The sequence below is a fragment of the Nannobrachium achirus genome (assembly GCF_963921795.1).
Source record: "Nannobrachium achirus genome assembly, chromosome: 2".
NCBI classification, from domain to species: Eukaryota; Metazoa; Chordata; class Actinopteri; order Myctophiformes; family Myctophidae; genus Nannobrachium; species Nannobrachium achirus.
In genome coordinates, this window is record NC_137811.1 from 60485554 (window position 1) to 60629732 (window position 144179).

At 41.9% G+C, this 144179-nt stretch overlaps 10 protein-coding genes and 1 long non-coding RNA gene across 14 annotated transcripts in view; 7 read left to right on the top strand and 4 right to left on the bottom strand.

Moving 5' to 3' along the window:
* kif13a (kinesin family member 13A) overlaps positions 1 to 10218 on the top strand; it is a gene marked incomplete at both ends in the record, with an annotated part of 101287 nt that extends 91069 nt beyond the window's left edge. Inside the window, 9 exons of the mRNA XM_080743165.1 lie at positions 1 to 23; positions 205 to 357; positions 1265 to 1342; positions 1581 to 1631; positions 1917 to 2007; positions 2588 to 2739; positions 4538 to 4708; positions 6773 to 7961; positions 10085 to 10218. The exon at positions 1 to 23 is cut by the window's left edge and continues 70 nt beyond it. Of these exons, the coding sequence (XP_080599291.1) occupies positions 1 to 23; positions 205 to 357; positions 1265 to 1342; positions 1581 to 1631; positions 1917 to 2007; positions 2588 to 2739; positions 4538 to 4708; positions 6773 to 7961; positions 10085 to 10218 (2042 nt within the window). The remainder of the gene's footprint in view (positions 24 to 204; positions 358 to 1264; positions 1343 to 1580; positions 1632 to 1916; positions 2008 to 2587; positions 2740 to 4537; positions 4709 to 6772; positions 7962 to 10084) is intronic.
* A 12171-nt stretch (positions 10219 to 22389) lies between these two features.
* rbm24b (RNA binding motif protein 24b) lies at positions 22390 to 28497 on the top strand (the record flags this gene model as incomplete). The annotated part of the gene is made up of 4 exons (XM_080737933.1): positions 22390 to 22557; positions 23309 to 23432; positions 24633 to 24690; positions 28134 to 28497. The coding sequence occupies 4 exons, from the start codon at positions 22390 to 22392 to the stop codon at positions 28495 to 28497; spliced, it is 714 nt and encodes a 237-aa protein (XP_080594059.1).
* Positions 28498 to 41923: 13426 nt separating this feature from the next.
* On the top strand, positions 41924 to 49406 carry smpd5 (sphingomyelin phosphodiesterase 5; the record flags this gene model as incomplete). The annotated part of the gene is made up of 8 exons (XM_080747580.1): positions 41924 to 41939; positions 43088 to 44317; positions 44716 to 44791; positions 45514 to 45654; positions 45752 to 45841; positions 48486 to 48549; positions 48879 to 49038; positions 49299 to 49406. The coding sequence occupies exons 2-8, from the start codon at positions 43193 to 43195 to the stop codon at positions 49404 to 49406; spliced, it is 1764 nt and encodes a 587-aa protein (XP_080603706.1). The 5' UTR covers positions 41924 to 41939; positions 43088 to 43192.
* Positions 49407 to 51951: 2545 nt separating this feature from the next.
* Positions 51952 to 55336, top strand: malsu1 (mitochondrial assembly of ribosomal large subunit 1). Its single transcript, XM_080745005.1, has 4 exons — positions 51952 to 52317; positions 53258 to 53433; positions 53531 to 53612; positions 54987 to 55336. Exons 1-4 carry the CDS (start codon positions 51993 to 51995, stop codon positions 55139 to 55141), a joined length of 738 nt encoding a protein of 245 aa, XP_080601131.1. The 5' UTR covers positions 51952 to 51992; the 3' UTR covers positions 55142 to 55336.
* A 912-nt stretch (positions 55337 to 56248) lies between these two features.
* On the bottom strand, positions 56249 to 59220 carry tpk1 (thiamin pyrophosphokinase 1). The gene has a single exon (XM_080720790.1). It carries the CDS (start codon positions 59077 to 59079, stop codon positions 58321 to 58323), a length of 759 nt encoding a protein of 252 aa, XP_080576916.1. The 5' UTR covers positions 59080 to 59220; the 3' UTR covers positions 56249 to 58320.
* stk31 (serine/threonine kinase 31) lies at positions 58931 to 80677 on the top strand. 3 transcript variants are annotated; one of them, XM_080720762.1, is made up of 24 exons: positions 58931 to 59060; positions 62471 to 62532; positions 62701 to 62799; positions 63083 to 63154; positions 63271 to 63423; positions 64722 to 65029; positions 66517 to 66817; positions 66999 to 67124; positions 67525 to 67640; positions 68372 to 68522; positions 69054 to 69179; positions 70094 to 70273; positions 70865 to 70987; positions 71070 to 71207; positions 72643 to 72771; positions 73189 to 73290; positions 73378 to 73458; positions 74803 to 74928; positions 76129 to 76254; positions 76390 to 76476; positions 76786 to 76935; positions 79609 to 79734; positions 79829 to 79882; positions 80433 to 80677. In XM_080720762.1, the coding sequence occupies exons 3-24, from the start codon at positions 62704 to 62706 to the stop codon at positions 80526 to 80528; spliced, it is 2967 nt and encodes a 988-aa protein (XP_080576888.1). In that variant the 5' UTR covers positions 58931 to 59060; positions 62471 to 62532; positions 62701 to 62703; the 3' UTR covers positions 80529 to 80677. The 3 variants fall into 3 exon arrangements, with proteins under 3 accessions (XP_080576888.1, XP_080576890.1, XP_080576889.1); XM_080720764.1 differs by having other exon boundaries at positions 71088 to 71207; XM_080720763.1 differs by having other exon boundaries at positions 67534 to 67640.
* Positions 80678 to 84463: 3786 nt separating this feature from the next.
* Positions 84464 to 112297, top strand: pals2a (protein associated with LIN7 2, MAGUK p55 family member a). 2 transcript variants are annotated; one of them, XM_080737051.1, is made up of 15 exons: positions 84464 to 84563; positions 88971 to 89057; positions 93590 to 93704; positions 96380 to 96492; positions 97738 to 97890; positions 100616 to 100765; positions 101563 to 101633; positions 102070 to 102226; positions 104501 to 104632; positions 105092 to 105188; positions 105407 to 105478; positions 105989 to 106150; positions 106637 to 106839; positions 108032 to 108160; positions 109041 to 112297. In XM_080737051.1, exons 3-15 carry the CDS (start codon positions 93674 to 93676, stop codon positions 109215 to 109217), a joined length of 1647 nt encoding a protein of 548 aa, XP_080593177.1. In that variant the 5' UTR covers positions 84464 to 84563; positions 88971 to 89057; positions 93590 to 93673; the 3' UTR covers positions 109218 to 112297. The 2 variants fall into 2 exon arrangements, with proteins under 2 accessions (XP_080593177.1, XP_080593178.1); XM_080737052.1 differs by lacking the exons at positions 84464 to 84563; positions 88971 to 89057; positions 93590 to 93704 and having other exon boundaries at positions 96386 to 96492; positions 97701 to 97890.
* A 149-nt stretch (positions 112298 to 112446) lies between these two features.
* Positions 112447 to 122110, bottom strand: gsdmeb (gasdermin Eb). Its single transcript, XM_080753081.1, has 10 exons — positions 121981 to 122110; positions 121454 to 121658; positions 120760 to 120952; positions 119452 to 119626; positions 117771 to 117891; positions 117013 to 117120; positions 115993 to 116120; positions 114792 to 114954; positions 113640 to 113713; positions 112447 to 113350 (listed from the first exon to the last, which is right to left on the bottom strand). The coding sequence occupies exons 2-10, from the start codon at positions 121656 to 121658 to the stop codon at positions 113123 to 113125; spliced, it is 1395 nt and encodes a 464-aa protein (XP_080609207.1). The 5' UTR covers positions 121981 to 122110; the 3' UTR covers positions 112447 to 113122.
* On the top strand, positions 121557 to 129903 carry LOC308307802. Its single transcript, XR_013963239.1, has 3 exons — positions 121557 to 121687; positions 122091 to 122246; positions 127625 to 129903. It is a non-coding gene; the product is annotated as an uncharacterized lncRNA (long non-coding RNA).
* LOC308308229 (tRNA (guanine(26)-N(2))-dimethyltransferase-like) lies at positions 122877 to 125948 on the bottom strand (the record flags this gene model as incomplete). Its single annotated transcript, XM_080753593.1, has 1 exon — positions 122877 to 125948. The coding sequence occupies exon 1, from the start codon at positions 124782 to 124784 to the stop codon at positions 122877 to 122879; it is 1908 nt and encodes a 635-aa protein (XP_080609719.1). The 5' UTR covers positions 124785 to 125948.
* A 2322-nt stretch (positions 129904 to 132225) lies between the features above and the next one.
* LOC308299400 (F-box only protein 47-like) overlaps positions 132226 to 144179 on the bottom strand; it is a gene marked incomplete at its 5' end in the record, with an annotated part of 13797 nt that continues 1843 nt past the window's right edge. The window contains 7 exons of the mRNA XM_080743176.1: positions 132226 to 132631; positions 134821 to 134834; positions 135646 to 135795; positions 136327 to 136521; positions 137329 to 137437; positions 137964 to 138044; positions 139272 to 139348. Coding sequence (XP_080599302.1) covers positions 132428 to 132631; positions 134821 to 134834; positions 135646 to 135795; positions 136327 to 136521; positions 137329 to 137437; positions 137964 to 138044; positions 139272 to 139348 — 830 coding nt within the window. The 3' untranslated portion in view covers positions 132226 to 132427. The remainder of the gene's footprint in view (positions 132632 to 134820; positions 134835 to 135645; positions 135796 to 136326; positions 136522 to 137328; positions 137438 to 137963; positions 138045 to 139271; positions 139349 to 144179) is intronic.

The following is a 144179-nucleotide window of genomic DNA, read 5'->3' on the forward strand; positions in this document are numbered from 1 at the left end:
AGATTGTGTCTAACATACCAAAGGTACAGTACCCAGGCTGCTGCTTGTACCGGCACATACACAAACACAAACACATGTTGTACAGTTATACAGCAAGGGTTACCCACTTTCAAACAGCCATCCCTTTGGGCATGTCATAATAGGAGAATGTATTCAAAAGTTGAGAGATAAATCATAAATCAGCTAACGCTTGATGTGCTGCAGGCCTCAGAAGAACCAGAAGAGAGGGAGACCCTGGCGCTCATGGCTGCCCGCGGGGAGAGCGAGGAGACTAAGGATGGAGAGACGTACATAGAGAAATACACGCGGGGGGTCCTGGAGGTGGAGAACATCCTCAGCCTGGAGAAGTTACGACAGGTAACACAGCCAGACTATTTTCATTTCAAGGACACCCCAGTTTGGAATGCATTAGCCCCTGGAACCCCTGAGAGTGTATAAAAAAATACAAAATAACAAATGGGTCCATTTGGTTCCATTTGTTCACGTCAGAGTTACAGACCTGTAAGGACCCAATATCAACTTCTGATACCATTTAATCACTTAAACCCGATATACCGGTACTTAGGGTATATAGGCTATACAGTAGAGCCCTGGCCCCTCAGAGCTTTATACTTGGTCTGCTCCTTTTTTCCCCTCTTCACAAAATCTCTTCGCCGGGAAATAGCCAACATACAAGCTAAACCCTGTACTTAGTTGACTGGGGTCCTCCAAGGCTCCATATTGTCCGCTCCTTTTATCTCTACACCAAAACTCTTTGCCTAAAATAAAAAATAATTAATATCTACAAGTTCACAATGTGTCACAACACAATGTGTTGTAAGCTTGGATATCATCTATTTTCGACAACGTTTCGACTCCGAAATATGGAAGCTAGGTTTTTGTTTTAAAGCAACTTTAGCTTACATAATTAGCTGTAATGTCAAGCAGCTGTATTAGGGTGAGAAAAAACATGATTATACAGTATTTGTTATATTATCTTGTGTGTTTCTCTCTCCCCGTTACACTAAATTGGTTGATGATAGCTAACTGCATTAGCCTATCGGTTTCCTAACAGCTAACCAGATGCCTAGTGTTTTGGCTTGTCTCTAGGAGTATGAGAGCATTTGGATGAAACCATTTTAACAATTACAAGTGCATATGCATGCCTGTGCACCAAGTTTGTGTACACACACATACACCTAACACAATTTCTGACTTGGAGCTGATGAAGTGGAGAAGCCTTTCAAAGTAATTAGGAAAACCTGCTTTGTTTCAATGTCTCCAGGCTGTGACAGTGAAAGAAGCACTCTCTGTCAAAGGCAGACATCTCAGAAGAAGCATCAGCACTCCCAATGTACAACATGTAAGAACCCCTGTCAGTGCTTCCCTCTGAATTTATGGGCGTATTGTGTAGATGACAATGATGAATTAAGCCTAATTCATGGAATTGGGAGTGTGACTGTGATGGTGTCACTTGCCGAAAGGTTATTTTCGGCAAGTGACACCAGTGTGTGATGGCCCTGGATTATACATTTTAAGTTTTAGTTTGGTGTATGGTGATGTATATGAATATTCATACAATACTCATTTCTTTTTCTCAGTCATCCTGTAGTAAAATCGACCTAACGGGCTGTGATGATGATGATTGTAAGGTACGTAAAATCCTTTGTTTGTACACCATTAATAGAGAGAATGTTGTCCAAGCTGCTCAACGCATGACCCTTGCAACAAGTGACACTTTGTCACTTTGTCAAGACAAAAGAGACGTGCGATGAAATGCATTTTAAGATAGCCTTTACAAGTTAGAATGAAACAATATTGAGAAGAACAGACAACGTTGATGAACCAGCAAGTGAAACATGTTGCATGCAATTGTTTGAAATGTGAACATTATTGTATTGGTGCAAAATTGTAATCATTTCCATTTCACCATATAGGGCCGTTGTGAGTCTCACACGGACAGCTCTGACTGCACCCTCCAGGATGGCTCCTGTTGCAGCACACCTGTTAAAAACAAGGAGAACCACGGTAAACTCCATAGAAAGTGTGTTGGATTATGGGAGAGTGTTTTTTGCAGGTCTTTCAGTCCGAGTGTATCAAAAAGGCAACTGGGTTAAGGCCGTGGAAGCTTGTAATTGGTTGTGCAGAGGTGCCAAAAGTTGGGGGGAAGGAGATACACCTGACCTTCACCCTAACCCTAACCTCAGTAAAACTAACGCTGGTGAATAATAACCTGGTGAATTGCTAACCTGCCGACGCTGGCAAATGCTAACCTGGTGAAATGCTAACCTGCCGACGCTCTGCGCAGATTTATACGAATATAAATCAAAATCATCTAAGCATATATAGCTTGCTGCTTAGCAGAAATGATATTTTGAAATATATTTCCTCCTTCCATCCTTCCTCTACAGTCTACACAATATGAACTCCTGTCCTGTAAATACAACATAAAACATTGAAGAATACAACTTCATCTGAACATAAAAGCATTCCTGGGGCTGCTACACTACGATCTTGACCAATGGAACAGATTTCACCAACTCTTTTACACCTGTAAACCTGTGATGAACCGATTGTGGTTCTGATCCTGTGTATACTCTGCACTCAGGTCTGGTTCCAGAGAGCCCCACCTTCTTCAACTCCAGTCCGTTCAAGGTGCTCTCCCCTCAGCCACCCAAGTTCCTCAAGTCCCTGCTGCCCGTCCGGGAGGAGAACAAGACAAAGAGGGCCCTGGAGGCGCGACCGCTGTTGGGCCAGGAGGTAAGCAGGGCCGCATGCACCTCTGTTGTGTTCTTTGTCTCAGTCCCTTCTTCGTTAACTCTTTAATCCTTTTGATCCTTGATCTTTTCATCCTTTTGCATCACGTCCTTGTGTTTTTCCTCCATTAAAATAAATTACTTCTAAAACTTTATGTTCCCTAAAATATGCAAATGAGCGACAGACATGCCTCCAAAAAGGACTAGTCCTTTATAGCTGTCTAATTATGCTTATTGTAATGGCTGTTCTCTTCTGTGAATGAAACAAGTGTTAATTTGACACTGAAGGTGACTGGATTGGACCGGCATGACTTGCAAGGAACATGACTTCAACCGTGAATAGCCGTAAACTCCTAACTTAACATACTACGTAACAGAACTGAACTATGGCCCATGTGCAGCATGTCCATAGAAACAGAAGGTCTAGAATATATACAAACTTTACTTTATTTGTTTATTTGAGAACAGTGCTCTCCAAATCAACACGTTTTGGTTTGTTACAAATGTTAGACATGAGTATTTGCAGAGCATTTGTCTGTCTGTGTATTCACATGAGAAGCACAGTGTGATCCTGTGGATCCAAGCGAGAACACAGGCGTTGTGTCGCTTCTCGTGTGAATAGACCTTTAGCTGTATTTTCGTCATACCCCTTATGCCTAAACTTCTTTGCCTTTTTTTTTACTATTTTGAAAAATATTTAAGAATACTTTAAATAGACGATCTACATCGAAACGTTGTGAGTTTGTAGATTAGCTATTTTAAATATTTAAAAATATTTTTCAAAATAGTAAGAAATGGCAAAAGAGTATAGGGGTAAGGCATGGTGTGAAATAGGGCCATAGTCTTGTTGTTGAAGTCCATGCAACTATATCACCATCTGGACAATCTGTGGAGTGCGTTGATTGCATAATTCCTCCTACCCATAATGTTATAGAGGCTGTAATGACATATTCTTTTAAAATCTGTGTTCTGAATGTGATATGGGTTTCATGAATTATGAGTCCAATCGGCCTCTTCAACTTCTTCATTGTTTAAATCCTAGTTAGCACCTTGTGGCCATTCCCCAACCATTATGCACACTAACAAAGACACTCCGATCGTCATTAAATGTTACATGCATGCTACATGAGTGCAGGGGTGTCGTACACAATTCTGGGCCCTGGGTACAAGGATTCACTGCGGGCCCCCCATGAATGTTCTTCATAGGGGGAGGGTTTAACCCATTTACACTGGGAACGGATTATTACGCATTATTTTGTGCTTGCCTTTAACTGTTGAAAACAGCAGATATACAAGCTCACAGCGCGGCACCGAGTGTAGATCTGCTATTTTGGAAAAAATTGTGAAAGTTTGTGCAAGTCTTTGAATATTTCAAGTCCTTCTAAGGTTTTTTGAAAAAACTATGTTTCTATGTCAGTTGTGCTCAAACCTTTTCATGTGAAGGACCCCCAAAATGATATGTATTTGGCCACGGACCCCCATCTCAAAACATCCAGCGACCCCCCAGAAGCAAAATTTGAGTTACATATGTTTGCTTAAAAAATTAAAGTTTTCAAAGATTTGCACAACTTTTCAAAGCTCAGAGCGCGGCACAGAGTGTCGCGCTGCGAGCTTGTAGATCTGCTATTTTTCAATAGCCAAAGTATAACTTAAGGCCCCTCCAACTTGGGGCCCTAGTAACTCAGTCCCACTTTTCCCCCTCTTGTGACGCGCCCCTGCATGAGTGTGACACTAACCTGCCCGTCGCCATTGCATGCTCTGTGTGTGTGAAGTGTGTGCTGTTGTTCTGACCCCATCTGCAGAGCATGCGCTCATGCTGCGTGGACAGCCCTGCACTGCTCCCCCCTCCCTGCCCCTGGCCACGACCCAGGGCAGGCAGCGAGGGCCACTGCAAGCCTTCCACCTCCACCTCCACCATCCCCACCTCCATCCCCACCGGCAGACAGCTCTGCCACACACAGCCATACACTACTGTAAGTGTCTCCCGCACTGCTGTAAGTCTCACACACAGACACACACCACTGTAAAGTGTCTCACACCAGGGACGTGCTGGCCATTAGGAAAAGTGGGACAACTCCCGAACGGCCGGTCCATTAGGAAAAAATAAATAAAAATAAAATGTATTTTTTTGTTCCATTTTGGGGGCAGGGCGGCCAACAAAGTAAATCGTCACTGTCGGGCAGAAACCTTGTATCTCCGAGTTTCAAATTTGTACATTTTTTCGCAAAGCAAAGCCCTGCTTCATCCTACAAGGCTGTCGCACAAAAGTAGTGAAAACAGCAGATCTACAAGCACACAACGCCTCGCACCGCGAGGCGTTGTGTGCTTGTAGATCGGCTGTTTTCACTACTTTGAGTAGCAGCAGCGCTATAGAGAGAGATCTCTCTCTATAGTGTGCAATGAGGCCTCTACAACTCTTTTTCCCGGGCTGAATCAGGGGCCCAGCACGTCCCTGTCTCACACACACTGCTGTGAGTCTCACTCGCACACAGACACACACTACGGTGAGTCTCACACACAGACAGACACACACCACTGTAAGTGTCTCACACCCTGCTGTAAGCCTCGCACACACTTCTGGCCAATTCATGCGTTTTAACAACAAAAGTAACATCAACAGAACAAGAAAAACTTAGAAGACCTCAGACTGAAAGCTCCCAGTTTGTTGTCATAAAATGCTGCATAATATTCTTGGTTGGAAAGGGGAGTCTGTTGCAGTCTATTGCTATGGAAATGCAGAGCACTGCAGCACTTCGTTTACAAATGTTGTCAACACGGGTAGCTTTGAAGAGCTATTAAGTGATGCGCTCTTTTGTTACCATAGAGACAGCACAGCGCTGTCGCAAACATAGAAAGTGGCTCGACAGAGTCAAGCAGCACTTGTCGCACAAATCATGAATCGGCCTTAAAAGGTCATTACTCACTGGGAGCATTAGTTAGGGACGGTACATTTATTAGCCTGAAAATATGTTTTTAACACACTAGTGTTTGTGTCATGAGTACATCCACATAGAACATGAATATTGAGCAGGAAAAAAGCGTCAAAGTATTCTTCAGAACTAGATCGACTTTTCACAGCAAATAAAGGTATCAACCTGTATGAACGACATAAACGATTTGAATAGTATGATGCTGAATATTTGCTGACTTTTCTCTTTTTTTGGTGGGGGGGCAGGGGTCACTTTTATTACGATAGAACACTGAAGAGTAGGGGAGAGACACGCAGCAAATTTTTAACTGGGCTTGGGAATTGAACATGCTGTCAGGCATCAGCGCCTACAGCATGTTCTATGCGGCTTAACCACTCAGCTATCGGTGCACCCCGCTGACTGGCACGTGATGCTGGCATGTACAATTGTCTGCTATGCCTGCCACTAACCCCAGAGTTTACTACATCTGTAGTATAAACTTTTTCATGTACTAATGAGAAGATTTCATTGTAATGAATGTGTAGCCATTTTTCTATACCTCACCTAGAGAGTAAAAGCCAAGTCTACAGTATGCTAGGCCACAGCGTTTAAGTACTCTCAGCTAATACAAACGTGGTATTTCATTGGATGAGACTTTGAACATATATTAGTTTTAAGGACGTGTGTCCCTTATTAGGATGTCATTGCTGTCAGATGAAAACCTTGTATGTACAAAACCGTTAATTAATGAGATTTAGTCTCAAGCTCTAACACATTGTCCAACCACTTTTTGGGGGCATTATAGGGAAACTTTAAAAAGAAATGTAAAACATGGCAGATCCACAAGCTCACATCGCCATATAAGATTATATATAAGATTATTTTTGGAAAAACCCACATATAGTAGAAATATAAAATAATTAAACATGGACATATAACATTTCCATCTGACAGTGTGACAGTATAGTTTATCTCTCTTTTATCATCAGCAATTAGATTTCAACTCCACATTCACCACAGAAACAGTTATCTCTGTGTGTGTGTGTGTGTGTGTGTGTGTGTGTGTGTGTGTGTGTGTGTGTGTGTGTGTGTGTGCGTGTGCGTGTGCGTGCGTGTGTGTGGCGACAGCAGGACTCGGAGGATGAGGAGACAGACTTGGCCCTGAATCTGGACCAAGGCTCTCAGGGCTACAACAACCTCCAGATCTACATCCCGGAAGACTTCGCCAACTTCGAGGTGTACAACGCCACCCTGGAGGGCCAGGATGGGGCGCCCTCCTCCCGCTCCGAGCTGAAGCCCGCTCCCTCTCTGCCCTCTGCCGCCGTGGGAGGGGACAGAGAGGTGCCTTGTAGCCCCACGGCCAGCAGCTGTACCAGTGGCTACTTCTCGCACAGCGCCTCCAACGCCACGTTGTCCGACATGCCGTTCAGCGCCAGCGAGAGCTCGGACCACATCAGCTCTGCCGCCGCGGCCCCCGAAAAGGACGATTCCCTCTCCTGTTCCACGGGGAAAGGCTGCACCCAGCTCAGAAATAATGACCACCACCCTCCCTCCTCTTCCTCCTCCGGTTGTGGGGTCCAAGCTCCATCCGTCGCCCCGTCATCCTCTCCCAACGGCAGTGACGGCAGAGACCAGCAGCATGCATCCCCCTGTGCGCTCAGTGTCAGCCAAGAGTTCTCTGACTTCAAAGGTGCTGATGATGGCATCGGAGAAGGGGACCTGGCACACTTTGCGGAGGCCTGGCGACAGGAGGGTTTGGAATCGCCTGCGGGGAAAGAGGAGGCTGCAGAGAAGCCAGAGATGCATGCCAACGGCAGCCAGCAGGCCTGCGAGGAAGCCTCTGTTCCCAACACATCTATCCCTGGGAATGCCCCGGCTGCTGTGTGCAACTGTCACCACGGGAAAGAAAGTGCGGGTGAAGCTGTCCCCCACCCGACCACAGCGCCGGTTCAAGCCCCAGTCACGCCTCCAGCGTCAGCCTCAAGCCCGGCCTCATCCCCAGTCACCACATCAGCTCCTATCCCTCCCTCGTTGCCTTCCCCGGCTCGGCGGGGAGGAGGGGGAGAGCCTCCTATCCAGGAGCCGGCCCAGGGAGATCTGCCCCACGGGAGTCCCTGTCCCAGCCCTAACCCCAGCAGCGCCGAACCCTCCGGGGACTCCAGTGGGGATGAGAACACACCCGTGGCCCAGCTGCCTGACTGGATGGCCCCTGGGGAGCAGGTGTGGGTGGGAAAGAGGAGAGGAATGGTCCATTATGTTGGAGGAGTGGAGTTTGCCAAGGGCATCTGGGTGGGGGTGCAGCTGGACCTGGCTGTGGGTAGGTCTCTATACATACAGTATATGGGGTGGGTGTTATGCTGTTATATGATGAGTGAAAGTTATGGTCGTTGTCGGGTGGAAACCTTGTATGTCCAAAACCTTCCTTTTTTTGTTATTATTGTAAAAACTATTTAAAATAGTGAAAATAGCGAGGCGAGGCGTTATGTGCTTGTAGATTGGAGCTGAACAATCAGCCGCAGATCGCTCCGGTGCTTAGTGGAAGAGACGGCCGCTAAAAGTGTTCCATAGCAGGGGAGGAGAAACGTTGAACCCTCGAAACTAATCTCTGACATCTTGTTTGTAGAAGATCTTGATTTTTTTAGCGGTAAATATGCCATGAAGTTTAAATTTTGTTTTGCAAAGTTTTGCATTTCCACCTCGCACAGCTTCTCTGGGGGTAGTTTCAGAATTATGATATGCACGCTCAACTCCGCCCCCTCCCCCATATTATCCAATCAAATTAATTTATTGCAGTTACTGTACAGAAAGTACTACTTTCAGTACAGTAACTGCAATAAATTAATTTAATTGGATAATTTAACATGGGGGTACTTGACATCATCAAAAATATGACCTAATTAGATAGCCTGATTTAGCTGTTTTGGGCATGTCCCTCCCACTTTAATCTAATCTAATTATCCACTTAAGCCCTATTTTATATTGGCACCCGGGTTAATTGCGGTTAATGTTATAGGTCTTGGCAGCTGGCTGTACACAGAGTACGGTATAACAGGCAAGCCGATATCAAACTCATTTTGCGTCACGAAAATCATAAAAACTGATGCTGCTGCGTGCATGGTTATCTCAAACAGACCAAAAGCATTTTAAAGGTAGAGTCCATGTACTGGATCATGCTCTCATATCGGCGCTGTCAGCCAGAAACCTTGTATGTCCAAGTTTTAAATTACCGGTAGAATGTTTTTTCGTAAAGTAAAGCCCTGCTTCATCATACAAGACTGTCGCACAAAACTAGTGAAAATAGCCAATCTACAAGCACACAATGCAAGGCGTTGTGTGCTTGTAGATCGGCTATTTTCACTATTTAAATCTTTTTTGGAGCTGTGTGAAGCACAGGCTCCCTATACGTGGCTGTGTGGGTCTGTGTGTGTGTCTGTCTGTCTGTCTGTCTGTGTGTGTGTGTGTCTGTGTGTATGTAGCCTGAACTTCCTAAACTTCGGCACGCCACTAGTCCCACAGTTTTGCCACCACACACTCGCGCCATATGTCAAATCGACCGCCTTACTCGGGAATCGTGGGCTATTACTTTTCTAAGAGAAAGGTTCTATAGTTTAATTGATATTAATTTATTAGTGAATTAATTTTCCCCATTTACTTATAATGGGAATTGCAAAAACTCACATTCAATTATTTGTCTCTCGCAAACCATAGGGGCTAGAGTTTCAAGACTTGGAGAGGAGGTTCATAATGATTTCAAGGATTAAATAAAAAATAATTGTGTCATTTGGCCGCATGGTGGCGCCATAACACCCCACTTTACGTTTTGGCCTGTAACTCTTGAACCGTAGGTCGGAAAATTAAAAATATTTTTTCCCTGGATTCCTTGGGTCATGACGCATCTCCCCATATAGGCCACGCCCATTTGCGCCATGATAGATTTTCCGCCATCTTGAATTTTCTCCAAAACACACTTTTTGCTCCTTTTCCTACATATTTTCTTCAAATGTCACAAAAATCGGTACACATGATCCACACACACACACACACACACACACACACACACACACACACACACACACACACACACACACACACACACACACAGCTCCACTTCACACGGGTGTGATTTTAAATACTTTTTAAAAGGAAGGTTTTGGACATACAATATTTCCACGCGACAACAACGATATGAGTGTTTTAGCTCTTCTTCAGACTAAATATACAGACCACTAGTGAGAATGGCATTGTTGGTATGTGCCATGCTTACATCCGCTATCACAATATGAACTGAAGCAGTACTTAAGTCCATGCTGAAAACCTGTGTTACACATGTAGCAATAGTTATGCTTCATGTCATGCTAGCTTCTGCATAGGGAAAGCCGATAAACTAAGGTACCTACAGTGTCCTACACACCTCACATCAATAATGTTGTCTGTCCATAGGTAAGCACAATGGGACTGTCCAAGGAAGAGTCTACTTCCGCTGTCCTCCGGGCCATGGAGTGTTTGTGAAGCCATCTCGTCTGACCAGAGGACCACCATCTATGGAAACAGAACCCCACACTCTCATCCGTTAGAGAGGATCTCCTGCCTGGACCAGTTCAAGATGGTCTCACTCAACTCCCTCAAATCTCGGAGCTGACTTTGATCTTTTAGCGTTGTCTGCTTTCAGCTTGAAGTGTTACCTGACTTAAGTGCATTTCATGAAGGCATATCCTCATCACTGGCCACTGAAAGATACACTATGCACATATCCAACTTTTCTACAGCGTTATTTTTGATAGACAAGTTAACTTTTAACTGCGAATTCCAGATGAAATGATCCACAGACCTTTTTTTCTCCTTACAATTTATTGTGTCACAGAGAGATGTTGATGATTACGTCATATTTTTTTAAGACAATGCATCCTCTGTTGAGTCTCAAAGCAGTGTAATCTGAGACATGAACATTAAGAATGTACTACTGTTAACATTGATATCGAAGTCATTATAAGACGTCAGGGGTAACCAAAGAACTAGAGTTCCTATCTGCTGTTATAATTAATATCTTTTTTGTTTGTTGCTTACTGTATATACCTGTACGTGTAAAACATCAGTATATACGTGTGTGTGTGTGTGTGTGTGTGTGTGTGTCTGTGTGTGTGTGTGCGTGTGTGCGTGCGTGCGTGTGTATACAGTATATATATATATATATATATATATATATATATATACTGTATAGTATATGTATGTAAATACATATACCGTAGTATATACTGTGTCCAAGTGAAGCATAGTGCCATATTTTTACGACTAATGCCACACATGCCTTCTTGAAACAAGAGGCAAATCTGAAAACCACAAATTGCTTTCAGCGTTTGGCTGTACAATCGTTTTATCATGTCACCCACTAAATGTTAAATTATCTTATTGGAGTACTGTAACACTGTGGAATGAGAAGTAATCCCCAACTAAGCTCGGGACCGCTGCCATTGCTGTCTGAAAATGCTTGCACTGGAGAGGATTCTTGGAGAGTTGAGCCTCATTTATACTTTGTCGTACAACGGTGGCTTGCCATTTATTTTGTAGAAAATTTGTTATTTTCTGTTAGCGACGTCATACAACAAAGTATAACGTCGTTGTCGGGTGGAAAGCTTGTATCTCCGAGTTTCAAATGTGTACGTTCTTTCGCAAGGTAAAGCCCTGCTTCATCATACAAGGCCGTCGCACAAAACAGCAGATCTACAAGCACACAACGCCTCGCGGTGCGAGGCGTTGTGTGCTTGTAGATCAGCTGTTTTCACTTGTTTAAATCATTTTTAAAATGATAAATGCAAAATTAATGGTTTTGGACATACAAGGTTTTCACCCGACAACGACGATAAATTAGGCTTTATATTTTACATAGTCGTTTAGCTGATGCTCTTACGCAGAGCAACTCGGAGAGAGTGAATATAGGACTGGTGTCTTGCTCAAGGGCACTTCGGCGAGACAAATGGCTGCATTTAAGCTTGAAGCTGGACGTTTCCGTTACGGGACCATCATTCTAACCGCGAGGCCACCCTGCCACCCAGACCACCAATTGTCCTCCATTTGGGACAAATTAAAACTATATCTATGTGCCTCTCAACGGTGGGGTTTCCTGTCACCTGTGAGTGAACAGGTAGCCCAGCGTCCAACACTGTTAACATCAGTGCCGTCACTGAACACACCTAGAGGCCTAGCTGGTCATACTGATGCCTTATGTCTGATTTATACTTAGATTTGCACCTGTGTCTTGCGCTAAAAATGCGTTCTACAGGCGCGTTAGATCAGCTATTTTCGGTGCAAGACACGATGCGCAACTAAGTATAAATCAGGCTTACTGCCCTGTTTGTCTCTGATGACAGGCACATACACCCCACACTGCTCTATGGATGGTGTCATATACCAAGGATATATTTTGGTGACGAGGGTTATAAACTATATCCACGTGTATGGACCGGAGCCTGTATGACGTGATGCCCACCCACCCGGTGGCATTTAAAATGCCATCCAACCTCTTTGACTGAAAACACGGAAGTATCGTGGAAAAGCAACCGCTTTATTCTCCCGCTGCATTTTTTTTTATGTTAACTTGACTAATGTGTAACATTCTCAAGTATTTTTTAAAAGGGTACTTAAAAACATGCCAACAAATTTGTTTTCTTACAAGCAGGACTGAAGGAACATGGGAGATAAGGATGATGTCAGTTTAGCGGAGATGCTGTCAAAATGGTTCAGCAAAGTCAGAAGTAGCCCCTCGGAGCTTCTATTTTTTATGGAAGTGGTGAACTGTGGATCTGATGTAGACGTATATCAAAATAATAATAATAATTATTATTTTATATATATATATATATATATATATATATATATATATTCTTGCTGTAATTTCAAGTAAAAGAAAGAAACCCAAGACCTTACTTTAAAGAAGAGATGAAAGCTGCTCTCCCCTCACAAGGAGTTGTACATAGAAATGTATTTGAACATAGTCTTTACAATATTATAATGTACAGAATTGTATTTATAATGTATCTCAACAAACTGTTTTAAATTGGTACAAAGATGTTCTAGAATAGAACATTTACAATCTTAAAGCTGTTGTCCCGTGTCTTCATTTCATCCTGCTAATAAAGCTGCAATCCATAATTTATTTTAATTAATAAAATGTTGTTAAAGCCATACTGTGTAAGATGACCAACTAGTGGTCATTAGCCCTATAGCAAACCGCGGTCGCGTCCGCGTCTTTCGGACGTTTTTCGTACCTTCAGACCCCCGCGTCTGCCTCCACCTCGCTGAGATCTATCTTTTAAGGGGTCCCTTGTTCCTGTGCGTTCAGTAATTCCAGAGATACGGACTCCTTCACCCTGCCTGGTAGGCGAAATTACCTAGAGAAGGGATGGTACAAGCGGGCGACAACAAATATGGCTGCCATAGCGACCCCACTTCAAGATGCGCTGTGATTGGCCGGCAGTTGTATAACCCTCGCTGTGATTGGCCGGTAGTGTGATGACGCAATTTTGGCGCGAGATCCGGTCCACGGCAAGGATCTCAGTTTACATATAGAGAAGGCTTTACAGGCTGAAATTCACGGCGCGGATCTTCTAAAACTTTTGTGATTTAATAGTTAGGAGAATTTTAAGATTTGTTTTATAAAAAAAGTTACATAGTACAACTTTAAATTATTAAATAGACAATACTAGTCTAGCACACCTGCAGGGTTGGAGGTGGTCTCCCTACTCTTCCATTGAGAAATGCAGGGTTCCCACACATTTTTACCAATTAATTTCCAAAACTTTTCCAGAATATTTAACCCAATTTCCAGGACTATATAACAATAATTCAGCTCAATAACAGGTTGCTTACTCCTATGCACAATGCCCAAAGACAGGTAGTGTAGGCCTATGCCAGTGGTTCTCAACCTTTTCAGGCCGTGACCCCCGAAATAATCATGTTTTAACTGGGGACCCGGCACCCTGACGAGCACTAAGAGTTGAGGAATTTTGTACAACATGGTTCTATATATGCTCACGCGAGGCGTTGTGAGCATGTAGAATTGTAGATCGGCTATTTTCACAATTTCTGCCTCTAATATTTGACAATTTGGCCCATGTTTAATTTGTCATTTCAGAGGTATTAACAAAATCAATAACCAAAGACAATGCATAGCTATTTTTTCCAGGACCTTCCAGGACCCTTGATAAATTCCAAAACTTTTCCAGTACTGGAAAAATATTTTTCTAATTTCAAAATATTTCCAGGAATTTCATGACCGTGGGAACCCTGGAAATGTATAGACGCTGGTGTTGGGTAGGACTGTAAGAAACCTACTGGTTGCCAAGTTGTGGGCATGTGTGAGGTGGGGGCGAATCCAACTTGGTTGAGTGGTAGATGTTTGACAACTTATGGATTGCAGCTTTACATTTCTGTGTAATTTCTAAGAAGAAGAACAATGTACACTTAAACACAAAACAACCTTGGCTGCGTTTAACTGTCAAGATGTCCACAGTGAAAAGTGTCTGTCGTACATGATAGATGCCCATTGTAGCCGTGGTGCATGAATGTTGTTATGATGGCACAATGTTCCTTGAGTTGTTCCTATAGTCTGTGACCATGTGATAATGTCTGTGAGCCCCTAACCCTTCATATCACCATGTTTTCAATGTTGGAAATAGGCTAAAAATATCTCTTAAGTGAGACCTCAACAGCAACTATTTTTGCTCTTTCTGGAAGACTTGTGTCCTTGTAACTGACCCAGTCTGTGGATGGGGAATGGGGTGGAGTGTAGAGTTGTGCATTAGAGCACCAGGATCTCTCCCATAATAATGAGAATAATGAAATGGACAATCTTTGAGTAGCAGATCTCTCTCTATTATAGCGCTGAGTAGCAGCAGCCGACAGAGCCATCACATTGGCCCCAGTGGCTTGTCTCTCCTATGAATACCAGGGGCACCCGGTGGCCTACTGGTCTAAGTGCATACCATATAGGCATTGATGCCTGGCGGTGTCGCCGGTTCGATTCCCGATCCGGACGACCTTTGCCGCATGTCTCTCCCCGGCCAGCCGGCGATAGTTGGAACTGCGTGACAGCCAATGAAAAAATGCTGTGTCTTTGTTGCCGGGCAGTTTTGCCATACCTTCCACCCAATCAGAATTTTACACTTTTCTTGGTCGGCTATTTGGAGACCAGAGTTCGATTCTCACTCACGGAAGTCGGAAGATATTATAATATGCTATATTATTTCACTATGAAGAACAAAATAGTTATTGATCAGTTAACTGCATGTTAATAGCATACCTGGGCAGAACATAATAAAGATAATTTGAGTTATACGTGTACTACTGTGTTTGACTTACTTCTGTGTCCTCGATTTTGTTTTTTTCATGAACACAGCTTATTTATGCTTCTTTTTTTAAATAGTGAATAATTTGACATTTAATTTAAACATACAACAAGACAACGGTGACATTAAGCAGGGCCATGCGGGGAGTCGAACCCCGTTACACGAGTGGAAGTACCACAAGTGGAAGTATCCTACCACAGCCTTGTTTGCTTTGAGAAACCATGTCTTTAGTTGCATGTATTGTGTGAATGCAGTTGTTACAACCCAGATCAACATTAAACGTTAGATAACATGGTGGATATTCTGTGTTACTCAGTATTAACATCTTTCAGATGAACAGCTGTGTCTCTGTCTCTGACACATTTCTCATAACCCATTTTATAACACAGAGATCTAAAAGTTAATCCATATATGTTCACCAAATCACCAGACACCTGGGCATTAAAACGTTTCATTGGCAATCTATTAATTCCCTAATGTAGCCATTAAACGTCTTCAAACGATTATGATAATGCGCTGATGTAATTAGCATCCCTCCCTTTGTCAAACATGTCTACTGTTGTGAATATAGTTGTTACAACCCAGAGATTTCAGATGAAAAGCAGGGTTTCCAGTGTTCCGGAACATACAGTGCAATATAATATAATAATACAGTATGAAACAGAGCTACTTTAAATGCATTTTGAGAAAGAATAATGCTGCAATTTGTTCCAAAAGCTTTATACCCTCTATTATATAAAATATCACAAAGCGACATAGCTCTGTTTACACAATGCTGTACCCCCTCCAACTGTATGTTCCCCATGTTCAACTGTTTTTATTTTATTTGTAACATTTGCTTTGGCAATGTAAACGTCTGTTTTCTCATGCCAATAAAGCTCCTTTGAATAGAATTGCAATAGGCCTATGACATATTTCTCATGACCCATTATAATAACACAGAGAGTTCTAAAAACTAATCCACTATGTTCACCAAATCACCAAGACATCTAAGCATTAAAACGTTTCCTGGTGAAGTGAGAAGGTGATCTATTCATACTCAATGGAGCCATTAAATGTCTTTTAACGATTATGCTAATGCACTAATTTAATTAGCATCCCTCCCTTTGCTTTTTCAAATATGTCCATTGTAAAATCTGCCATTGTAAAACACACATAATAGTTCAGTGGCGTGTCTGTGGTCAAGAAAAGGCATTTTACCTGTCAGTTGCTGCTCCCCTGTGTGTCTCAATCCAATAATAAACAGGCATAAATGGTATAAATCCAGGCCACAATTTCGTCCAAAAATATAAAACTAAAACCGGAATGTAATCGTGAAGCAACCGGACACCAAGATGCATCCATTGTTTACTTGCTGTGTCCATAATTAAATAAATTAAGTCGCATATTAGACTCCCATATAGTTTCATCCTCTGTCAAAATGTAAACAATATGGTGGCTGCTGTGCTGAGAGCAACGGAAGTGGTGCTCTCTGAGACAAAGAGTGGAGACAAAGAGTAGCAGACTAGCAGGGAAAATGTAACAGTGCCACAGCCCATTGACACCCACATTGTGGCCATGGATATTATTACATCCGCAGTGGTTTAGACTGCCATAGAGAATGAATTGGAAAGCGTTTTAGGGCCATTCCAGCCAATGTAAAAAAGCTGTGTCTTTGTTGCCAGGCAGTTTTGCCATAATTTTCACCCAATCACAGACATTCTCTGTGGACAGCTCTGTGAGGTTTTTTTACACTCTTCCCTTCAGCTGATTTTCATGTCCACCCTGTTTTTAAAATGAGTCCTTATTGAAGTTCTGAATGTTGTTTTGAGTTTTAGCTTTCTTTTTACAATCTTTGCTCTGGAAAGCACTTTGAGCTGCATTTCATTTAAGAAATGTGCAATACAAAGAAATATTGTTTGGGGATTTGGAGACCTGGCTGAGTTTGTTTCCCCCTCATGGAAGATATATTATTAATATGCAATATTTTTTGCACTATTCAGAACAAGTTGGTCAGTTAACTGCCAGGTAATGGCATACCTAGACAGAAACTAATAAATATATTTTGATTTATGATTGTACCACTGTGTTTGTGACCAGTGGTGTAAAGTAACTAAATACATTTACTTATGTACTGTACTTAAGTAAAACTTTGAGGCATTTGTACTTTACTTGAGTATTTCCAATTTCCAATACTTTTACTTCTAGTCCACTACATCTCGTATCCAAATATTGTACTTTTACTCCACTACATTAATTTGAAAACATTAGTTAGGTGTACTAGTTACTTTGCAAATCTAAATGATTATATTATAAAACATACATCAACCACTTAAGCCCTATTGTATACCTCAGCCATTTGAAAATAGCAGATCTACAAGCTCTACAACGTGTCGGATTGCAACGCGTTGTGAGCTTGTAGATCTGCTATTTTCAAACATTTTGTACTTTTACTTTTGGTAGTATATTTTGATGCCAATACTTTCATACTTTTACTCAAGTACATTTTGAATTCTAGACTTTTACATAGGGTATTACAGTGTTGATACTTTTACTTAAATAAGATATGTGAGTAATCTTTCCACCACTGTTTGTGACTTACCTCTCTGCTTTTGATTTAATTTCTATACTGTTTTTTGTATTTACATTGTTTAGTTATTTATTGATTTGATTGGTTCTGATTAATTCTTTCCATCTAGATGATCAATCTAGAAGGATCCTCCACCAGCTGACTTATTAACAATACAAACCTGGATCCTGACACCAACATCCCCTGGAGGCAGTGGTCAACCCTCAACAGATTCAGGACTGGACATCTTCTTTGTAATTTGTTCTCATTCAGAGGTAGTCACTATGTAATTTATTCTTGTAATTTATTCTTGTTAATGCAATGTAATTTATACCAAGTTAATGGTTATATTTAGCCTCAAATATTGTTAAACATTAGAACAGACTAGTATACCAATGTTTTCTACAGTTCTCAAATATCTGCATTGTAAGTCGGGACAGATGTGGATTTGTGTGTAAGAATCTGTAAAAAATGGTAATGTATAAAATATGAATTATCCTCTCTTCTCTTCATCCTCCATATCTTAGGCTGTTGAACATAGAGCTCGGAAAACACAAGAATTAAGTATGTAAGATGTAAATATAAAGAACCTTGAACCTCAGGGTAAGTGTATCAATACAACAACAAAACACACAATATACAGCAAAACGTGGCAAAGCAGTGTATGTCAGGGTTCATCAATATGTCTGTAGAAGGACAAAAGTTTTGTTCTGAATATGATATTCTCAAATGTTTCATTTGCAAGGATCCCCATAACTCTCAGTGTACACATTGAACCAAATCTAGACTGGTATAGACCACACTCATCTCCCCTTTTCTACCTCCCACCTCTGTTTTTCTAGTGGTTAAAAAAAAACAGACACCTTGAACAGTTTCCTGGTCATCTCCTTGTCCATGTGTGGGACTGGGCAATTAGAGAAATGAAAGAAACACACATCAAAAGAACACATGTTCAAAGTGTATTATGGCCCTATGTTGGTTTGTTTGCTGTTGAGCATGAAGACCACATTTTGGGAACCACTGCACCAGATCAATGTGTCCCAAATAGAAGGGAGGGAAACAGGTCATTTTAATAGCTGACCCTGCCCAATACAGTTGAAAACGAGGGGATCGATCAGACAAAAAATACAATGAAATTAAGAGATGTTATGTTACAATTCGCTATTTGTATTTATTTCTTAAAGGGTGTAATTACAGAGCTGTCTGGGATATATAAATATTGTCTAACAATTAAAATTCCATTGCTATAATAATTTCACACAAAAACAACAGGCACACTGGGAACAACAGGCACACTTTTGGTCTCACTCCCCCCTCTCAAAGAGTGCCATAGCTGCTGTCTCTCCTGGAGATTCTCTGGGCTGGTGTTTAATGAGCTGGTGTTCAGTAGCGTGGCCCTGTACTTAACATACTGTGAAATATGGTGTTTTAATGGTGTTTTGTTGTTTTGTGTAGTGGTTGCAGAGTTATGAACAGCAGCAGCAGATTCCTGGTCCACACGTGTCAGCATGTCCTTCTGTCCATGATGTTTGTTCAGCAGGTTGTTGTTTGCCTCCTTCATAGAGGATGTCCAACGCTTATGGTTCAGTCTTCACTGGTCCAGTGCGGGCACAGCGAGGCTTTCCTGTAGTTTCTAAAAGAGAGATGAAAACAAGAGTGCTTGTTTATTCCATTTGTAATTTCAACTATGTATTTAAGCTTCTTATTGATTATTTACTTTACACATTGTTTTTATTTGTAAGAGACCCAGGGAGGGTGGGCTATATGTTTGTATGGTTTAAAAACTGTTGGAAATACTGTTAAAGAAATATCAATGTGTCTCCCAAATAGAAGGGAGGGAAATATAGCATTTTAACTGCTGGCTATGCCAATACATTTGAATACAGCAGGGGTCAGATAAAAAAGGTTATAAAATGAAGAGATGTTATAATTTGCTTTAAATGATGTAATTATTACAAAGCTGACTGTGTGATATACATGACAGTGGCATGGCAGTTACAATTGCATTTATATAATAACAATAGTATCACACAAAAATGTTGTTGTATCAATGTTTTATGATAGACAATATGTGACCAGAGGGGCATTGGTCTTTTTCAGCTTTTTGCAGATTATGAAGTACAGAATATAAACTTTTAAATGTCATTCATTGAATATGAACATATTTGAGGAAGATATGCTTATTTGAATGTAGTTAAAGCCTGAACAAGAATCTGAATAAAGTGTTCTCAAAGTTTATCACACTAAGGGGTGTGAACAATGGATTGTTAACGCCACCCTCACCTGGCCTAACCTAATGGTGGCGAGTAGCTGAAACCTGAGAACAATAGCACACATTAGCCAACAGAAACTGCAGATGTAAATGTTGTTTTTGACATGTTAATGTCTGACTTCACACAGGAAACACAAAAACTCAACTGTTTACAAACAAATGTAAGCTGCTGTATAATACATGTTACTTGGTTCCATTTGTATAATGTCAGCGTTACAGACATGTTAAGGGTCAGTTTAGTCCCCCCTAAAGGAACCCAGAGGGTCCCAGGAATACACTATGGTTTAGTGAAATTCTGAATTTGACATTTAATTTAAACATACAACAAGACAACGGTGACATTAAGCAGGGCCATGCGGGGAGTCGAACCCCGTTACACGAGTGGGAGTACCACAAGTGGAAGTAGCCTACCACAGCCTTGTTTGCTTTGAGAAACCATGTCTTTAGTTGCATGTATTGTGTGAATACATTTGTTACAACCCATAACATTAAACGTTAGATAACTCAGTATTACCATCTTTCAGATGAACAGCTTTGTCTCTGTCTCTATGACACATTTCTCATAACCCATTCATTATAGCACAGAGATCTAAAAGTTAATCCATATATGTTCACCAAATCACCAGACACCTGGGCATTAAAACGTTTCCTTGGGAAGTAAGAAGGCAATCTATTCAGTCCCTAATGGAGACATTAAACGCCTTCTAACGATTATGATAATGTAATTGGCATCCTTCCCTTTGTCAAACATGTCCACTGTGAACACACTGTGTTATGTGTGTCTAGGGACGTTTCTGTGGTCTTGAAAAGGCATTTTACCTGTCAGCTGCTGCTCTCCCCGTGTGTCACAAACACTAAACATGCATATATGCATTACATGTATAAATCCAGGCCACGATGTCGTCCATAAATATAAAACAAAACCGGAATGTAATCGCGAGGCACTCGGAGACCGAGATACCGCCATTGTTTACTTGCCGTGCCCATAATTAAAACAAATAAAGTCGCATATCAGACTGGCATACAGCAGCTTCAGGTTATGAGAACGTAAACATAAACACCGCTGAACAGGAAGCTCGAGACGTCGGAGCATAGAGTCGTAGAGAATAGGTAAAGAGGGCACCAGACGCAACAGTGACAGCGAAACCGGAACAGCGCCACGGCCAGCCCATCCACTCCCACGTTGTGGTCGAGGAACGTCACTACATCGGCAGTTTCAGGCAGCCCGTAGAGAGTGAACGGCTCTGTTTAGGGCCGTTTAGCTAAACTATCCCCGGCCGCCGCTCCCCATCTCTCCCTTCTTCGCAGCACGTCCGGAAGGCGAAAGAATATGGCGCACGGCCATGCAATGCGGGCCTCTCCAACTCCTTTTCCCAGGCTGAATCAGGGGCCCAACACGTCCCTGCATGCATGCACTCAGCATTTCTGACTAATGACTGTCTGCAATTGACTACAGTCACTTTACTCACATTTAATGAAGCTATTTGATTCTCTTACAGAATATTCACCCTTAATTCTGAGCCCCACAATCACAATTAATGTCAATACTATCTATAAAACATGGCAGCTTTGATAGCTCCTGTCAACCCTGCACCCTTGAAATCTAGTTAACTTGTTGACCCCTAACCACCGCTCTAATCTGTCCAGCTTGTGGGTAAACAGCAAAGTGGTGAAATCTGTTTAGCACATCTTGAACACGCACAGGTATTTTTAGTGAGGTACACAACATGGATGAAATCCACACCGAGAAGACTTCATCGTGGCATTGCTGAAGAAAATACCAAAGGCTGTAGCAACACTGCTATTGTGAGATTGGGGAGTCAGCTGTTGACCCCATAATAACTTGTATAAAGCAACACCTGTCAGTGTCTAACACTGGAAGTACTGTAGTGTTGGTCACACTACACAAAATTAGGTTAACACCCGATTGAATAAAACGCAGAAAGGTTACATTGTGGCAATAGCCATCTATGATGGCCTGGGATAATTTGGGATAAAGAAAAATGAATTTTCTCTATAATAATATGTAGCCTATTGTTAGGATATTAAAAAAATAATATAGACATTTTTTTTCTTTTACATGTAGGCTACTCAAAGTTTCTTTGTGGGGAATAAATAAACAGAATCTTTATGTTAAAAAACAATATATAGTTTCATGCATTCGAGACATTGACACTCGATCCTGTCTCGTGCAACATGTGGCTGAGTCACTTTACTGACTGGTCCACTGGCCAAGTGTGACAGCCGGTGGATTGCACGCAACACGCACAAGCACACACACACACACACACACACACACACACACACACACACACACACACACACACACACACACACACACACACACACACACACACACACACACACACAGACCCCCTGGGAGTGACTGGGAGGAGTTGACAAAGTCCTGACGCCCCCCTAGGGATCTGATCACACAGCGACTGCCTCATCCCAACAGGTGCTCGATCATTCTCACTTCTCTCCGGGGTTAACAGTCCACTCTGCCCACTCTGTTCCATCCGATAATACTGTCTGTTATATTCACCCACCGTAGAGGAATCCGACCACTTCCACGCGTGAAACGATGCACGCTGCACAGAAGGACACCACCTACACGAAGATCTTCGTCGGGGGTCTTCCATACCACACGACGGACTCAAGTCTCAGGAAATACTTTGAGGTGTTTGGTGACATCGAGGAGGCCGTTGTCATCACGGATCGACAGACGGGCAAATCCAGAGGTTATGGATTTGTAAGTAATAATCACACGTACGGTGTGCTGCCGTTCGTTGTCGTGTTGTCATTTTCATCGACGTTGCTTATTTACTGTCTTGTGTCACTGGCTGCGAAGCCCATGTAATTAAGTTAATGGTGTCATTTGCATTGCATGGTAGGCTATCAACAACTAAACTGGGCTACTATTTCACTGTCAGTGAGTGGTAGCGTCAAAGTTAAATATAGACCTGTTGGTAAAGTGAATATGGTGCATTAAATGAGCAATAGTAAATAGCACTTTTACATAAGCAGAGCAGTGGAGCTATTATTAATTCAGAGCCCCATTGAACTACTCTGTTGAGAATGAGAATAGGCTTTAAATCCTACACTCTATGCCTATATTTTTTTTTACAAATAGGCTACTTACAAAAAGCGAATCATGGTCATTCCCATTCCTGGCTGACAATATTCATTCATAAGTTTACTTGACCAAGATAATATACCAGTGCTTATCAAAGTGGGGTCCAGGAACAGTCAGGTTTCCTTGAAGGGGTTTCAATGGACCCTTTAGGGTCAGTAACTCTATTATAGGGGGTAGGCCTACTTAAAATAAAAAAAAGTTTGGGAACAACTGACCTAAACCGTTTTCAGTCATAACTCACCAAAAAGCTAAACAAATAGTCCACATAATGTTGTTGGCAGCAGACTGTGGTGTGCATAAACATTGAGACCGTAACGTCAGATGGAGATCTATAGGGCCTAATCTATAAACTGTGTTTCCTCTCTAGGTGACTATGGGGGACCGGACCTCGGCTGACAGAGCTTGTAAGGACCCAAACCCTATCATTGATGGCAGGAAAGCCAATGTGAACCTGGCCTACCTTGGTGCCAAACCCAGGGTCATGCAGCCCGGTAAGAATGTGAACTCACATGCCGGTGCCTGTTGGACAGTTGATTCATTCAGGTTATGTTCAGAGCCAACTGAGTGACAACAGTAAAGTTCCATAAGGTGTCATACCCGTTTCCTGTTCCAGTCCACACGTTTCGTTTGAATGGCTCGGCAGACTTGAAGCAGAAACACATACTGTAAATGTTGGGTAGGCCTATGCCACCTTTTGGAAACTCCAGTACAGTGACACAATGGCTCAGTGGTGGTTATCACTTTTGGCACACAGGAAGGAAGAAAGTGTGAGGTTTGCACCTTACTGGGGCCTCTCTGTGTGGAGTTTACATGTTATCCCTGTGTTCATGTGGTTTTGCACCAAAAGACATGCATGTTAGTAACATACTCCTTCCAATGGTCTTGAGCAAGGCACTGGTACTGGTCTCCAGCTACTTCTCGGTGGCTGCACACTGCACCATAACTGTTAGGAAGGGTGAAATGAAAAAGACATATTCTGGGTATGTGCACATAAACAATTAAATAAATAAACGGAAGCATACCTATACAGTACATTGACGTGCCTCTTTCGGTAAAGACAATCCTTTTTCTAAAGACTTTGGAAAAGGGTGTATAATAACCCATTAAAACCGGGAAGGTGTCATTTAGCTTTTACTGTTGGCTATTCAAAAATAGCAGACATAAAAGCTCACAGGCATTTGTAGAACCGGCCTCAGGTCTTAATGGGATAACATGATCTCGAATGTATTTGTGAACCGTTTCCCAAACACTGGATTGGGACACATTTTTGGGTCGCAGACACATTTTTATGGGTCCCTTCAATTTTTGTTTCCTACATTTTGTTTTTAATTATTATTAGAAAACATTTTCAATAAACATTCCCCAAAAAAACTAAAAATGTCATGAATTAAAAACAAATCTCAATGATTTGTTTCAGTAATTTCATGAAGAAATCAAAGAAACATCATAGAAATCCATAAATTACAACACAAAGTTTAAGAAGTGGTGAAAATAGCAGATCTACAAGCTCACAACGCGGTGTGAAGCGACGTGTTTTGAGCTTGTAGATCTGCTGTTTTCACAAGTTTGGGTCGCGGCCAAATGTCTAATTTCTATTTTAGGTCACAAGCTAAAAGGTTTGGGAACCACTGCATTAGTGAACTGTATCGTACCTGAATGAATGACCTCAACACAATCTCTGTCCATTCCAGGCTTCTCCTTTGGCGTGCCTCAGATCCACCCAGCGTTCATCCAGAGGTCACCCTATGGGTATGTGACTGCACAACTTACACATTGTCCACAGCCCAAAATATTTCTGTTGTCATTACTTAGGCTTTCTTTGTGTATTCTTATATCAGTTAGTTCATGGATATCATATTGAAATAAATGTGTGCATTAGTAGCTTAGCTACTGTAGTCCCATGTTTTAAATTGTTGTCTCTGTAGTGATATTTGCGTGATGTTTGTAATAAAGGACCATACCACCATAAATACATTGTCTCATCACAGCTCTTGGCTTCTGGCTGTATATCCTATAACACAGACCCATTTTCTGTTAATGGTTTTATTTTTACATAATAGGTTTTCTCCATATTCATTAAAATGTTATTGAACTAAACTGAATAATTGAGTCAATATTGGTTAAATGTCACTATGTGGTCAAGGCCATTTGAATTTGAATCAATCTTTTCTCCAGGGGCAAATTTCTGCTAGATTCTTTTGACATTTTCAAATCAAGCCACACTTAAATGCATTAAAAACAAGAATATGCGATAACTTATCTGAACCTTTTTGTGTTGAAATTCTTACATTTCTAAAGCAAGTTTCGAGTCCCTTCAAGTTGAATTTAATACTGTACCACAATGAATGAAATCCACTGGCTTCCCCTAATACAAATGTTTATAGAAATACTACAGTATTCTTTGGAAAAATGGTCACCAATAATGTCAAGTATACCGCAATTTGTGATCAAAACGGGCTAAACATGCATACCACTGGTATGGTCCTTTACAAGTGTACTTTGTTTTGTTTATTTGTCTTTCAACGTCAACTCCCTTTGTGACTGGATGTGTGATCCTCTGCTTGGTGGTGACTGTGGACGGACATGAACATCAGGATTGACTCTCTGTTGTCTTATCTCTTTCTTGATCTGACAGGCTTGATATGGGGTTAAAATAGCTGATGAAGGTACATGGTGGTGGTTTGAGGAATAGCTGAGTCTGCGTTGGGGCAGAACACTCTATAAGATGTTACCTGTAAACTGTGACATACTCAAACGAACATAAATGGTGACTAGATGCATGGGAGTCTATTTTTCTTTCAGTTTTTATTTTTCATAGTACATAGATTGGTGTGTGCCTTGTTTCCTGTATTGAAGTGGTTTTCGGCTTAACTCGTGTGCTTATTTCTTCTTGCAGTGGGGGAGATTGGGGGCGCAGACGTTTTTCTTTTATTTCATTTGTTTGTGCAGACTTTGGGAGTTTTGACAGGGAATCGTAACTCTGCCATTTGTAATGGTTGGTTGTGCTTTTAGCCTGCCGGTCTTTTATTTTCCCGTTTTCAGTTAACATCAAGTTGATTCAGTTTTGTTGTTGAGGGCGGTATGTGACCACTGACGGTGTGTCCATTTACCCATTTATCCCTGGCAACAAAACTACCATTGGCTTGCATGCTGGAGTTCCATTTCCTGTTTTAAGAGTTCCTTTGATTTACCAATGATGCTGTGTTGTTGTTTTTTCCTTTTTTTTTCCTTTTCATTAACCCATTGCTTTCACTCAATGCTTACCTCTACAGATATTGTACATTGAACATTTTGTGATGACACTGCCATTGTTAGTCTTCCATAGCTATGAATTGTGTGGCAACATGAGAATGTGTGTGGCAGTGTAGCAAAGGGAACCCAAGACAAGTAAATACTTATCGCCACAGTGATGTAGCTATTGTTCTGAAGACAGAAGACAGTCCGACCCCCCTCCCCCTTCCCTACTGTAAGTAACTGATAAGTTAAGCAGGGTGGGTATAGTCATCTGTTCACCACTCTGTGTACTGGAGACGTTTAGTGCTCTCTCTCTCGGCAGCAGCAGCTGTTGACTACAGTGATCTCTATGGCCTCTCAAATTCAGATGGAAAACGGGAGTCACTCAGCGTTGTCGTTAATAATGTATGGTCCAGACAGGGCCTGCTCGCCTGTGGACAACAGGTGGGCTGAGCCATGTGCCCTGGAGACGGTTTGGGTATATGCTGGGGATTATCCATGTGTTCCAGTGATTTACAAAGAACCTTTATTTAGCAGTGGACCTTTCAAAATGTCCACCTCGTTTCATGTGATCGGGAGGGCTGTAGTCAGACCAGCTGTTATAGCATTGATACTGCCTCTCTCTCTCTCTCTCTCTCTCTCTCTCTCTCTCTCTCTCTCTCTCTCTCTCTCTCTCTCTCTCTCTCGACTGTCGCTCTCTCTCTCTGTCACTCTCTCTCTCAACATTTAGCCAATTCCTTGAAACTGTCCAAACAGTGCTGTCTGGTTGTATTCTTATATAAACCATATTTAAAACGATAAGATTATGCGCAGGGTAGGTTATGATCTTAGCTGACTAGGTAACAGAAAAGGGAAGGTAAAGAGATAAGGTCGTGGGGACCGTGGCTCACCACAGGCAGCCATTAGACTTGATGAGTGCCATGCCATGTGTTGCTGCCGGAGAGATCAGCTTGTCCTTTTGGGATGACAAGGGGAGCAGAAAATAGCGTGCCCCCAGCCTCTCTTGTCAGTCAAGTTGGCGTGTGTGTATGTCCGTGTGTTTGGGGCCGGGGTGTATATATGTGGAAGTAGCTCAGAGAGAACACATCTATGGAAAGATTTAACACTCTTAGCACCTGCCCCTCAACATATTTAACATAACGGCAGGGAACGGAATGCATTGGTGTAAATTGTGTAAAGTCTACCCGGATACCCATGCTTGTGTTTCTCCAATTATACCACACTCTTCTAGCTTACCCTTTCATTGCAAATCGCCTTTTCTCATACTGAACTTTAACATTAGTTCAGTGAATCTTTTACACATTCACTTGTCCAATTTAAGAGCACGTTAATTGGCCATAGACGACCCACTTACTTTGAGACTTTAGTATTTAGTATTATATTGTCAATTGATTGCTCTAATTAGAAATGTTTCATTCACTTTATACTCGTGAACACACTGGAAGAGCCCCTAGTTTTCTGCAAAGCTCCTTTTACTTCAGTTTTTGGTTGCGTTAAAGGATCTATTAACACGTGTGGGCATGCCTGTATGTGTGGTGTTGTTGTGACAGTATGTGGACTGGTATAAGCACAGTTTACATCCTTTCTTGATGTGTTGTGTTGTGATGAGCTCGCATTGTGAGTAAAACAGTGTTCAGTTTTGTCAGCAGGGCCGGGCTGTCTCATTTTAATGCCACATTTAGATTCAAATGCTTATTTGTATTTATTTATTTTAACTTTAAACTTCAAAGCTGCACTTTTTTACTTTGCGGTTTTCTGCTTTTATTCTAGTGTTCCTTCTCTAGGTAGGGCCTTTAAGTTGTTTTAAAAGAATGGATTTGCTGTGTTGTTGAACTGAGGACTGGGTTGATGTACTTTGTGGTGCCTGCATTGCAGTCTCCTCACTTTCTCATTGTCACCTTGGCACCAGTCGTCTTTCCCTCCGCCCTGACCTTACATGTTGGCCTGTCTTCCCACAGGATCCCTGCCCACTACGTCTACCCGCAGGCCTTTATGCAGCCCAGCATGTTGATGCAGCACGTCCAGCAGTCGCCTGCCACGGCGTCGGCGGCTGCTGCCTCCTCCCCGTACCTGGATTACACGGGCGCCGCGTACGCCCAGTACTCAGCTGCTGCCACGGCTGCGGCAGCGGCAGCCGCCTATGAGCAGTACCCATATGCTGCCTCTCCGGCACCCGGCGGATACATGACCGCCGCGGGATACGGGTACGCTGTCCAGCAGCCGCTGGCCGCGTCCGCCACCCCTGGGGCAGCAGCAGCGGCCGCGGCGGCGGCCTTCGGCCAGTACCAGCCTCAGCAGCTTCAGACAGACCGCATGCAGTAAGGACAGCAAGAGAAGAGTTGAGGCTGGTTTGTACACCGCCGCTCGACACTTTTTCGCTCGACAGAGAATGCTGTATATTTAGCTGGAGAAAGGGTCAACTGACTCCTTTTCCTGTTGAAATACAGCATTTGTTATCGAACGACGAAATATAAATTGGGGTCCATTCAGCCCCTCTCCCCCACGGGACAATGTAGAAAAGAGGTGGAGTGCAGGAGGAGTCATGTGATGGTCCTTGTTTTGTCGATGGCTGTCTGTTCCTGTATTCATTACCCCACTCTGTCTCTCTACCAAAGAGCCTGAAAAATCAGTATGACTGAATGTCACTATTCAATCAAAATCAGTATTTTGTCATCATTGTTTGTTAAGTATTTAATATTTATTTGTCTGGAAAATATTTAAGAAATGGTTATTTAAAGTAGCCTCACTGAACCTCACAGTATCAAGCTTTGCTGAACTTTGTCTGTATGCTGCATTTCAATTTCTAAAGGTTTTGGATGACATTAGGGAATGCATTCAAGTCTTTATGATCAGTCCCCCCACTGGTGCTTTGAAAACAAGCCAAATAGTACTTAATTTAAAATATCATACTCATCATAAGAAACCTTATATCACTGAAGAATCTTCAGCATGAGATTGTCCGATCACTGTTTTTGTCTTTTGGGGGGGAAAACAACTATGCAATTACCCAGAATGATAGAATGGTCAATGTTTTGTTAAACGTCTCGTCCTTTTTCAGTGTGATGTAAGGCATATTGGAAAAGCGTGGTGCAGATTGGATATCCATGCCCATTACCCCTTGGATCAAGGCATGCTGACAGTAGGGGCTGAAGCAACAGCTGGGGCATGATGAAAGCACTCAATTTTCTTCGCTCTAAGTTGCACCTTGGCTACGTTTGAAAGAAAGGGACGTAGGATCACGCTTGAATGTGAAACTTTTACATCAGTATCAACCATCTTCTCCTACTGTGCCTTTTTTAATGTTGATGTCTGCATATTTATTATGACGCCTTACAATTACGAACCTTTTAAGGTGTGTACATGTTTCAGCATGTACAGACGCCTTTTATCTCGTCTGACTAATGAGACCACATGCTGCTGCGAGAGCATGTGATGGAGATAAGACTTTACCAAGTATCAGTCTTTTGAGTAATTAATGAACAAAGAGTAAAAAAGTAGCAATAAGTATTTTTGTCGTTGTTTTCAATAACTACTTTTGTTATCTCAAATAGATTCTTTAAATTCTTTTGATGTTGACTTTTTTATACTTGAACTGTTTCACAAAAAAGGAACATTTTCTTTTCTCTCTTTTTTTGGAAAATATGTTATTGTTAAAAGAATGACATTTGATGTCATTTTACATTGAATATTGTGTCAGTAAAAGGGCATCACTTATTTTACCTTGCATTTTATAATGCACAATTAAAAATATTGCAATCCTTTAGGTTGAATAAAAGGAATTTTACCTTCAGAGCTGTGGTGTTGTTTCTTCTGTACTTGGAATGTTTTTTCTTCTTTTTGTCCTGTCCTGTCCTGAAACACTATCTTTTCCAGGTTCATATATGTTTAACTGAGAGCAGCCAGTGATAAAATATTTATGACACAAATGTAGAATAAAGTGCCACGATATTGCAAGAAGTCAGCTAAAAATAAAAGTAAACCCCAGAATAAGCGGAGTAGTCGATAGCGAAATAAATTACATTACATAGATTGGTGATAATTACTGGTGGGATCTAGCCAATGACATGAGAAGGTCAGACAGTACTGGATGATGGGGTTAGAACAGCTGAGTAAACCAGGTGGTAAAATAATGTATGTTGTTCCCTAAACTGTGACAACTGTTATACATCTGGTGTTTCTAGGATGGGCTTGTCTAGTGTCATCAGCAACTGTAAACGCTTACAAACGGTAACAGCTGAAATGAAGAAATGAACAAGAATGAAACTTAACCAGAGATGTCATGTCGAGAAACCAAATGTTTTAAGCCTAATTTTAGGTTATGTTATGGTCTGAGAAATAGCCTATAGCTAAAAATGAACATTAACATTGGCTCAACCAAAACTTCTAAAAATGAATAGCCTACATTTTACCAGATGTTAAAGCACACTTTAAAAGTGTCGGTTCTGCTAGTTAATGTGCAAATCTTGCACAAGGACCAGAGTTGGTCTCTCTGGCCTTGGTTTCCTGGGCCAGAGATAGGTCTATATATTTTTTAAGAAGCCACATACATGACATGACTCACACAAATAAAGAAAGACACCAAGTGAGAAATTGGATCATGTATGTTTAATAATTAAACAAAACACCTGATCCCACAAGTTGACCCCAATATACATCCATGCAGCCAGCCATATCCACCTAGATTCTAGAATTATGGATTCCAGAAACTAAAGGAAAACATAGGTCAGGGCAAGCGCACATCTCCAGCGAGACTGAGAAATCAACAGGTGTGACGTATTGTCAAAATCCTCCACTAGATGGCAGCTGTGGTATGTCTTGATTTTTGTTTGGATAACGTGTGTGTTGTAAATGTACGGAGCCCTACGGAACTAGAATGGAAGGCAAAAATCATTGTGGCCACGGTAGATGTTTGTTTCACCTCAGTTTCTTCACAGCAAACTCTGTATAAACTAAACAGAGTGCTTCATGGTGGGAATTCTGGGATGTGCCGTGGTAGGCCTAGAGCCTAAATCAACAGCTAATATTTGAATCATTCAGAATACCATAGTAACAGAGCGACTGTGATATGTTTAACTGCCATGATATCATGTTATAGGCCTATTAGGCTAGATATCATGATGTTTTGTTTACTTATATTTAAAGGGACAAGGGATAGACCTATTTCATTTTCCCCCCATATGTCATTTTATCATCTACTCAGGCTTTTCTGAGCACCTGGGACAGTTTTTAAGCTTTTAATATTTAGATTTGATATTCATTGATCACTGATCAGAAACGCCCCATGTAACTTGTAAACATGATAGATGATAGATCATTTATTTTCATTTATTTTGAATCATTCTGAAATGAAACGGGGGAAAAAAAATAATGTAATAAAACAAATGTCTGATCAAATTAATATCTAAATATTGAATAAAGCAACGTAAAACTTTGGGTGCTCACAAAAGCCTGATTAGATGATAAAATGACCCAAAGTTGAACCCTGAATCTCATGAGGGCCCTCTTGTGTTTACTGGGTGTAATTACATAATATATGTTACATCCTTGGGGTTCTATCTATGTTAGATCTCTCAGTTCAGGTCCTGTGTGGGAGTAGCCTAGCACAGCTATACAATCCACCCATGTTAAAACAAGGTGAAGATGTTACTGCAGGTAGTTGGCTGCATTAGTATAGGCTGGCTATGCCAGGCTAGTGTGGGAGTGCAGGAGACCTACCTGTTATCTACTGCTACGCCTTCAATCAACAGGAACCAATCAAAGGAGAAGGCCCCAGTATTTAAGAACAGTCAGCACCTGCATGCTTTTTCAGTGTGTTTCATACCTGTCATATAACATGCTGTCCATTTGAGTCTTGACTGAGCCTACTTTGGGTGCTAATATGTTTGGTATCCCTCAGTTTGATAAGCCTCTTGTTTATTTCCTGAACCCACTAAATGAATATGGCATTGTAAATGAGTTCTGAGAGAAGTAATGTGCTAAAGGAATTGTATTTGAGTTAATTAATTTAATTCACTTTTGGAATCCAACCACATCATGGTTGTGGCTTTTGTTCATAACCACCAGTGCCAGCTTTTTGATAAAGCCACCTTTTGATTCAGGTTAGATTACTGTAGCCTAGTTATAGTAGATTAGTGATCCTTTTTTATTTTGATTTGGTGTAACCGTGTATGTTAGGTTTAAAAGCAGGTTTAGCTACTTTTGCTTATTGTTTGCGACTGGGGTTATTGCTGACAGTAGGTCGCATTTAACCTGCAGATCATGTCCGTCTGTCACGCCTCATGTCAAGCTCCAAATCTGGCTAAGAGCCCTGATGTCATCAATATTAAGCCCATCAGTTTTATCATCATAACCAGTGTGGTTGTCGTGACGCATCACAAGCCCTGAAAACTAAACTCCAAACAGCCCAAAATAAACTAATTAGGTTCCTACTTAACCTTCCCTATCAGACTCACCTCACCGCTATACAGTTAAGAGTGGGGTGGCTCAGAGTAGATGACAGAGTAGGCCTACAGCAACTTGCGATGGGCCTGGTGTACAAGATACACTACACCACTATGATACCCAAGTACCTGTCAAAATACTTTATAAACATAATTACAACACCAGAGGCAGCGCCACAGATCACTTTCAACCCAGAGTCAAAACCAACAAAGGGTCAAACTCTTTTTTCTGCTATACCACCAAAATGTGGAAAGCCTTACCGAAGGTCATAAAGGAGTGTGGATCACTAGCATCCTTTAAAATTGCCCTGAAAAACCACTTACAGGCAGCAGCCGTTCGCAACTGGTAAAAAAACTAACCTAGCCCAACCCTATCCTCCCCTGCCCCTTCTTTGTATACTGTTTGTTTAGACTTACTGTTTTCTTTTTTGTTTTTCTTTACATATCTACTGCATAGTACTGTGTTCTATTTGTCTGTCATTCAATGTTATATGAGATACTTCAATGATTTCCAGTGGAAATAAGCTTAGTCTTTTCATGGATCTCCTTTTAGTAGACCTTGTACCAGTGAACTGTACCGTCATGAAACTGTACCTTTTCCTATGCAAACTTCTAATAAAGTCTTCAATCAATCAATCAATCAATCAAAGAGTCACACTTGCAAATTAATTCTGTCTTTGTCCCTTTTATGCTCATATATGGAGATCCCAGATGTCATCAGTATTAATCCATATTTGGGAATGCCCATACTATATGGACATATAGTGTCATTCTCTGTTGTTTCAGCGCAACCTCGCCCTTAGGGCGTCTTACTGGTTTTCTATTGTGTTAATTAATTTCATTCCATGCCATGTAAACTCCTGTTAAAGTATTATTTGTTAGTAAATTGTTTTCTAAACTAAAGAAAACTAAAGAATAAGTCAATAATAAAACAAAATGTCATTTACCGACCTCTTATGTCACAATCCTTCCCTTCCCCTAGATGGGATTGTAACAGTATAACACAAGAACATTTGATGAGTTTTAGAAATGATTCAAATAATTGTAGACTATTATGGAATTCATTCAATAACTAGGGGGCAAAGCAATCAAGGCAAACAACATGCTGCATGTAGCCTATTAACAAGTAGACCAACATGCACAGTAGGTAACAACAAAGGCTAAAGGCCCTTTCCCACTGGGCGCCATAAGAATAAAGATAACGATACAAAATATCGTTTTCAATTGAAGTGGATGGTAGTGTCCACACCACTACGATAAAACCTTCATAATTGATGTGAACGCCGACATATCGTTATCTTTATCGCGTCCGGTGGGAATAAAGCTTAATTTATGTTTTTGACATAATTTAGATTATAGTGTCGAGCACCAGCTGATCTACAAGAAGCTCACTATGTATGCTGCAACAAAGTAGGCTATAAATCGAACTATACAAGCAGAGCACGATCCCTAATTGAAAGGACATAGGGTCCATAGGGATATAGGGGTCCTAAGGTCATGGGCCCTAGAAAGTTAGGTCAACTGAGTGACAACCACGAGTGCATGTGATTTTTGAATGTGTACTACAACTACATATTTCCTTTCCCTTTTTTTTCCTTTTTTTTATTTGTTTTATGATGAGCCTGCAAAAAATCTGAACACTCTTATAACTAATCAATGCTTTAATTCATGAATACGTAGGATAGATAGGCATTCACAAGCTTTCAGCTTCAGACTATTCCTTTTGATCACCTGTAACAATGATTATGTGGATGTTGAGTTGATCAAATAAACTAAACTAAACTAAACACATTTAGTTTTTATTGCGACCGTAGGTCGCATTTACTACCAAAACCTCCACCGGCTGTCCGTCCCTGAGTGAGTGAGTGAGTCACACGTCACACGTCACACGTCACACTTTTGCCCTGCTCATATCTCCACAACCGTTGCCCCCATCCATGCCACATTTTGCACACACACTCCTTACCTGCCAAACTACAACCTCCAAGGACCCCCGGAGCTCCAGGGACACCCCCAAGTGTAAAAAATGACCATTTAATGTGCAAAAATGACCAAATCACCACCCCAACGGGGCTGCTCACGGGGAATTCCCGGGGACCACCCACTCCTGGTGCTCCAGAACGGATGCAAAAGTCGTGACGCCCCCAGTGGAGGACCCCCTCCACTGCAGCTCACATAAAATGCCGTAACTCGGGCTAGGAGCGTCCGGGAGAGCCGGGGCCGGTACCTATTTGTCCGCCAAGGCAACGCGGACACCCCACCCCTCATTTGTCACATGGACCTCTTCTAGCGCCACCATGAGGCCGATTCTTGCAAAACACATTTTTGGACACTGCTCCTACAATTTTTGCCCTAAAATCACACACATCGGTACACAGTATGTCTAAACATTGCCCACACAACTAGGAACCAATGGCAGTTACAGCCCTCTTTGTGTATACATGTGACCTACGGTCGCTTATCTCCCGATTAGGGAGTCTTACTGGTATTCTACTACTTGTAGATTCTTCATTCTTTGCAGCCCAAATCCAATAATGGCCAGTAAACCCCAAATGAATAAACAATTAAATGTAAGGTAGGACTGGTAAATAGTAAATATAATTTGTCTTGCTGATTGGACAGACTGACCAAGTATTCACCCATTTATTTATCACAAATGTTGTCACTCGGCCCACTGCTCAGTAATATGTAAGGTGGGCCAGTCTTACTGTTACGTTCAGAAATAACTGTATTATAATAATGCAATACTATTAACCATTTATCATTAAAGGAATATATATATATTACTGTTGTATGAGTGTTCTTATATAAACCCAAATGAAAAAGGGGGACCTTTGTTGCCGGACAACGCCAGTTGGACTTTAACCAACAAACCATTAAAGGTTTACACACCACTAGGCTAAGACACAGGTTCGTAATAATACCAGGCTGGGAGAGCAATAAATGGGTACGAACACCCTGGAGAGACTGACACCACAACGTTTTTCAGGGGGGTACAAAGTTACAATACTTTATTAACCTTGACAGAGGCCTCTAACCGCCACAAAACAATAAAACCCAAAAGAAAAACCTAAATTCTAAAAGGCGCCATTAACTAATAAAACAATTCAAAACATTTATTAATCGTTAAAATATCATCTTCAATTCTACTAGTAAAGTGCAAGGTGCGTATCGTGGAGCACTTCACTAGTGTTCGTCTGTCCGAACGAATAAGTATAGCAAGGGGGGGCACCGGGGAGCCCAATATAGCCACACAGCTTAGCAGAGAGGGGGTTCAACAGCATACATCCTACGTCTCAATTCCACGGCAGATTCTGAAACACACAAGAGGAGGCCGCCAGCTCATCTGTTCACAAGTGCATAATGGTTGTCCTAGAGTGCGGTGCTTTAACTTTGTGTGTCGCGATAGACAGGTACTTACACACCCGGCAAGCAGACGCTTGCCGGTGAGTGATGTAGGCGTGCGACACACAGGACCGTCTCTCTCCGTCTCTCTCACAGCAGGCCAGCACGGACCGTCTCTCTCCGTCTCTCTCACAGCAGGCCAGCTCGGACCGTCTCTCTCACAGCAGGCCAGGCACCGGTTCGTTCCTCTCACCGGCTCGCCAGTCTCTCCGTCGCTGTAAACTATAAGGTTCGCACAATGGTTCTCACTTAGCGTAGCATAGCTACTTTACTCAGTCCCATGAGTCTCTATATTGCGTACGTGGTTCCTCAGAACCCCCGGTGTCTCTGCTCTCTCACAACACGTCTGCTCCGTTCCCCTGCTTCTCTGACTGAGACGCGCCGTCCCATTCATAGTCCTGCGTCCCGCCCAGCTGCCACTCAATTGGCCAGCCGTGACGTCAACCCCACACTGCATAGGCTGCAACATGGCCGCTAGTTACCCTATCCAGAACCTCCATTCACTTAAAGTCCTGCAGTCCATTCAGAAAAAGAGAACATGATTAAGGGGAAAGGAATATTATTACAACATAAATACCATAACGGAAATACAATGTGTTTAAATAAAAGAAACAAAAAGAAAACATCATTGCATTTAAAGAAATAATACAAAAAAATGAAAAATAACAACACCTTCCTTTCATCCCTATCACAAATACATACATTGCATGTTGTGGTGTGTGTGTGTGTGTGTGTGTGTGTGTGTGTGTGTGTGTGTGTGTGTGTGTGTGTGTGTGTGTGTGTGTGTGTGTGTGTGTGTGTGTGTGTGTGTGTGGGTGGGTGGTTGTGGGTGTGGGTGTGGGTGTGGGTGGGTGTTTGTGTGTATGTTGCCACTATGTATTTGATTGGAATAGTGATGAGTCATATGCCACTGAATGCTTTCACCTGGCTGTGTAGAAACATTTGATCACCGTTTGGATAAAAAGGTGTTCCTTGTTGACTTTAAGTGATTGAGAAATAAGAGGCTAAACCAACCTGACAGGTTTGAATGCAACTCCCTTTCAGCTCTCCATCTGGGGTTACAATACACTACCTAGAGTACAGTTTCAGTTCCTCATCCATGCAGCCCTTGACAGGGAAGTTGGATGAAGGGGCCGTCTTCATCTGTCTCGCAGGCACACAAAAGTAATGGTCTGGTTAATTAGCGTAGCATCGGATACAAAGTAGGGCTGTAACTTAGTAAATTCTATCGGTTACATTTTTGATTCTTTTGAATAATCAAAAAGCCAGTTTTGTCTTTAATTGTTTATGGTTTATAAAATAATTGATTAAAACTGGTTTTAATCTATCTATAAATGCGAGAAGTCTCTGCGTGTCTGTCTGTCTGTGTGTCTGTAATCCGCGTATCTCGAGAACCGTTCGTCCCACCGGCTTCAGATTCGGCACACGCGTTCCCCGCCGCGGCACGGAGTGCAGTGCCGGGTCTCGACCCGACCCGACGCGCGGGTTTCCCGAACCGGCGCGAAACGTTCGGAATCTCCTTATGCGGAGCTGATTGTTGACATCAGGCTGTTCCGGAGGAAATCGGCGAAAGCTCTGACTCATTGTGACATCACTTCATAAAAGGCTCTGACATCACGTACGCCACAGGAGTCAACAAAAAATCTCTGTGAGTGTGTGAGTGTGTATGTATGTATGTAATCCGCGTATCTCGAGAACCGTTCGTCCCACGGGCACGCGCGTTCTCCATATATGGGCATAAAATGAATGCCCCCATATGGCATAAAATGGATTGCAGACAGACAGATACAGATATCTCCATATATGGACATAAATGGACAGAGGCAAACAGATGGTCAAAGATCTCCATATATGGGCATAAAATGGACGCAGACAGACAGATACAGATATCTCCATATATGGGCATAAATGGACACAGGCAAACAGATGTTCAAAACGGGTCCTATGACAACAGGTATAATGAGGTTAGCATTAAAGGGGGAACCGGCACTGTGTCTTATGGGCATAAAATGGATTGCAGACAGACAGATACAGATATCTCCATATATGGACATAAATGGACAGAGGCAAACAGATGGTCAAAGATCTCCATATATGGGCATAAAATGGACGCAGACAGACAGATACAGATATCTCTATATATGGGCATAAATGGACACAGGCAAACAGATGTTCAAAACGGGTCCTATGACAACAGGTATAATGAGGTTTGCATTAAAGGGGGAACCGGCACTGTGTCTGCAACACAGTTGGAGGCACAGACAGATACTCCATATATGGGCATAAAATGGACGCAGATAGACAGATATCTCCATATATGGGCATAAAATGGACCCAGAACTATAACTGCAGTGATCTCCATATATGGACATAAAATGGACGCCGACAGACAGACAGACAGACAGATACAGATATCTCCATATATGGGCATAAATACACAGGCAGACAGATGGTCAAAACGGGTCCTATGAAAACAGGTATAATGGGGTTTGCATTAAAGGGCGGGGCATTCATTCCCTATTTACATTGTTCCGAGTTGGCCAGGTCGCCGACTAGACGCTGAAGGGCGGCCCAGCTTCTAGTATAATTAAAACGACTATTATATATATATATATATATATATATATATATATATATATATATATATATATATATATATATATATACATATATACATACATACAACTATTATATAGTTGGCCCTATTCTGGGCATGTAATAGGTGAACATTTGGTGAAAATAGGTGAACATTCTGCAAAATTTGGACGCCCATCAACAAAGTGGTTAAAGTATTTGATGTCCAACTCTGATAGCTACTGTATGAGAGTGGGTTGCCTACTATTTTGCACGTTACATCAATGTTGCTCCTGTTTTGCACATGTCTTAACTTTGGGTTTCTGTAACTATCAAAATGTACTGTTTTTAACTTGTAGATTCCCCATTCACCTTGTGACAATCTGACTAACTCTATAATATCTATCAATAGTAGCCTGGCCCTAAATGATGCTCTTAAACTGCTCCCAAAATATGTCTACACATTCTGAATTTGTAAGATTATATATAGGCTGCTTATAATACTGTAGTTGAATACTGTAGAAGCCTAATGATTTGTATATAGTACACAGGCAAGTCACAGGAAAGCCAACTTTCATAGCAGATAAGCCAACTCTTATTGTCAACTAAAATCTGACTTGAGTCCAAGGGTCACGTTTACTGTACAGCATATGCTTACATGCAAACCAAAAGAGGTTCTCAAGATTGAGGATTATATAATCCTGTTTCCAGTTCTGCTTAATACTGAGTGTAATGCTGTAAGAACATTATATGGTTGGTTCACTTTCTAGAGGTCATGCAATGTACATGCATGATTACCACAATAAATCACGTGAATACATTTAAATAACTTACATACTGTACATTATTTTCTTCAAGAAAAAACTTGCTTCAGCTTGTATAGTGGCTATTCAAAACGTTACTGAGTCTTGGTTATCATCTGTAACATTACAAGAATGCATGACATTACAGTTAAACATGCTTTCTCAGAGAACTGCAGGATTGCATTAAAGCTTAGACGTCCTTCAAAGTCCACACTGACATAACTTTTCATGTATTGGAGGAATTTACTATTTATACCATTGGTTCTCAAGGACCCCCATAACTCTGAGAGTGTACAAACAGACCTGTATGGACCTGAGGGTCCATTTAGACCCCCCCCCCCCCCCATCTCAGCTCATGTATTATTATGTGGCAATGTTATGCCAGAATGAGTGACCCAATGGGATGGGATACTGTATTTAATTCCAAAAGATCACTGTTTTAAGATGTTGGTCTACTTTGCACCTGGTTAGTGTGTGTGTGTGTGTGTGTGTGTGTGTGTGTGTGTGTGTGTGTGTGTGTGTGTGTGTGTGTGTGTGTGTGTGTGTGTGTGTGTGTGTGTGTGTGTGTGTGTGTGTACATATATTTATTTTATACAGTCTAAAGCACTGACCATACAACAACACAGGCTGTGAGCTTTTTTAGCATTGTGGTGAGTAGCCTTTATTTAATTCTAAATCACTGCATGTTTTCATGTAGTAAAACATTGTCTCACAGAAGAAGAAAAATTGAACCTCTGTTCGAAGTGGAGCTGTGTGTGTGTGTGTGTGTGTGTGTGTGTGTGTGTGTGTGTGTGTGTGTATTGCAGTTGATGCTCAGGGCAGGCTAGACTCAACAGCACCTCTCTGGTCACCCAGGATCATGTGTACCGATTTTTGTGACATTTGAAGAAAATATGTAGGAAAAGGTGCAAAAAGTGTGTTTTGGAGAAAATTCAAGATGGCGGAAAATCTATCCCGCAAATGGGCGTGGCCTATATCGGGAGATGCGTCTTGACCCAAGGAATCCAGGGAAAAAATAATTTTAATTTTCCGACCTACGGTTCAACAGTTACAGGCCAAAACGTAAACTGGGCTGTTATAGCGCCACCATGAGGCCAAATGACACTATTATTTTTTATTTAATCCTTGAAATCATTATGAACCTCCTCTCCAAGTCTTGAAACTGTAGCCCCTATGGTTTGCGAGAGAAAAATAATTGAATGTGAGTTTTTGCGATTCCCATTATAAGTCAATGGGGAAAATTAATTCACTAATACATTAATATCAATTAAACTATAGAACCTTTCTCTTAGCAAGTTACTAGCACACGATTCCCGAGTAAGCCGGTCGATTTGACATATGGCGCGAGTGTGTGGTGCAAAAACTGTGGGAGGAGTAGCGTGCCAAACTTTAGGCTACATACAGACACGGACGGACGGACGGCCACACACACGGCCACGTATAGGGAGCTTGTGTTCCACACAGCTCCAAAAAATCGAACCTCTGTTCGAAGTGGAGCTGTGTGTGTGTGTGTGTGTGTGTGTGTGTGTGTGTGTGTGTGTGTGTGTGTGTGTGTGTGTGTGTAGCACCTCTCTGGTCACCCAGGATCATGTGTACCGATTTTTGTGACATTTGAAGAAAATATGTAGGAAAAGGTGCAAAAAGTGTGTTTTGGAGAAAATTCAAGATGGCGGAAAATCTATCCTGGCGCAAATGGGCGTGGCCTATATGGGGAGATGCGTCTTGACCCAAGGAATCCAGGGAAAAAAGAATTTTAATTTTCCGATCTATGGTTCAAGAGTTACGGGGCAAAACGCAAAGTGGGCCGTTATAGCGCCACCATGAGGCCGAGTGATGTAATTATTTTTGGATTCATTCTTAAAATCATTATGAATCTCCTCTCCGAGGTTTGAAACTGTAGCTCCTATGGTTTACGAGAGAAAAATACTTGAATGTGAGTTTTTGCGATTCCCATTATAAGTCAATGGGGAAAATTAATTCACTAATAAATTAATATCAATTAAACTATAGAACCTTTCTCTTAGCAAGTTACTAGCACACGATTCCCGAGTAAGCCGGTCGATTTGACATATGGCGCGAGTGTGTGGTGCAAAAACTGTGGGAGGAGTAGCGTGCCAAACTTTGAGGCTACATACAGACAGACAGACAGACGGCCACACACACGGCCACGTATAGGGAGCTTGTGTTCCACACAGCTCCAAAAACGGACAGACAGACAGACAGACAGACAGCCAGACAGACAGCCAGACAGACAGACAGACAGACAGACAGACAGACAGACAGACAGACAAACACACAAATGAAACATCAAGATATTAAGAACCACTTCCTAATTCCAGCCAGGTGACTGTCATCCCATTCCCATTCATCCATCCTCTCACCTTTGCGCACAAGAAGAACCACTCTCTAGGTGCACATAATTCGAGGGGTCACTAATGTCGTTGTAACACCAGTCCCAGCACCTCGGGGGCGTGGCTTACATTGAGCTCTAGTAGCAAAGAGCAGCAATCCCATTGAATGACATGACGCGAGGAGCACCAAGGTAGGTTAACTCGATTACTGTTTCAGACAGTCTGGTTTAAAACAGCTTTAATTTTGAAGGAGGGTGAATTGTGAGGGAGGTATTTTTGTGTGGTAATCGTGTATTATTACATGTCTCGTCTGTCTGGAGTTACTCGAGTCATTCGACGGAGGGAGTTTCGTTAAGGGTTTGTGTGCTGTCGAGTCGACCACTACAATACTATTCATTTATATTACTAGCTGGTGTTTCCGCCACAAAACGCCCTGTGAGTGTGATCGTGTATGTTCTCCATAAACGTGTACATGCATGATCATTGATCACCACCATGTATTGAAATGGGACATGAATAATATTACATAATAATAATGTTATTAATAAAATATTATTCCCACAGTTCCCTGCCTCAATGGTGTCGCTTGCCTGGGCAAGAAAATGCAAGATTCATTTTGCTCAAGATCTGTTCTTGCATGTTCGCTTGCCCAGGCAAGCGCGCGTAGTATTGGTCCTAATATTTCTGACTGATGTTGAATAATAATCATGCTTGTGTACCGTAATGTAACAGCCTGTCATGTGAATTAGCCCATCTGTTCACTGGCTCTCGTACTGTGTCTGTCTGTATGTGCCAGGATCACAGACTCAGTCAGGAAGTGTGATGATACTGTAAACAGAAAACTCTCATGTTAGCAGCAGCAGTAGTAGTAGCAGCAGCAGCAGCATGCAGTAAACTCATTCATGCAGAAAATGAATGTGGTGTTCACTGGTTCAGGCAGACGTCAATTTCTCCCTTATCACCATATGGCAGCCCCGTAAACTGTGCAGATGGCTGCAGCTTGATTATCTACAATTTGGGTGAAAAGTGGAAGCAAATGTCTCATCTTTTCTCTTTAACCCTGCCAGTGATTATGATGCATCCATTGCATAGTATACTGTGTGTATATGAATGAAGTGTCTGATATGTTTAGCTGTCACTTGCTTCATGGTCCCATATAGGATGCATATGAGGTCTCTGTTTGCAGTCAGCATTCTGAATTCCAATAGCCGTGTGAATTTAATTCCCTTAAAAACGGCATTACTAAGGGAATCGATCCTGTGATAGTCTAACCTTCAAATTATCTCGTGGACTCAAATTTCTCGTAGCGTAACGTTTTGGTTTCCCTCTCTTGTCTTAGATTCCAGTAGTGGTGCATTGGGGGAGACTGTTCTCCGGGATGAGGTTACACTGCTCTGTCCTGATGCCGCTTGTCCTTATTAGTGCTGAGAGACAGTGAGGAGGAATGCCTCTGCGGGAGTCCCCGTTCTCCAGTGGAGCAGCCCAGGGCCTCCACGCCGTGGGCTGGGCTCTCATCCTGCCCTGCTTCTGGTTCCTGGACCGACTCATCGCCGTGTGCATGTCCACCACCCTGGAACGGACCCAGCGGCTGGAGCAGGAATGCTACCTCCACCCTCTCAAGGTGTTCTTCGGCTCCCTCGTCTTCTTCCTCCTGTTTTTGTCCATGGCTCCCCTGGCCTTGCTGGGATTTCTGCTGTGGGCGCCGCTCCAAGCCGCCCGGAGGCCCTTCAGCTACCACCGCAAGACGCCGTCCTCGGCGGAGAGTGAGACCCACAGGGGCTTTGAGCTGGTGGGGAAGGCCACGTTCGGCTTTGCCACCGCCAACCTGTGCCTGCTGCCAGACAGCCTGGCTCGCTTCAACAACCTGGGCCACACGCAACGGCGCGCGGCCGCCATCGGTCGGTGCATTGCACACGGCGTGGGCCGACCCCACATCCGCATCTTTGTCGACTCGCCCAGCAGCTGTGGGACGCTCAGCCCCTCCAGCAGCCTCCTCCACGCAGCCAACTGTTCAACTTACGGGGCGACTGCCAGCCAAGCCCAGCCTCCGGCCGTCAGCGAATCAGATCAGGACTCGGCCGAAGGAGACTTTCCGCTTCCCGATGCCAGAGACGACGTGGTCGGTGTGTCCTGTGATGACTTGATGGATGCTTCTGCGAAGTCACCAGCGCCCCTCATCAACACCAACCAAAACTCCAACCAGCAGGACGGGGTCGGTTACCACCGCAACGCTCTGTGCTCTCGACGCCCGAGCCACAGAGACGACGTGCCCTGGGAGGTGTCGGCGCTCTTCCCCGCTAACGTGGACATCCTGTGCCTGGAGGAGGTGTTTGACAAGAGGGCTGCGAAGAAGCTCACAGATGAGCTGCGACCCCTGTACGGGCACATACTGTATGACGTGGGCGTCTATGCCTGTCAGCCTACCGGAGGCTGCTGCTCTTCCTTCAAGTTCTTCAACAGCGGCTTGTTCATGGCCAGCCGCTTCCCTGTACTGGATGCCCAGTACCACTGCTTTCCCAATGGCCGCGGAGAGGATGCCCTGGCTGCCAAGGGACTGCTGTCCGCCAAGGTAGCCTTGTTTGTTAATGTAATTTCACTATTACATTAACGAAATGTAGTTTCACAATGGTTATGTTTGCAGGTTGCAAGTGCATTCAAGAACATTGTTTACCATGCAAGCACATTGCAGCAAACTCTGTTTAATTTATTTTTGTTTTCTTTAACTGAGTTGTTGTCCATATCTGACTCGGGACTCTGCAGTGGCTTGTGTTTGCCAAATACTATCTTGTTGTGATGCCAGATTATTTCACTTACACTTACTCCACTTGCTTTAATTAAAACCAATGTTTTATTTCCTTGTGATTGTTTGTCATGTAGACTGCTTATAGATATGTAACAATTGGTCAAGAAATATTCATGCTTATTGTATGAAAAGAAATGATGACGTGAAAGTTGTTTATTTTCCAGGTGCTCATTGGCCAGAATCAGAATCAGAAGCAAGTGGTGGGCTACTTTAACTGCACACATCTTCATGCACCAGAAGGCAAGTCAGCTCCTCTCATTGTTAGTAAAATGTATTTGTAGAGCACACAAGCATGTCAATAAAATAATCAAAGACAGAATTAAACCTATTGGCCATATAACAAATCAACCAAAAACTGTTCAAGAAAACTAATTCTCTGTCTGAACATCACACATAACTGTGTAGATGTGAAAGCCTGTTTGAACAATTGAGACTTTAGTGTACAAACATTCCCGGAGAATGCCATTTCTCAAGCCCCTGGTGGGTTTTTAGGCATTCTCCTTCACATTTGCATGAAAAATTTCACAGAAATCGCACTCTGTGTTCATGATTTGAAGCATTTTGTTCAAAAGAGAGCATTCCTGCAAAGTTAAGAAGCCAATCTAGGCAATCAGGAAGGAATATGAAAAATCTGAAAGACCTGTTGCGATTAATGAGATAATGACCATAGAGATGCTGTGTACAGATTTGTGTGATGTTCGGACAAAAGCTGCAGGTGTACTGGCCAAAAATGTGTTTTGCACAAAGATCCGCCTCCTGGTGGCATTATAACAGGCCCATGTAAATAATTGGGGGCAGAGGTTCTGCTCTGGCTCCCAGGGAGTGTGCGTGCACAGTTTTCGTCTCATCTACACTGTGAAGTGGTAACAATTGGAAACTTGGTAGCGAAGGTTGATGAGTTGATCCTGCACTATCTACTTACCTTGTGGTGTTGTGTGTTGCCTGTACTCTCGTTTAATCAGGTGAGGGTGAGATTCGCTGTGAGCAGTTGGACATGGTGACGAAGTGGATCAGCGAGTTTCAGGCTGCCAACAGACAGCCCAATGAAGAGGTCGCGTTTGATGTGCTCTGCGGCGATTTCAACTTTGACAACTGCTCACCAGGTGTGATTTTAGGTTTGCACTGGTGAAGCTTCAACTGCTTTGTTGAAGGCCTTTTTTTAAAAGGTCTCATACTGTATGTTTTTCCTCTTCTGGCAAGATGACAGTCTGGAGCAGAAACACAGTCTGTTTGAAGAGTACAGAGACCCCTGCAGGGCAGGGCCAGGAAAAGAGAAGCCCTGGGTTATTGGTGAGTATCAGCTGATGTCTTGCTTCGACTGTGTGGTTTTTAGATAAACCATAATGCCTAGTGGCCACTTTCTGAAAGTGGTGTCAGTGGCAGTTTCTGGTTTGTGCTGACCCGTCTCTCTTTAAAAAAGAAAACCCCACACAGCATTAAGCAGGGTTCCCAGCAGACAGGCATGTAAAACCTGGAATATTTTTAATGCAGTTCTCCAGTCATGGGAATGACAAATTGTTCAAGTTTATGGGAAAATGCAGTTGTCCTGAAAAATATTTAATGTGTATAAAAAATGTGATTACTGCAGATTTATGTTTTCATAAGGTAGGAAATCAAAGTCGGGTATGTTCATACTGTATGCACCACGAAAGAGGAAAACAAGTTCATTGTATTACCTATTGTCTGTATGAAACAGGTTTAGCCTGTACCCACAGGTTCCCAGCAAGCACGTCAGGACCTGGACCAATCAGTGACGTTTCGATTGGGGCCAGATCACAGCCCATGTGGGGATGATCTTGACGTCATTACCAGGACGTCATATGGACTTTTTTGTTTGACAGGATTATTGTTATTGTTTGTAATGTTAGTTGAAATATGAGCATATAAGGTTATATTCTGGGACATAAAACTAAACTAGTTATGATATTTATCTGGCCTAGAATATCACTTGATTTCAACCAACATAAATCCTGTCAAACAAAAAAGTCCATATGACGTCCTAGTAATGACGTCAAGATCATCCCCATATGGGCTTTGATCTGGCCCCAATCGAGACGTCACTGATTGGTCCAGGTCCTGAACGTGCTTGCTGGGTTTAGTCAGTTCTGCATGTTTTATAACGATACAAATATTTGTATTTCTTGAATGTACCTGTCTATTTTCACACAATAGTATTTTTTTTTTTATGTCAGTCATCTTAAAGTGGACCAACATAAAGGGGACACCTTTCTTTTTGCATTCACATTGTCAGTTCATTTGAAAGAGGCCTCAAACACTGTACTATACAGAAGTTTTTTTTTTTTTTTAGCACAGGAGGTCAGTCTGTGTTAGAAAAGCAAAGGGTGAAGTGAACCTGTAAAGCTTTGTGTTCACAATACACAGGTTAAAGCCAGTGGTTCCCAAACTGTGCAACTTATTTTGGGGGGTCCCCAGATGATTGTTTGGTTTACTCACTTATCAGTAGACAAACCAAAATACAGTATAAGTGTATACTGTATACAGGTTATCTGCATATTTCTAAAGTGACAATTTAAGAACGTGTCCATTGTGTATACCTGCTCACAACGGCTCTTATATTTGACACTTTGGCCAATGTTTAACCATTTTGTTTTTAATATCAAATTGACAAATATTTTGTAAGAAAGAGGCACTGTGGGTGGGGTGTTGTGAGCTTGTACTTCGCTATTATTTTCATAATATGTATCTGTAGAATCGAGTCAAACTAAATGTAATGTGGGTCCCCATCTCCCCGGTTTAAATGTCTATTTTGGGGGGATCGAGGCCTGAAAAGTTTGGGAACCCTTGGGTTAAGCAAACCGCAGTGCAGACTAAGCGAACATTACAACCCCCTTTGCAGTGTTCACATGTGCATTAACTTGAGACACGGCACGAGTCCACTTCAGAGACTGAAAGGAACCAATGTTTAGCAAAGGGATAAAACGCAAAGCTTAAGAGCTTATTTGTGTGTGGTGTGTTGGGGACAAAACATTCCAAAACATAGGAATATAATCCTAGTTGCAGGCTTGCAGCCCTTATGATGAATTCATTTGTTGATATATTTTTTTTGATGATTCTTTATTTAGAACATAAAATGTACAATTACATATTTTTTGTTGATCATGTTATTAATTGTTTCATCGTTATGACGTAGTATAAGTTACATTGTATTATCAATGTATTTGGTGATGACTTAAATTAATACAGGTGTGAGTTGCATACAACCGCACTGTGAATTCACATGCTGTAGAAATGGTGTAGCGCCAATGTGGATTTCACACTTCATGTTACCAGCATTTGACATCAGTCATCTATGACGTCGTCTTCAGAGATTCTCAACCTTTTCAGGGCGCGACCCCCAAAATAATGATTTTTACCCCGTACCCTGACAAGCACTTAGAATTGTAGGAGCAGAAGCAAGCATTACATTTAGTTTGACTCGGTTCCATTGTGAATGCTCACAATTGTCATTGGCATTGTGAGCATGTACAGTATTTTGGCAATTTTTTATGCAACAATGGTTCTATATATTATTATTATTTATTCTACAAAAAGTATAAAACGTATGCGAAAAGTTGGAGGCTGCCTAGTTAAGAACACTGAATAACACAGTCTTCCACTCTTCCTCATAAAGTTGCTATTTGCCCTTCTTGTCAAACCACTTTGTCCTTTTATGCTGCTCTTATTATACGATAGCCTGTAAAAGCATAGAAAAAGTAAAGCCCATTGACAGTTGAGTGTCTCACACTTGAATAGCATCAAATCTCACCACAGCCGTCCTATTTTGATTTCCATTACTCTCATCCTCTCAGCTTTCTGAGTTAATCAACATGACCACTCACTCTCCTTTTGTGTTATTTAAAAAAAGTAAAACATATACATTTAAAAACTAATTGAACAAAGGCCATTATAGTTTTTTCATGACTTGTGTCGATAGGAACTCTGCTGGAACAGCCAACCTTGTACGAAGATGAAATACGGACTCCAGAGAATCTACAAAGGTACACTCACATCACTGGGGAATAGTGCTGAACAATAAGCCTATACTGTATTAAATTGTCCCAAGATGAATGGATTAAAGAAATATTAAAATAGTGGAGAATATTGTTATTTTGAATGGCACACTTTTTAAAGCGGTGTCTCCCCATTTTTTCCCCATTTAACTATTGTTTCAGAAATCTGTTTCCCTACCCTATGAAACATGAAAAGCTGCATTGAATTGTCACATCACTTTAAGTCATCTAGATGTGCTTTGTGTGTGAATAGCTTTGCCTACTACCACATATTACAAAAAACCACTAACTTTGACACGTTGCCTTACTCTGTGCAGGACTTTGGAGACTGAGGGGTTGAGGAAGAAGTTTATCTCCCCTCCTGTAGCTGTACACGGCTCTCCACTGGTTTACCCCGAGCCTGGACAGCCCTGGGTGGGGCGTCGCATTGACTACATCCTTTACCGCGAGAGTTCCATCTCAAAGTGCTGCCGAACAGTACGTGTGCTCTATGCATCTCAAATTTGTCTGCTGCCCTGTCTATTCTCACAACAGCTTTCTGCTTACTTTGAATGGAACTACTTCGGGACATTATAAATGACCAAAGTGCATCGCAAGTGTTCGTGTCCTATTAGATATGGCAAGATAGACCGCATTCTTTCTGTGACAGGTTTGATAACAGATTGCCTTGAAGAAGCAGCTCAAATCAATTTTGTCTTGAAACAAATGTAAATTAACCTCTAATTGTCTCCATCTAGGAAATCGAGGAGTTTACATATGTGACCCAGCTGGCTGGCCTCACGGACCACATCCCTGTGGGCTTGAGACTGAGCGTTTCCATGGATTCAGACTGTACTGATGAATGACAGCTAAAGTGGAACGAGCCATCACATAAAAAAGGGAGACTAAATGGACAATGGACAACTTTGCCCTGGAACATACTGTAGCACTCTAGTATGTTGTTTACATGTCTCTTTGCAATGATGACAAACGGCAGAGAGAAACAAGGGTGTGACTCTATTTTGAGTCATGAAATTGCCTCAAGTCAGATAAGCTGACCTCCCTGTGTGACTGTCTGGTCACTCAATTAAAGTTTAATTTGCTCTCCATCGTAAGAGTAAATTACATTTGTCAAAATAACTGATATACAAGCTAACAATGTGTTGCCTTGTGACCTGTTAGCTTGCAGATCAATTTATATTGGCAAGCAACATGTACTTCAGTTTTTGTACTAAATGTTTTTTATACTGATTTGGTGTCTTTGTAGACAACACATTTTAGAGACATTTCAGACCTACCTCGTTTGGTCCATCCATCGTTTTTGACCCATGTTGTGTTTACTCTGTTATTCTTGTTTGTTTGTAGAGGTGTGAACTCGCATTTTAAATTTGAACTCGGGTGCGGACCAAACTCTGGTCCACTAAAAACGTGGGTCTCGGTTCGCTTCCATAGATAGATAGATAGTGCATCAGAGTTTGGTTCACTGTAGGGGCCACACAATGCAACGGAAGGAAGTGAACCAAAAGACAATCAATGTACAAAGGATAAGGATTATAGTGGACATATTTTAATTTTAAAAAGAATGTTCTATAATTGGGTCTAACTAGAGGGTCAAATGTATTCGTTTTTACATTTTCAGTTAATTCAACCTTGCACACAATTTGTTATATAATGGATCATAACTTTCAAATCCGTCTTTTATTATGACATACTGTCTGTCTCACTTTGTGATCTTTTTCAGATTATCCATTATCAGAGTACTGTACAGACATACAGAGATTACCTGGAATATAGAATTATACAGTAGATGGAAGATGAAATGCATGGCTGTCTCATCAGCTTTTCATATTGTTCGCCTTCTAAAATATGGAACTGTAAAGAACATCAATACAAAGCCAGAAAAAAACCAAAACTGCATACATCCTGATAGACTAGTGACTGTTTCGACTGCATGACATTTGTTTACAATGTTTGGTACGTGTGAATGCTGACCTGAAATCTGCAACAATGTTGCAACTTCCTCAAATTGCACATTCTACAGATCTATTCAAGACTATTCTAGCTGTGAAAACGCCCTTAGCAGAGTCCCTGAATGTTATGCATAAAAGCCTGTTCCGGTGAGGGGCATTGACAACCTTGTAGTTTGTTTTTATGATGACTTGCGAAACTGCAAAAATATATTTTCATGATTTTTAAAATTTAAATGATAGCGATTTGAAATGAATTAAATGGGTGAAATTTAGTAAATGTGTCTGCATGTATTATTCCTGGAAAAGGAGTATAACATATAAACTATCATGATGGTTCGTTTTTAGCCTCAAAGCTTTTCACAACTTTGAACTTGACATGGCAATGTATGGTTTTTAACAGATACTGTAGATCAGGGGTCTAAAACAGGAGGTCCAGGATGGCAGGACCCCTAGTGGGTCCCCAGAGTTAGTCCTGGGGGCCACCAAATCCTTTTGTGATAAGATATACCTGTATTCATTTTTACATTGACCTCTTATCCCTATTCTGAGGGCAACTTTAGCCAAAAATAGCAGATATTGTGCTGCAAGGCTTTGTGAGCTTGTAGATCGGGTATTTTGGGCAAAGAGGTTTGGTGTAGACTGTAGAGGGAAAAAAGAGCATACTCCGTAGAGATGGAAAGGTCAAGTTTACTATGGACAGGGATTATACTGTGGTTATATTTCGACTTTGACTCTGAAAATAGTAAATACACATTTACATGAATCCAACAAGGCAGTGCTGTCAAACAATTAAGTCTATGAAGCTTTCTACGAAATCTCTCTCTCAGCTAAGGCAGTGGTTCTCAACCTTTTCAGGACGCGGCCCCCAAAATATTCATATTTTAACTGGGGACCCTTGGGGACCCCCCCACCCTGACGAGCACAAAGAGTTGAGGCATTATATTTTGTATAACACTGTTCTATTGTGAAAATAGCAGATGCTCACAACGCCTCGCAAGTTGCAACGCTATTTTCACAATTTCTGCCTCTAATATTTGACAATTTGGCCAATGTTTAATTAGTCATTTTAGAAGTATTAAAAAGTCGTCAAATTGTCACTTTAGAAATGTGCATATATACCCTCTAGTCTATACACTTAAACTTTAATGCTGGTTTGTTTACTGTTGAGGGAAAAAACAATGTTGCACATTAAGTTAATCATCTGGGGACCGCCCAAAATAATTTGGGGACCCCCAGGGGGGTCCCGACCCACAGGTTGAGAACCACTGAGCTAAGGGGTCCTTGGACTGAAAAACGTTGAAGACCGGTCTTCTGGCGTTCGGTCGATAGGGGGAGTAAAGCTATTTCCCTAAAATAATCGACAACCAATAAAGAAGATGTCTAAACCAATCAGAGGTCCAGCCTTGCTCACACTTCCTGTGTTTTGGAGCTGTGTTGACAAACCTCGTGGATTTTTTCAATGACAAGAGAGATCAAGCTGAAATGACGTTTATTTTAAAACATTCCAACAAACTCATGTTATCATCGATGCTGGCGAGGAATGTTAACTTGAAAAAATGTGAACGTGTTGCCAGAGGTTCGTGTAGGATTCTTCAAAGTCAGTTTTACTGCGGGCTGTCGTCGCACCGAAGTTCCTCTGCAAGTCTGGCCTCTGTTCATCATCAGCAACATCACTCTGGCACAAACATATATGATTCGCTTATTATGCATAATGTACGATGTTATTCAGATCAGTATAACCTAAGCAATGACTCTGGGACGATTAGTGGCCTAGATGAAATGGAGGATGATGGCAGTCCAAGTCAAAGTAAGTGGCTAATGTTGTTAATGTTTATATTTATCAACCCTATATTATGTAGTTATACATAACATAGGTTTCTGAAGGTGTGAATGTGTGTATTTGTAGGAATTATTTAAATGAAATGAAAATAAAATAAAAGTGTTCTGGTCTTGTAAAAGAAATGTTCTGTAAGTAAATGTGTTGTTTGTTTAGTTTAGTTTTATTAGCACATTGTTATAAAGAAAATAGAACAATACATATCAAGTATACACTGTGCAAGGAGAGGAAGAAGCCATCAGGCCTATTTGGAATAATTTCCTTAGTGAAAGAGGTCATTAATTAAACAGATAAAAGTTCACTAGGAACAATACAAAATAATACAAGTTATCTAAGAGCAGCTGTGCAATAAAGAAATAAAAACACAAAATTCCTCTATATTCTGATAGTAGACATGACATGGCTGTTAGTCAGTTATTCTCCAGGTCATTAACAGAAAACAGGTCTGGTTACCAATTTTATCCCTTCAGAAATCCCCAAAGACCATTCATCAGCTTCAATTTTCGAGTCTGCTCATTTTTAATCACTTTCAAGTTCACTTATTTAATCTGTATCCTGTATGATTTTGATTTCTCTTCTCTTCAGATCTGCTAAAATAACACTAAATATATCAATGATATGAATATATAGGTTTTTTATTTTACAACATTTTACATCCCCTCTCTACTGATGTAATGAGAGACAGGTTCTTCTGCACAACACCTACACAAAGCATGATTTTTAGTTGTGCATCGTGTCGTGCACTGAAAATAGCCGATCTACGTATAAGTTTCAATGCATCGTACTTCAAATTTAAGTGCTCCTTATAAAATTAATTCTAAAATAGCTGATCTACAAGTTAACAACACAACATTTTTAAAAGTATGAAATGGGGCATAAGTGTTTATGTCCCTCTTTTGTTTCTATACAGAATCCCTGGAGAGTTTCACCATTGATACTGTGGCTTCTTTACTCCGGCAAGAAAATGCAGTGGATATCTGTGTCATAAAAGTACCCGAGGACATCAAATACACCAAGTACTTTATTGTTGCGAGTGGTATTTCAACAAGGCACCTCCGGGCAATGGCACTTTATGCTGTGAAAGTGGTAAATTATACAGTATTTATTTATTGATATATAATATCTATAGTTTATTGTTTCGTTTTTTTAGTTAACGTGCACATCACTTTTTCCCCTTTCACAGTACAAATATATGAAGAAAGAAAATGATCCAAATGTCAAGATTGAAGGCAAAGATACAGAGGACTGGATGTGCATTGACTTCGGTATGTAAATTGTAACGTTGATTTATACTTGCCATTATGCAAGTGTGATTGCTCAAACCACAGTTATTTTAGGTAAGTGACAATGATGTACAAAAGAGAACAAATTAGGCTGTAGGTTATCTGATTCTGTCTTCAGATGACTAATTAAAGCCAAATGCTTCATCCTCTTGATGTTGCACAGTGTAAACCTTCAGTTAGTGACCGCTGCAAAGTGTATCTTGAAGGGCATAGAATCCTAGCCTAGCTGGAGCTAGACTTCATCCCACACATGTTAAAACCTATGGTTAAAACATGGAGGGGATGCGTAGTTACTAGTTAGCTGCATTGTATATAGGCTGGCCCCAGGCTAATAGAATCCCAGGACCAGACTTTTTTTTTACATAAATCACTAGGATGTTGCTGATGGAAAGATCCAGCAGGGGGCAATATTACTCAAGGAGAAGAGATGCTCTGTTTAGTCAAGGTATATAGGCCCTAGGGTATGATGATGTCAGCCAGGTGTGCATTGTGCACAGTTGCACTCGTAGCTGTGTGGCTGAGGGAGGGAAGGAGAAGAACAGCGTTCAACCTGTTTATTTGTCTTTATTGAGACTGACTGGACAAGCTCAGAGGCTGGCAATGTTCATAAGGATTTCATCCTAGGTCAGAATGAATAAGTGTTTTTCTAGAGCCTAGTATTTTAACTACTGTGCCTACAGTGGACCTCCTCTATAGCCCCCATCCAGGCTGATCTCTATTGAACTTTGCTGAATAAACTTGTGTCTGACTATTGTGGCCCACAATTCAGGCATTTAGCACATAGCAGACACACTTAGGCTAAGTGACTTGAAAATGTGCTACAAAGTAACTAGTATAGCAGGTAAATATCAAACCATCTAAATAAAACATCTAAATAACAGACTTGGGAGTGAGGAGGGAGAAGCGTCTAGGATGCTTGGGTATCATAGGGACATGATGGACAGATGTCCTTTGTTTGCTGATTGTAGTGTGCGGGAAGGCGTATAGGGGTTGATCATATCCTGCAGGCACCATGCTCTTGGTCACCTTGTAAGTAATATGCCAGTGTTTTTTAATTTGATGCGAGCAGCAACAGGGAGTCAATGAAGGGAGCTCAGAAGTTAAGAGACGAAGGTGTGTTTAAGACATCGGACTGGTATAAAACATAATGTTCCATTAAATCACAGGTTTAGGGTGCAACTCAAGTTCTTATTTTATATTTTCAACAATATTATGTCCATTAACAGTGTATACTGTAACACGTAAGAGTGTAACAATGGACCCGCCATTAGGATACATTAGTACATTCAGTAGTTTGGAATTTACAGTGTACCATTACATGGTTAGTAAGTGGGTGATCAACTGCCTTGTCTTCAGGGAGTATGGTGCTTCACCTCATGCTGCCAGAGACCAGAGAGGTGTATGAGTTGGAAAAACTGTGGACTCTCCGCTCCTACGACGAGCAACTGAAGAGAATACCCCCTGAGACACTTCCAGAGGACTTCATCTATGGTGCTGAAGACATCAAGTGACCACAAAGGAAATACAACAGGACTTTATTTGTTCATGGGGCATTTCTTCTTTCTCAAGAGTCTTTGAACCCTTTTGGTCATAAGATGGAAAGCCTAAATGAAAAAGAAAATGTGTTGTGCTGTGAAAAAAATGTTATAGTTTTGCTAACAATCATCACAGCAGCACATTTCATATGTGGAGGACATTAAACTTGTTAAAGGATAAATAAAGGGTTTTAAGTTGAAGTCTGTAATTTACTTTGATTTTTGGGTTTGTACAAATATGTTTGGAACAGATGATGGTACAGGAAACAGCAGGAGGCATATTTCTTCAGTACGGGTAAATCATAACTTATTTGTTATAAAGAGAGAAAAACATTTACATCAAGACACAAAACTGAGACACCGTTCTGAGAATACAAATGTTATTCATATGATAAAGATGTATTTTTCCAATATGCTTCCTTCCAAATTTAGTATGAAAATATACTGTCAGCACTGTATTGTTTGAAGCTACTACATTGACAAGCAATAGGAGGCTAACTTTACTGGACCCAAAATGTTTATAATGCATTTTAGCCCAAGGACATATGGTAATGGCACTTTTTTTTATACCACGAAGACAATAATTGTCCTTGTGTTAAAAATAACATTGTGTGCTGAAACTATTTCCATTATTGGTGAGTGACAAACTATGCTTCCATATGCTTTTCTCAACACGAGTTACCAGGGGTAACCTCCTCTGAGATATGTGCACAGGGGCACAGTCTAGAGATTAAGTCTAGAGATGAATGGTATGGGTGTTAATAATTGATCAAACTTGCATAAAAAGGGGCCCTCACAACAAAGACGACCACAGTGTCGTCACGTGGCCAAAAACAATTGTATATGCCCTATAAGTTGTACGAGAGGGGGATTTACATGGTTCTGAAAAGCTTTGAAGGCATTTACTGATGTCTATTTCGACAGCTGTTCAAATTAAGTTTTACATTGCACTTTATTCGTGTACTACAGTTTTACCAAGTCACGCTATGTAAAACTGAACTTAATCATGGGCAGCAAAAATGTCTTTCAAAAATGTTTTTCAAGAGTAAGAAAGTAAACATTTACAAAATTTCACTCATTTAATTCATTTCAAATCAGTATCAAAATATATTTAAAAAAATGAAAATATTTTCACAATCACAAGTCATTTCTTTTTTACAAGATTGAACAGGCCTGTATGCATAACAGTGTTTACAGTCAGTGTCACCAAATCAGGGGTTTAGTTTATGGTTTAATTATTAAACCATAAACTGAAAATGTCTGTAATTGTAAAAGGCACATACTGTATACAGTACTGATTGTGATACATGATGCATATACATTTGTAATACAAGTCCGTAAGGCCTCTAGGTTATGTATATGATGCATATCATTAGTGAGAACTTAGTGAGAAACCTCCTCTGTGTTGCATATTAGCTTAGTTACCGGTAAGCCTTTTTTTGGTCCACTCCATTTCAAATAGGCTCTGTCTGCATAACTGTAGTCTGGGGTTTCCAGAAGGTAACATAACCATTTCCTGTTTCCCATTGCTATGTTTGATTGGCTTGACAGCAGATTTGAAGTAGAAACACATAAGACATATGTGTTTATGGTTCAAATCTGTTGCCGAGCCATAAAATGAAAGAATACCAGTCCGTTCGAACAGTCAACTGAACTGCAACAGGAAACGGGTATGCCACCTTCTGGAAACATAATTATGCAGGCTTTTCTTTGTTTGTGAGGATTTGCAGCACATAATTACACTAATCACTAATGTCAGCATCATTGAGTATAGTAATTTCAATACTAGACACTGGTTCAATGTGTTGAAACCACACCACTGGCTTACTGATCATGTACAACTGCCAGAGCATTATTGATTAAGGAAATCAGATGTGCATTTGATTCAGATGTGCATGTGATTCAATAATAATGCAATCAGGCATGAGCTGAGCAGATAAATCTAAATCTATAAAATATATATTATATTATTTAAAAATGTTTTGTCTATAAATGTAGTCTACTCTACAGAGATCTCCATCCACAAAGACATCTTCAAATTGGATCAAAATGTAAATGTAAAGAAATCAAATCATGTGGATCTTATGATCCATGCTGGGTGGGAATGGCATGGTTTCAGTGTTGATCTCAGATTCCATCTGGCCAGCCTGTGATGTCAGCCATTTGTAACATCAGCCATTGATTAATGACATTTATATGACGTATATCTCCAGATTTAGGCAAGGTATTTCATTATAAGTAAGACAGGTCTAATTAAAGTTACATTTTTCAAAATGTATATAATGTGTGCAAGGGATTTGGCACTCTTCAATCCAACAATTTGGGAGAAATAGCTCCGGACACAGACCGATGCGCTCATATTGGTTAGGTAAAGTTAGCCGAATCTTTGGCCTATCTGGGAACTAAATTCTTACCAAATGTGTTCATAAAGGTGTCTACTGTACTATCACCTCTGAATTTGTTCAAAACCAACTCCCTTGGGAAACTTTGTGGGAGCCAATCAAAGTTGGGGTCCCATTGACTTTGCGATACAGGAAAAGAATGGCCCCCACAAAACTGTGGAAAGTGATGACTGCAAAACAAATGCTTGCAATGGATTCAGATCAGAATCATGAAAAGAAAAAAAACTAGTTTGCTACTTAAAGCAGATTTAAGTTTTTTATTTTATTTTCCTGTCTAGTAAAGTCAATGGGACCCCAACTTTGATTGGCTCCCACAAAGTTTCCCAAGGGAGTTGGGTTGAAAGTTGAAACAAATTCAGAGATGATAGTAGACACACCTTTATGAACACATTTGTGAAGAAAGCTATTGGTAAGCATTTAGTTCCCAGATAGGTCAAGGTTTCGGCTAACTTTCCCTAATTAGGCCTTTATAGAAAGACTCTTCTTGCAGAGCCAAGCTGTAACAACAGGCACACTTCTGGTTAGTTTTGTATGTAAATGTAGCCTGGTTTCCACTACAGAACTCAGGCTTACTCATGTCACTTATATTTTTGTGAGACAATAATCTTTACCACCTTGAGTGAAGTTCAAGTCATTTCACAATTCACATACTTTAAAGCTATGCTGAGAAATGACATGCTTTGACAGATGTGAGATGTCTTCTGTGATTGGTCGATTACTCTTCGAGGGAGGGCGTGTCTCCATCCATCCAGGTCAATCCCTGGTCCCGTTGATGCCCATACTCCACAGTAGAGGCTGGTCCGTTGTCACGGTTACAGGTTTCCTGGGGTTCCCGGGAGCGACGGACTCATAGGTGTTTGAGGTGCTCACCAGCTTCCCAAACTGCAGAACCTGGTTGTCCAGGTTCCATTTGAGTCCAGTGGTCTGTGTGACGGTGGGCCCTCCCATCGGGATGAGGCCGCACCAGTCTCCCTCCAGACCCGTGTTCACGCCCAGTGTGTGGCTGCCGGGCCTGAGAAGATAGGCGAGGCTGCTCCCCTGTACGATCACCAGTGGGAGCTGTGTCATGGACAGGGAATCGTACAGGGTCTGTACTGACGCCATGATCTGGTCCAACCTGCCTGCCAGCCCACCCAGGGTCACTATGGTGTCCACCTGTAGCTGTCGGCTGTGGATCTCCTCCAGCATGATGGCCAGACACTTGGTGAAGTCTGTCAGGTCCTGGTCGGCTGTCTCTATCAGCCTGCAGCCCTTCCCTGCGTAGAAGGCTTTCACCTCGTCAGTGATGGAATCAAAGTCCCCACTGATGTAGTCGGGGAGAAAGCTGTCGCGCTCTCCCGCCGTGATGTCATAGAGGTGGTTAGCAGCGCCGTCTGCACAGGACCTCAGGAGAGCTTTGCTCCACAGGGTGTGGAGGTAGTCCTTCTCCAGAGGCTGGTTTACAATCAGCAGGCAGATCCTCTGCGTGCCCCCGGGCAGCAGGCAGTCCAAAGGTACAAACTCTTCAGCCATGGCTTTATTCAATCACTGTCAGTCTGGTGTCAGGTTGTTTACTCTCGACAAAGTTGCTCTTAACGGCGTTAAGAGTACGCGTCTGCCGTCCATACAGGCAAGAGTTAGAATGAAGGAACTTTCCCGAGTTATTTTATTTAAATGATAATCTGGTGCACATTGCAACACATCGTCGCCTAGCAATGACATCATCAACCTCTTAAAGTGACAGACGCCTCTTCGGCTCTGGGGCATAGTTATGCAGCATCTAATGCTTCTTATAAAAGTCACAACTTCAGAATAGCATTAGATGATATATCTAATAATGCAAGACATTTGGGGAAAGTAAGAGCTCCCTGCCTCATAGTCCAGGAGTTGCCATTTAAGTTTTAAGTCTACTGTCACAAATGAACAGACACAACATGGTCTCTTATTTAACAAACATATGCAATCATATATAAAATAATAACAACATAACTGACATCCTGCCAGCATAAATACATAGGCCTACTAATACCTACATGTGTAGGCCTACGGTCCTACCTCTGGCAGCAGAGGCTACACATCATGTCAGGACTTGCAGAGCAGCAGATCATGTGTCAGTGCTATCGAGGTTTACTTGAAAGATACTCGGCTTGAGAGAAATGGGAATTTAAGCAAATTAATCTACTGTGTATTTTACAGTGTCTGTTACAATGAGTGGCAGCACTGTGCTTTCTATGTTTGTTTTTCTTTGTTTTTTGGGGTTAAAATTAATGTGTTAATATTCCGCCTTTACTGTGAGCATCACAAACAGGGCCGGCTGGTGCCCACAATGGCTGAGGGTGCCCCCCTTTTAAGTGAGGATGCCCATATATTTAAAAATGTTTTATGTCCAATAAAGCGCGGCAGCTGCAGCGGCGCCCCCTGTAGCCTGTCTATATATAGACTGTGCCCACTGCGAGGCCAGACAATTAAACCAACCATCACTATTAGCAAAACAACCGGAAGCTTTGTTTTATTATTATATTTGATATTATCTTGATAAGTTCCTCCCATGCTGAGAAAGGCTTGACGCCGAAAAGTTATGCAAAAAGTAATGGCACACAAAACTTGAAAAAATAAAAAAAGAGTACATTTTCTAAATCTTAAAGGACAACTTTAGTTTTTTTACAACAAGGGTTCATATTTTAGATTGTAATTAAAGGATATAAAAGATGAGTGTTAAAATCATTTCATTTACTTCTTTCTATTGTTTTAGAGATTCTTATTTCAGTGGGTGGGGGCATGCGTACAAGTGGCTAAATATGTCATTTTACACAGAATAAGCCCATTCCCAAGATACAACGCAACCTTTCATGGTTAGATGTGACTTATCGGGGCTAGAAGTGTTACTGTAAATAGCAATAAAGAAACTGCTGGCTTATTGTGTCTAAAAATACATATTTAGCCACTTGCCCCACATTTTAGCACGGTAAACGTGATCAAACAATAGAACGAAGCAAATGAAAACATTTTAACACTCACCTTTTCTCTAATTATAATCTAAAATATGAACCCTTGTTGTAAAAAAACAAAGTTGTCCTTTAACTGGGGTTGCTCAGGTAGACAGGTAGACTAAACATTGTATTATTTCATGTTATGATTCAGTGAATAAAATAGCAAAACAAACACATATAAAAATGGTCTTTGGGCTTGTTTAAATTGGGGTCCTTTTTAAACTAGTTTAAATTGAATGACAAATAAAACACAGTAGGCTATTGGCTACTATGCAGAAAGCATTCCAAAGACAAATTGCAAAAGGAATGGTATTTCATATTTCATACTGCTGCCTACTGTATAGCCTGTATATTGACTATAACATGTACATTAGGACAACATGTGACATAGTCCTGTTTACACAATGCTGTACCCTCTGCCCCCCTCCAACTGTATACAGGTATGTTCCCCTTTTTCTACTTTTTTTATTGTATTACTATTTTGATACTTGCTTAGGCAATGTAACGTATGTTTTCTCATGCCAAACGCTCCTTTAAATTGAATTGGTATAATTGACAAGAAAATGTTGAGAAAAATATTAAACATAGGTCTAACCTGGGGGGGGGGGGGCTAAGTTAACCTATAGTCAGCCCCCACACGTCACACGTGCGTGCATACATGCATGTCATGTGCATGCAAATGTAGGAGCCAAACAAAAGCTTTGTTTACCGTTGGCCGACTATTAACACCTTTTGTCTTCACTAATGAGTGGGGAGGGGAGGCGCAAGCTGCAGTTTCTCTCAAAGCTAACATGCCATTGTTAGCTAACTTAGAAGACAAAACGAAAAAATAAATAAAATAAAAAAGAGAACTTTTTCTAAATCTTATCTAGGGGTGCTCCACTGGAAAACTGAGGGTGCTTAGCAGGACTGAGCACCCCTGTGGAACCGGGCCTGATCACAAAGTAGAGTTTAACTTGACCAATTGACCAAAGTAGCCCAAAGAACCTGCAAGCGGGGGATTTACATAAGTCAATTTGACTTGTAATTTAATTATTTGCATCCACCACTAGAGGACACTACTGGATAGCTTTTTTTTTTTGTCTATCTTTGAACATCAAGTGCCTTAAGATTGCTAAATGGACAAGATTATTAGGCCTATTATTCAAATTCAAATGTTTTTTCCCCTTCAATAATAGGTCTAGATATTATGCAGTAGCCTACACAACATCTGCAACAATAATGTCAATATTGACGTGACTGGCCTAAAAAAAACTGACATTACATAGCCTACTCAGACAATATTGACTAGTTTGATGAGGTAATGTATAACATTGGAAACAATACTTGGCTTAAATGTTTTAGGATGGGGGTCCGCGGCCAAATACAGTAAGTAGGCCAACATATGAGCTTGGTGCTTGGGTATTGTTTTTGCTTTTTTGTTTTTTGTTTTTGATATTTAATTACTAGGGTAAGCGATTCAATTAACAAAATCCAATCCTGTAGGCCTATCTGTATCCCATAGCACTACAATTAACAAAATCCAATCCTGTAGGCCTATCTGTATCCCATAGCACTACGTCACAGATCCGGGGTGTGCGTGACCCCTGATCATCCATGATCATGACCCTCTGGTGCACTGCAAAACTACTTCAAACGTTTGGTAGATGGATGCACTGGATGGTTTACACTTTACAGCGATTAGCACTCCGTCTCCGTTGTTCTACTGTAAGCTGGAAAGACTGGTGACGCGAGTTAACTGTAAGCAAACAGCCTTCTAAAATATAGTTCACAAATTAGTTAGTCAGTGTGTGAGTTGACAGTGTCAGTGACAGTGTGTGAGCCGACGATGGATCCTGACCAAAGTGAGTATTAAATCCAAAGTAGCTGTGCAGTTATGTGGCAGAGTAGGCTAATGAATATAAACGATAAATGATTCACTTTTTACTTTGTAGTGGAGGATGTGGAGCTGGTCAGAGTGACCCACGTTGAGGACTCCATCACATTTTGGGCACAGGTAGAAATCGTGTTATGTCTCTAAAACACATCTGTCTGTAATCACCTGGAATCTGCAATGTGCAAGTTCTGTTTCTGTATTTGACCCCCCCCCCCCCCCCCCAAACAAACAACAAAACAAACAAACAAACAAACAAACTATTGTTCATACGTTTGTTTCATGTTTCAGAGCATGGCGTCGCGTGAAGCAATTGAACAAATGAACAACACCTTGGGAGAAGCCTGCCTAAAATCACATAGGCTGCAAGGCGCCCCCAGCATTAATAAGGTATGGGAATTGGGAAATTACTGGGTTGTGGTGGATGGATGGTCGCTACATTTCAATGGATGCATTGCATGGGCCTCACTCAGGGCCTTTTACTGATAGTTGGCGCATTCAACTTTTTTTTTTTTTTGTGAAAATGAAAATGTATTTAAGGCTGTAGAGAAGGCCATAATGATCAATTGATGCATGACTCGATTCAGGTCATAATGGACCCACCACACACACACACACACACACACACACACTCTCTTGCCCATGTTACAGTTTAAATGTCTAACTGTTGTAGATTTATGGAGCTCTTTTCTCAAAAGACAACAACTGGTATCGCTGTAAGGTGCAGCAACAGCTGGACGATAAGGTGAGGGAGACTCATGTTGGGCTACGGCTACATAAGAGCATAACATGTTTCTAACATTTTCTGTTCATTGTTCAAAACCTTTTAATACAATATGTCATGTCACAATATGTATGCAGTTCATGGTTTCCTACATTGACTATGGGAATAGAGAGATGGTTTGTCGATCAGCCATTGTGGAACTTCCAGAGGATCTGCAATCTTCAAGCTGGGCCAAAAAGTACAAATTCTGGGGTTTACACAGCGACCCTGATTCATCTAATATTAAACAGGTAAGCAGTATTTGAGATTTTTGAGCGGTGGTAAACCGCTCCATAGAGTGGCTGTGTGTGTGTCTGTAGCCTTTTTCCTCAGCGTTTTGCCATAGTAAAATGTGTGTGTGTAGCAAACCGCTCCATAGAGTGGCTGCGCGTGTGTCTGTAGCCTTTTTCCTCAGCGTTTTGCCATAGTAAAATGTGTGTGTATAGCATAGCCAGTACATCCTAGACTCAAATCTTAGTCTGAAGACGTTATGCAAGCACGACCACCTCACGACCACATCACATTGGGTGTGATTTTTACTTTGTAGTGGAGGATGTGGAGCTGCTCCGCCATCTGGCCAGTGATGTATATCGGACCAGTTCCCCATATATGGATAAGAAGTCCTGTTAGATATGGGCTTAATATTGATGACATCATGGATCTCCATATATGGGCATAGAGTGGTTCCCATGACATCAACAACATACCAACGCTTTTATGCCCATAGATGGAGATCCCTCTCTGAACCAGCCACACCACTGTGATGTCACCTGTCTATGCCCATATATGGAGATCCCTGCTCTGAGTATCTGACATCACTATGATGTCATCTGTGATGTCATCTGTGATCAGTGATGTGTCAGGGGAGCGTTATTGGAAATCACACCACAGCTCCAGGCAAACCCTGCCCATGGAAGCTTTTGATTGGCTGAACCGGAGCTAGGGAGCGCCTCTTTTGCACCGTGCGGAGATGCCGGGTGGTCCGACCACCTAAACCTAACCTTAACCCCAACCCTAACCTCAGTGAAACTATGCCTAACTCTAACCCTAACCCTAAACATAACCTCAGTAAAACTATGCCTAAACCTAACCTTAACCTCAGTAAAACTATGCCTAAACCTAACCCTATCTGTCGACGCTGATGAAACGAAACGAGCGGCTCCGCCTGGAGCTGTGGTGTGATTTCCAATTGTGCGTCAGGCGAACCACAGTGTCAGGCATTCTCCCTGCTCTTGAGTAGGCCTATCTGTGTTCAGCCACAGTGTACCACAGTGTCAGGCGTACGTATACAGTATATACGGACAAGCTGTGCTGGCTCTGGCAATAAACTTTTCATAAATGGCTGATCTACAAGCTCACAAGAGCTTTTTAAGCTCTTGAAAGTATAAAATAGTGTTGGTTAGTGGTTAAAACATTTCCTCTCCACTTTGTGCAAATATGACAGCTTTCAAAAGCATTATACTGTATTGATACTTTATAATGCTATAATTTATACAGTAGGCCTACAGATAGTGGGGATTGAACACCACAGGTCTCTGATTTTTCACAGGGCTTTCTCCAGAACCTGATATTTTCTAAAACAGTCCGTGTTCAGAAGAGGTCTGTGAGCTTTGATGGTACCATCCTGGTCCAGGCTTTTCAGGGGAGCATGGACATAGGTGAAGAGCTGATAAAGATGAAGCTTGCCCGGGCCAATGTGCTCTGGGGCCAGCGGGAGAACCCACCCCTGAAGGACCCTGCTTTTTCCTGGTTCCAGCAAGTGATTGAAAGGGGTCAGGGGACAGACGGCACTTCCACCTTTCCGGAAATGCCCAAACTTCGTCCAGTTTTAACTGACCAGAAGCCGTCATCTGCAGAGTAAGTTACTGACAATGTGCCACGTTTGTCCTTTTGACAAGAAAAAGTTTACACAAAAGTCATTCTTCCCATCGATCCCATCGAGGAGCAGGGGTGTAGTGCTCGCTTCACGAGCCATTACAGCATTCCACCAGTCATAAAAATGGCGTCACCTCAGTTAGAAAAATCACCAGAGAGTAGTCTTTGTTTCTGTGATCAGCGAATGTATATTGTTAATGTTTATTTTTGAATGATGTGTAAGTGTGTAGACATCACGCACACATTAGAATGAGGAAACTACACGTGCAGTCGCATAGTGTACATAAAGACTTGAGTGGATTATTTGCATCATAATTTGTCATGCTAGCCTGTGGTCATAAGGTGACGTTATTTGATGTTATTGCTGATAGCCAGAGGAGCAGGTAAGACTGTTAGTTGCAGTCTGTGGCAGCATTTGACTTGGGAAAAAAGTGGCCATATCCAAAGTGAAAGGTTCTTGGTCCAATACCTGGCTCCAACTGGCTTGGTGTCGGTATTCATGAGCAAGACACTGAACCCCTAACTGCTCCCAATGAGAATGTTGTTGCCTTTCATGGTTGCCTCTGCCATTGGTATGCAACTGGGTGAATTTAAGCTACACTGTATATAGCAGTGTTGTGGGTACAGTGTTGATTTTTTACAGCTTTGTCCGGATTTATTTGGTGTTGTGAAATGTTTTGAAGTTACATTCAGATTCAAGGTGGAACAGGGTTGAGTCTCTCTCTCACGACTCTTTAGCCTTTGTGAAGTGTCTTGAGATAACTTGTTATGATTTGACACTAATAAAATTGAATTGAATTGAATTGAATTGAGTTGTAGTGGCTAAAATTTGAGTACAAACAATTAGGATATGTAAAATAAGACTTAAGAGCAATCCTTTTATATTGGGGCTGTGTATGATTTTATTTGAAAGCAGTGGGTGTAGGTTTGTCCTCTGTTCTAGCCACTACATTGAGTTTAGATGTCACCACCAGACTTTTCAGTTGTCAGATCTCCAATTATGCAACAAATGTGAACCAGCCAGAGTCCTTATCAGTTTTCAGAATTTTGACTACCCGTATTTTCCGGACTATAAGGCGCACTTAAAAGCCTTTAATTTTCTCAAAAAACTACAGTGCGCCTTATAGTCCAGTGCGCCTTATATATGGATCATTCATTGACATTGACATTCCCTTTAGCACAGCTCCATCTGTTGGATGCATAACGCAACGGTAGCGTCTATTATGTGCGCCTTATAGTCAGGTGCGCCTTATATATGAAAACAGTTTGAAAATAGACCATTCATTGACAGTGCGCCTTATAGTCAGGTGCGCCTTATAGTCCAGAAAATACTGTAGTCTCTAATGATATAAATTAGAATAAAGAGAAACAACAAGGACACTGCAGTTGAGAAGTCATGTCACGTATATTTTAATCACAAGTTTTTAGTATTTCTAGAGACATTTCTTTCTTCTCTTGTTACATTCTAGAGAGAGCGCCACAAATTTCTCCAATCCTGCCATTGCTGCTGAAAGAAAAGTGGACCTTTCCAACACAGTGGAAAAGACAATGGATGTGACCAACGCAAACACAGTGGATGTGACCAACACAGTGGATGTGACCAACACAAACACAGTGGAAAAGACAATGGATGTGACCAACACGGCTGAAAAGAAAATGGACACAGTAATTTTGGAAGAGAACCAGAGGCTAAAAGCAGAACTACAAGTCCAGAAACAGAATTGTCTGCAAAAGGAGAACGAGTTGAAAGACTCCTACGCAGAGATCCAGGTTGCACATGCAAGGCCTTAACCCATTAAAACCGGGAAAGCATCTGTGTCATTTTAGATTTCTTTGGCTAATCAAAAATAGCAGATATACAAGCTCATAGCTTGAACTGGACCAGTCTGTATAGCCCCTAGTTTGCAGAGTCTGACTCTTATGTTGAGATTGTGTGGCTTGTTTTCTACAGGAATTGAAAGAGAGCAATGCAAATCTTTGCCTGGAAGCACAGCGCTTACAGACTTTGGTGGATGACGTGACGAGTGAATCTCAACAGCTGCAGAAGCGACTGCAAGATGCAGATCTTACAATGCAGGTGAGGAATTGCCCAAAAAGAATAAACCTTAGCAATGAGAAACGTGCTAAATAAATGTACATACTAGAAAGACACTCGTGTAGTATGAAATAGGCTACTTGAACGATCCGATGACCCCACACACTTCAAATTTCTTGCAGAGATAACCTTTAGGCAGGTTTTAGCCAGCAGGTTCAACTCCACTTTAACCATTTTAAACCTGGCATACCAATTTTAGGAATGTCGTCACTCGTCATAGGCTTGTAGATCGGCTATTTTCACCACACAGCACCATTATACGACAAGTATAAAATATGGCTTAAGACCAAAAGCAACAGTATAGTTTGTTGCATTACTGTTTGTTACTGTTTTCAACATACTGTACTGACTGTTTTCAACATGCTCACATCTCACTATTAAGGTTATGAAGGAAGAGATTGTGAAGAAAGAGAAGGAAATGGACAAGCCTTTGCGTGCTGGGATGGCAGAGCAGCTGGGTCGGCTTATGGAGAAAGTCCAAGCTTTGAGAGAAATAAGGTATTATTATATATTATTATATTAGTATAATTTTGATATATTGGCCAACGATGCGATGTCCCCAGACACTTGAAACATCTTGCAGTGTACCCAGCTTTAGGCAGGTTTTTCTAATCTTTCGAAGGAATTTTGATTGTATCATGTACACTATAGACCATTGGCCAATTGATATAGGTAGCCCCTGGCAATGTGTTTATTCAGCACCATGGAGAGAGGCATGAAAACATACACACAATAATAGCAAACCTATTACCTGTTGAAAATGTACGTGCTCATTCTGTTATTCTTCTTTATTTAAACCACAAATGACCTGGGCACCCATTGCTGAATGGGTAGAGAGGCCACTTGGGAAACAAAAGGTCCTAGGTTCGGGCCCCGGGAATGTGTTGAGGTTTTTCTCTCCCCCCTCCACTCTCCTCACCGCTTGTCTCTGTGCAAAGAAAACAAGCTAATGCAATATATATTGATAATCTGGCCCACATAATTTATTATTTTTTAAACAGTCCCTCAACGTGGGCACCTGGTGTCAAAATGACAAGTTCATCGGTCGGAAGATATAAATGATAATTGCGTTGGCCCTTTTGCGATGGGACCCCCTCTCTCTGTCTCTGTCTCTGCTAGTTGAGGAAACAAAGTGACTTCTGTAACAACAGAGCTTATGCTTAAATAAATCTTCCATCACTTCTAAACTGCATGAATGCCCATTCATGGCATGGATCTGTTTGTGACAGAAAGAGACCGTTTGCTGGTGACGGTGACACGCTGATGGAGGCGTTCAACAAAGTTCAACACCACATGTCTGCCCCGGTTTCCACTGAGGAACTGGAAGTGGCATGGAAAGACTACGTGTGTGTCCAAGACCAGCTGAGGGCATGTGAAAAGGTGAGTTCCTGCTCAAGACACATTCCTCTCGATTTAAAGAATCACTTCCCCTCAATCCTCTTTTTTGTTTTATTAATATTCTTTTTGAAGCTTAGCCATGACATCTCTGGTAGTTTCTTAAAATGTGCATATCTCCAGAATGTATTTATTTATTCATTTTTTGTCAGGACCACATAGGAAATAAGTGTTTCATTACACTTTGTATAGACCGTTTTCCCGAGTGCTCCCCTATAGAGAGCGCCACCTCCATTTTGCGGTCCAAACAGCAGCCAGTGGTGGAGTAGAAGTAAAATTATTGAAAATGGGAAATACTCAAGTAAAGTACAATACTCAGTACTTAAGTAAATATAGGCTACAAGTTACTATACACTACTGTTTACACCGCAGAAATGGCGGCGGCGCATTCTACAGGGGAGTGCTCAGGAAAACGGTTTAATACTTCCTGGGTTGTTAAAACCTTTTGTTTGCCAAAAGAAATACAATCATTAACATGATCACCTATTAATGATGACATGCTCTCCTATTTTGCAGCAGGAGGAAGTGAAGCACCTGGTAGACCAGAGGAATGAGATAAGATTCGTAGTGCTGGTTGCAGCCGATCGCTTCTTAGAGGAGGCAAAACCCATGCCTGTCAGAGAGCGCATGGATACACTTGAGGTATGGGACAGGAGGGCAGAAAGAAATCTTATCAGAGATCCTGGGGCTTCCTGGTGGCTTGACTGGGTTTGCACAATGTATAGGCCTGATTGCAACATGCAGGATTTTAATCTGACATGCAGATTGATATTATGATAAATATTTGTACATACAGTATATCATATCTACTACATATGATACATACTTGCGCAGGACAGGTTTTTTCATAACCTGCACCGCACGGAACCTAACCCGTCCGTCCCACCCCGCAGAACAATATACAAATCAACGAATCCGCCTGCCCTGCAGGGAAAAAAAACATGATAATCATCACCGCAATAGCACAATCTTTATATAGCTCAACTTTATATACCGCTCTTCTAAGTACCCAAAGTTGCTTTACATAAAGATCTACAGTAGCACAATATTGTCATCGGCTAAATAAACAAGTATGTTGTTCAAAATGGGGTTCTTTACTATTATACAAAAAGACATGTTCATTCTCTGTAAATTGGCCTCTCCGTAAAATTGGTTTTGTGCTCCCCCCCCCCCCCATATCAGAAAGCATGCAAGCTAAATCATTTACTCAGATTATTTAAATTCTGTATTCAGGAGGTTAGTGCCTCATATTGTTTTGACGTTGACCAGTCTATTGATAATAATCATATGTAAAATACGGTACATGTATTGTCACACAATTATCATAAGGATAAAATGCAAAAAATACTTATTTCCATTGCTGTCCTTTCAAATGTAGGTGTAAATGATGTGGTCCTGCATCTTGTGTTGAGAGTGTGTGTGCGTGTATTTGCTCTCAATCCAAGCACCCAAAGGTGCAAGAAAGTGTCCTTGTGGGTTACTGTGCCTTACACAGTCCACACTAGGTGGGGGAGATACCTGGAAAATGCGGTTCTAATTCTCTGTCAAAACTGCAGGAGGTTAGTGCATCGCTGACTGCTGTCTTTGGCCCGACATTGGAGGGCGACGTTGGGGAGTGCATCTATGAAGAGTATTGCCATTGGGTGAAAGAGAAGGAGCAACACATGACCAGTATAAGAGATGATTCCAACAAGGCTCTCAAAGCCTTGTCTACCTGGGCCTCAAATGTTGGCAAGGTAAACCTTGACAAAATACAGAGTGAGGAGAGAATGAACTGATTAATGGACTGATTATTGTAACATGGCATGATTGTTCATCATGAGTTCACTTTTAATGAATTGACAACTACAGATCCATCTCAGAAAATTTGAATATTGTGTAAAAGTACATTTCCATGAAACTTTCATATATCTTTTTGAAATTTTCATATGTTCTAGATACATTGCACATGCTGTGAATTAATCCAACCCCTTTTTTTGTAAACAAATTGAATTCTAATGGCATACACATGCCATACAGCTCATGAATATCAAAAGTGCATATTTCTAAATATTACAATATTACACGAGACCACTCAAAAGATGAATTTATAATACCGAAATGTCAACGTTCTGAAGTCAGAGTTGCTTGAAGTCCAGTGGGAAGTTTCCGCAGTCAGTTATGAGTTGGGCTGCAATGCTTTTTTACACAATATTCAAATTTTCTGAGATGGATCTGTACATTCAACAAAACTTTACAATGACATCACTTAATTAATCTTGGAGCATAAAGACTATGTTGATGTCATTTAATTTGTTTGCATGTGGGCATTTTCTCTTTGTCTCAAGTTCTTCTGCCTGTCGAAAGAAACCCCGGTTACGGTGAAGGACATTATTGACGGAGCAGACCATGTCCTGAACCTCGCAGAGGTGACCGTCTGCCGAGAACTTGACATTTGTCTGTCGAAAGTGGTAGGTTTCTGTTCTTGGCTCCTTCTGTGTCTTTGTTTTTCCAGTGCTACTTTACTGTATATTTCATATCCTGTTTCCACAGTCCTGTACATGTCCTCAGGGTCACGTTGAACAGGACAGTCGTGTCATTACCAGCGTCTTCCACAAGGTCATGCAGGACATACAGAAAGAGAAGAAGGTCCTCATTGATATTATGGATAAATATCTTTTCCACATCAAGGTGAGCAAAGGTCCTTAATTATATTTTATCAATATATTTTACACATTAAAGTGAGCAAAGAAATTCCATGAGAAACTATGTAACGCTGATTGAAACAAAAGTGTATAAATTGTTACCTTTTACACATTTAAGATGATGAAATACACCATACCTATGTTCTATATTAAGCTAGAATTGACCGATCGCTATGCCCCTCCTAAAGCCGTCCTTGTCCAATGCCAAGTTAGCAACAGGTTACTAACGCAGCAGACTTGGCAAGCTGCCATGGCGGCGCGCATCGGTGTCTGGCTGCTAGATAGAGATGGGATTTATGGTTCTTTGAAGTGAACCGGATCTCTGAGATCCGTTCCTTTCAAAGAGCCGTTCAAAAGACTGGCTCATTTTAGTTACTGGTTACTTTGTAGATTTTGATTATGATTGTAAATCACTTCCACCCATATAGGCCTATACATTTTGGCCATTGGATACATTTCTGGCATTTGAAAATAGGTGATCTACAAGCTCACAATGTGTCACGTTGCGATGCATTGTGAGCTTGTAGATCGGCTATTTGCAAATGATTTTTCTACATTTTACTCATTGGAAAACCTGTGAAACAGGACATTCTGCATAATGAGTACGTTCTAATATTGGTACTTTAAGTACATTTTGAAACCAATACTATTTTACTTTTACTCTAGTACATTAATAACATTCCAAACTTGATTGCAGTATTGATATGTTTACCTAAGTAAAGACATGTAGTACCTTTCCCACCACTGTTCATTAGAAAGGAACGGCTCCCTACTGTGAACCGAATCATATCGTTCATTTCAAAGAGTCGTTCAACAGACTCGATTCGTTCGCGAACGTCCCACCCACTCGCTTCCGTGTCACAAACACTGAAACAAAAACAGAACGGATTGCACTGACCTACACAAACCCACGGGAATAATTTAGGAGCACTTCATGAGAAAATATAACTGGTAAAACTTGTGTACTGTATGTTAATCTGACTTTAGTATAGGCTATTGTTTTCTTCCTGGACGTGCGTTTGTTTGTGGCAGGTTAGTCTGCAGCTGGGTGCTATTGCTGCACGCCGCCATGGCAGCTTGCCAAGGCACCCGCCTTAGTAACCTGTCGCTAAACGTGGCATTGGGCAAGCACGGCTTTAGGAGGGGCATAGCGATCGGTCAATTGGTAGTTGGGTCATTCACGCATAAAGAATGTAAAAAGAGGGTTTGATTTCACATGATGTCCTTTTGATTTCCTTTTCCTTTCTGCACCGCTCCGTCTCATAAAGCATGAACTATCTTTCCAAGCTTTAAGAAAATGCTGAAAGTTTTCAAGGGAAATTCAAGGGACAGACATTTCCACTGAATGTGTGGTGTAAGGCCACAACTTCTGAAGATAGTTGTTATTGTAACTCTGTCCTTATTCACCATCATGTTGTCAGTTTAAAGAGATGATTGAGAGCCAAGATGTCAGCCCCAGCCCAGCCACTCTTCTGCTGATCAAAAAGAACATCCGCTGCCTTAAGTCCCAGCTGAAATGGAGACAAGTCGAGAAAAACAGTCTAGAGGAGGTGAGATTTTACTTTTTTACCCCTTAATAAGAATTGTATATACTGTTATCTTCAATGTCTCATCTCGCGTGTGTATGTACACTATACAGTATATAATATAAACATACTGTATAGAATCTCTATTTGAATAAAGAGAAACAGTTGGAACGTTCCTATTGTCTTGTTCACATGGGCCTGTCAAAAGAACCGCATTACAAATAAAATTAGATACAGATTTGGGGGAAACCTCCCGCTTATAATTCTAAATCCAGCTTGAATTAAAACACTTAAAAAGGTGCACAAAAGGAAAAAGCAAAAGGGAATGAACTATATGAATACAGTGTTGGTCCCCATATTTACTGTACCAGTCACACACATGGCTCAAGGTTGATACAGATAAAATAAATAATTGACTATCTTTTTCTTTCTTTACCTCAGGCTGAAGAGCTGGACCTCACAGAGATATCAAAGAAGAGCGAGGAGATCGCCGAAACCAGGAATCTCCTTTTCCAGGAGATCCACAAGGAAAAGGAAGAATATGTACAGCTCACATCTCTTTGCAGTAGAGTGAGTCGTTGCTTGTGGTGACATCAGTCTGCTAACACTTGTGTCCTGTTGTTTTTGCAGAATAAGCTGAGGGTTCTGGTGGAGGGAGAATTCCCAGAGCTTCCTGTGTTGTACCCTGAGATAGACCTCAACATCTTCATGGTGAGATTAAGCACATGAACCGCAGAGGCCCTGTTCTGTTCTGGGGCGAAATTGTGATTCATTGTGAGCTTGTATTCATTAATTGTTGGTGGGCTATTTTAACAATTTTGCTGCCATTTTAAGCATGGCTGTACTAAGCAGCTGCCAAATTGTCCTTACCTTTTAACGTGGGCACGTGCACGCATCGGTCACGATCTGTGCGCGATTCATCTAGTAGACGTGTTAGACTTGGTGACAGCTTTCGAATAAAAAAACCCCCATTGAAATAGACATATCCGTTGCCACGCTGTATCCCTGCTTATCCGCCAGTGTTTACATGAAAAAACATTGGACACAGCCAGCTATGGTATCACGTGGACACGTTCGCACACATAGCAGACGATATGTGTGCAGATCATATGCCAGGCGGGTAAAAGAATCAAACGGCTACAAAATAAAAAAAAAACGCGAACGGAGCTGCGATTGGACGTCAGACGGGATATGGAAACCTAGATCCGGTCCAAACGGGAAATACGACCGGATACAGTTAGGAGGCGGGCCTAAAGTCTCAGAAGCGGCTATATACAGCGACCATACTTTTAATTGTTTCATAATGATTAAAGCTAATTAAATTTCCGGGATCGACGGGCATCGCAGAGTGGTACAGCGGGAAATCTCCGGTTTCGACGGGGATCGCAGGAAATGAGTTAAGCAGACATTTGGTGTAGATGGGGAAAAAAGGAGCAAAGTATAGTTCCAATCCCAAATCCTCAGTCAAAATTCCTCTATCTCCTGTGAGCAAACAGGTGTGCTCTATTGGCTCAGTGGTAAAATATTTCAGCAGTTGCATGAGAGACCTGGGTTCGAATCCCCGGTATGACTTGAAAGTTACAGTGTGTAGCTTGTACGGATTAATCTCATGACCAGCAACCCTGTTACTCAAATGTGCTTGTCATTATTTAATGGTCTGTCTAATGAAGTAGAAATGCTCAAAAATCATTAAAACAATGCTTGCTCTCACTTGTTTTTTTTTGAATATTTACTGCAACAATGTTACTGCTGGACAGGTTTCTGAACTGTCCACAGACAAAAATGATACCATTATTATAATGAGCATTACTATAGTATTCGAAGATGGGTTGAAGTTGTCCTTTAACCACTTAAGCCCTACTAAGTAAGTGGTTGACCAGTGTCCCCCACTATAGGCCCCCTCCTGTTTTCACAATACTCCATAAAGAGATGATTTGAAGAAAAAAGAAATGAAAACTACCTAGTTCCATTATTTCACATGACTCATTTACTATGTGAGTCAGACATGGGTCATTGTGTTTTACCTTTTGTGATGTTGGGTTTCTCTCCCATTAGGACTCTGGCGGCCTTCTAATAAGCAGTCTGGACAGGGACTTGTTTGATGCTGAGCCCGTCAAAGAACTGAGTGACCACAGACCTCTGGTGTGCACAGAGTTCCAGGGACAGAGGGTCATACTTAAGGTGTCAGTCTGTCTCCTTACTGTCCTTAGCTAGTGAAGTTGCCTGTTGGCGATCATTCAGATATCATTTAAAGCAGAGGTTCGCAGGACCCAGAGAATTGGGGGTTTTCATTCTAGATGTGTTAAGGTACTAATTTAGGCTTTGGACATGGGCTGCACAACTCATCAAAAATAATCAAAAGTCGTGACTTTAGCTTTCAGAATTATATCATGAAAAATGGCAAACATCTTATCTTGACAGCTGTTGCAACTTGCTCTTGTCTTATTACACAATATAAACATTGAACATTGTATAAATGTAACATCTCTCCGTCCATCAGGCTGACAGGAACAATTAAGTTCGATACAGGGACAATATTTTACCAAAGATATGACAGAATCACAATGAGCAACAAAGGCAAAACAATTATTATAGAATAATATTTTTACACCAAAATAATCATCATGACAATATTTAGCTATCAGGATTCATCACCTACTGGGACACAAAAGGCAAATGCCAACTTTGCATTGCGAGCCGTTCATATAGGCTGTTATGACATTATGATTGGCCAGTGCAAACAGCTGGTTGCATTTACGCCTCTAGTTTCTGGTTGATGTGGCATACCCGTTTATGCGTCCCATAATCGGCCAATTAAAGCAATTCGAAAACCTTTGACATGACTGCCTTTGCATTTTGGCTGTCCAGTCACCCCTCAAAGTGCAAAGTTCCCTGAGCAGCCCTATGCTGCTTATTATTTAAATGTGAGCTTGTAGATCTGTCAATTTTTGGCATTCATAGCACAAAAACTCACATAGGGCTTAATGAAGAATCAATGTCCTGGTAGCACTAAGACACTAAGCATAGATTATTTTCTTTTTTTTTTTGACTACAGGTGGTGTTGAATGTCAGTGGCCATTGTAGTGTATAAAAGCATATCATTGAGTGATTGATTGATCACAGTCTTTGTGTTGCTTTTATAACATTTAGTTCAATTAAACGGGTAAAAACATAACAGTGAAGATAGTTGCCAGCAATTAGCAACCAGATTCATGCATACTTTAGACCAAAAGTGTTATTTGGATTTCACTATGCAAATTCAATATGTTCAAGTGTGCAGTTCGCATATAGAGGGTATCTGCACATTTATAAAGTGACAATTTAAGGACTTTTTAATACCTCTAGATTAGACCATGTTCTAATTGTTATCTGTGACCGTAGAGTTACACCATAAACGAGGAAGCGGAGGTGAGGGTTCTGGAAAGAACTACACAGTTTCATCGTGCAGCAACCGAGAACAAGGAAGACTCTGGAATCCTGCCTCTCTTGGCCCTTTTCTTCAGCAAGGTATGATGTCATGTCCATATTCGTCCACATCCTAGGATGATGAACATGCAGCTTCTCGTGTGTGAATGTACTGACAAGTTTTATCTTTCTGCTGTTATTGACAACATCAGACCTTTGTTAACGCCTTTATTGCAGTCTGACCCTGTAGCGTACTTAATGGTACCATACTTCCCCAATGGGAGCCTCAAAGCTGTCCAGGCCGCCTTCCCACTCATGGACACAGTGAGTTTTCCTTTCCACTTTGACTCCATGTGGATGTATTACAACCTGGGGGGTGATGCCATCATTTAACCACATGAACCGTTGCATCCATATTCTGGGCATGTCATGATGGGCGAATATTCTGGGAAAATTGGTGAACGAAAATTGACCCCCTGTTGAAGACCTATGGTATAGTGGGGGAGGAGTGGACCAAGTATAAAGCCCTTTTGGGCAAGTATAGAAGTTCATTCAAAATGTTCAATGGGACCATATCACTGCTCTCATCCTAAACAGACTATTAATGCACCTCTCCTCTGTTCCTTCCAAAAGGAGGTTGTAAGGGTGATGAAGGGCGTAGCACGTGGCCTCCAGGCACTGCATGCTATGGGAGTGACTCATGGCTCTCTGAACCCCAGCAATACCTTTGTTGTTAACCGCAGCCGTGGCCTGGTAGGAGACTTTGACTTCACCAAAACGCTGGTAAGAAGCCTCATCTGGGGAGTACCTACAGTATGTTCCCCTGGCCCTTTGTGTTCCCTCAAAACTCATACCCAAGCCTAATGCTAAATATAGCAGCTAACATAGTGCTGAGGGAGACAACATAGACATGGCCCCCCTTCAATCTATTACCACATACTGTGTATTATAGCATTATCTGTTCCTTGCAGTGATTATGGCTATGATGGAAACGGTTCTGTAGGAAGTGCAGTTGAGTACCGTCTGTAACATTATGGATTTTACATGGTTATCACTGTATGTGTACCAACTGAACGTTATTTTGTAGGACACAGTAGGACAACAACAAAAGACACCCAGAAATGACAATCTCAATATCCAGCTCCCTGGTTGCAATGAAGAGTTGACATAACCATTAAGTGCATCTGAATACTGTCTGTAACAGGCAAATCTCGCTATTTCTACATGTCATTATTTCGACTAGGATTAGTTTTAGGTTTTAGTGTTAGGTTTAGGCATAGTTTTACTGAGGTTAGGGTAAAGGTTTGGTTAGCATTCACCAATGGAACATCGAACGCAATATCGACACGCTCCCGTCTGTAACAGTAACATGGTCTTTTACATGGTTGGAACTTCATGTGTACCAACTAGGGCTGTCAAATGATTAACATTTTTAATCAGATTAATCACAGCTTAAAAATTAATTAATCATGATTAATCACGAATCGAACTATGTCCAAAATATGCCATTTCTGTCTGTATATTGTCGTGGAAATGGAAAGATAAAGGCGGAATAAGGTGGATACATGTATACAGTATGTACTGTATGTTTATTATATAATCATTAGTATTGCTTATTTTAATTATTATTATTAAGGAACTCTAGTAATCTCAGTTGGAACTGTTACCCCTGCGACCCGATGCCGGATAAGCGGTTGAAGATGGATGGATGGATGGATGGATTATTTGTTATGCATGTAGACTCTAGAGTAGGCTAATTTATTTACCATTTATTGTGTAGCAATAAAACACTGGCTTATTAACCAGTGATGTATATCGGACCATTTAACCATATATGGAGACATCTGGTACCCAAAGATATTCACAGATATGGGCTTAATATTGATGACATAAGGGATCTCCATATATGGGCGTAAAAGGGATTTGGTTCCCCTGGCATCACAGGGATCTCCATATATGGGCATAAAATGGATTTGGTTACCCTGGCAACACGGGGATCTCCATATCTCCATATATGGGCATAAAAGGGATTTGGTTCCCCTGGCATCACAGGGATCTCCATATATGGGCATAAAAGGGATTTGGTTCCCCTGACATTACAGTGATGTCAGTGGCTGGTTCTACAGAGGGGATCTCCATTTATGGGCATAAAAGGGAATGTATGTATGATGTCAGATATCATAGACGTCATAGGACTTTCACATAACGAATAACTGAGTAAGCATGTAAACCCGTAAAATCTATATTTGGGCATGGCTGATTTATGACCTCATCATGATGACACGAGCAAACACAGCTGAATTGTATAAATGATCAGTGCAGAAACCAACAGAAGTATTTGACCAAGACTTGTTGATGGTCACAAAGGTGTGACGGACGGACGGACGGACGGACGGCCGGTGGAGGTTTTCATAGTAAACTGCTCCCTGACGGTCGCAATTATTGGAAAATAAAGAGCCTAAATGCAATAATAAGCCTGTCATTCATTCAGGATGGAAAATACATTTTGGGGAGAAGTGGAATTTAAAAGTCAGTTTAGCATGAGGGAGAGAGGATTACTAGATTCATTCAGTTGGCACACGCTGCACAACACAAGCTGTGCTGATTGCCTATGTCAAATCCCGGTCAAATCAGGGTCAACGAGCCTCGTTAACCTATGTTACACAGCCTAGGATAGCTGGCAAATTGCAGTGTTGAAGAATTATGATCACGCATCCATCGCGACCATTTCTCAGGATCTAATGCAAGCAGTTGGAGCCTAAAATCTTAATGTGTTGCTGTTGTCCTCTCCATTGTCTCCAATTGAACAGCCAAAAGTAGTAGTAGATCTCTATTTGAGATGTATTGATGATCAGTTATTAATCCAGTGACAGCGATGGTTTCCAAGAGGATTAACAACTTTTTTTCAGCTAGCGTCTCCCCCTCTGCTCACTCAGTGAGTGTGAGATTTGAGTGTCAGTGTGTGGAGGGGGGAAGGGGGAGGGGGGAGCAGACTGCGTTTCAGGGCAGGCTGTGTTCTCGGCTGCAGTGAATGGGCCGGTTATGCTGCGCATGCGTTAATCGCGTTAAATATTTTAACGCAATTGCGTTAAATATTTTAACGCAATTGCGTTAAATATTTTAACGCAATTAATCCCAAAAATGAATTACTGCCGTTAACGCGATAATTTTGACAGTTATAGTACCAACTAAATAGGTATTTTTCAAAGTAGGACATATAAAAACACCCTGAAAATAAAGGAAATGTCAATGTCCAGCTCCCTGGTTGCAGGGAGTGTTTTATGGTAAATGTCAGCACGATTGGAATACCCATTTCCACTATCGGATTGCAAGGCTGAAACTACTGTATGCAATATGACTTTGTGGGAAACATTTCAGTTTGTATGCATGGACTTTTGCATTGTAATATTAATACCTATGAGGGCATTGTTTATTGTGATTGGGTACCATCTATAGGATCAGAGAGCTGTGAACACAGGGCTGGCAGGCTCAATCGATCTTGTGGCCCCAGAGCTCCGTCAAGGCATCGCTACTCCTTCTCCAGCTTGTGACATGTTTGCTTTTGGCTGTCTGATGATCTGGGTAAGACATTCTCTTCAGTACCATCTGGAGCGGAATACGTTTTTTATTAAAACATTTTTAATTGAAAAACTAATCCAGATTGTCTTGATTGCAGCTGCATGTTCCAGAGTTTAACGGTAGTTTGGATAATCTGGAACCATTGTCACTGGTTAGTATTCACAGTGAATGTTTGTATTCTAGGTCAGCGGTTCTCAACCTGTGGGTCGGTACCCCCAGGTGGGTCCCCAAATTCTTTTGGCGGGTCCTCAGATGATGAACTTAATGTGAAACATTGTTTTCTCACTCAACAGTAAACAAACCAACAAAGTTTAAGTGTATAGACTGTATCTGCACATTTCTAAAGTGAACATTGTTCAAACTGTCAAATATTAGAGGCTGAAATTGTGAAAATGGCAGATCTACATGCTCACAATGTCTCGCAACGCGAGGTGCTGTGAGCATATAGATTGGCTATTTTCACAATAGAACCGTGTTATACAAAATGTAATGCCTCAACTCGTAATGCCTCAACTTAGTGCTTGTCAGTTAAAATATGATTATTTTGGGGGTCGGGGCCTGAAAAGGTTGAGAACCACTGTTCTAGGTGGGTGCTGCATAGTATCACTTGTATCATTCTAATACTGTAGTGCTATTATATATTTTTAAATATTAGCTATAGAGATTTTTCATCTGACAATATTGTTTCCTGCTTTTGCCAGGCGTCAAAACTCAGAGGTCTTCTCTCCAAGCTGCTGGTGTCTGGGGAACGACTCACTGCCATGGAGGTTCTGGCCAATGTATACTTTACTGTTTGACCTGTAGAGACATTCATGTAGGCCAACGGTAAAGTGTTTTCAGACATTTGTATTTTCTTTTTAAAATTTAGGTCACCACAGTGTTATGTGTGATTTTATTTTATTGGTCATGTCTTGGCCTGGAAATATTTTGTTCAAGGAACCGTTGTTGCAGCCCTTTCATTTATGTTTGGCAATTTTTCACATAAACATTTCTTGCTGAATAAAAGGTAGTCCTTTGTCATTTTGTGCCCGTTGAGATATTTACGTGCAACTAGTTTGAATTCTTACTTTTCCACGGCTGCCTCTTAAAGGTCTTCAAGTGAATTGTCAGCAATCTCCTGTCAAATTTTTCTGAACTCCTCTTCTGAAGAAAATGGTTACCATCACTTATTTTCTTGACATTCACTTGACTGAAAGCCACAGTGAAACCTCTTGTGCCCTCAATCAAGTGGAATTGTAGGTTGAAACATTTTCTGCTCCAGACACAGTTATTATGTTCACATTTACCGGGCAGAAGTTAAAGTATGCTTGTATCGGCTAATAATGTAATTTATTTTTCTGTGAGTGACATCCAAGAAAACTGGACCCATTCCACAAGGTACAAGACTTGATGACAAGATGTGAAGCCCCCCTGCCCCCCAAATAAACTATTACGGTACTCCCGCCAATGCACACACCCCCACACCCACTACCACCATATAAACCAGGGGCAGTGCTGGCATCTGACAAAGGTTAATGGAACAGCGAGTATCAATCCAGCTAAACGGCATTCAAAAGATAATGTAAGTTTATAGACAATTGTTTCTAGTCTTAATCTAAAACAGGGAGCACGTATCAAGAATGTAATCTTGCTTGTGCTTTCTGTTCTTGTTTGACATTGTATGTGGTACAGGGCGCATTCGAATGCTGGGAGGTGTCTGGCTATTGTGGCTATCTGCTTGCTGATGCTCTCTGTAGTTGACACGTATCCATCCAAGCCTTCCAGTCCTGGAGACAATGCAGCGCCAGAAGAACTGGCCAAGTATTACTCTGCTCTCAGCAACTACATCAACCTCATCACACGGCAGAGGTGAGTACTTTTTCTTTTCAATGTTCATTGAACGGTTTTGATATTTGATTTTGTATTTAAATGGGGTAGGCAAAATAAGCTTTAGCTTCAGCCTACACCTTTTTGACAATTTTAAAGTTCCCCCAAAATTACTTTTTTCCCCCTATAGATTAGGTTTTACCCCCAGTGGTTATGGTAGAAGACACAAGGACTCTTTGTGTCTCCTACCGTAACCACTTGGGGTAAATTTATTATAATCAAATTATTGGTTCAGGAATATGGGTGTGGGTCAGTATGGATTTTTAGTTATCGTGTCAATACGTCGCCAAAAAGGTTGTTTTGAATTAAAACAAATTTAAATTACATTTTAATAAATGTGAATAAAACAATCGCGACACATGCATATCTCCTTGTATGAGCCGTTCTGTCCATGACGTCAGTAACTTAATGTGTATGAGGACGGATCTCCATACATGGAGATCTGTACTAATACTATATGGATCGGACCAATACACACAAAGTGAAATTTAGGAGCGGTTTGCACCGCTCAAAAATAATAAGATCCCTGCATGGTTTACTAAAGTTTATACAATATGTTTTATGTTGTTATCTTACAGTAGGCCTACATTGATGTCCATGCAAAGAAGAAACTATATAGTACATGCTATCTTTTCATTGGACAGGTATGGAAAAAGATCCAGTCCTGATACTGTATTGTCAGACCCGTTGGTGAGTGAGAGCACAGAGAGGATTCCAGGATCCATATTTGTTGGGTAGGTACAGAAAATATATGTTTTGTAGGCTATAAACGTATAAACTCCTTTTCTTTCCGACTGTCCTTCCTTTCGTTGCGTTGTTTCTTTCTAGCTCTCTTTGATGGTTTGATTTTCTTTGTGTACGTTTCTCTCTGTCCTTCCTAAAGACCGTAGCAGAAAGAGAGAGAAAGGAAGCCTTCCTTCCTTTAGCTACCAAGTACCAATGTATGTTTAACTAATGTAATGTTTAAATACAAAGTCATTGCTAAACCTTTACCCCTGCTTTCAGCCCACACGTTTTTTCCAGGAACCTGCTTTTTCTACTTTTCCCCAGAATTAATGTTATGATGTATCATGTGGATTGTGGATGTAGTCAACACATAGCATTCTATGTTAAAACAAACTTTATTAGTTCTATGTTGTGATGGTAATCAATGATCATTGTTGTAGAGTTTTAAGTAACATCCCCCACCACAAAAAAAGAAAAGAAAAAACACTTAAAAATTCAAGAGCACTTTAAATGTTTCAATAGTGTTTTACTTATATTGTAGGTATCATGGGCTACGAATATGCTGTTGGAACTGAATGCGATTCCCTACAACAAAACTGCTGCTTCCTGAAATTAAATCAATAAGTTGCATGTAATAAACTGTAATTGAAACCTTCTTTGCTGTCTTTACCATTGTCTTAGTTAAAACATTTTGATGCATGCAAAGGTTTACTTTTGATACTTACCATACTACACTGGAACATGTTCATGTTGTCAGTGTGTGGTCTTGCAAGCAGCATTTCCTTTAGAGGCATCAAAACGAGAAGTAAAGTGTTATGTCAGTTGATGCATATATAGCTACATAAATCAAATGTAATGATCCATGATCCATGTACTGAAGCTTTGCCGTGCTGTTTTTATTAGGTTGAATAATACTGCCCTCTAGTGGGTAAGCAGGCTAATCTAGTAGGTCAGCTCAATTCAAGTAGGTCAGCTATTCATGTCCAGATCGAGCACAAGATGCTTGTGAGGTGTTGAATATGTGCCCAGTGGGACGCATTTATTCCAGAAACCAGCACACCTGAGATGGGTCTGTCTGCCACCTTGCCCAAAATCAGCAAGCTGCACGGTGCACCTAGTGACTGTGCCTGTGATCTGTGATACATTTTGAGAGGGGATGTCTGATATAACATCATAACATAACATAACATCAACGTTTTCAGGCCAAAGACCCCTTAGTTGAGAGAAAGATGAAGTAGTGACCCCCACAACCTTATCATAGATTCCATATGGTTTACTTGTTTGACAGCACGATCATCAGTGTATTTTGGATTCATGTTAATGTGGGTTTTTAGATATAGGCCTATAACCACTTGAACCATCAATACTTAATAACCTTGACTTTTCACTGTACTTAGTCTGCTCACAACGCCTCGCAGCGCTAGGCGTTGTGAGCTTGTAGATCTGCTATTTTTGGCTAAAGTTATCTGAATATGGATGCTAGGGTTCAAGTGGTTAATATAAAAAAGGGGGGAAAAAACAAGTTTCTATCACACAAAGATTTGGAGGACCCCCTGTAGTAACCCTGAGGACCCCCTAGGGGTCCCGGACAGACCCCTGGCATATACATTTTGTTTTCTTGCATCTTGGAGTAGGCCTACATCTACAAAGTATGCTTTTTCTTTTTTTGTCAAATTAAATACAATCAGAGAAAAATGTTTTGGGTGGGATGGTACATTACTTTCACATGAATACTATCCAAAAGAAACCACATTTACTTTGATTGAATTGAAAAAACGTACAGTTCGTTACAAGATCTCTGCTAGCACTATGGCTTTGGGGCTCTGTACTCAGTTTTTTATTTTATTTGTATTTGTTTTATATTATACTATATAATATATATTTAGCAATGTAAACTCAACAGGTTGTGTTTATCATGGTGATTCTATCAAATAAATGTCAAATATATCCTGAAGAGAGAGAGAGAGCGAGAGACACACACACACACACACACACACACACACACACACACACACACACACCAAGTATGAGTGTCTGTCAGTCAGCCCAGAGACGACTTGCATAGGGTACTTTATTTCCCTGAGTAATAACCGGCAGGCAGCCGTGGGCGTCGCACCAACCTATCATTAGTTGGTACTATCTTTATTCTAGTGGAGAGAGACTGGAGACATGAAATGACCCACGCCTTGGAGTTATCTGAAATGTATGGAGGATTACGTACTGCGGGGGAACTGTGAACGGTAAAGTGAACTTTATATATCAAACGTTATGTTTCACCGCCCCGACTGGTCGCTCTCTGTTGTCTTGTAACGTGAATGCAATAATACGTTAATGTGTATGAATACGCCTGGCATTCATTCTGCCCCTTCTGCTAATGTTAGCCATCTGCCACATGATGCTGTGGCTAATATATGCCATTGATGGTTGTACAGTAGTACTGCTTATCGTACGGTACCATCGGTTCTCTTGTACTACAGTATTATTACATAATAGCACTAGTGCTGCTTATTGAAGCTAGCATTCGCGCTAAAAAGAAAAGCTATGGCGAAAACGAACGAGCATGGGTAGTTAGCATAGGATCACCATCAGGGCAAGCTAACGACAACATACATGTTAGGCATGTGGTGGGGAAAAAAGTACTCGAGTAAAGTATCAATAGTAATACTGCAATACAGAAATGCTCTGTTACAAGTAAAAGTCCAGAATTAATGTACTTGAGTAAAAGTACTTAAGTATTGGCCTCAAAATGTACTTAAAGTACCAAAAGTAAAAGTACTCCGAAAAGAATGTCCAATTTATTTTTGTTTTCAAATGTATAAAAATCGTTTGAAAATGGCAAATCTATAAGCTAATAGATAGGCTATTAGGCAGGGTTGAAGTGGTTAATGTTTTTTAATTGAAATCCTCAAAGTAACTACGTTTTCAAATACATGTAGTGGAGTAAAAGTACAATATTTGGATCTGAGATGTAGTGGAGTAGAAGTAAAGTATTGGAAGTAAAAGTACAAATACCTCCGCATTTTAAAAATGTACTTTACACCAATGACGCTAGGATGCATTCACAGTAGGAATGACAGCTTGCTTGATGCAGTTGTTGTGTGTCTCAGTCGGCTCACATCCTAATGATATCCATTAGAAGCTAATTGGCTAGCTAAAAAGGAGCTAGTAGAATATATGACCATAGAGGAGAGTCTCATGTTAACAAGTGGGTCACAGAGTGGAAGTGGATCCACGTGTCTACAGTGTGTGAGCTGCGCAGCAGTGCCAGTGTAGTAGCACGTTGTTGGACGCAGGCTTTGCTTGGCTTGCCAGGGGTTGAGGCTCACAGCGGTTATTTACTACAGGCAATATGAGGAGGAATGTGTACTAGTCACGTTTCGGCTCTGTTGTGTGTCTCGTTTTATAATTGCATTGATGTCTTGTGCAATGTGCTGCTGGCAAAAAAAACGGCAGGCCCCATTTGCAAGAGCACCGCTGCCTCAGCCTGACAGCCTATAAGCTTTAGCCTTTTACCGCTGTCAATGAGGTGATTTAGGCTATTGTATTAATGTATTTGATTACCCCCCTGCCCCTGAAGCTTATTTCAAATCCCCACATATACGAAATGCGTAAGTGCAATAATACACTGGCTGGCAAAAAGATAAAACACTGCATGTTCAGCTGTGGAACACCCTAATATAGTAATATGTGGTGTTATAATGTAAAACTACAGTAAAAAGAAAGGTATTTCTCATAATGCTCAATTTGACATAGTGGAATTTGAAGAATTCCCTATTTGGGCATGTCATAGGTGAACATTTTGAAACCTTTTTGTAAAGGTTCCTAAAAGGATCACAACATGTGTCACATTGACTATCTGTGGTAACACATGCTTATTTAAATGTAACTTTTTCCTATCACACGCACGCACGCACGCACGCACGCACGCACACACACACACACACACACACACACACACACACACTGTCCTTCATCAGAGAGGTCAGTGTTATTAGAGCAAAGGTCAAATGCAGTCCATGAAGCTTTTTTGCGTTCATTACTTTGCTCATACTCACAGGCACTTTGTGAGCACCACACACACACATGTACGTAGCTCCAGCCTGTCAGCCACATTTCACTCACCACTAGTTTACAGATCAAATACTGTCTGAAGTTTGTCTGCTGCTAAGCCTGTGGTTTTTGGGTTCAGCATATTTGACCTTAATTCAGAGTTAGTAACTTATCTAATTTAATTCTTACAAAGGGGCAGAGCAGAGTTGCTAAATTGGGTATTTTCATTTCATTACATGTCGACTGTTAATTTCTTTCGTCATTAAGGGTAAACGGAACACACTGTTCTGATTTGTTTCTGTTGTTTGGTCTCTTTATCTCCCTGCCAAAAACAACCTTAAAACCTGAGAGAATCAACATTGAGAATAGATGGGGGGAAAAAAATGTAATATACATTTAAATTCTTTCTCATAAAACATGGTAAAAAAAAAAAAAAAAGTTTGGTCCAGTGGTTCGTGAGATTTGCTCTAGACACACACAGAGACACAGATGTATTATGGCTAGCCTTCTATATGCTTGATCATTACAAATACTTTGATTTTTCAGCAGCACATTGACCTATTGATGACATAATATCCTGTGTATATGTCACGGTTTTAAAGAGAAACAGGACATTCGAGACGCGGAGCACTCGTGGTGCGGCACGGGGCGGAGCAAGCGGTCGCCAATACAACGTACTCCAGGCGGTGCGCCGCTCTATTGTCCACGACACTGCGAGCGGCTACCGAAGCCCCCCTGTATCCACGAAGCCCAAACGAGTTACGAGGCCCCCCTGGGTCCACGAAGCCCCAAGCGGCGCGAAGGCCAGCGGACCTTGGTCCTGCTCTTCGCCCCCGAGCGCCGCAGGCGCGAGTGGCCGCGAAGAGCGGGCCAGGGCCGCGCGGCCGGCGGAGCGCCGCGCGAGTTACGAAGCCGTGGTGAATGCAATCGTTATATTTATGCCCAGGCCGTAAGGCCTGGGCAAGCGCACGTTAAACGCCCTGTCCAAGTGACTACAATGGAGCTAATGGCTAGGCTAGGCTAGGCTAGGCTAGGCTAGGCTAGGCTAGGCTAGTAAATAAAGAGTAAACACTTCCGGTCTGCGGCGAGTTCAAAGCGTGACGTAACTCTCTTATCCAGTGGCTGACGTCGCCATCTGGTGGTGATTAGTGTGTGGTGAACTACAAAACGAGCGCTCTTACAATGAACGTCCTGGGTTACCCAAATATCCTGTAACATATACACAGACTGCTTAAATAAACAGATTACTGTTTTAAGAGGTACTAGTCCTTACCCGTTCAAAGATATGAGCTCTGAAATGATGTGCAGTGTGTGGGTTATGGGATGTGCACTGTGCACACAGTATATGAGGGATGGAAAGTAACTTTAACTGGTGCTTGCATGATAATATGTAGGAGCATCAATGTAAGAAATACCCGTTTCGTTTAATGGCTACAGAGATACTGTGTACCGATCTGCATGATTTTGGACAAAATCTGTAACTGGGCCAGACAACCCCCCCCCCCCCCCCCCCATCCCGCCCCCCCCCCCCACACACACACACACACACACACACACACACACACACACACACACACACACACACACACAGGTTAAACATGTTGCCTCATGCTAGATGCAGCATAGATATGCCTCAAGCTAGATGCAGAATAGATATAGATACACCATAAAAATGCTAATATACAGCATATGATTTGTGAAAGTGACAAACGGGCTTCACAGTTATGTTAGGTGTGTTCATATGCTAATGGTGATGCGATTTCAGATCAATTGCTCCAGCCACTGAGGAGAAACGCCTCAAGCTAGATGCAGAATAGATATAGATACACCATAAAAATGCTAATATACAGCATATGATTTGTGAAAGTGACAAACGGGCTTCACAGTTATGTCAGGTGTGTTCATATGCTTATGGTGATGCGATTTCAGATGAATTGCTCCAGCCACTGAGGAGAAACGCTGTGACAGACAGACACTCAGACATTCGCAAAATTATAGTATAGATTGATCATATGTGTCTGTACTTGGTCTATACTTTCTCTGTACTCCTTGCCAAAAAATGCAAATCTACAAGCTCACAACATGTGGTGTTGTAAGCTTGTAGATCTGCCATTTTCACAGAATGTTTGCCTTGTTTTCACAGAATGTTCTCCTATTATGACATTTGGGGTTCATGTCATGTGGTTAATTAATTGACATGGATTCATCTCAACACGGCTGCCACTTTGCAGCCTCAGATTCCCACTTGCACTTTTGGCCTTTTTGACTTGACACTGTGCCAACTAATGTAGGCTTATATTTATCTGCCTCACTCACTGGTGATAATCGGTCTTAAAACCCACACAGATCCCGTGATCGCTCTGGCCAATGAGAAGGGGGGCTGCATGATAATACTACTGAATGAACATGTGTAGTCTGAGAGACCTGGGCAGTCAAAGTATTAGTGAGCTGTTATTATTACACAACGTTGCACAGACAGGAAGTGGGTGTCCTTTTTTTTTCAGACTCAATTTTAGATGAGTCACACAATTATCTTTTTCTTTTTGTAAGCATTTCATAAAGCAAAGACTTTACACAACCCTGTTTTGATTACCCAGGGATACCAGATGAGTGCTGTATAGAGAGCCGGGGTGCTCCGTGTGGAGTGGTTCTGCTGCTGCACTGGATTGGAGCAAAACTCTGAGGTAAGTTTAGTGTCAGAATAAATAAATGGCTGCTGTCCTCTCTCACTTCACTGAGATGTTGATAATATACTATAATGTTAACTCACACAGTCCAGATTATGAGTGTGTTAACAATTGTTAAGTGTATTGACAACATGAACCGGGACCCTTACTTTCCTATTCTGGGGGCAAACATTCCTCCAAAATAGCCGATCTACAAGCCCTACCCTCCCCTGCCCCTTCTTTGTATATACTTACTGTTTGTTTAGACTTACTGTTTTCTTTTTTTTGTTCTTTCATTTTCTTTTCTTTACATATCTACTGCATAGTACAGTTCTATTCGTCTGTCATTCAATGTTATATGAGATACTTAAATGGTTTCCTGTGGAAATAAGCTTAGTCTTTTCTAGGATCTCCTTTTAGTAGACCTTGTACCAGTGAACTGTACCGTCATGAAACTGTACCTTTTCCTATGCAAACTTCTAATAAAGTCTTCAATCAATCAATCAAAACAGTGCATCCCGATGGGACATGCTGTGATCTTAGTGTGCTGTAGTAAGTCTGTTCTGTAGACTATTTTCAGCCAAGTGATTTGGTGTAGAAGGGAAAATGAGGGGGGCCTAGTATAGACCCCTGGGAGACTCCGGTCAACAAATTATATAGGGTTTAAGTGGTTAACTCTGGATTTGGCTGTATGTGCTCGGTGAAAAAGCCCACCTCCATTCTTCTGTTTGTCCATCCACACACCAAGGACTGGTCAGGGCAGATTTCTTGTTTGGAGAGTGTGTTTGTACAGGCTGTCAGTGTGGAGCTGCAGCAACCTTTAACCAGACGCAGGGAAAAGCCCATCCTGTGTAGATCAATAGGCCTCTTTGTCATACTCTCTATTCATAAGCCCATTGCTGGACGTACAATGAACACCTACAGAAAAAATATCATACTACTGTTATGTTTTTTTACATAGTGGCTCTGAAAAAGGCTTTGCTGTCTATAAGAGGGTCTGCCTGCTTGTCTGGAACTAATTGCACAAAACGCTGGTCTGTTCACTGCTGAATTTCCTGTGCACACTCCCAATAGGCTAACATGGAACTCCACACATTTTTGTTCCCATACTGAATGGTATAACATTTTCCAAATCTTCCGACCGGGTCGCTAGATCTACCAACCGGGTCGCTAAATCTACCGACCTAAAACTGCAGGCCGGTCGGTAGATTTAGCAACCCGGTCGGTCGATTTAGCGGCGCGGTCGGTGATTTACCGGCTCGGTCGGTTGATTTAGCGACCTGGTCGCTCGATTTAGCGACCCGGTCGCTGAAAACTACCAACCACGTTGTGACCCGGTTGTAGGTCGCTAAATGATCTCGCTCCTACTGATATTGTAGATGGCTTCTTGTATGGCAGCCAGTGTTGGAAAACCTTTATTGAGGAGGACAACATATTGCGATGTGGCATGTTGTGAGCTTTTTTCACAGCCATAAGACAAAGTATAAATGAGGCTTAAAGCTGCAATCCATACATTTCATGTGCAACTCGAGATTCAAACCTGGGTCCTCCATGGCCATGCCAACATCTTTACTGAGATAACAGTAAAAATCACACCCGTGTGAAGTGGAGCTGTGTGTGTGTGTGTGTGTGTGTGTGTGTGTGTGTGTGTGTGTGTGTGTGTGTGTGTGTGTGTGTGTGTGTGTGTGTGTGTGTGTGTGTGTGTGTGTGTGTGTGTGTGTGTGTGTGTGTGTGGATCATGTGTACCGATTTTTGTGACATTTGAAGAAAATATGTAGGAAAAGGAGCAAAAAGTGTGTTTTGGAGAAAATTCAAGATGGCGGAAAATCTATCATGGCGCAAATGGGCGTGGCCTATATGGGGAGATGCGTCATGACCCAAGGAATCCAGGGAAAAAATATTTTTAATTTTCCGACCTACGGTTCAAGAGTTACAGGCCAAAACGTAAAGTGGGGTGTTATGGCGCCACCATGCGGCCAAATGACACAATTATTTTTTATTTAATCCTTGAAATCATTATGGACCTCCTCTCCAAGTCTTGAAACTCTAGCCCCTATGGTTTGCGAGAGACAAATAATTGAATGTGAGTTTTTGCGATTCCCATTATAAGTCAATGGGGAAAATTAATTCACTAATAAATTAATATCAATTAAACTATAGAACCTTTCTCTTAGAAAAGTAATAGCCCACGATTCCCGAGTAAGCCGTTCGATTTGACATATGGCGCGAGTGTGTGGTGGCAAAACTGTGGGACTAGTGGCGTGCCGAAGTTTAGGAAGTTCAGGCTACATACAGACAGACACACAGACAGACCCACACGGCCACGTATAGGGAGCCTGTGCTTCACACAGCTCCAAAAATCACACCCGTGTGAAGTGGAGCTGTGTGTGTGTGTGTGTGTGTGTGTGTGTGTGTGTGTGTGTGTGTGTGTGTGTGTGTGTGTGTGTGTGTGTGTGTGTGTGTGTGTGTGTGTGTGTGTGTGTGTGTGTGTGTGTGGATCATGTGTACCGATTTTTGTGACATTTGAAGAAAATATGTAGGAAAAGGAGCAAAAAGTGTGTTTTGGAGAAAATTCAAGATGGCGGAAAATCTATCATGGCGCAAATGGGCGTGGCCTATATGGGGAGATGCGTCATGGCCCAAGGAATCCAGGGAAAAAATATTTTTAATTTTCCGACCTACGGTTCAAGAGTTAAAGGCCAAAACGTAAAGTGGGGTGTTATGGCGCCACCATGCGGCCAAATGACACAATTATTTTTTATTTAATCCTTGAAATCATTATGAACCTCCTCTCCAAGTCTTGCGAGAGACAAATAATAAGTTTGCGAGAGACAAATAATTGAATGTGAGTTTTTGCGATTCCCATTATAAGTCAATGGGGAAAATTAATTCACTAATAAATTAATATCAATTAAACTATAGAACCTTTCTCTTAGAAAAGTAATAGCCCACGATTCCCGAGTAAGCCGGTCGATTTGACATATGGCGCGAGTGTGTGGTGGCAAAACTGTGGGACTAGTGGCGTGCCGAAGTTTAGGAAGTTCAGGCTACATACAGACACACAGACAGACACACACACACACACACAGACCCACACAGCCACGTATAGGGAGCCTGTGCTTCACACAGCTCCAAAAAAAGGCCCTTGTCAACCAGTAGTGGTCCTCCTACCAATAAGAAGAGCAGAGGATCACCTTCAACCGCTGCAGTTGTGTTGCGACGCGTGCGCAGTACAGGAGGCATGCGTGCATATCAGACAGACATTGGACAGACAGACATTTGGTCGTTTATTAGTAGGATGGAGTACCCGTTGTAAATAATAGCTATGACATTGGTTGTCATTTGTGGCATTGTGTCATTTGCACGTGTCAATCGCATTGCATCATTTACTCATAATCTTTCTTTGCATGTGATTGTGACACATGCCGGTGCCACACAACTGACTTGACACTTGGCACTACACTCCTTTGGGGGGTTAGCAATGCAACGCTCATTTGTGTTTACAGGCAATGTCCAGTCAACCTCACACAGAGATGGACACGGTGGAGTCCTGTGGTAAGCGGCGCCAGATAATTGTTTTTGCCAACAATGCGCTCTTTTTCACACAACAAACCTGAGCAAGGCGCTTCCCACAGAATTCCACCATGATGGCCAGAGCCTCTCAGTCTCTGAGTGAGGTTGACCAAAGGTTGCATATAAACATAATCAAGGGGGGATCACAGACCTTTTCAAAAACAGGCCACTTCAAGCCTGTAGTGCTTCTGCATTGAGAGAATTATATCAAATAGACATTTTCTATCTCAGTATGATATATATGTATATATACTGTATATATTTTTTGTATTATTATTATTACTTTAACCAGGTAAAGTACCATTGAGATTGGAATTTCCTTTGCAAGGGCCTGGCCAAGAAAGCAATCAAACGGGGATTACAACTTAAATTCCAATAAAAAACACAAAGCCAAAATACATTAATGAATACTCAAGTAAAACCGCTGTGGATCTCGGTTTTTTATGTCTGAAGTAAACTTTAAAAACAATCCAAAGCAAAGGCAGGGGTTGACACTAAGGTCTCAGAGGCACTTGCCTGTCGGGCAAATATTATAGAATATGGGGCAGTGGAATAAAACATGTCATACCTACATTGTTATGCCAAATACCTACAGTACATAGCAGCTATGAATATGGGTTTACACTTGTTATTTTATATTTTTAAGTGTAGCAAAAGTGAAAACAGCACACTATATGACAACAAATCTCGGGCAATCTGAAAACAAAGTCCACCTGCCCCAAACCCTTAGTGTCAACGCCTGAAGGCCTGAAAGGGATTAAGTGCTCCAGTTTATGTCATTCTAGCTCTGACTAAAGGGCCAAGGAGCGCAAGACGGACAGAATGTGCCTGGTTATTTTATACCACACAGCAGAATCTTGTGTGACCTGACTCTGAAAGAGTCAAAATGGTAGCAACTCAGTAGAAATGTTATATATTGAACCTTTAAAACTGATCTTTATGTATTATTTCCGTGTCTTTCCTTCAACCCTCTCCAGGTGCTGGGTTGTCCATCAGGGAGCAGACAGGCGGTGCATGTTGTGTTGTGAGAGGTTCCCTGTCCTGTTGGGAGTTACAGAAACATGACCGTGGCAAACGCTAGATCTGACTCAGGCAAGTCTCTGCAATAACCCTTCATATGACTACTGTGTCCACCTTACCTTACATGCATTTACTGTATGTATGTACTGTATATGTTGTGAATGGAAGGCACTTGTTTGAATTTTTAAAAATAAAAAAATACATACAATACAAAGTACTGGTTGACCACTTGCACCCTAGCGTCCCTATTCTGGGGCGAACATTTTGTGAAAATAGCTCGTAGATTGGCTAGATTGATCTCAGTGAAGAGATTTGTTGTAGAGCAGGGGTGGGCAACTTTGATGATAGAGGGGTCCACTGTATTTCCACACTCACTCCATGGGGACACATTGCGTACTGTTACTGTCGACAGAAAGCTTGTATCTCCATATTTGAACGTAACTTATTTAGTAAATGAATGTCACACTCCATCATTCTACTGTCACAAATAAGTAGCTAAAAATAGCCAGTCTACAAGCGCAAAACTTGTCGCAATGTGGCGTGTTTTCCGCTTGTAGACTGGATTTTTTCTGCTATTCTTTTGTTACAATATGTTAACTTTATTTGCTTTAGTACAGATAAGTTCAAAACCTGTCAAAATCTATCAAAACCTCCACCGGCTGTCTGTCAGTCAGTCTATCACACTTTTGCCGTACTCATATCTCCGCCACCGTTGCCCCTATCCATGCCAAACTTTGCACACACACACTCCTTGGTTGCCAAACCACAACCTCCACCCCTCATTTCTCACATGGCCCTCTTCTAGTTCCACCATGAGGCCGATTCTCGCAAAACACATTTTTGTACACTGCTCCTTCTACAGATTTTGCCCTAAAATCACACAAAGCGGTACACAGTATCTCTAAAGTCATGTCATCAACTTGGATCTGTTCCATTTCCCATATTCCCTCCTGATTGGCTACGATTGCCTTCTAAAATTTGTGTATGCGATGTGACGGTCGCTTATTTCCCGATATTAACCTGTGGGCCACATAAAGTGAAGGTGGGGGCCGCATGTGGCCCCCGGGCTGCCAGTGCCCATGTATGGTGTAGAGCCCTGGGGGACCCTGATCAATTATATATTAAGTGTAAATGTCATTACACACCAACTAATTAGCAAAGCGACGCAAATAAATGACCTGAAAATGCGCTTTTGCCTATACACCTAGTGCGACGCGAATATGCGTATAAATTGGCACAAGTTGTTTCGGACACCACACAACCCATCACACACACAGACACACACACAGACACACACACACACACACACACACACACACACACGCGCGCACACACACGCAGAGAGAGAGAGAGAGAGGCCACAGACTGAAGTGCAATAAAGGTTTATGAAATAAGCATTATGTTGCTCTTAACCATGATTACTTCACAGCATCACTCAATGTGTATGCAACCTAACCATGCGTTATAAGACAATGTGTTTTCAGTTTGTGGTTATTTGTCTGCGTCTGCCAAATGCCTAAATCGTAAATTGTCCTTGGTGTCATTGTGGTGGTGATCTGTGAGTGGGACGATTCATTGGGACTGTTTGTTGGCACTGTTATGGAAATGAGTGCCAGTCTTCATGAATCGCTCCATTGATGGCCCGTCCAGTTGTTGGTTTTTTCGCCCATGCTCTTATTAAGGTCACGTTAATTGTTTCTGTCAACATTTTGAATGACTCTAAATGTTTTTCTTTCCTAATCCCCCTATTAATAAGAGTTACATTGATGGGCAGATTAATTCCTTGTCTGCATTCTCAAAGAAGAGATGAAAGTCAAAATGTTTAAAAGTGCTGGACTGTGCTCCAGTCCTGACTGTACATCTGTGGTCATGTTTTAACCACTTAAAACTATACAAGGTGACCCAGGGGCTCTATACTAGGCTCCCTCCTTTTCCCATCTACACCAAAATATCTTAGTTCTTAGCCGAAGCTTGCAAGTGCAACCAATAGAGGGTATGCGCATGACATCACTGTTGCTGGAAGTTATGTGGGAACACGCCTACTGAGTGGCAAAACACTAATTTCTGCCATTGACAGCCCATACATCCAAACAGAAAAGTCCTATCTGATTGTATTAAACAAAGTTAACTCACCAACATTGCGGCTGTACTGAAAGCTTGAATTATCCTCTTTCTATCTGCAAAGTTTTTGTTTCATAAAAATCCACGATAGGCATGTTATGAGCAACTTTCTGTCAAGACATTCTGTGCAGGTTTTTATTTTTCCAAGTGTCAGAGTTTGGAAGCACTCATTTTCTACAACACAACATCCTGCTGCCTCCTGCATTATGTGCAATTTAGAAACAGGTGGTATGCAGGGCCGTTGAGTGATTTGCAACTAGCACTTCCAAACGCCAATGCTCCATGCTGCACAATGTTTTGCCACTCAGTCTAGATTAGGGGGGCTGGTCCCAGTGGATGTGCATACCCTCTATTGTGAGATTGTAGATCTGCTATTTGCTTTACCAATGTTTTCCCCTGAATAGGAACACTAGGGTGTATGTGTTTAGTTGTTGAGAGCATGTTTTAGGCAGAGTGGCTTGCCTCGAGTGAACAGGTATAGTATAAGGGGTTCAGTGTGTTGCTCTTTGATAAGAGTATTTGACAGGACTCTTTGACAGGAACATATGGCCACAGTACTGGGGAGTCGAGTGTTATTTCTTCCCCCCAGTGTAGTCTGTCTAATGGATGTGTTGTTTGACCTCCAGCCATGCAGCAGGTGCTGGACAACCTTAAAGACTTGCCCTCTGGAGCGAAGGACATCGACCTCATCTTCCTCAGAGGAATAATGGAGAGTCGCATTGTCCGCTCTCTCGCCAAGGTAGGACACATGCTGCCTCCTGACTATTTCCATCTCTTTCTCTCTCTCTCTCTCTCTCTCTCTCTCTCTCTCTCTCTCTCTCTCTCTCTCTCTCTCTCTCTCTGTTGAACTGAATAAGCTTTACTGGCCAAGCTTATTCTTACATGTCCAAACAGGGCCATTATAAAGCGCCTGTTTTTCTCCATCTCAGCTGGACTGCTCTTAAAATCATTAACAAGCCATCAAACTCTGTTGACTGGCTAATGACATTAGTTGTTGTCACACACCTGTAAACATGTGATGTGGCAACGTTGACGTTGCTCAAGAGGAAGAGCAAATGTTTGCGCTTGCGTAACTGACATACCGTAATGCATCATGTCACGTGTCTCACTTTCCCCACTATTATTGTCCCAGGCCACTTCCTCTCTCTCATGAAGACTAGCACTTGATAAATGGTGTTAGGATGGTACACAAGGTGACAGAATATAGGAAGGTGGTGTTGGCTCTGGACATAGATCTTCAGCTGGGTTATGTCATGTCATTGGGATTATGTGGTGTGCACTGTGAGAACACGTATATGCAATTTAGGCTTCCCCATCATTACTCTAACCTTAACCACACCAAAGCCATAATTGTGCCTAACCTTTAACTCAAATTAATTAATCACCTAAATGTAACCAAATTATTATTATTATTAAGCCACTGCTGCTACAATTACACCACAACACCCAACGAATGTTTGGCATCTGTTGTGACATTTAAACTGAACCAGCTGTAAGCGGGCACCAAGATGCACTCAAACAGATTTACTCTTCTGTTGACAGAAGAACGACATTCACCCAAGTTCCTCATGAATTTTCTCTGTGCTTAAGAGTTGAATCTCACCAGATGGGTTATTTTGATTCTAATAAAAGCAGGAAATATCAAATATTCTACTGTTATTTCACTCTGTTCCCCCAACAGAAAGTCTGTGTTAACTTGTTGAGCACCTCCTGGCAGACATGAGCCCTGGGTCAGTCACAGAATGCCTCCCTGTTGAGCTTGTTAGGAGTCACTTTCTCAAGGACACTTCAAGACATTGCAGGCCCAGGGCAGAACGGTCCTTTTCGTTTAGAGGCAAGATAGGATAGGATCAGTTATTATTAACTCTAGGTTGGGGTGTGTGTGTATGTGTGTGTTGTGTGTGTGTGTGCGTGCGTGCGTGCGACAGCATTCTGAACTTAAATTAGTGCGTGTATGTTTGTTTTTGGTTGTGTGTGCGAGCAGGCCCACGAGCGTCTGGAGGAGGTGCAGCTGAAAGCAGTGGGCGACAACAACGTTCAGCTCATAAGTGACATCCTGGAATCCCTCAACAGCTTGGCAGAAAAGGACGCCGGTGCCGCTGAGCTCACCAAAATCCTTCGCGAACCTCATTTCCAGGTAGAATAGTCATTTTTGTGGGGGCCTTGTCACATATGTCTCATAATCCCCTCCTCCTCTTCTAGACAGGTCTAGACAGGATTCCTACATACAGTAGTAATCACCACAGCCAAAGAGGTTATGTAATGTTACCTTTGTTTGTCTATGACAAACTTGAAGTCGGGACCCCAAGTGGGGTCCCCAAATTATTTTGAGGGGTCCCCAGATGATTAGCTTAATGTCATTTTTTTTCTCAAACCTACACACAGTATAACTGTAAACAGGGTATCTGCACATTTATAGAGTGACAATTTAAGGACTTTCAAGACGTTTTAATACCAAACTGGCCAAACTGTCAAATATTAAGTAAGCAAGAGGCGAACATAACGCGAGGCGTTGTGGCCATGTAGATCTGCTATTTTCACAATATTTATCTGTGGAACCGAGTCACATTAAATGTAATACCTACAATTCCAAGTGCTTGTCAGGGTGGGGGTCCCCAATTCAAATATGTTTATTTTGGGGGTCACAGCCTAAAAAGGTTTGAGAAGCCCTGGTCTATGACCAACAAATTTCCAAAAGTAATGGCCGGATTGCCATGGAATTTGATGTGCACATTACATTATTACATTGTTTGCATTACTATTGTGCATACAACCATACCTACTGTATAATGTTCTGATTATACAGTTAAATGTTTGGTGTTTACTGTGCTCTATATGTTTGTCCTGATGAAGCTCTGAGCACGGGCGACGCCCCCTCAACCAGACCGTCCTGACCCCTCGGTTAATGGGGAACAGCACTCAATTTCAACTTGAACTATGTCATAAAAGTACCTTAGAGTTGTTGTGTGGAAATAAGAAAAATGTGGTCAGTGACATCAGGAAGATGTACTCTTTGGCCAGCAGAGTACTGTACATCTTCATGATGTCACTGATCACATGACCCCACAATCAATCCTCCAGTTCTACACAGAAGGGGGGACTTTTGTCTTATTTCCACAAAACAACTCTCAGGTATATTAATGAGTTCAAAGTTGAACATGAGTGGCATTCCCCTTTTAAGAAAGACTGATGTGAAATTCAGTTCTCCGCTCCGCCGGGCGTGGTTCTGAGGACAGAAACGTTTGCTAGATCAAGACAGTGTACCTATTCTTTCCCTTTTGTGCATTTGGAGTTTCCTTTTGTCCTACGCACCGGTCGTAGTAAATTGTGAAATCACCTGGGGCATCAAGCCTCTGTGGCCTTGATGCCAGGGCATAAGGCCTTGATGGGCATAAGGCCAAACTGGCCATGGCCTCCCTGAAATTCCTGCAATAGTAACCCTGCAAGCCATGATGACGTCCTCCGGTGACGTTCAGAACTAGGCCAGATCACAGCCCATATGGGGATGATCTTGACGTCATTACCAGGACGTCATATGGATTATTGTTATTGTTTGTAATTATATTCTGCGACTAGTTATGTTTTATCTGGCCTCCAGCGGACCCTCTCTGATTAATCCAGGAATCAGGATGTCCGTTTTCGTGGGCAGGATTTATGTTGGTTGAAATCAGGTCATATTCTAGGCCAGATCTGACTAGTCATGGTTCGACTTGATCTGACCCCAATCAAGACGTCATGTCACTGATTGGTCCAGGTCCTGACCGTGTTTGCTGGGAAGGGATTGTTCATGCATGGTGTCCTGTGTATGGGTGTATTGGTTCCGCTTGTTGACCCAGAGAGATGCTCTTTCACTGCAGCCATCCTCCTAATTTCTGTTAGACTGCTCTGCTTTCAGCGGCCTTCACTCTGAGCTAATTAGAGGCTGAGGGGGAGGGATTGTTGTTGTCCCTGACCAATGGGAAGATGACCTTTTGAGGGGCTCGGGGGCGGGGGGGTTCTGGGGCTGTCAGCCAGTGTATCTCTAATGCCTAAAGTATAGTGTTAGTGATGTCACAAACCAATGCTGATTTCAAGTCCTGGTTGCTGAGGTAACTTATTTTTCAAACACTTAGGATTTTTCAAAAATAGCAAGCAAGTTTGCAGTGCAGGACAAAGTGACATGCTGCAAGCTTGTAGAGCTGTTTTTGTATATCCAACACTAAAATCTAAAATGACATATGATGAGTATGATGAAACGATATATGATGAATTGAATGGCATTGGTTTATTGATTTCTTGTAACGTATGTATGTTTACATTGGCAATACTTTCATTAAAACATTAACCTGGCATAATAAAAAGTTAGGGTAACAGCAATGTTAAGAGCCCTCTTCAAGATCCATTTGAATTTGAAATGAGTTAATTTGTTCTGGCGGATTACAATTCACTGCTAGCTGTGGGGGCTACAGCAAAGTCTAGTGGAGGTCCACCAATTGCCTGAGAATTTCCCTGGCATTTGGTGTCGGAAACTAAAAACAGGTTGTAGATTATTTTCCCCCCTTCTCCTTGTGACACATCATTTTAGTTACACCTTGTGATGTGTCTTTTTAGTTTTGTTTTAGTTTTTTTTTTAAAGCTCTTAAAATAGTTGCGTGCCTTAGGAATGCGCTCTGACGATGACCTGCAGAAGTGATTTATGTCTTTACTGTACCGTAGTAGTTTGTTGAATGGTTGTTGCGTGGCAGCTCCCCCCGTCAGTGGCTTGTATGTCACTGTCTGAGCCACTGTGACCGTCACACGTACTACTGAGAGAGATGTTTTAGATTTGCTTCGGAACTATACATTTGAGACTGATTTCTCTCTCTCTCCTCTCGTCTCCTCAGTCGTTGATGGAGGCTCATGACAAAGTGGCGTTGAAGTGCTACGAGACGCCCAACACCGCAGAGAACAACGTCCCCTCGTTGACCGGCTCGCTCATACCTGCTGACGCTGTGAGGATGATTGGCATCCAGAAGAAGACTGGCGAACCACTGGTAAGACATTTCTATGAGCCACAGCTGCTGTCCGGGGTTTAGACCCCCCGTCTGCGGGAATGACTTAACAGCCCAGTTTATATGACTGCCTGGTGGGGATACTTTCTATCACAGGGAAGAAGCGGAACGACCTCAATGAAATGCACCTCTGCTGTGATTTATGAGGCGTTGATGTTTCATACGCATATACGTCTCTGTTGTTCTCTTTCACTCTATTTTGGTCTCTCCTCTTGTCTATCCTCTCTCCGGCTGTCTTTCCCTCCTTTTTCTCTCTTTCTGTTTGCTCATCTTCCTTACTTTCTCTCTGTTCTTTCTCCTCTCTCTTTTTGCCTTTGTTTTTTCCTCCTCCCTTTCTTCTTGCTTTCTATATTTCTCTCCTCTTTCTCCTCTATCCTCTCTTCTTTCTCTCTCTGGTCCCCTTTCTTTCTTCACTTTCTCAACACATTGCCAAAGCAAGTGCGGAACAAAACAGTCGAAACTAAGAAATGTATGGGCTATGTGTACAATTAAAAGGAATAAAGAAATGTGAAAGCAGTGCTTTTTCAACCATTTTCAAAAATAGTGGAACAAGCTCGCAAAGGGGCGCAATGCGACATGTTTTGAGCTTGTAGATCGGCTATTTCCACTATCAATGTTCTTTTTAAAGAACATACAAAGTTGTCAAATATGTCAGCAATTTCTTTGTACAGTATATTTAGGTTATGTGTGCCACACAGGCCATGTGCAACTTCAAAGCCTAAAAGCCAAACAGAAATGTAATTGTCAAAGACAAAAACAACTCTCTCTCTCTCTCTCAGGGGGTGACGTTCCGTGTGGAGCAGGGTGAGCTGGTGATTGCGAGGATCCTCCATGGCAGCATGATCGACAGGTAGGGATGGGACCATGATCGATATTATCGTTTACCGTGATTAAATAAAACACTCACCATAATCGTATCGTGGAGATTTTATTTATAGTGAAATCGTCCTCTGTCATGCACTGAGATCCATTCAGCTTTTATTTCCCGAGTTGCACATCCGGTAACATTTAAACCCTCGATATTGGTAAAACAGAACTGTAAATAACGTACTTGATAGTCTTTTTTTTCACTCTCTACCAAATCTCTTTGCCAAAAAATAGCCGATCTACAAGCTGCGACACGTTTTGAGCTTGTAGATCGGCTATTTTTTGGCAAATGTTCCGCCCCAGGATAATGGACGTTGGGGGGGTATTTTGATTATTGCGATAATATCGTAAATCGCAAATTTCTTTGGTCACAATAATCGTGACAGGAAATGTTCATATGGTCCCATCCCTGTGCACAGGCAGGGCATGCTGCACCCTGGGGATGTGATCAGAGAGGTGAATGGCCGCGAGGTGGGCAGTGACCCCAGGGAGCTGCAGGAGCTACTGAAGGACTGCAATGGGACCGTGACGCTCAAAGTCCTTCCCAGCTACCGGGACACGCCGCCGCCACCTCAGGTGAGGACATAGTTCACCAGCATAAACCCATGCTCTTTGGATCTTTTCACCAATATGAAACTATGCTGTTTGAAACTTTCCTCCACCGGCTGTCTGTCTGTCTGTCTGTTACGTCACGTCACACTTTTGGCCCTACTCTTATCTCCGGCATCGTTGCCCATATCCATGCCAAACTTTGCACACACACTCCTTGGATGGCAAACCACAAACTCCGATTTCTCACATTTTTGCAAAACACATTTTTGGACACTGCTCCTACAGATTTTGCCCTGAAATCACACAAAGCGGTACACAGTATGTCTAAAGTCATGTCATCAACATGGAGCTGTCCCATTTCCCAAATTCCCTCCTGATTGGCTACCATTGCCTTCTAAAGTTTGTGTATGCGACGTGACCTTTTTTATATATACTCTATGGACGTGACGGGTCGCTTATACTGTATATAATAATGGCTTCTGTGTGCACCTCATAAAGCTTGGCTCTCATGTGCTTCTGTTTATACTTGTGTAATTGCGTGCCATTTTAAATTGTGCAAAGGGTCGTACAGGTCATGGCAGCAAAGAGCAAGCCTGCTGACCTGGTGCTAACTCAGAATGCCAGGCCACTGAAACTGAGCCCAGGAAGTTATATTTATATCTCACAGAAGGCTATCCAGGCCAGTGAGGAGCAGGGGTACGAGAACCCCTTGAGTAGCTCCCACCCAACCCTCCCCACCACCCAACCACCCCTTCCACCACCTTCAGGAACACCCCTTGACCCTTCCTTACTGTAACTTGTTGTCACAGGAGACTGGCACAGAGCACCTGCTGCTGGCTTATGTCACTGACCTTTGACAGGGGAGCACAGACCCATTTTTATAGTTTCTGTTGTGTCGCTTGACACACAGTTGAATTGAAAGGTTTTGTACCGGGCTGTCCAAAAGCAATGAAGAGAAATTGCAGGATATATTGATGCATTTCGATATTGAACATACTGTACTGTAAATTGAACACCATTTTGTGTAGATTGAATTGAATTAAACTGGTTTATTTTGTACACCATTTTGTGTACATTTAATTGAATGGAATTGGTTTATTGTCTAGATTTCTTGTAATGTATTGGCAATACCTTCAATCAAATATTAACCTGTAATAAAAGTTTATGCTAACTACACTCACAGCAATGTTAAAAGCCCTCTTCAAGATCAAATTGAATTTGAAATGCAGCCCTTAGTTAATTTGTTCTGGCGGATTACAATTCTGTTAGAATACCTTCACCTTTATGGTCGGTGACTGTATAATCGGAGCAAATATCTTGCAGTGTGTAAATATAAAAGAGTTTTAACAAGAAAGATTTAGAGACCTTTTCTAGATTTATGTTAAATATATGATCGATGTTGTGAATGGACAATGACATGTGTGGTCCTTGAAGTCAGAAACATACCGTAGATCATGGGTCTTCAACAGGGTGTCTGGGACCCCTAGGGGGTCCTCAGGTCCTCAGAGTTACTACAGGGGGTCCTCCAAATATTTGTGTGATAGAAACTCTTTTCTCCTTTTTATATTAACCACTGAATCCTAGCGTCCATATTCGGAGAACTTTATCCAAAGATAGCAAAGAGAGCTTGTTGATCGGCTATTTTCGGCAAAGAGGTTTGGTGTAGAGGGGAAAGCAGGCTGAGTACAGAGTGAAATGTCAAGTTAAGTACTGACAATTCAAGTGGTTAAATATCTGAAAACACAAATTGACATTAACCTTTGTTTTCAATGGCAGCCCATTTCAGTATTTCTTTACGACCACAAGAAAACGCTGTCTACACATCTATCCGTTCTGTCCATTCTTTTCAGTACCCTGAAAATCCGAGTTACGGGTGAGGAGAAAAGTGTGTTTATATTTATAATAGGGTCTAACGATAAGGGAGGCAAGCGTTTCAAATGAAACACCTGTTTAATAAATCTGGCACCAATAATGTATTTTGAGTTGTTTTATAACAAAAATAGCCTATTCTCGTCAATCTACGACAAAAATAGCCTATTCTCGTCAATCTACGTCAGTGGCCTAGTTGCCTAATTAATGATTCTCTTCAATCTATGTCTGTGGCATTAAATGAGTTAATCCAAAATACAATGATGATTGTGCTGTGAAATGATGAAACTATGGCATCTATGAAAAGGTCGTGGGGGTCCCTGCTTCATCTCTCTCTCAAATAAGGGGTCCTTGGCCTGAAAATGTTGAAGACCCCTGCCGTAGATAAATGGACTTAATATTGACTGTGTTTATCTTTTTGAATTGCAGGTTTACGTGAAGCCCCATTTTAATTACAACCCTGCCACAGACAAACTGATCCCCTGCAAGGATGCCGGCCTGTGCTTCTCCAAAGGAGACATCCTTCATGTAGTCAACAAGGAAGACCCCAACTGGTGGCAGGTGATTATATACATGTACATGTTCAAAATTAACACCCACCAAGTGGTGGGAGGCTTTCTATTTGGCGAGTAAATCTCTTATCTACCACACAGCCAGTATATGTTTGTACCACACTTGTCATGTACAGTAATAGAATTTCAGGCATGATGGGACAGAGGAAAATACTCATGTTTGTCCCTGTGCAGTGTGGACATATATCTTCTCCATTACATTGCACATATCTAATCGATAGTTTAAGATTGGAGTGGGAGACGACACTGTTATTATCTTGTTTTTGTTTCATCCATTTTATTTGAGTTTATAACTAAGTGATGGTTGGTTTTATTGACCTGCTGTTGGTTTTATTGACATGGATGTTGTCTATATATGCATTACTGGTGATAAAACAATATTTAGTCAACCTCGTCTTCACAGAAAACCGAATGACATTTGATCATCACTCCTCTGCTTTCTCTGTAGGCAAGCAATGTAGTTGGTGGCAAAACTGGTCTGATCCCCAGTCAGTTCCTGGAGGAGAAGAGGAAAGCATTTGTGAGGAGAGACTGGGATACCTCTGGTACACGTCTTTTAACTCCTATTCACTGAACACAACTATCATGAGATTGACCTACCTCTGTTCAGTTACCCACAATGCCCAGCAAACATTTGATGTTAGTTCTCTCCTGCGGTTCATTTGTATGTACATTACTCACATTGATAAATGCTGCTTTGGTTCCTAGTCTTACATTTTCTGATATTCTCCTGTTATTGATACGTTTTTTAATGTCCTTTCAGGGATGCTATGTGGGACGTTAATTGGAAAGAAAAAGAAGAAAAGAATGATGTACCTGACTGCAAAGAATGCAGGTGTGTGTGTACCGGTTATTGTGCCGTTTTGAATTATTTCTTCATGTGTTTATAGAGCTTCATGTGAAGTTATGGTCTCCGCCAGGCCGAAAGTCATGGCATAGACTATGTTTTGCACCCTATCCGTCCGTGTAGCCGTCCTCTGTCTGCGTACAGCTAATCTCAGGCACTGTTGGCCTGGTCGTTGCGAAACTGTGCACACACTCTCTGGATGCCATGGCAGAACCTCTGTCTGCCCCCAATCTTTCAGATCTACATGCTATTCTCCTTTTGCACAAAGTAGTGCATTGCAAGATAGAGGGTGCCAGATCCCTTTGAGTCACACCCTACCACTACTTCCTGTTCATCCACTCTAACCCTATCTAACTACCGTGTTCCCAGGAGGGTGATCTCTGTCGCTGCACTATAGATTCCTTGATGTCGCATGAAACTGGGACCTTCACCTACAGAATTTGTCCATGTTGGTGAGACAGATAAGTTAAATTGTGTGTGTCTGTGTGTCCTGACCAGAATTTGACCGGTACGAGCTGCAGATCTATGAGGAGGTGACCAGGATGCCGCCCTTTCAGAGGAAAACCCTGATTCTGATTGGTGCACAGGGTGTGGGGAGGCGGAGCCTGAAGAACAGACTGATCGTCATCAACCCGCTGCGCTATGGAACCACCGTCCCCTGTGAGTGACCATGGGAACCCATTTAGACCTGTCTTAACCTGTACTTCTTTTTACCTGGCAATCCGGGACAGCATCTGTGTTGCATTAGTTGTTGCTAAATATATAGCAACATAAAATACGTTTTAGAAGGCTAATAAGACTGCTTATTCATTAACCACATGATCGCAGACGCTCCATATTCCGAGGGGAACATTCACCAGAAATACAATCTACAAGCTATCAGCGAGTCCCAACGTGCGAGATTGTAGATCTGCTTTGTCTGGCGAAAATGTTTGGCTTAGAAGGAAACGACGAAAAGACCAAGTACAATCTGTACAATGACAATCTGGCTAGCCATCGTCAAAGAAAAGGGAAAGACAGTGCCCTCTCTGTTTTGTTCCTTTACCTGCGCAGCATTAGATAGTCTGTTCTTGAGAGACTACTCAGATGATGATGTCAGGAACCATTACCTTCCTTACCTCCCCCAACCCCCCGCCTTCCTTGCAGTCACGTCACGGCCGCCGAGGGAGGAGGAGAGAGACGGACAGAACTACTGTTTTGTGACACGAGAGGAGATGGAGAGAGACATCAAGGACGGCCGCTACCTGGAGAACGGAGAGTACGACGCAAACCTCTACGGCACCAAGATCGACTCCATCCACGAGGTGGTGCAGGCGGGCCGCACCTGCATCCTGGATGTTAACCCCCAGGTTAGACACACGCACGCACGCACACACACACACACACACACACACACACACACACACAGGGCAGGGTTCCCACGGTCATGAAATTCCTGGAAATATTTTGAAATTAGAAAAATACTTTTCCAGTACTGGAAAAGTTTGAGAATTTATTAAGGGTCCTGGAATGTCCTGGAAAAAATAGCTATGCTTTGTCTTTGGTTATTGATTTTGTTAATACCTCTGAAATTACACATTAAACATGGGCCAAATTGTCAAATATTAGAGGCAGAAATTGTGAAAATAGCCGATCTACATGCTCACAACGCCTCGCAACGCGAGGCGTTGTGAGCATGTAGATCTGCTATTTTCACAATGTCACCGTGTCATGCAAAATTCCTCAACTCTTAGTGCTCTTAGTGCTCGTCATGCAAAAGTGAGCATGTAGATCTGCTATTTTCACAATGTCACCGTGTCATGCAAAATTCCTCAACTCTTAGTGCTCGTCGGGGTGCCGGGTCCCCAGTTAAAACATGATTATTTTGGGGGTCACAGCCTGAAAAGGTTGAGAACCACTGGCATACACTACCTGTCTTTGGGCATTGCGCATAGGAGTAAGCGACCTGTTATTGAGCTGAATTATTGTTATATAGTCCTGGAAATTGGGTTAAATATTCTGGGAAAGTTTTTGGAAATGAATTGGTAAAAATGTGTGGGAACCCTGACAGGGGCAGCAGGTAGATGTGGTGGTTGCAGAGCTTTTGGTATTGTGGTCATCACATAATGCTTACAGCAGGGGGAAAGTTCTCACCACTGTGGAGACCAGGGGTTCAAATCCTCCATTCGGCTTGGCCGGGTGTTCTAACACCCGTGTTCCCAGGAGGGTGATCTCTGTCGCTGCACTATAGATTCCTTGATGTCGCATGAAACTGGGACCTTCACCTAGAAAGATGTGTTAATATAAGGTGCTATTTAGCTATTCATCAAATGTAGTGCTTTGGAGTTGTTGAAGTAAAGTGACTCACTGTTACAAATAGTCATATTATTGTACTGAATTAGAGTCTCTTAGCGTTCGTTCCTATTGCTTCGGACGGTCTACAAACAACACCTGCAGCCACAAACAAGACCCAAGTGGTGTCTTTATTATCTTTTACATGTGCTTGAATGTGGCCCTTGAAAAGGTGTTTAAAATCCTGTGATTTCTCTTTTTTTTGCCTAGGCTCTGAAAGTGTTGAAGACAGCAGATTTTATGCCATTTGTGGTGTTCATCGCTGCTCCAGAACTGGACACACTAAGAGCCATGCACAAAGCTGTGGTGGATGCTGGACTCACCACCAAACTGCTCACCGTGAGTCTCCACGTCCTTTCAGAAAATGCATCTTTATAGTTCTTTATAGAATTACTACTTTTTTCAGTAGATGCTTCTATGTAATGTTTTTAAACTTTTGTAAAATCAGTTGTTTAACCTTTTAATTAACTGTTAACTTTTGTTTAACTTGTACTTTGTGTTTAGCCTAGCTGTCTCCAGTATTGTTTTCTGTACAAAATATAGCAAATTAACTAGTATTGCAATTTATTGCAATTTGCAGATTATAATGTATTAAAATAATATTATTTTCATAATGTGCATATTTGCTGGGAATCACTGACCCCACCACCACCACTGGAGACTAGCGTAGAGATGCTCTTACAGAATGTGATAACGAGAGAGTGGACTAGCCAACACCAACTCTGGACTCCTGAATCGCTGCCCTCCATATCCTCCTGTCTAGCATCCGGGTCTTGAGCTTTGCAGTGTTCCTACCGTAGCTTTGCTGTCTTGCTGCAACGTAGGTGGCGCATCTCTTTCCCTTGGGTTGGCTCCCACTGTGTCAGCTTGCTGCTACCATTTCCGGGTGCCTGACACAGTGCCCAGCCAGCCTCTTTCCTTCTCTCTCTAACCTTGTCTGTGACCTGAGGGAGGCCCCGTAGAGGTCCATGTTTACGTGGTTCGCCCCTGAACCCAAGTGCCATTCGCAGCATTCTTGTGTTGACACTGTCCAGTGTCCAGGGCCTTTTACTGCTTTGTTGAGAGCGTACATACTGTACTAAGCAATTTCAAGATGACCTGTGTGGGCTCATTTAATGGAAAGTTGCAGTGTCTTACAAATTGTGTGCAGTTCACTTACATAGAACCTGATCAAAGGACACCCCTCCCTCTTCTCATCTCATTTCTCTCTCTGTAACAGGAGAACGACCTGAAGAAGACTGTGGACGAGAGCGCCAGGATACGTCGAGCGTACAGCCACTACTTTGACCTGACCATCGTCAATGACAATCTGGACAAGGCCTTCGACAGGCTGCTGGAGTCGGTGGAGAGGCTGTTAGTGGAGCCCCAGTGGGTTCCACTGAGCTGGGTGTACTGACGTCCTGATTACAGCACTGCTTCTCTGCTCAGACCCTGGAGACCCAGCCCTGCTGCTGCTGCTTCTCTGTTCTATTCTCTTCTTACCGGGGGGTAATGTGGTCTCAACGAGTCCCTGATTAGACAGCCATATTAAAAGCCAGCAGTGCTGTGCGGTCTCCAGGATGAGCTGAGAATAGCTGCTTTACAGGACAGGACACACGCCACGTAGCTCTGAATACAGGCCAACGTTCTCTCCCAGTAGGAGAGAACATCACGTCCAACTCTAGAGAGAAACTTTGCGGGGTAATGTGGCGTTGCATATGACTGCTACCTCTTAGACGTAGAACGTCACATTAACAGGGGATAGTCAATCTCAGTCTCTCTCGCAATTGAAGAAAGGTTGTTTACCTACAGAGTCAAACGAGCTCTCAGCCAGCTTTCCACGGTCTGCTGCTGTACAAAAGACCGTACAAATAAATACAAAATAAATTGAATGTGGACATCAGTTGGGTTTTCCATAGTTTGGTTTGCAGGTGTCTAGGGTAAATACTTTTTCAATATTGAGTGAGGATAAAGGTATGCTGCTGCTGTTTCTGTGCAGACCTCACTTTGGTCATGCTACACAGATACTTAAACAGTTACACCTCGATCTGCTAAATGATATGTTTCCGTGCTGTGGAATTGGATAATATTATAGGTATATTTATTTGTCAACATTTCTGCTTTATTTTGACAGACAAGTGAACAGAGAAACAGGAAAGGGCAGAACAGAGAGGTGGGATGACGAGCAGTAAAGTAGTGCCTCTAAGCAACACCACATTACTCAGTGTTTCTGCATGAGCTGTGAGACGATGAAGTCCTCTCCTATAGAGACGGAACAGCTTGGATCAGGAACTACACTGCCCCCTGCTGCTAGGCCTGGGGAGGGGAGGCAGGGACCACTAATGTACTACTATACACACACAGACTTATAAGGAGTTGGACAGCCGTTTGGGGCTCAGCATCCTCTGAACTGCCAGTTTCTTCCCTTCCTCTTCATACTATGCAACTCGGCTCACAACACACAGGAAGTGTACTTATTTATTGGGATTTTGTTTTTTAAGTAAATGATGTTTCTACTGGAATAGCATTTGGTAAAGAAAAGCTAGTCATGGTGTTTAGAAAATGTTTTTTTTTTTGTCATCATTGTCCTCAACTGTAACTTTAAGAATTTTAGACCGATATATGCGTATATAGGTTTCAGTTTTATTTATTGTGGGAAGTTCAGGAGGGCCTGCTTAATGGAAAAAGGAGTGTGTGTGTGTGTCTGGAGTTGGTACTTCAGTGTTATCGTTTACAGTATGTTCATGTACAGTACTTAATACCGGCACTACAAGCTTGTTGCTCGGACACGTCCGGAAACAAGACCACCTCTATTTCAAAACCCTAACCTCCCATCTTTGAGCGCAAACACAGAGGACCGTACCGGTGGTCTGATGTGTATCTTATTGTCTCACTATATACTTGACATTACTGCCAACCATTGTCCAAGCATACTGCAGGTATGTTGCATCTTCAAGGAAGCCAGTGTATAACTATTCATTTCAGTACAGTGTGAAAATCAACTTGCAGGGACTCGAAACATTGAGATATTTGATGCTATACACTAAATATTAAGTGTTTTTTAATTGTCTGTAAAACTTACATCATAGTTGCGTTTTAATGCCTTTTAAAATGAATTTGAAAAGCATATCCGAAAATAGACGAACAGAAGTCAAATGTCTGTGACTTAACCGCACAAACCTGATTATATAAGTCACTCAACTGTTCAAATGAGGTTGAGAGTGTTTTGGCTTTGGACAAACTGTAAACAAGACAACCAGAACCTTAAAAAATGTATCAGTTAATGGTGATGATGTACTGTACTGTATGGCGGACAATTATGCGTATTTAGTCTGGTATGGTCCTTTAAGCCACTCTTACATTCACTTGTAATGCTACAACATTACATTCACTTAAGCGTACTTATTACCAGTCTTCGCTGCCATTTACAGGGAGAATGACTAACAATGTGTATTCATACTGTATTGTTTTAACTATGTCTCTTATCATCTTGTGCAGTGAGTCATGATATATGGATAGGCCAGGTTTTTACATTGGGGTTTGATGTCGTTTATTCCAGGATTCTTATCAAATTCAGCAGTGACCTGTCCACTGGAAATGTGTTAAGCTTAATTTATACTTCATCACACAATGATGTTGCTTGCAGAAAATAACTGAATTTCAAGGTAACAATGGGCTACCGCCACTGAAAATCTGTTTTCCAAGCGACATTGCTGTGCTAGACTATAAATGAGGCTTTAGCATTTTGTAGCAATGCTAATGGAAATAATGGGGTCACATTGCCAGTATCTACTGAATAGCTGGTCAACTCACTATTCAGTAGATAACAAACTGAAATATAAAACTCTGAACTATCCCTTTAAGTATTGGTAAGATTTAGATCAATACAGTGGTATTTTAGTCGAAAAACACGTCTACTCTGGCTTTTGTGTGCACCCCAGACAGTGTTTTAAGTTGCTTGATTAAATCTTTAGATATCTGATATTCATTAGATCAAATGTGTAATAAGCCCATTCAACTTCAAACTACATGTTGTACATGACTCATTTTTGAAAGGCTATTTCTTCCCTTTTTCCCATTTATTTGTATAAAAAAAGAAAACACACATTGGACAACATCGGTCACCAGAACCAGAGACGGGTGTTTTCAACAAGTAACATGGTTTGAAGTTCAGTGGGCTTATATTGGAGGATGTGCATGATACAACGAATATAAAATAACAAAAAGGAATCCAGCTAAAACTGTCAAGGGTGCGCACACAATGCTGTTAAAATGACGTCAGAACAAGTCTTTTAAAATGAAATACCCCTTTAACTTGTGTGATTGCTAGGCAAGTGTCTATGGTGTTGTTTGAATGGGAGAAAGTAACTTCAACCAGGGTGCCGCAGCTCGGCGAAACCATCCCTTCTGATGTGATATTACTTAAAACCTAACCGTTGTTTAAATAAAGGCCATATACTTATAAAGGTTATATTTTACAATAACAGAGAAAATATGTATTTTCATGACGCGTCGAATAAATAACTGGTGTTTTGTAACGAGGTCCTGGCTTAATTCTTGTGACTTGTCTGAATCTCATACAATGGGCAGTGTTTAAATCAAAATGTATTTGTAAAGTAAAAAAAAATAGCTGGCAAACACCATAGTACTGTTACTATACCAATTTATTTGATTATCAAAATTGTTCTGACACTGGCACAGAGAACACAGTACACACACGTAAACCAGTATGCTGTTTCTCAACGTTGGGTCCCTGAAATTGTAAAGGTTGAGAATCACCACACTAGTGTGCTACACAGGGTCAGGTGGTCACCATGATTATTGCCAATAGGAGGCATAATGTGCATAAAAAAACTAAATTCATGAATCAAGTACTAGCTACAGTTGTACTACTATTAACACAAATAAGATTGGCCCAGATCAGGCATGTAGCTTTGAAAGTGCAGTGAAATAGGCTTGGTGTTTTGCCAAGTGATATGCCCACTACAGTACACACTGATGAACATTAAGCCTAACCAATACAGGAGAACATGTCTGCAGTCGGTTTCGGCTTCAGTGAATGCTGACACTTGTGAAAAACAGTAGTGTACTGTGTGAGTAACAAACAAAGACCACATCTAAGACAAAGACAGTGTTTTAAACTCCACACTGTGGAGCAGCATGGTAGTATTGCAATGACATGAAAAATATCTAGTTAAAGTGATAATGTACAAGGCATTTGGTGCCCTCTGGTGGACAAATCTTGACACTGACCTGCATAGAAACTGGCCACCTCAAACCATCATTAAAAAAATACATATCCCTGCAAATCATCACACAACATCAAACACTGCGGGCTAATGAGGCAAGCCCTTTGATGGCAATACAGAGGACAAGAGGAAGATATCCTGGCTGTTGGTTCATGTCTGTCTTCAGTGTGTCTGCTTCTCTACTCAGGGCTATGTTAGCAGAGGCAAAGAGACCTTCTATCCTCTCATAGACCTCTGTAGTCAGTGGAGCCAGTGCTGAACTGTTGAGAGACATCTCCCCACTTCCCGTCACACACTGTACCTGTAGAACAGAGGAAGAGGCCCTGGGTCAACCACTGTAATCATGACATGCACAGTTTGCACACCATGCATGTCAAACAGGAACATGTCTGTCCTGTATTGCAGCACTGAGCCATTGAGTCAGTTTGTAACAGGGGTTCCCAAACAAGCCGAGGACCCCCAAATAGTCCCCAATGGATGGCAGGTTGATAGTGGTTAAACTGAGTAATCTTAGGAAATGACTTGGATTTATTAATTTGACCCCTCTCCTTTCCAACTAGCCATGGTCTATACTCTATAACATTACTCACCAGCAGCTCCAGGACCAGTAATAGCTCAGGACTGCAGCATGTTCCAAGCACAGCGAGACCATCATCTGTCATTTCTGAAAGACAATGACCCAAAAAAATGCCTCAAGATATAATTTGTGTTTTTATGCTGTGGCTCTGCAAGAGGCTAGCCCTCTATGATGGTCTGTTTGTCAGTGTATGTGTTTGTCTGTTATACATTTATTTTGAAATATTTAACTTTAATGTCCCAATAGAAGTCAATAGCTGAAACATTGCCCAGATCTCAGTCATAGGTCATAGATAGACCAGTGATTCATAGACCAGTGGTTTCCAAACCTTTTAAAAAAACAGATTAAAACAGATATTAGACGTTTTCCTGGGACCTAAACTAGTGAAAATAGCAGATGGAGGTTGTAGATCGGCTATTTTCACTACTTCTTAGACTTTGATTAAATGTATTTATGGATATTGTTAGATTCTTTTCATTTAATTTATCAAATACTTTTGAAAAATGTTGGAATTGTTATGAATTGATGAAAAGTTGGTAATTTCTTTTGTTTAAACTTTTTTAAATGTAACATTTCTCCACAACAAACATATGCATCCCAACCCGCTGTTTGGGAAACGGTGTCATAGACAACTGAAATCATAGATGACTTTATGCCACAGGCTGATCCTGAGAGCCACGTCATGTCCTAGTTATCCAACATTTGAATCCTGTTGGACATCATTTAACATTACCAGGAGGACAAATACAGCAATAGTTTGGATTTGTATCTTAGGAATTATTGAGACGTCTCAAGACAGGTTGTCTTGAGAGTTGAAAAGATGAGTTTGGTTTTAGGAATAGATTTCAGATTATGTCGGACAGAAACCTTGTATGAGACAATCTTTTCATGTTTTTTCATAAATGAATGCCCTACTTCATCATATGACCTAATGAACTGAAGCTCACGATGCTTTGCGAGAGCTTGTGGATCTGCTTTTTTAAATTAAATGTTTAACCAATGAAAAGTATTAACAATTCCTTGAGACTAAAATAATAACTACAGTGGATCCATTTCAACGTAGCTTCCTTTTTCCATTTCCTGAAAGGTATACTCTTGGACATACAAGGCCCTCTAAGGTTGTGAAATGAGTAATAATGCTGCACAAAGGACAGCTTTTCCCCACCGTCCAAGGCACTGATGACAAGATGAACGGCATGGAGATTAGAGGGAGGGTCCTCTTCCCCTCCACTAGACTGCTGCTCCAAGAGCTCCAATATGGCCTTGCTATCTTCTGTCCCAACATCCTCCATGTCAGTTGTCTCAACATCAACGCCCATCTGGTTCAGCTGAATGAAAAGGACAGACCGTTAGGAAATGCTGACCAGAATTAGACAAGGGATGACAAGGAATAGGCTCTGTGAAAACTGACCCCGGCCCGTGAGCAGTGGTTCTCAAATGTTTGCTTGTCAAGGACCCCCAAGTTGATTTATATTTGGTCGCAGAACCCCATCTGAAGATGTTTTGTGCCAAGAACCCCCAGAGGAGCAAGTAAGTAACGTGCTGCAAGCATGTAGAGACTATCTGCTATTTTTAAATAGCCACGGTAACACATTTAGCTGGGGACCCCCTGGAACCACTGTTCTTTGAGAACCACTGTCCTAAAATCAATCAAACAATCTTTTTCTTATTGTCAACATAGCCAACAAAAGGTCCAAGACTGAAAAATGTAATTTACCTATTTATAAGTATGGACCAATCTTGCCAAAACAGACGTATATCGGGAAGACAGACTGTCATAGACCACACATCGGTCTATGATGAGGAGTCATAGACCATGTGAGCCATTGGAACACAGGTTTTTTTTCCATTTCCTGAAATGTAACGGTTCTGAAATGTAAAACATTCATCAGTGCTTCATGAAGTTGTTCCAGGAAATACATAAATGATCAAAAATAGATGATCTACCGGCGAAGAATCTGTTGCGAGAGCTTGTAGATCTGTTTTTCGTTGCTATTTTTGTAAATATAATGTATCCACAAGTTTCAAACATCCCATCGTGATTGCGCAGAAATTGGACGGAGCTTCCGGCGCCGCAGCCGAGTGTGATCTACAAGCTCACAACGGCTGCATCTGCGACGCGACGTGAGCTTGTATGTCTGCTGTTAACCGGAAGTGTGGTGCAGTGTGGTGCAAAACATTCTCCAGTAAATTCCCGCGGAAAGAGGTGGATATATTTTTAGAATAGATAAAACAACTCCTACGCCGTCTACACTTGCACAATAAGGATAACTTAATTAAGGCAACTTTTCAGTCAATGGACCTTCTTTTTCTTACCACAGTCTCCAGCATGCTGACAGCTTCAGGGTCTTAACACAGTCTCTTACCTCAGTCTCCAGCATGCTGACAGCTTCAGGGTCCTGCATGACTTTGGTCACATGCATGAGCAGAGAGGAGCGTGTCGAAGCAGGAAGTGATGACAGCTTCTGGAAATGATGGCTCAGTCTGTCCAGCTCTGTCAGCAAACAAATTAAAAAACAGTTATGGGATGCAACTTCATCATTCTCATATGGTGTCAAAAAAAAACGTTTCATTATGCTACAGTATGTGTGCACAGTGAGGTTGAGGAGGGAAATGAAAGCTAAAATCATGTTATTAAACGGCAAATGTGAAGTAGTACAATGTATTTAATGATCTATATATGTTTTTACCATTACCATGCAAAGATAAATTGAAGAGTGAGGTGATTTCACTCATTAGTTCTACAGTCTTTGAATGTTCAAAACAATAGCTAAATAAAAAGGTAATACTTTATCTCAATTTAAAATAAAGTAAATCTAATAGAAACTAATCCTACAGATGTGTATGTCAACAACAAAGACCTCAAGTTTAAAGAAAGCCTATATATCTAGGTCAAAGCTGTTGCTCAACAGTTGTCATTCAGGATTCCAATCTAAACATGTGTTTGCTTGTAACATGTAAGTCATGAAAGGAGAAATCATAATCATAGGAGAAAAAACCAATGCAAATGCTTCCATACTGGAAGTGATTTGTGAAACACATTGGGGCCCAAATGGCAGGACTGGAGCTTCACATGTGAGAGTTTAGTGGTGCAGAAATCTGAGATGCCGAACAAAGTGATATGGCCAGATGAGTCATCCTTCACCATATAATCCACAAGTGAAGGGCTGGCGTACACTAAGAGCATAGAACAGGCCTGAACCTTAGTTGGCAAGTATGTCAGGGACGGGTTGCATGAAAGTGTTTTAAGTGAATTTAGAGCAGAGACTTCTATTCTAAATGTAGACAAATCTGCCATTAGACCCTTTAATTAATTCATAAACGGATCATGTAAAGAATATAGCATGCCCACAATAATGTAACTGTTACTCTGCCATTTTGTTTACCTTGTTTTATCAAGTCATGCTGAGAGGCATGAACAGGAGCCCCGACTAGCCCCTTAGCAGGCCCATCCACCTCAAAACCTCCCTTAGTGTCAGACATGAGACACAGCTCTGCGGACAGAACAAAACACAGATAGATAGATAGCTTCATTATCACAAGGGAGAAAATCAGTAGCCCGGAGGCAGCACAACAGTTTAAGGATATTTACAAAGTTACAGGGAAGTATGAAAAGAAAAAAACTTGTACAGTGTACAGTAAAGAGCAAGGTACACCAAAAAGAGGAACAAAGAATATATACATGAAGTGTCAAAAACAGTCAACACTCATAAGTGCAGCCATACTTAAAAAGCAAATAGCAATACTTAGGCACAACTTATCAATACAGTGCCAAACAAAAGTGTCCATAACAGTCAATGCTACAAGTATCTCACCACCATGTCAAACACAAGCAAAATACTCAATACTACCAACACAACTGAATAGTGCAGAGCCAAACAAAAAGTGTCCATTCGTCAGTGCAACTATTATCTAGTTTCACAGTGTGGCTACCTTTTATGCATTGTCTTGCCCTCTTCTTACTTACAGTATCTCAACACGTGGTGGCATTTCAGACGTTTTAGGAGTCTTGGTATCTGCTTTTACTGAATTTATTTTACAGTGTTTACTATAAATCCACTCAGGCGAAGAATTCACTGCCAGTATACTTTACTAGGGTTTCAGAAGTTGAGTTTATAAAGTTACGCTGAATAGGACCTCTCACCATAGTGTCCATTGTGTTTTACCACTATTTCCAGGAGTCCATAAGCGAGGGCAGTGTGGGGGGGAATCTCCAGGGTGACATTGCTGTCTTTGCTTAGACTGCCATTTTCCTTTATGGACACCTGCAGACCAAACATGATAAACAAAGAGGCTGGAGAGCAAATACACCATAAACCAAACAGAGAACGTTCAAAAGAAAGAATGTTGTGTATCAAGTTGTCAACAAACTGGCCAGATGCTCACATATTTGGGAAAATGATATAGCAAACAAAAGGGAGAATTTGTACTCCTTGTGGGGAAATACAAAACCTTGGCAACACTGAGATGCATTATGAAATGATCTGGTATCCTACTTAACTGTTTTTCTTTGCACTCTACTTATGTGATCATTAACCCTGTCTTTTATTGACTATGGTTAACACCATTACTCTGATCTTGCTTGCTCAGGGTAAATGTGTCTACTGTAAATGTGCCTAGTAGACTACTAAATGCCTAAATTGTAAGATTTCCGCTCATGGTACAAATGTTACTGTCTCTCACCAACATACAATTTTATCTAATCTGTTCTTAGTTCATAACATTACAATAAGGGATTAGTTTGCGATCCAATTCTAAGTTTGCAAGTTACGGTCCAGTGGTTGAGGACACACAGACAGCTTTCCTATCTAGGTCGTTCTGAGTCCATGACCCTGAGAGAATATCTTGTGCGTGACCTAGTTCTGAGTCATAGAGTAGGGATGGGACGATACGAAAATGTCATATCACAATTATTGTGACCAAAGAAATCGTGATTTATGATATTATCGCGATAATCAAAATATCCCCAACATCCATTATGGGGTGGAACATTTGCCAAAAAATAGTCGATCTACAAGCTCACAACGCTTGATGTTATGAGCTTGTAGATCGGCTATAAGAGATTTGGTAGAAAGTGAAAAAATACTTTATCAAGTACGTATATTATAAGTACATTTTACCAATAGAGGGTTTAAATGGTACCGGATATGCAGCTGAAAGATTAAAGGTGTATTCAGTGATAATGAAAGTGGCCGGGGGTCATCTTGTCACAGCGTGCAAATGTTTAGTTTTTTATAGATTTTCTATACCATTATAATGTTCTCGTTTTGATCATTAGACCCAATCACTGAATATCGGTAGGCCTACGTCTCCAGCTTCAGGATATGTATGATACTGATTTACTACCAGACTGTGGCATTTTATGAGTTCAGTAGTTTACAATCTAGGCATTTAGCAGACGTTCTTATTTCAGAGCAACTGTGATTCTCAAAACTTTTATTTTGACCATCATAACTAAACATCATGACATAACTATGGCCATACTCTACCCTGATTGGTCGAGGACTGGCTGGCCACCTCTGAAACCCGAATCTAGCTATGCTCGTAACGCGGGCCATGGTGGAAGTCCTTATATGGTCAGCACACATTCTAGTGAGGAGAATGAATGGAAAATGTACCAATTATATTTTTATTTGAATGAAATACAATCACTGAATATACCTTTAATTGATCCCAGTGCATGACGGAGAACGATATCACGATAAATTAATTCTCCACGATACGATTATCATGAGTGTTTTTTATCACAATAAAGGATAATATCGCTTATCGTCCCATCCCTAGTTCTGAGTCATAGAGAAGCTGCTGGTGTTGTCATACCTTACCTTGGTGCTCCTGGGAGAGCAGAGGCTCAGCAGACCCCCACACTGTCCACCCTGCTGGACCTCCTCTATGACCGAGCAGGGCTGAGAGGTCACGATCCTCTCCTTCACCACGCCAAACACCTCTCTACGCTTCTCCATGGTCTGCTTCACCAGACAGTGGGACATGTCCATGACCCTGCAACACAGAGACAAATCACACCATGTTTTTTTTTGTTTCGTTTTGTGTGTTTATGTGGACAGCGTGGGCATGGACAGTCAGAGTAAGCTTGATGTCATCAAAAAGGAGAAGTATATGGAGTTTGACTTTATGTATAGTTATTTGTTAAACGGATACAGTAAAACAACATTGTTGTAAACGCTAACAACCAATGAAGCAACGTCCCTTCTTTATAGTTCTCTGTTAAATTGCACGTTAACGTCCCTTCTAATTACTCTAGGGGTTGAAGGTATATTTAGCATTGCATTTAGCAATTCCTCCCTAGATTGTGTGTTCATTGATTTGTAGGATCTACATTACGTTCAGTCTACAATCTTCTTCCAATTATTTGGTAACATAACAGCATAGTACTTTTAACAGTTGGATTTTAAGTTTTGACCACATGAACCCTAGAGAAAATAGCAGATTTAAAAGCTCAACGTGTCAAGTTATGATACATTGTGAGCTTGTAGACCAGTTATTTTTGGAAAAGAGATTTAATGGAGGGACGAAAAAAGGAGGGGCCCACTGAGAGACTCGGTCAACTAAATAACACAATTTGTTTACATAATAAAAACATCTAGCTATTTGCATTCTGATTTGATCTGATTCTGGAACTATATGGTAGAGTATTAATTGGGGTAGCAAGCAGGCAACCTCATCTTCTAAGCTTACTTGATTTGTTCTTGATTCTTTGATTCAGTCATGGTCTTTATCGATATAGACTATTTTTGGTGCATGCACACAAGTTGTTAAACCAAGAGTTGGAAACTTTCCTGATACTGTTAATGTTCATTCACATCCAGTACATAAAACCCTGTATGGCCGACCAAAGATCACTCATGCTGGTTGCAGTTATTCTACAAACAAACAATACTGACAGTGAGTGTTGAAAGTGAAAACAACTTTCACTTTCACGTTTTACTTCACTTTATTTATTTCGGTCAAGGTTGTGGTAACATTAAGATTAGATTTCATAGGTAATAACAACAAAAATGAGAAAATAACTAAATTACTGACCGCCTAAGCCCTAGTAAGGCATTAGGCTTTTATATCCCATTTACAATATGATTGATGTGGTAATGAATGTAATGACACAAGGAAAGACTAACCTGTCTTTGGAGTCTCGAAGCAACTTCTGAACATCTAACTCCTCTTTCTTTAAACTTCCCAAGGACGACTGGAGTTTAGATGTGTCCTTACCCCCCATGTTCACGTTGGCATGGACAAAATTCCCCTCCAGGTTTCCCTGAATGTTGTCACTGAATGTTCCGTTATACTTGATAAAGTCTGTCTCTGTGACAACTGTGGACAGTGAAACATAAACATTGAGGAAAGTGGTTGAAGCAGTGTTTCTCAATTAAAAGATGTTAAACTTGTGTTGCAATGTGTTTTATGATATATTCTGCATAGTACTGTGTTCTATCTGTCTGTCATTCAATGTTATATGAGTTTAAAAATGATCTCAATTGAAACAAGACAAGGGCTTTCTTGGGAGTATCCTTTTAGTTGACATTGTACCAGTGAACTGTACTGTCATGAAACTGTACATTTTCCTATGCAAACTTATAATAAATTACTCAATAAATCAATCAATCATGTAGAAGCTGTTGTATTTGTGTGGGTCCAGTGAAGTCCAGTTATAATGAGACAGCTTATTCTCAGATTATCTCTAGAATAGATACATTAACTCTAAACTAAGCACATGGCACATAAATAGTCAAAATACCTCCATGGCACAATATACTGTATATCTAGGCTACTGTGGGCTTTAAAAAAAAAAAAAAAAAAAAGATTCAGAATCACCTGGTTTTATCGGCGTATCTCCTACCAGTACATCATCGAGACTGAAGTCCGAGGGGAGATACTTGTTCTTCTGCCACAGCCAGGAGCGTTTGCGCTTGACAACCAGCGACAGGATTCTGATGTTGTCATTCAGGCTGGTCACTGGAAGCAGGTCCCCGTCACCGTCAACTTCCTCCAGGAGGGTTTTCGTAGCCGTGGCGAACATCTTCAAGCAAGACAATTTATGAGAAACCTGTAAGTTCAATTGATCTGAATTCATATGTTCGTAATGTTCATGTCTTGACATTGCATGTCTTGGCTTGGGTAAGTTTTCACGGGAGTCCCGTTGGGAGGAGTTCTCTCCCCGGCCGAATCAGAAATAAATGGAATGCTGTCTGGCAAGTAACATTATAAACATTAAGCGTCGACATCTCCAAACTTAATTAAGTGCATTAAGCAAGTATCAGCAATATCATACGCCACGTAAACCACCTGATCGTTGTTTTAGTATGTTACATTAAAAAGTGAATAAAAAATATGTACTTTACCACTCTTTAACTCCCCGGCGACAGTGTTTTCAAAACGAAACGTCTTGGTGTGCGCCTGCTCTAGACTATAATCCGTGGAGTTCTATAAAATAATTGTGTTCTGTTTGCAGCAGCAGAGCAGATTCAGCAGAAGTTATGGACAAAGGAAGGACATAATAACAGTGGACGCTCCGCCTCCGCCCCATGCAGAGGTTGAAACACCCATGAACAGTGGATGCTCCGCCCCTTCCAGAGGTTGCATGGCGACAGTGACACCATGGGGATGGGTGAGAGATAACTCCACAATGTATCAGCTTAAAGTTCTCCACTCTTAATTTGTCTGCCCCTTTTTATTTTTTGGTTTAATTTTCTTTTTCTTTTTTCATTTTATTAAATTGTATTCCTACTCGTTTGATTGATGCAATGGCACTTGGAGGATTTTTTTTCCTTCTTTTTTTAACAATATATTTATTGAGTTTTCCTTTTTTACAGAGAATATCAAACATCAAACATATATTATTTTTTACAAACTTGGAGGAAATATTTAGAACTGTTTTGTATAAAAGGTAAAGATGAAAATGTCCCTGTAGTGTCAGGACTCCTATATTATTCTCAATCTCAATCATGATAAATGATATATTTGGAAATTCAAATAAATATGCTTTAAGTAGCATATGAGGGGTTAAACCCCTAGTTTGACCCCTCACAAGCTACTTAAAGCATATGTACTTTGGTGTGTTTTTTCCTGTAAAGTTGAGTTAATGGGACCCCAACTTTCAGTGTGTGTTTGAGATGTGTTACTAGACACCTTTACAAACACATTGGTGAAGAAATGTTTTGGTAAGGAATTTATTCCAGGACCTTTTAAGATATTCCCTGATTAAAAGGGATAAAGTAACAACTAAAACGTTCAACGATCATCTCTCCATCTTCCCCCCATCTTTCTGCTCCACATCATGGGAGTAGCAGCATGTGTCTCCATGGGTGCATGCTCCCTTCTTGAATCTCTTGCAGGAGTGGCTTTTGAGCTGGGAGGTATCTGTGATCTGGTTCTTTCGCTTGCCCTGATGCCGTTTCCTCTTGCCCTGGAGATCAGTGGAGATTTTACCCCCGGCCTTGGCGCGAGCCTTGGGCCCCCAGCCGGCCTGTGGGTTCTCCTGGAAGCGGGTCAGGTGGCATTTCCGGGACTGGGGGTTGGCATCCTCCCTCACTGTGAAACATGCCTGGAGGCTGGGCTCTGTTGAGAGGATCTTGAAGGCAGGACTACTTTCTGACAGCTTCTCTCTCTTTACAGGATTGGACTTCTCCCAGCAGCGCATGACGTCCCAGATGACAGCAGGGGGGGCATCTGTCTTGATGGCGTTCTTGGAGGCATGAGAGAGGGAGACCCTGTGACCTGCGTGAAGGAGAGCGGACCTGAACTGGAGCAGAGGCGGGGTTTTGCAGTGCAGGGTGCTGCTCAGATGATCCAGAGTATAATACAAGGGTACGTCCTCCAGTTCCTCGGTGACCATGCTGAGCATCCCCTCCATGCGCCTGGCGGTTCCAAAGCGGGAGGGGTTCCCGGACACGGCTGATAGAACCTTCTGGACGAAAGCTGTGTCGTGGAGAGGCTCCGCCCATACAGGACCACCCAGCTGATGTGTGAGTCCACAGTGTTGGCACTCGGGTCCAACCGGAGGACCAGTCGCGGCTGTGTATTTCATATTCTTTCCTTGGGCCGTTTTCTTGCCCATCCTTTGTAAGTAGAAAGCCCCGCAGCCAACACAGTTATATACCAGAGCCTGTTTGCTGGCTGAGTTCTTGACCATGGCCGGTCTCGTGTGGACGCGCACAAAGACACGGATATAAAAGTCGGCGCTGACGGAGAGGAGAGGCTGGATGTAGCGTTGGTACACTCCGGCCCTCTGGTCCAAACTGTGGAGGATGATACGCAGAGCCATCTCATGACAGTATTTGGCCTTGATGGATATAGAGCCGTATTTGCTGTAGCAGGTCTCTGCGTTGTTACCAGCCATCACTGCCATGTCTGTACAGGTCACACACAGCAATCCTCCTTCACCGACAGCCTGAACGGCAGCATCTAGGAAGGAGGCGGGGCTGCCGTACGGGTCCAGATCAATGACATCATAGCGCTCCTTCTTTCTTCGCTGTTCGTACATCAGCATACTGGCGTCCTTGCAGCTGGCCTGGAGCAGGTGTGTGACCCCGTTGTGCTGGGCGTTCCTGGAGATGAGGTCCGCTGCCTTGGCCGAGAAGTCGTTGGCGGTGATGCAACGCAGGCCAGGTACCTCCAGGGCAAAACGCACGGAGCGTAGGCCTGACGCTGCCAGTCCCTCCAATACATTCAAGCCGTTCTCACATTTCTCCCCCACATTTGCCGTCACAACTGGCTGTCCTCCATTTTTCTCCTCGGTTTGCTTGTCCGTCTCCCCGTCTTCCTCTGGCTCGGTTTGCTTGTCCGTCTCCCCGTCTTCCTCTGGCTCGGTTTGCTTGTCCGTTTCCTTGTTTTCCTTTGACAGAGAAACCACCATCCTCTCTTTCTCTCCTGGCACCACCACTTTCACTCCTCTCCGAGCCATCTGCTCCCTTGCAAACTCTGTGACCACAGCACACGTCAAATCTCTGTTAAACTCCTGGACTGGGTTATAAAAGACTTCATTGGCACTGGGAAACAAGATCGCCGCCTTGCCCTCTCTAACCACCTTCTCCCCGGGTAAAAGTTCAGTTTGGGGTCCTTCCCCTTCATTGTTTGTCAGACCCTGCCCTTCCCCATGTGGCGGTAATACGGTAGGGGACTGAGGCTTTGTGTCCTCCCCAGCCATAGTGTTTGGATCCTGGGGGTCCTGGATGGCTCATATTCAGTATGGGCTCCATTCAGTCACTGACATCATAGACTCTACATCACCTAGATCTCCATATGTGGAGTTGACGACACATCTAAATCTGACATCACGTAATCCATATAAGGTCATAGCCACCCTGGGCGCGACCTGCGCTGTGCGTTGTCTCGGAAGTTGTAGCGGAAGTGCTGCGTTATGGGAAGTTACGTCATGCGGTGCGGTTCTGTAAATCCCCCAGCGAAACAAACAAAAATAGATCCATGCTGCTCTCCATTCAGACATGCTGCCATTCAGACATTGACTTCTAATTGTCTGAATGGTGACACTTCCGTAGAGGTTAGGGTTAGTTATATGGTTAGTCTTAACTCGCTCTTAGATGTAACGTTGTCCGAATCATTAAAAGCACAATTTCTTAGTTTCAGATGATCAAAACTAAAGCAGTTTCAACCAAGTTCTTTTTTAAATATGTTTTTTTGTTAAATCAAGTGCATTTTCTGAAAAAGAAATTGAAAAGCTGGGTTAAGTATTAGGTTGTTGTTTTATCTTGCAGGCGTTAGTGGCTCAAGACGATAAATGTGTGGATTATTCACTAAAGCCCGAAGGTTTAGAGTTCAAATCTCCTAAGGAACAATTTCACTGTCCGTCCAAATTCTAAAAGGTGGATTAAGTATTACATTTCAATTGTTCCTTCCGAACTGTTGTGGCTCAGGAGACAAATGAGATGAGAGTCGAATGATGAACATAATATGCCATCCAGATGGGTGGCAAATAGAGGCTGTATCCACATGGGTAGCAGATAGAGGCTGTGAGACTTATATTGATGTAATGCTTGTCATTCAGGATGGAAAGAAATGACACCTATCTGAGCTTTTATGTGACTATTAGTGAGGTCACTTCCTGAACTGCACTCCCCCCTTTGATGCTGACACTAGCAGTGAGAGATGGTATAGTGCTGATCAGACCCTCAGCGGTGAGTTTCCATGTTCAAAGGAGGGCGTCCTACAAAACATCGCTCTAGTCTAGTGCTTTGTCATCTTCAAGGTTAAACAAAAGATTTAGACAAAAGGTGTAGGATATGCACATCCCCCAGACGTTTTTACGGTGCCAGATCCAAAAGTAAACTATAATGAACAAAAAGAGGCAATGTCCGCACACGTTAAAATGCTCACCCGTCTTTTCTTTATTAATAACCAAACAACGTTTCGCCCAACAGGGCTTCCTCAAGTTCAAGTGACGGGTGAGCATTTTAACGTGTGCGGACATTGCCTCTTTTTGTAAACAAAAGATTTACTCACAAGCACCAGCAGAAACCTGCAGTGAGAGATTGTGTAGTGGTCTGAAGATAATCCTACATGGCTGTATTACATTGACATTTTCAACCTTAAAATACAAAATAATTCCTCAAAAGCACTAGAAGAGACCTGTAGTGAGAGATGGTGTAGTGGTCTGAAGATCAGACTTTCAGCAGTGAGTATGAGTATAAGGCCTCCTACAAAACATTGCTCTAAGTGCTTTGACATTTTCAAGGTTAAAATACAACAGAATACTCAAAAGCACCAACAAGTATCTGCAATGAGAGATGGTGTAGTGGTTTTAAGATCAGACTCCCAGTGCAAAGGTTAGATGTTCAATTCTCAATTCTCAAGTGCAGACTCTCAGCACAGAGTTTCATGTTCAAATCTCAGTCCTCCAACGTTGTTCTAGTACTTTGAAATTTTCAATGTTAAAATACAAATGAATTACTCAAAAGCACCAGAACAAACCACCAGCTTCGACTGCACCAACTCACAGTGAGAGATGGTGCAGTGGTCTAAACATTAGACTCTCATTGCAGAGATTCTGTTTTCAAATCTCAGTCCTCGCAATAGTACTTTGACATTTTCAAGGTTATAATACAAATTTAAAGGAGTACTCAAAAGCTCTAGACAACACCTGCATTGTAACAGGAAAACTCACCCTAAAACAAACTCACCCTCCAGTCTAGGAAATCTCACCCTCAAAATTTGGAAATCTCACCCTCCAGTCAGTATAATAGCCAGTGGTTTTACTTTAAATTCTAATGTCTCATCATGAAACGTCCATTATTACATGATTACAATGATTGTTGGCAGTTTCCCAGCTAATGAGTATAAGAATATAATGTTTATATTCGGTATGTTGGTATCAGGGCTGTCGCACCAAATTCCGGGCCCTGGGTACAAGGATTCACTGCGGCCCCTCATGAATATTCTTCATATTACATACTACATATTTAGACCGGGAACGGGAACACATTATTACACGTTATTTTGTGCTTTAACTATTGAAAAATACCAGATCTACAAGCTCACAGCACGGCACCGAGTCTATGAATATTTCAAATCCTATGTTGAAAAAAATGTTTCTATGTCAGTGGTGCTCAAATGTTTTAATGTGAAGGACCCCCAAAATGATATGACCCCGGACAACCATCTCAAAATATTTAGTTCCAGGGACCCCCCAGAAGCAAAATTTGAGTTACAAATGTTCGCTTAAAGAATACATATATTCAAAGATTTTCACACATTTTCACAACTTTTCAAAAATAGCAGATCTACAAGCTCACAGCACGCTAGTAACTCAGTCCCACTCCCCCCCCCCCCCCCCCTTGTGACGCCCCTGGTTGCTATTAAGTGAATGATGGAAAGATTATATTCATTTGAGAAGCTGTAATGACTACTGTATATATTTCAACTGTGTTTCCCCCTGTCTACACACACATGCACGCACGCAAACATTACAGTATTTAGATACCGGTATTCATTTCATCAGACCTTTCATAACCCTGCACCTTTACTTCTCAGGAAACAGGGGGGGACAACCCTCCCGATGGTCTTCCGTATACCTTGGGCATGACTTGAACCTGTCTGAAACCGAGGACCAACAACCGATCAAGCGCACCACACCATTGAGCCAAGGCACATTTGGGCCCTCAACAGGTATCTCCTGGTGCTTTTGAGTTGTTCTCTTGTATTTTAGCCTTGAAAATGTCAAGGTACTCAAGCAATGAACTGTAGGTGGACTGAGATTTGAACATGGAACTTCTGAGCTGAGAGTCTGATCTTTAAACTACTACACCATCTTTCACAGACAATGTTTTTTGGTGCTTTTGAGTACATCTTTTGTATTTTAACCTTGAAAAGGTCCAAATAATACAGCCATGATCTGTAGGAGGACTGGGATTTGAATATGGAACCTCTGAACTGAGAGTTTGATCACTACACCATCTAACACTATACAGATATTTAGGTAGAAATTCAGAATCATAGTGCTTTTGAGTACCTCTAGCTGTAACTTTTCAGCTTGGAAGTACATGACATTGTTGAAAACTTGGAACATTTTCTTCATCTCTGAATTTGATCCTTCTGAATTTCTACCTGTACATTTTCAGCTGTTCAGTTTTTTTCAGACATATCCCCTGCACCTTTACCTCTCAGGAAACAGGGGAGGGACAAGGCCCCTCCCGTTGGTGCTCCATGTACCTTGATGGCATGGGACTTGAACCTGCGATCTGTCTGTAGTAGAGGCAACCGATCAAGCAGACCACACCATTTATCCAAGGCACCTTTGGGCCATCAACATGTATCTCCTGGTGTTTTTGAGTTGTTCTCTTGTATTTTAGCCTTGAAAAGGTCAAAGTATTCCAGCAATGAACTGTAGGTGGAGGTGGACTGGGATTTGAACATGGAAACTCTGAGCTGAGAGTCTGACCTTGAAACCACTACACCATCTCACACAGCCAATGTTTCCTGTTGCTTTTGAGTTCTTCTCTTGTATGTTAGCCTTGAAAATGTGAAAGTACTCCAGAAATGAGGTGAACTGGGATTTGAAAATAGAACCTCTGAACTGAAAGACTGCCCTCAAGACCACTACACTATTTCTCACTGCAGACTGTGGTGGCTCTTTCAATTTCAGTTTTGGCAACACTTGATTTTGCTCTCTTGTGTCCCGGTTTGGCTCAGTCCCCACAAGACATTAAAATGCTCCCCCACAGACAAAATGAAGGTCGAAACGGGACCATGAAGGATTAATCCCCTCTGTACTCTTGAAGCGTTCATTTGTGTCTTGGTCTCAATTATTACAAATTAAATTAAACTGCTGATTTGAAATAGACTTCAGCACCATTAAGTCACAAAATGTTGAAGTATTCTTTAGTATGTTAGATTTTAGTTGGTAAAGTTATATTGAACCACAGGACAACTGGAACTTGAATTCAGCTGGAGAGTCCAATGATTAGTCCACTATACTATGGCTCAGATGTTCATTTCTTCTAATTAAGTATCCATGTATAATGTTTAAACAGAGTTTGGGTGAGTTTACTAGGATGGACTTCCTCCACTCCACACCACAACACTGCTCATTGAATGTTGTAACCAGCATTCCAGCAACCATATCATAAGCTGATTAACCACATATATAATATTTTCAAATAGCGGATCCCTCTGTCCATAGACTAATTAGGATGCAACCCAGAAGACAGAAACTGTGATTTAAACACCAATAAATGGATGTATTGCATAGAAATATGGTATAGAAAAGGTCAAATAGATAATAAACAGATAAATACAGTAAATGGCAGAATACTCTCTATAAAGATATGGCCAAACAGGCTTTTTAATCTGTATTTTAAAAACTATTTACAAAAATAATTACAAAATAAATAAAATAGCATAAATACAAACAAATAAATATACAAATAAATATGATGTACAAATACTGCATATAAATATAAGGCCTTTTGTTGTGTATTGTAGAACATTCTATACAACGAGTACAAAACAAACACAGTATATTAATGGAATAAATACATATAAAATATAAATACATACATAAAATTCTAAATAAATAAATATAATAACATAAATACAACTCCAGTTATAAACCCATCATCCTACCACCGTGTTTGGTTCAGAGAAAACAACATCCTTAAAGCACCAACATTTAAATCGTCACCGTCGGGCATAAACCTTGTATCTCTATTTGTGTTTCTTTTTGTAAATGAATGGCCTACTTCATTGTACTAGAGTGTCGTGCTGAATTAACGAAAATATTTCTGCTACTTTTGGAATTTTTAGTAATTGTTTTTGTCTGGGTGGGTTTGTATAAATATTTAAAGTATAGAGAAGGGCTTGTGAAGGTTATTTATTAATTATTATTATTATTATTATTTTTCAATTTCTTGAAAAGTTACAGTTCTAGATATACAAGGTTTGTGCCCGGCAGCGACAACATCCAATAACCTTAACACTCATGCATCATCACCCTTCTTCAACTTCACTTCCTTTAAACTCCTTACAAAGGTCCTTTCCACAAAGGGAGTGTAAATTAAAAAGGTCCTTTACACACATGGGGTGTGACCAATAAACAAATCGAAAAGGCATCTGCGAATCTATTAACTTTGTGATGCTTCGTTCCATGCGGGTTGATGTTTTTCTTCGCACAGAAAAAAAAAGAAAATAAATAAACTACATGGCTTTATCTCATTCTGTGTGGGACGTACTGATGACGTCAAAACAACAGTTTAAGTTAACGGGATCAGTTTAAATCAATGTGAATTCAGTTAAACGGCAGGTCTGTTATTCTCCTGGCTTGCTCGTCCTCTCTTTCTCTCCTGTTGTTTTCCAGGATCACTCTCGGAGGCGTCCCTCACTTGAGGAACATCTGGAGGATCACGGAATGGAAGTGAGAGCTGGCGTGGAGGAGTCGGCACACGCTTTCCACGTCCTCAAACTGGTGGTCTAGGATAGGGGTGTAGCCAGGGGCGTCACATGGGGGGGGGGGGGGGAAAGTGGGACTGAGTTACTAGGGCCCACGGTGGAGGGGGGCCTTAATTATTTTTATACTTTAGCTATTGAAAAATAGCAGATATACAAGCTCACAGCGCGGCACCAAGATTCATGCACCAATTGCATGAAACTAAGTTAAACAACGTTAAAATCACTTTGCCACTCGATTTGCCATTCACTTTAGGCATGCGCATACCCTCTATTGCGTTACTTTCAATATATACACGACACGTATGTATGTAGGTTTATGTATATGCTTTGGTTTTATTCTGACCTGCCATGATGAGCTCGTACATCTCCATGGTGAGGTCAGAGAAGGTGTTCTCCAGGCTGTCGATGAAGGCCTGCCTGGCCTCGTTGGTGACGAACACCTGGCAGAGGTGATGCACCAGCTTCACCGCCCAGTTCATGCAGTACCCGTCCCTCTCACACACCTGAACACAATACAAACCATCCCTCTCACACACCTGAACACAACACAAACCATCCCTCTCACACACCTGAACACAACACAAACCATCCCTCTCACACACCTGAACACAACACAGTACCCGTCCCTCTCACATACCTGAACACAACACAGTACCCGTCCCTCTCATATACCTGAACACAACACAGTACCCGTCCCTCTCACATACCTGAACACAACACAAACCATCCCTCTCACATACCTGAACACAACACAGTACCCGTCCCTCTCACATACCTGAACACAACACAGTACCCATCCCTCTCACATACCTGAACACAACACAGTACCCATCCCTCTCACACACCTGAACACAACACAAACCATCCCTCTCACACACCTGAACACAACACAAACCATCCCTCTCACATACCTGAACACAACACAGTACCCGTCCCTCTCACATACCTGAACACAACACAGTACCCATCCCTCTCACATACCTGAACACAACACAGTACCCGTCCCTCTCATATACCTGAACACAACACAGTACCCGTCCCTCTCATATACCTGAACAAAACACAGTACCTGTCCCTCTCATATACCTGAACACAACACAGTACCCGTCCCTCTCACACACCTGAACACAACACAAACAGTACAGCTAGGGAGGCAGCAAACATGGATCTTTTTTGTAACGATTACCCTATTTGTATACTTGATTTATTAATCGAATAGTCAAGAAGAATTTGCTCACAACTGCTCACAACTTCAAGCTTGTGGATCTGCTATTGTAGCTACATTTGCACAACACTGTTATGCGACAAAGTATGAAATAACGTTTAAGTCAGGGGTCTTCAACAGGGGGTCCGGGACCCCTAGGGGGTCCTCAGAGTTACTACAGGGGGGCCGCCAAATCTTTGTGTGATAGGATCATGTTTTTTATATTAATCACTTGAACCCTAGCATCCCTATTCTGAGTGGAACATTAGCCAAAAATAGCAGATCTACAAGCTCGCCGAGGCATTATAAGCTTGTAGAACGGCTATTTTTGGCAAAGAGGTTTGTAGAGGGAAAATAAGAGCTGACTAATTATTTGACGATTCAAGTAGTTAAATGTCTGAAAATACACTTTACTCCAACAGGATGACAGTGCTGTCAAACAAGTCTAAGCTGTCTAAGAACTCTATGCACATTTTTAATCTGCAACACAATTTTATACAATATGTAGTGGGGGTCCCTGCTTCATCTCTCTTTCAGCTAAGGGGCCCTTGGCCTGAAAACGTTGAAGACCCCTGGTTTAATCTAAAAAATATATAATTCAAAAAAATATATATATATTTTCGCTTCCGGATTATTGGATTAATAAAAAAAAAGTAATGAGAAAATATAGTTGTTATATTGCATCCCTAATTTGATCTTCTTACCATGACAATATGGATGATGAGTGTGGAGATCTCGGCGAGTCGCCCGTTGAGTGCCTTGCTGGTGAGCACGGCGTAGCACAGGGCACTGCCACACTGCAGCAGCAGACATGCCACGTTCTCCACGTGCCAGGGCTCTGGTAGCACTGCACACAAACACACACAGGCTATGGATGAGGTTTGAGCCATCTAGGCCTGAACGCTAATCTGCAGGGTTCTCACACTTTTTAACCAGCGAGTGCCACGCTGCGAGCTTGAAAAACTGTGAACATTTGGGCAAGTCTTTGAATATTTTTGACCCGTTTCTATAAAAGTCTTCTGAAGTCCTTCTTCTAAATCAGTGATTCACAAATGTTTTCAAGTCATGTCAAGGACCCCCAAAATTACATGTATTTGGCCACGGACCCCCATCTCAAAATATGTTGTTCCAGGGACCCCCCCCCCCCCCCCCCCCCCCCCACAAACACACACACAGAAGCAAATATTTGCTTCTGTTACAAATGTTCGCTTTTAACACATTGCCTGCCCCACGTTTTTTATTAAACTCTTCCAAAACATGTCAGGGTTTTGGAGCATTTTGACTAATTTGCAATGAATATTTTGGAAATGTGTTTCTATGTCTATGAACAAATGGAGTATACCCATTTGTTCATAGACATCTATACTTTATTAAAAAAAATAAACAAGAGTTTAAATTATGTTCCATGATTTTCTATGAATTTATTAGCGACTACTGCGCCAGCCCCAAATGGCCTAATTTGTTTAAAAAGGCTAGAAAAAAGGCTTTTTATGAAATAACATGAATAAGTCTCTTATTGGGTTGATTTTGTTGTTTCAAGCCAATAGATGCAACTGTAGCACTGTGCTCAGTCTCAACACACATGCACACATACACACATACACACGTGCACGCGCACACACATGTGAAGAAGGACCATCCTATTTGAAAGGAACCCTGTGTCATGTGATTTCTTAACAAAAGGAAACACTTGTAACACATCTCTACATCTTTGCATAATCTTTGCAGCATGCCGTGCACACTCTCTCACACGCACACACACACACACTTTGGCAGATCAATGCAGAGAAAAGTTTGCTGGATCAATGCACACGTGCATGCACAGATTGCACACACAACTGGATACAATTATTTTATCCCTTTTTGAGAGACCTTTCAGCGGGGTGCGTTCTTTCTTGTCCAGACCATAGACTGGTCCAGACAGAGGCTACTACGACCAGTGGATGACCAACACAGGGACAACACCGGAATCGTGTTGGATCATTTTGTTTACTGTTGTTTAGCCACATGGATTATAGTTTTACGAGCCAGCAGACTGTTTGTTTATCAATGGAATATCTTTACGAGCCAGTAGTGCACTGGGGGAGGAGGAGGTGACAGTGTATCAGGTAGGATCAGGCTACACCCTGGTTTTTTCATCACAGGGGCAGGCTAAACCCTGGGTCTTTCATTGTGTTGTGTGTGCAGGGGTGTCGTGTCGCACCAAAATCTGGGCCCTGGCTACAAGGATTCACTGCGGGACCCCCATGATTGTTCTTCATAGGGGGGATTTCAAAAATAGCAGATGTACAAGCTCGCAGAGTGCCGCGCTATGAGCTTGTAGATCTGCTATTTTTCAATAGTTAAAGTATAAAATAATTATGTCCCCTCCACCTTGGGCCGTAGTAACTCAGTCCCACTCGCACTCCCCCCTTGTGACACCCCTCAGTCTTCCTCCTCCTCTCCCACTATAAATACAGAGTGTCTTCACCTAAATACACTCAAATCTAAACAAATTCTACTGTCATCTCTAGGTTATCAATCAACTATCTAAACTCTAACTCTAACTATAAATATCCTATATTCAAATCTCAACCGAGCCTCCCGAGTCCCAACCGATTTTTTTTTTTTTTTCCTCAGCTGGCGGCTTGTGTAGTCGCGTCTCTTAAACTGCTGCAGACTTTTCTCCCTCTCACTCTGTTGTATTTGGATTGCCTGATAACATGTATTTCAATGCAGTTTTTTGACCTTTTTTCTTCATTCACGTGAATGACCTGGTTCCCTTTGATGTTGCCCTACTGTATTAAGTCACAGGCAGCGCGAGAGCGTCATCAATTGTAAAACAATGAAAAGACTATAGCCCGTAGATAAACGGGCTGGGCGGTAGATAGCTGGGCAAAATAGAACGTTTATAAACGGGCTGGGCGGCAGATGTGTTAAAAAGATATATTCAAAGACTTGCAAAGGAAAAATCACGATGTAAAGTTCAAGCATTAAATAATTCTAGTCCTAAATGGGTTGAGCTATACTGCCGTCCTGCAGAAACCACTCATCTCCATGTTCTAACATTTTGTGTTTTTTCGTTAATTAACACCTTTACTTGATCACACACAGCTACAGCTTGACACACAAAAGCATCAAAAGTAGCAGATCTTGAGCTTGTAGATCTGCTACTTTTGCTATTTTTTCATTTGAATCCTGAAAAGCACAGATACGATATGATATTCAAATCAACTGACTCGATTACGATTAATGAACGCATCACTTCGAGCTGAATTTTCTAGCTTGAAAAACAACACAAAAGGTTAGAATATGAAGATAGGAGGTTTCTCCGACAGCAACAAAACAATTGCTTAACTTGTCACTTGGATTAACTGTTGCAGCCGTATATGTTAGCTAATATGGATAGCCAGCCCTACCATCAGGGGTGTCGGACCAAATTATGGGCCCTGGGTACAAGGATTCACTGCGGGCCCCCCATGAATGTTCTTCATAGGAGGAGGGGGTTTAATCCATTTAGACTGGGAACGCATTATTACACATTATTTTGCGCTTTAGCTATTGAAAAATAGCAGATATACAAGCTCACAGCGCGCGCTGCAAGCTTTCTGCTATTTTTGGAAAAATCATAAAAAAATAAAAATAAAAGAAACCTATGTTTCTATGTCAGTGGTGCTCAAACCTTTTCATGTCAAACATGTTTAGTTCCAGGGACCCCCAGAAGCAAAATTTGAGTTACAAATGTTCGCTTAAAAAATAAATACATACGTATATACAAAGATTTGCACACATTTTCACAACTTTTCAAAAATAGCATATAGCAGCTCGCAGCGCGGCACCTTTTCAATAGCTTAAGTATAAAACTCCACATTGGGCCCTAGTAACTCAGTCCCGCTTTTCCCCCCCTTGTGACGCCCCAGCCTACCAGTGAGTTCCTCCAGTATAGCCAGCATGGTGTCGGTGGACCAGTCATTAAGCAGCGGGTCGGCGTGCAGCAGGTACACAACCTTGGACAGCTCCAACAGAGCAGTGCGCTGCACCACCGTCTCCAGCATGCTCTGCCAGCCAACAGAACCTGGAGGGAGCCAACACCTTCATTCAGTTACACAACAAGTACCACTATACTTAAATAAATGTTTTGTCAAATGACATAGACTATTTCTTTTTTGCCCAAGTCACATTTTCTTTGACTTGTGCAAAATAAGATGGCCTAGGAGAATTAGCTTGAAAAAGTAATTTATAACCTATAAGACTACTGCAACTCTCTACATTCCGGCCAAAGCAAAATAATTGCATCCTGTCTACAATAAGGCTGGGCGATATTAGCAAAACCTTCGATATTTGATAAAGTTGTTGAATACCTCAATATCGATATTAACTATTGAAAAATAGCAGATATACAAGCTCACAGTGGGGCACGAGTGCCGCACTGCAAGCTTGTAGATCTGCTATTTTATACATTTATATGGGGTCCTTGACATGAAAAGGTTTGAGAACCACTGACAGAGAAACCTAGGTTTTTCAGAAAACTGTTAGGATCTAGAAGACTTTTTTTCAGGTCTAAAACAAACCCAGGTGATTCAGTGAATGGTGTGGTTAGTCTTACCACAGGGCATCAGGGGCCCGTAGAGGATGAAGAGCAGGCGTGCCTGGCTAACCATGGGCAGGGGCTTCAGGATGTGGGTGAGCCAGAACAGGAAGTCTGCACCCTCGTGCCACCAGGGGTCCAACAGAACGTGACGGCAGAACTGGCGCACCTGCAGCTCCAGGAAGCGGTTCGCACCTGGAAACACAGGCCAATAACCAGGTGTTTATTACCATGTTGACGTTGGATCAATGCCAACATGTGGAATGAATGCCCTGCTGCTGACGCCATTCACTGAAGGATGTGTATCGCTGGTTTCTTTCAAAACTGGCCTGAAACAACATTTATCTCATGTAAATGGAGTCATTCGCTGCTGCCGTTTTTCCCTTTTCCCCTTTGTACACAATATAGTGTTTTGTGTGTGTTTGCTATATAAATAAACAATTTATTATGATCAGCTAAATCTGTTCCTGGCCGTGTGATTGTCTTTCCATGCTGCTGGTAAATTTACTCAGTTAGAGCCAGATGACTCAGATATATCTACTACTTTTGTAATTGATCTTTGTTTTATATAATCGACTAAATCTACTACCAGTGGGGCGCCTGCTGGCCTAGTGGTCAAGGCGCATACCACATACTAGGCTATGATGCCTGCTGGCGTCGCTGGTTCGATTCCCGATCCGGACGACCTTTGCCACATGTCATTCCCCATCTCTCTCCCCATTTCCTGTCAGTCTACTATCCTATCAAATAAAGGCATAAAGAAAATCTACTACCAGTAAGACACCCTAACAAATAGTGAAAATTGCAGGTCTGCTCAAAGCACAGCTTGTAGATAGGCTATATTTCTTTTATTAAATCGATTGGTTTGATTAACCAGTGCAGCCCCAGTGGCATGTTTTCAACACATGAGTAAGAGCATTGACCTGTCTAGCCTGCAGTGAATAACAGATCAAAACAAACATAAAGACAGACTAGCATCAAATAATTGTTGTGTGATGTTAATAAGTAGTAAACAATCACCTGGTTTTCCAGCTACTGCTAACTGGATCTTCCGTGGCAAGCTGGTGATCTCACTCAGGAAGTTGAAGACCCTGGGGTACTCCATCTTGTCCCAGCCGGCAATCAGGGTCTGTTAAACAGCAAAAAGTACACAGCAAAACATTATGGTATTTAGGTGTTCATAAAATGTGTAGCCCTACATAAGTGAATCAAAGCCAAAAAATCTGAACCTGAATCGATATCTACTAGCTATGTTTTCCAAAGCTGAATTGTTGGAGAGCCTGCCTTGCGAAGGTTCGATTCCAGGCCACAGCAAGTTTCAAGTTTATTCAAGTTTCAAGTTTATTTAGCTATTTACGTTAAAATTGTCATTAAAATGCATTGGAATTCCTGTTCACAAGCCACACTAAGCAACAGCAAACATATACACGACACATACATAAAGAGACAAGGGTACAATCATATCGTAACAAAAATAAAGAAATACATAAAATAAGTATGCAGCAACTTTAAATTACTGAGATAGAGTGCATTAGTGCTACTTCTTCAAAAATCGTATGTATGTGATGTAATTACTTGCTTATTGTAAGTCACTCTGGAGGAGCGTCTGCTAAATGCCTAAAATGAAACAGTAATTGTATGGACTGGTCTTTCACCTTGAGGAAGGCTCCGTAGCAGGAGACACCATAGCAGCCTGTCACACCGGCTGTACAGGGTTCCATCATGAAGCAGCCCACCTGACAAGGGACAGAAAAGCACTTCAAACCTTTCTGAAATTGGTGTGTATATATATAGGGTTGTCACAATTATTACATAATTGTCTAATCGTGATTATTTGACATTATCGTGATTATTTTGTCATAATCGTCATAATCGTGAATGTTGAAAAATGTCAGAAATAGTGGAAATAGCAGATCTACAAGCTCAGAGCTTGTAGATCAGCTATTTCCACTATCAATGTTATTTTTTAAGTAGTAAGTTGTCAAATATGTCAGTAACTTATTTGTGTGTTTAGGTTATGTATCATATCTACCATATGCAACTTCAAAGCCTAAAAGCCAAACAGAAATGTAATTATCAACGTCAAAAACACAATTAAATCGTTAATCGCCAATTATTTGAGTGACAATTAATCGTCATGTAAAATGTCATATCGTGGAAGTCTGACATCACTGCCGCCAGAGGCCGCTATCCCCCTGGGTCACGGAGTTCTTTTTTCTAATGATCTTAGATCGCATCAGATAAGAACTGTCGGTGAAAAGGTACAAATCTATCCAAAGAGTAATGTAGGAGCCATGAATTGGTTTAATGAATTGGTTTATTATTGTGATGTTATTTGGTCAGTGAACTATCACTGGAATGTGTGAATGACTGGGTGACAGGCATAGGGGCGCACACGTCACTTCAAAATCACCACCTATTCACCTGCAGAGTAACTAGAGGGAGAGGGGGTGAATGGGAAGCCACACTTTTTTGTTGACCACTTTATACTTTATTTGCTTTAGTTATTTTTGCTTTATTTGTTTTGCTGTTTATTATGAGTTTAATCATCCTTTAAGTTGCCTTCTGTTGCTTTGAATGAAACCCCTTAAACGTATTGTTTGGATTTCTGACAATAGGCCCACCTCATCGCCTCTCAGCGACGTATTCTTTTTATTTCTCGTGCAGTCGCCTACAAGTAAGAAAGTGTCTTTCTCCAAACACTGATTTGTTTATTTTTGAAACACAGTTCCGAATGCGCAATCTAAGAGTTGCCCATGGGAATTCCAATAGAAAACATAACTCCGTGACCCAGGGCTAGCGGGAGTGACATCAGGACACGGTACTCTAATACTGCTAATTAATGTGTCACAAACAATATGCATGATTATAATTCATAATATTTTTTTTTTATTAATGATGTATTTATTTTAGTACATAAAGCTGTGATTGTTGCTCCCACACCTCTACTTTTCTAACAGTACCTGTGAGAACTTGCTGAAGGTAAATTTCAACCTGTTCTTTGTTGGGAGTAGGAGGGTGCATCTCTTGAACAACAAACCTGAAACAATGGACATGGAAGCAAAACTTCTTCACAATATATTCTTCACAAGAATATGTATTATTATTATTATGCAGTGCAGTGGTGTGTTCTAGGTTTTTTCGAAGGGTATACCATAATTATTACCTCCCACATGCACGGCACGCGCACATGTGCACGTATATACTTGCACATGTGCACGTATATACGCGCACACGTGGTCAACAAACGATATACTGAATTACTTGGAAACTCCAGCGGCCAGTGGTCATTATCACCTCCAGACAATAGCCACACATAAGCCTTCCCCTCAGAGGGTATGCAATATTTTTCTAAATTGTTATGTATACTATAGAACGCGTATAGCGTAAGACGGTGTAACACACCACTGGTACTACGGTTATGGCGATGACGTGACGACGCGCCAAAATAATCACATGTTTGAACTGGGGAGTGGGACCCCCACCCTGGGGACCCCCACCCTGAAAGGGGAGTGGGACCCCCACCCTGGGGACCCCCCCCCCCACCCCCACCCTGACAAGCACTTGCATTTAGTTTGACTCGGTTCCACAGATAGATATTGTAAAAATAGCCAAACTGAGCTTGTAGATCGGCTATTTTCACAATGTTTGCCTCTTTCTTACATAACATTTGACAGGTCCTACCCTGTATACACATACTACTGTACATACTGTACATACACATACTACTGTATGTTAATAGTGCGACGATTCGTAAGGATCAAAGCTAGTTCAGGGGGCGGTCCCAAGGGAGCGCGCGCGCGGAGGGGGGTGGGTCACTAGGTCCTGCCCCCCCCCTTACCCATAGTTCTTAGGGAAGTCAGATGGTGGGACTCAGTCTTGTTGCATAGCACTGCTGCTTGCTACCATGCTGCAGTACACACACAAGTGCCACACTCGTTGCTTGCAGGTAGCTGTGCTGCTGCCCACCGCTTGGAGAGGGTGCCTAACTTGGCTGAGTATTTCTGTCTGTTTCTGCTATTTTTCTATCGCTCAATTCATGTATGTTCAATGACCATACATGAAGCTAGTTAACATTTGTTTGTTAGGTTCTTTAGAACTTGATTATATTGTGTTTTTCTCTAGATAGATATCCATTTACATTGTTATATTGCTGTTAATGTACTGACCTATTATCTTGTTTATTATTGCGATGTTGTATCTGCTTATTGTAAGTCGCTTTGGATTAAAAGCGTCTGCTAAATGCCTAAACTGTAAACTGTAAACTGTAAACTTAGCTGCCAAACTAAGAAGCTGTGTTCTTGGCCAGGTTGTATGGGAAGTTTGAGATTGTTATTCTGGTAATCGCTGAATTCTAAACTGCTGTTTCAAGGTTCAGATTTCTTGCTATCGTTGCTGGTGCCTAGCTGATTTCTGTACTTTCAGTTTGTTGCTAAAGCCATTTCAAAGGTGTTACAGGCTTGCTAAAGTTGCTAAAGGTAAACTCAGTATCATAGAAGTTGGCTGTGGCTACGGGCTAAATGCTAACTTATTTCGTGCCCTGGTGGGCCTTTACTGGGCTACCATGAGTTAAAGTAATTTCAGTCGTTGGGTTTGTCGATAACCATGTCAGTACTTTGCAACGGCGCGCCGCGGGCCGTATCGGCTAGCGCGGAACAACAGGTTTAATGTATAGTCAGCTAGGAGCTAGCTGGTGGCTATTGCTAGCCGGCTTTTTCGGTAAGGATGCTGTTAGCTGGTAAATCAATGTGCTAGCCATGTCAAGGCATAGAGCGGCGGCCCGCGTGAAAACACAGCCCCGTAGCAGGTAATGAATCACGCTAGGAGGATTCAGTTTGTAGGTTGCAGGGTCTGTAAACGGCAGAGTTCACCTAGCTCCTGAGCTAGCCGAGTCACGTCAAGCGGTGATTTACGGCATGACGTTCGGCAGCAAATACTAAGCGCTGCGTGTGGGAAATGTAGTTCTCTATCATGCCAAGCCTCGGCGTCGTGCTAGTAGCAAGCTTCGCCCGCAGCGTGCTTAATCTAGTTAGTATGGGGCCTATATTGCTTCTGCCTCGCCTCGGGTTATGTGTATGTTTTCCTCTTTTTGCACTGTCTGGCCGTCTTAAACAGCTGCTGCTTATGAGGTGCTAGTTGCTATACCTTAGCAGCTACTAAATGGTTCCTGTCGCTTCTTGGACCATAGTAGGGCTGCTGCCATTTACCGTGGCGTAGAAGCCCTCGCGGGAGGAACTATTAAAAACAGTAATCGCCTCTCTTTGAGAAGCCTATTAAGGATGTTTTCCGTGTGAGCTCCTGGGAGGAGGAAAACCCGCAGGCTATACAGTTTACGTGCGAACTTGTTTTGCTTCCGCTAACACAGTCGTGCCTGTCTGTCCTGACGTCACCAGTTGAACTCGCTAGTGCATGCAGGGAATCGTAGTCTACTCTAAATGCTCGATAAGACCACCCTCCCTCCCTCCCATCCAGCTAAACATTCTCTTTCAGTTTCAGCATCCATCAGCTGTAGCTTTTCCTCGCATCGTAGGCTTTTAGTTGATAAGTTCTAAGTTGTCAGCGGTACTGCTATACTAAATGCTATAAAAACCAGCAAGTGATTGTTTCTACTGCATGTCAAGCTGTTACCAGGGTGTTGAGTGTTTTCTGCTAACATGTTGTCATTAATGCTCCAGTATGGCAGCTCCAGGCTAAAGCGGCACAGGTCCAGCTAAATCACTTTCTTAACAGCGTCTCGCTGCGGCGGCTATAAGGGCGCAGCTAACACCAGGTCTACATTTTAACTTCAGGTTCCTAACCTAACATTGTGTTTATTTTTCAGGTTTCCTAACCCTAACATCAGGTCTATCTTTCAGCTTCGGGCTAAAGCCGACGCATAGCGACAGCTACAGCAGGTCGTCTTTGCAGCGTCGCACGGCAGCTGCGGGGTGTTTCTACTGCATGTTAAGCTGCTACCAGTGTTTCAGAAGTTAAAGGGGTTTAACTCAAATATTTGTTGCAAACTAAGGTTATAGTACTGGGTCACATAGCACACCGTATGTTCTAGTGGTGTTTCCGTAGCCGCTGCACTTGGCTCCAGTACTGTTTTCCTTCAGCTCATGCTAAAGCTAATACTTGCTGGTTGCTATTCATCCTGTCTATTATTCCAGCTTCAGGCCGGCGCGGCTGCAGGCCCACGGCTAGGACAGCAGGTTATCATGGCAGCTTTAGCTGCAGGTTCCACTAATCATGTCATGAAGGTTATGTTTCTAGCTTCGTCTAATGCTGTGTGCGGCTGGGAGTCCAGTCGGGAGTCGGTCGGCACCACGGAGGGTATCGCTGCGACGGCCACAGCTGCTTCCGCTGCTGCCTTGGGACAGCCGGCCCGCCAGCCTCCTGACTTCCCGGCGGCCCGCGAGCCCACGACGGAGGCACGTAGGGCACAGGCTCATCTTCCGGGGGGAGCGGCACACCGACACCGCCGTCACGCCGCAAAGGAACGCCAGTTCTAGCGCCAACGGCGGGAGCCAGTTTTCTCGCCAGCGACGGCTGCCCTGGAAGCACGGCGGAGCCAGACTCTAGCAGGTAAATAGCAGCGCATTTGCTTGTTAAGTTCTGTCAGGGTGCAGTCGCTCTAAGCTGGGGAATTTACGCATATCGGTTGGGCCACGTTTTGGTATGGTTTGACTTTAAAAGTCAAGAGATGGGTTGTAGAGTTTCTTATGTGTGCATCAGCAAACTCTGCAGCAGAACTAACTCACTTTTCCGTCCTGTATTTCCATGCTGAAACACCTGGCTGTCTGCCCGATGTCTGCCCCAACGACCCTCTGTTCCATGACGCATGCTGGTTCGCCGCGAGACTGAGGGAGCAGGGCCAGAGTGAAGGCGTCGCGCCATCTCTCTACACACCGCATTCCCTGCGGAGCGGAGCAGTTTCGGCAGCGGTGCCCCGGGCGCGGAGCAGCTTCAGCGGCGGCGCTCCGGGCGCCCTCGGGCTCAGCCAGATGCCCTGAGGAGCCACACTCTAGCAGGTAAATAGCAACGCATTCGCTTGTTCGATTCTGTGAGCGTTCAGCCGCTCTCTAAGCTTGCTAATAATAGGCAACCATAGTTACATGGCAGCGTCTTACTTGTACTGAATGTTGGGCTTTAGCCGCTCTCTAGGCTTGCATAGCTTGCCTTTAAAGGTCAAGACGGTCAAGAATCTCCACGTATCTCGTGGAGATTCTCATATGTGCAGCAGCAGACTCTGCAGAGCGCTCCGTGGGCTGCGAAAATTTCTCTGTGATCCTAAAAGTCAGCGTCCTTAGGCGCGGTTTCATTGTTATGGTCAGCTAAAGCTAAGATTGTAATTTCTGCGGCAAGCACATGCGGTCACCAAGGCCAGGCTTAAGATGCGACTAGCACATGGCCTCTGAAGATTGCAGCTCGCAGTTTAAGCAGGGAAGGTACACCAGTGTCAGTCGCAGAACTAACTCTCCCTTCTGTCCTTTCATGTCCATGCTGAACACCGGGCCGTCTGCCCGACGTCCTCGTCACACGACCCCCGGAGAGAGCTGCCAGATTTGCGGCCCGCCCCTCTTCACTCTGCATTCTCTCCGGATCGGAGCAGCCACACCACCAGCACTTCTGGTGCCCTCAGCTAACTCAAGATCCTGCACGCCAAGCTATCAAGCACACACAACACAGGACTGACCGAAGCGTAATGGTTCCAGTTAACGCTTCTGCTGCTGATGTTAATAGTGCTGCAGGCACTATTAGCAGGGTTGTTCCATAGGGTTTTATTTGCTGCTTCTGTTGCGTTACTCGGGGCTCGCGCCCCTGATAGGTTGCGGGCCACGATAAATATTACGCTTTAATATTTCAATCATGCAAAAGCTAGGTGGTTGCTG

Bases quoted from the DNA above. Each gene is read 5' to 3' on its own strand.
- malsu1 (XM_080745005.1), top strand. From the start codon at position 51,993: ATGACGTTTATTTTAAAACATTCCAACAAACTCATGTTATCATCGATG. The intron at 53,434-53,530 runs GTAAATTATACA...CCCCTTTCACAG, and splicing joins CACTTTATGCTGTGAAAGTG to TACAAATATATGAAGAAAGA. The intron at 53,613-54,986 runs GTATGTAAATTG...CCTTGTCTTCAG, and splicing joins CTGGATGTGCATTGACTTCG to GGAGTATGGTGCTTCACCTC.
- tpk1 (XM_080720790.1), bottom strand. From the start codon at position 59,079: ATGGCTGAAGAGTTTGTACCTTTGGACTGCCTGCTGCCCGGGGGCACG.
- stk31 (XM_080720762.1), top strand. From the start codon at position 62,704: ATGGCGTCGCGTGAAGCAATTGAACAAATGAACAACACCTTGGGAGAA. The intron at 63,155-63,270 runs GTGAGGGAGACT...ATATGTATGCAG, and splicing joins AGCAACAGCTGGACGATAAG to TTCATGGTTTCCTACATTGA. The intron at 76,255-76,389 runs GTATGATGTCAT...CCTTTATTGCAG, and splicing joins TGGCCCTTTTCTTCAGCAAG to TCTGACCCTGTAGCGTACTT.
- pals2a (XM_080737051.1), top strand. From the start codon at position 93,674: ATGACCGTGGCAAACGCTAGATCTGACTCAG. The intron at 105,189-105,406 runs GTACACGTCTTT...ATGTCCTTTCAG, and splicing joins GAGAGACTGGGATACCTCTG to GGATGCTATGTGGGACGTTA. The intron at 108,161-109,040 runs GTGAGTCTCCAC...TCTCTGTAACAG, and splicing joins TCACCACCAAACTGCTCACC to GAGAACGACCTGAAGAAGAC.
- gsdmeb (XM_080753081.1), bottom strand. From the start codon at position 121,658: ATGTTCGCCACGGCTACGAAAACCCTCCTGGAGGAAGTTGACGGTGAC. The intron at 119,627-120,759 runs GTTAGTCTTTCC...TCTGTGTTGCAG, and splicing joins CTTCGAGACTCCAAAGACAG to GGTCATGGACATGTCCCACT. The intron at 113,351-113,639 runs GTGAGTAATGTT...TCTGTTCTACAG, and splicing joins TACTGGTCCTGGAGCTGCTG to GTACAGTGTGTGACGGGAAG.